Source organism: Pelodiscus sinensis, chromosome 10 (assembly GCF_052426305.1).
Source record: "Pelodiscus sinensis isolate ZL-2025 chromosome 10, ASM5242630v1, whole genome shotgun sequence".
Taxonomy (NCBI): Eukaryota; Metazoa; Chordata; order Testudines; family Trionychidae; genus Pelodiscus; species Pelodiscus sinensis.
This window is the reverse complement of record NC_143061.1, coordinates 42410949-42555127: the sequence shown is the minus strand read 5'-3', so window position 1 is coordinate 42555127 and position 144179 is coordinate 42410949. Positions and strand designations below refer to the sequence as shown.

Genomic DNA, 144179 nt, shown 5'->3' with positions numbered 1-144179 from the left:
TCCCTCAGTTTGGAATATCGTATTTTTAATAGTTATTTCAAACTATTGGAATTGTATTTCATTACAATACTCTTTAGATGAAATCCATTTCCTCCATAAAAGTCTGAGTAACTAGGCTCTATGTGGGAAACCTGCACTTTACATACAGCATCTCTATAACAACCACAGTCCCTTGAGCTATTTGTGCTGTGTCCAAAATAAATCTGACTAACATGGCTCCTTCCCTGGTCTACCCCAAAGTGTTCCAAACACATTGTTCATTGCAGGTTACTCTAAAACACTTATGCTTTCTATAAAACAATTACAAGTTATAAGTCTAATATGGCCAACTCTTCCTCAGCAAAATAGTTCCACTGAATTCAAGGATGATTCACTAAAGTGTTTGTGGGATTATTCTTTATTGGACAAGTTTTGGCAAGTGCACCACCTCTTGGTACACACATACTGTGCAAAGTCACTTTCATTACAGCTCTGATATTCTAGCTGTGATCCATATCTACAGCCATTTCATATTAAATGTAACTAGGTTTAGGGGACTAAAAAGGAGGATCTACCCAGAAGGCATTGATAAGTCACTATGTGCATTTTAATAGTTAGAACAGTGGTCACCAACTAACCAATCAGGATCTACCGGTAGATCTCGGAGCCTCTGGCAGGTGATCCTGACTGGTTTAGCTGTCAAATGCTGGCACTTCAGCTGCCCCTCCCTCCACTGCCCTGCTGCTCCTGGCCAGAGCCTCAGAACTGCCCTGTAGGAGCCTCCTGCTTGTTGGGCAGGGTTGAGGAGAGGCAGGGGAGTGCTGATGTCACTCTGGGAAGATGGGATGCAGGGGAGGAGGACAGAGTGAGGAGGGTGGGGCCTCAGTGAAGGGGGGGGGGACCTTGGAGAAGAGGCGGGGTAGGGTATTTGGGTTTGAGGTAAATCCTGGACTGACAAATTCAAAAAGTGATCTTGTGCTTAAAAAGGTTGGAGACCCCTGAGTTAGAACAAACCCTTGTCCAGTCCTCTCTGGGGTTTAAGATTTTATTTTCTCTTTTGAAATTTCCAATATAACCAATCACAGCTACCAAGTTTTTGCAACCTCCAGTACTACCTCAAGATTTCAAAAATAGGAATTAGACACAAAAACCATGAGAATGGCTTAAAAATCCATGGGGTTTTAGAAGATAATGCCTGTTGATGGGGGCTGTTTTGCGCACCTTCTGTGTTCTGAGTCTTCAGCACTCATTCAGATCACACTTTCAAGCTTTTCTTATGCAGCCATAAGGACTAGAAGCTTGTTTCACAAAAAGCTCATATTCTCACATATTCACACAACTCCAGGAGGTTGGTCATTAAGAAAACAAACCATAGTAAATATGAGACTCATGAGAACATAGATAGATAGACTTGGTAAGCAACATTCCTTCCCATGTGACATTTCTCCCTGGTGAAAATGTTTTTCTCCCTGGTGAAACTAATTTTTCTCCTGGGGTGCATCCAACCATTCCCAGTTGTGGTAAAGACCCATTCCCTTCAGAAACAGAGCTAGATGGAGTTGAGAGTACTAGCAAGCCATCAGGGAACAGGTTATAGAGGGTTACAGTATTGCTGGTGGGATGAAGGGTGTTGTCACAAGAGGATGAGGTTAGGGACTTAGCACTACCTGCTGGAGTTGTGTCCGTGAAGGAACTTGAGGCTATGGAAGGCTCCCATCATGGTCTCCACTTGCATCTCCTTCATCCTCTTTTGTTCTTTACCAGTTGTTTCCATCACCCGCAAGCCTGCAAGGGCTGTACATTGGCCTACTTAAACCTGCCTTTGCTGCAGCCAACAGTGGCTGGTAGAAGGAATGGCAACAGCTGTCTAAAACACCACAATCTCAGTAGTGCAGCAGGGAGGCATTTCAGGGTTGGGAGATGGAGCCTGGCAGCCCTGACAAAATTGGCAACAGTGTCTGGCTCAGTTCTGCTCAGGCAGTCTGAAGAACAAAAACTGCTGTCACAGGGCCCCACCGTGCTTTATGAAAATTGACTTATGAATATGCATAACTCAAAGACGTTTTAAGTAGAATGCCTCATGACATATTTTAAAAGTTGCAATCTGCTGAGTGTGTACATTCTATTTCTGTGCATGTATCAATCTTGAATATGAAGTTAGAAATATGAAGTTTGAATCTGTTTATAATTCTAGATTTGCTGTCAGGGGCCATTAGTAATACTCCAGAGACATAATGGCCCGGTGCTCAGACAACGGTCTGTAAATGGGTTTGTTTTTCCTGTAAGCCCAAACAGTGGTTGGTCCTACAAAGACATGTGACCAGGCCACCTGACGCTGAAATCCAGTTTGGATCTTGTACTTTTCCACCCAAGGTGAGAAAAGTTTGAACTCCAGACAAAGAATTCCCACCTTGAGCAAAAAGGATATAAAGATTGGAAAGCAAACAGGGACAGTGGCCAGATGCCAGGAGATTCCCACTTATTATCCAAAATGCCAGCTGGCAACATCTAAGACTGACCAGGGGGAAAGATTGGAATCAAATTCGGAGACTGCCTAGTTTGAGAAAAAGATTATTAGAACTACTGATAGAATAAGAATTTGCATTTAAAAAGTTCTAGGGCAATGGTTTTCAAACTATGGGTTGCAACCCAGGGTCATGGAAAGTCAGGCACTGGATATCATTGCTGCAGGGCGATCAGGTGACCAGTAGGGTGCTAAGGCAGGCTATCTGCCTGTTCTGGCACCACAGGCTGTGCTGTGCCTCAAGAGTGGCCTGCAATAGGTCTGGCTCTTAGGTGGGAGGAGAGGGAAAAGTACACAGGGCTCCTGCACTGTCCCTGCCCTGAGAACTAGCTCTGCACTCCCATTGGCTGGAAACCTGCTACTGGCTGCTTCTGGGGCGCAGCATGGTCTGTGGTGCCAAGAGAAGCGGGAAGCTGTCTTAGCACCCCTGCTGCACTACTGACCAGGAGCTACTCAAGGTAAGCCCCTCTTGCCACAGCCTTGATACCCCTCCCCCAAGCCAGAGCCCCCTACTACACTCCAAAGCTCTGATCCTTAGCCCCACCTCAGAGCCTGCACTTTAGTCAAATTATGTTGGGTTGCAAACATCAATGATTTTCTTCAACTGGGTCATGAGAAAAAAAAGTTTAAAAAACACTGTATTAGTGTATTAGGCTTAGCTGGCGTGTTTTGTAACACTGACGGGCAGAACTGAACCTAGGATCTTTGGAGTTCAGTGCATGAGCCTCTACTGCTTCAGCTAAAAGCCTCTCAGCTAAGGCCATAGTGCAAACTTGTGCTTCCTCTCTGTAAATTGTCTAAGTGCCATTACATGTGGATAGTACACCACACCCAATAAGTGTGTGGGTTACATTTTGTTTTATTTTTTGCTTAGTAACTTACTTTGATTTGTTTTCACTTGCAATCGCTTAAATCTTACTTTTTGAATTTATTGAAACATTTATTTATTACCAAATATAGTGTAAATAATTGTTACGGGGGGGGGGGGGGGGCAGTGGCAAGGATCAAGCCATAGTGCAGCTCTCTCTTTCATTGATAAAGAGTGATTCTAATGAGCTTCCTCAGTTTAAAACTTTATTTTATTTATTTAGGTGTCACAGCTGAGGTGAGGACCTCAGCTAAGGAAGAATGGAGTGGGGGGTATCCACCTCACCCCTGCATTCTCCTCTTTTCTCCCCCCAGCCAATGCCTTCAATCTCACACACCCAAGTGGGATTACTCCTGTCCAGCCCCTGGATCCCAATCTATATCTCACCCTTATTGGCAGTTCAGTTCAGTATTCTCAATATGACCCAATGGTCAAAGTCTATTCCTCACCCCTAGTAGCAGGGCAGCACAAGTTCATAGTCCTAATACAACCCAATGGTCCAAGTTTGTTTTAAGGGGTAATAAATAAGGGAAAGTTTTACATCCCCCCAGCAGGGGGGTGTCCAGGCCCTCCCACTCCACTGGAGCCCAGCCTAGGGCCCCCATTAGTGGCTCGCTCTAGCCACTGAGTCAGTAAGGAAATTCCTGCTGCAACATGCTGACTCTCTGATGGTGGCTCAGTCACCCTGTGGCCATCGCCATCCTCGGGCTGCTTCCTGCTTCCAATGTCTCTGTGCACAGCTAGATCTCCATCTCCCCTTCTTCCTCTGGGATCTGGTTACTCCCACCTGCTTGTGAATCCTGAGTGGTCTTTAGCTGTGTTGGGTCTCCAACCTGCATGGTAGCATTTGGGCCGTCACTGGGACTTGGAGGGAGTTGGCCACACACATCCTCTCCCTTAAGCTGCCCACCCCAACTGTGCAGAGCTGCTCTCTTTTATAGCAGTGCAGCCCAAGCATGCCCAGTAGGGTAGACAGGGTGTTGCCTCTTCCGCTCTCAAGATGGAGATAACCTTCTTCTGTTCAGTGCGGGGAGAGTATCCCCATCACACTGGGGCTTTGGTCTTCTTTTGTGCAGTGTTCTTGGGTGCTAACAAGTCCCTGTAGCTGATCCATTCCAGGGCTGAGCTGGTTCAGCATCTGTATTGTTTTGCTGGGAGGCTGTTACCCCAACTCTGTGTCTTGGCTGGGGAGGATCAGCGTTGCTAGCCTAGCAGGACAGAGTCAGGTGCTACATGTGGCTTTGAGAACTGGGGTGCCCCAGGGGGCAGGTAGGTGGACTCAGTGGTATGATCAGTTCTGAAAGACAGCTCCAGGGGACTCTGTGATCCAACTTGTCACAACCTCCAGATACAAACAGTCTGTCTTTCTCAGAGCTCCCAGCACTGCTACTCAACACCTCAGACCCCCTTCAATTTACTAAGTCTAGTGAGGCCCAGCTGCACTTATTTGGCTCCCAGATGGAAGTTTCTCTATGAACAAACTCCCTGAAACTTTGATAGGAATTAACTCACCCAAACCCAGGCCCCTCTATGGTTCTTCTAGGCTCACTGACAGGGGAAGGGGAGGATAAAGGGGGCAATTGCCCTGGGGCCTGGCCATTCAAAGGACTGAAGCTCCTGGCTACTGTCAATGCTACTGCAGCAGAACCTGGTGCCCCAGGCCTCTCTGAATTGCCACACAAGCACTGTATCAGGTGCTCTGCATGGCTTTGAGGGCTGGGGAGAAACCAGCACTATGGTCTGGGTTGTGTTAAGAGCTGAATGCCCTCGGCCCTATCCCTTCTGCCCTCAATTCTGCCTTTTCCAGAGACACAGCGCCTGCCTCCCCCCACCTAGGTTGGGGCCCACAGTGGCTTTTCACCGGGGCAGGGTGTTGTAGTGAGGTGGGGCCTTATCCAAGGAACCTCTTTTTGTTTAGCCTTAGTCTGGAGGTAAACATTTTGGGGAAGGTTGAAGAAAATCTCATCAGCCATTTATGAGAGGATGGGAAAAGAAAAAAAGAAACAGACCCAATGCAGCCAGAACATTTGGTTCATCGTAAGTAACTTAAATAGTTGAACTTTACCATTTGAAGCAAAGGAAATAACAGTTGCAAGCATCTGAAACACTCAGCACACACACTTTAGCAGATTAAGAACTACAGTACTAAATGGTGCACAGGTATTTGGGAGCCTTGGAGTTAGGTCCTTCAATACCTCTTGAGCATGCGCATTTAATTTTCTGATTGCTCCTGGCCCTCACCAGCACGAAAGGACATATGGAGCAGCGCCCCCTTTCCCTTGCACCTATGCAACCTAAATAAGGCCTAGGCACAATTGCAGTACATAGGCTCAAAAGACTGCTCTCTTTTTACTCCCCTTAAGGCAGTCATGGGCAACCTAGGCTAGTGAGCGGGCTGCATGAGTGGCCCTCCTTCAGCTCAGTGCACTGTAAGATTGTTGTAACCAAGATGGTCTCCTGGGATAGGTTAGTTTTGCTACCTGCACTTGCGTACCTAGAATTTGCAGGATATATCCACTGAGCCATAGCAGCACTGTGATTGGATGTAGAGGGAGTGTACGGCTCTCATGGTCAATACTATGTACAATCAGCTTATACCTCACTTCACGTGCCTGTGCTGTAAGTGTAATCCTTTAGTAATACCGGCAGGGAAAAAACAATGCAGATGGAAAGCAGCGTAATCTGGCAGCCCTGCACATAGGCAACAGCAAACAAAATGTCGCATGGATCATACAGAGAACACCAATGAGTTGCACAAGGCACTGGGGCCACAGATTGCTCACCGCTGCCTTAAGGCATACAGCCTACCAGAACAGGTACTGAAAATGGTAGAGAGGCAGGAGTATACCCCCTCTGTGCTAAACCATGGAGGTCATGTCTACACTGGGAAAAACAGATTGCATTTTAAAAGATTAGAGATAACATGTTGTAACTAATAGAACTGGGTCAGATAGTTCAATGAAATGGTCATCAGAAAGTGCCAGTTTGCCAAAACTGGAACTTTTCACAGAAATACATCAGCTTAGACCGGGGTGGCCCCCTTCATGGGCCCCCACACTGCCGTATTTTCCTGTGCCTCTGCACGTACAAGACACTCGCAGCTCCCCTTGGCTGCAGATCACCATTACCCAGCCAATGGGAGCGGTCATCGCCTGTATCTGAAGAGTTGCGGACAAACATAGCAGCAGTGGCTAACACTGGTGACTGCTGCTGTTTTATTGCCTACTCCTGTCTTAGACCAAACTTTCATTGGCAAGATAACTCCAGTCAAAGAGGGAATTTCTGGTCAAAACAAGATAGGGAGTGACCCATCCAAGAATAGCCAATAGCCTGGTGATTAATGTACTCACCTAGTATGTAGAAGACATAATGACTTGAACTTGTGTCTCTTCCCCATGCAGCTCTAATTACTAAACCAATTTTAAGTAGGCCTTTGCACCTAGCACAGACAAGTGAGTTTAAAAATATTAGTGATAGTTAACCCTACTTCCTCTCAACGTTTATGTGCTTTTGTCTCTGTGATTTTAAAAATCTTATTTTTTAAGATCAGTACAGCTTTGTGATGTAAGAATATATAGTTACATCTGGCACTTAGAAAGGCGGAGAGGAATGGAATAGGGTATAAAAGAAAGCCAAAGTTTGATTGTTATATTCTTTTAGTGCCTTCATTATGTTGTTTTTTGTAGAGATTGCAGCACAATTGTGCTTATCACTTGTTTGATGAGTAAGATCCAGCTGGGAAAAAGCAATCAGTTCTTCTATGAATAAAATCGGAAAGTTTCTCCATGGCTATATTTGATTTGATTCTGTTTTATTCATACAGACATGAAGCTCTAAAATTTCATCTTTCCTGCAGGGGGTATGCTGAGCACAGGGGGAGTTATGTTGAATGATACTGAATTCTTGTTGAAGAAACACTGCCTTCCTGCAGAAAAGGTGGAATTTTAAAGTTTTTGAGCTTTGCATCACCTGAACCCTGATCTCTTTCTGTCTGCTAATGAAACATAAAAACCAGAAGTGCTTCCTTATGAATTAAATCCTCATAGTTCATTTTAACCCCCTTGGAGAAAATTATGCAGTGCTCTGAATTGTCTACACGGGTTATCTTTTATTCATTAGAATCCTAAATATTATTGAAATGTATTCTTAATTGTTCCCTGCTGAAAACAGTGGTGATCTTGAATAAGTATTTTGCATTTGTGATGTCCAGCTGCTAGCATAGTTAATAATAATACAAAAAATTGAGAAGTAATAGAATTTATTAATGTGATTCAATTCAAAGAAATTGTTACTATTGGCCTTCGTGGCCTGTGAATAGTATGCTCTGCATATTTCAAGCATATAGAATCTATGCTTGCAGGGCTAATGCACTAATACAACATTTGTCAGAATGGTGACTAGCAAGAATTTTCCACCAGTACATTTCCATTCTCTAAACCAATTTAGATCAGCGCTAGAACTATTTACTGGATACTAAAGCTGGCCAACATTTTTTATCAAGATTTAAAACAAAAAATAAAGAAAAAAACTCTCCCCCCCAAAAAATATGAATGTTCTCATGGAACTTTTAAGTTTCTGATTTTAGTAAAAAAGAGTTCTGTGTTTCAGGTTTTGCTTTTCAATTTTCTTTACTCCTCTCCCTCTTCATTCCCCTCTCCCCACTCTGAAAAAGATGGAAAAAAGAAAGGACAAAAAAGGAGGGCAGAAGAACCAAATCCACAAAACTGTTCTTTTAACCATGCAAGCTTCAGTCTCTTCCCTCCTCCCGCAGATAAAAAAATCCTGAGTTTCAGAAGCTTGTAAAGAGGGTTTGGTTTTTGTTTTGCTAAACATTTCTTTTGGCAGGGCTGGCCTTACCATGAGGAGAACTGAGGCGGCTGTCTCAGATACCAGACTGCAGGGAGGTGGGGGCGCCACTAGGACCCAGAGTGTAGAAAATTGTATCTGTTGCTGGTGCATATGTATTCTCTCTGCTCCAGATGCACAGAGATGGTAGAGTGCTGTGCTGGAAGAAGAAGGGCACAAGAGATGTAACAGGCAGTCAGGAGAAAAGGTGGCATGGGGCTGTCATTTGAGCTTCCCACCTCAGGTGCCAAAATGTTGTGGGCCGGCCCTGCCTTTTGGGGGGGGAGGTGGGATTGGGATTGGTCCTGCCTTGGGCAGGGGGCTGGACTTAATGACCTTCTGAGGTCTCTTCCAGCTCTATGATTCTCTATGATTCTATGAAAAGCAGCCCCTCTAGATACTTTTATGTAATGCTCAAAGAATCTACTTCGGTTTCTCTTGACCACATCAGACATTGCTTTAGGTAATCTTGGCCCTTGTTTATGCTACATTTTTCTCTCTCAGTCCTGGTCTACCCAAAGGAGTTATTTAGAAAGAACTCCCCTTATTTCAGAATAACGAGCAGAGTGTTCACATTACCAAGCCTGTTATTTCAAAATAAGGGGCTGGTTATTTTGGAAGAACTCCTGCTTTCCATCTGTTCTAATAATACCCAAGGATGCTACTGCCTGCATCACCGCTGCTGTTGGATGATTATTGGGGGGAGGGATAGCTCAGTGGTTTGAGCATTGGCCTGCTAAACCCAGGGTTGTGAGTTCAAACCTTGCAGAGGCCATTTTAGGATTTGGGGCAAAAATTTGTCAGGGATGGTACTTGGTCCTGTTGTGAAGGTAGGGGGCTGGACTCAATGATCTTTCAAGGTCCCTTCCAGCTCTAGGAGATAAGCAATCTCCATTAATTATTATGAGGAATAACACCTATTTCAAAACAGTGTTAGTGTAGATGCTCCACTGCTACTATTTCAAAATATTTATTTCAGGAGTTATTATTTCCAAATAAGTGATTTCAAAATAATTTCCTGGTGAAATAATAATTCCTGAAATAACTATTTCAAAATAGCACGTCCACACTACAGGGAAGCCTCAAAATTAGTCCAAGGCAGACTCGCTTAATGTGGTTGCGTTACCTCAGCTTACAGCCCCAGGAAGCACTGGGGACTAGTTACTTTGAATGAGTCTGTGAGGAGTTATTTCGAAATAGCAACAATGGAGTGTCTTTGAAATAAACGTTATTCCTCGTGGAAATACCGCTATTTGAAATAAACGTTATTCCTTGTGGAAAGCAGGAGTTATTTCGAAATAACCAGCCCATCATTTCAAAATAACAGGCTTGGTAGTGTGGATGCACTGCTTGTTATTTCGTTAGTGTCCATGTATGTATTATTGATATTAGATAATTCTACTATGGCTGTCACCACTGTTTTCGAGGAGTTCCTCTATCCCTCCCTCATAGAACAGTACACGTGTATTTGGCACTTGCTATTGTGATTGTCAGTTGCTGATCTACTGCATTAACAGAATGCCTGATAAGCTATACATCTGTTCTAATAATACCCAAGGATGCTACTGCCTGCATCACCGCTGCTGTTGGATGATCATAAGGCTTACAGCATGGCCCTGAAGACTTATTTCAGTTTTGTCTCATTGTATTCTATGTGGGGTATATTTCCTAGTAGAATCCACAGGTTGATCACTGTAAGGGTTCTGGTCTAGCTTATTCATTATGAACCTGACAATAGGAAAAATTAGTTCATGATTTTCTCACTTTTAGTCTATCAGGTGTCCCTTTGTAAACATGGCATTTTAAATATTCACCTCTCCCTTGAAAACAAAGACTTTGTTTATCCAAAATGTTTACAAAATTAAAATTGGCTTAGTGAGTTTGTAAATGATTTGAAATAAAGGGAGTAGCCAATAATTACCATGAGCCTCTTTTGAAAGACTATGGGTCTGATTGTCAATTGCTTTACTCCTTTATAGCCACATGCACCCTTCTGCATGCTTCTACTGCATGCACATTGCAGGTCTATTTTGGGAAATGACAGCTCACCACTCTGGGGGAAGCAGGAGGAAGCAGCTAATTCCTGCAGCATGAGTGCTGTTGACTGTCATTTCGGAATTAGCATTACTTTCATTCGGTTTGTCTGTGCCATCCACCTTGGGAGTATGGAACAGGTGTGAATGGAGGAACCAGTGGTTTGTAGGAAAATCAGATTGCCATGACTAAAAGCAGAAATAGTACTGAGACAGCATTCCTCTATGGACTTTGGATTTTAGAAACTTAATACTCTGATCCTTCCTTGAGAGGAGCTTCACTCAAAACCTTAGTTCACTGTGCCTTCTGTTCCCCTTCTCTAGGCTTTTTTGGGGGTTGATGAAGCATACAATACTAGAACTGGAAAGGAATTTGAGAGGTCAAGTTCAGTCCTCTGCCCCCACGGCAGGACCAAGAACCATCTAGATCATCCCTGACAGATGTATGGGAATCTAACCTATTCTTAAATATCTCCAATGATGGAGATTCCACAGCCTCCTTAGACCATTTATCCCAGTGCTATTTTTCTCCTTGTAACACCCTTTTAGGTACTTGAAAGCTGCTATCATGTTCCATTTTTGTCTTTTCTTTTCCAAACTAAACAATCCCAGTTCTTTAAGTCTTCCCTCAAGGTCATGTTTTCTAGACTTTTAATCATTTTTTGTTGCTCTTTGGACCTTCTCCAATTTGTCCGCATTTCCTGAAATGTGATGTCCAGAACTGGACACAATATTCTAATCATCACCAAGTAGAGTGGAAGAATTACTTCTCATATCTTGCTCACGACACTCCTGTTAATGCATCCCAGAATGACGTTTGCCATTTTTGCAACAGTGCCACACTGTTGACTCATATTTAGCTTGTGATCGACTATGACCCCTAGATCCCTTTCTGTAGTACTCCTTCCTAGACATTCACTTCCCATTTTCTATGAGTGAAACTGATTGTTCCTTCCTAAGTAGAGTAGTTTGCATTTGTCCCTGTTGAACTTCTTATTTTCCTCAGACCATTTCTCCAGTATGTCCATATCACTTTGAATTATAACCCTAACCTTCAAAGCACTTGCAACTCCTCCCAGCTTGGTATCATCTGCAAACTTTACAGCATACTCTCTATCCCATTATCAAAACCATTGATGAAGATATTGAATGAATCCTGCGGAATCTCACTTGTTATGCCCCTCCAGTATGACCATGAACCATTGATAACTACTCTCTGAATCCTAGTATACACTGGAGTGGAAGGTTGACTTAAGATACTCAACTACAGTTGCATTAATTGTGTAGCCAGAGTCGAAGTATCTTAAAATGCTGTCCACACAGCAGGAGGCCAATGGGAGCACAAGCTCCTGTTGGCTTCTCTTACTCTTAGCAGAACGAGGAGTACTAGATGCTAGAAGGGCTGCCCTCAGCGTTCGATTTATGGGTCTACATTAAACCTGCAAAACTGAGTGCTAGAAGATTGACATCTGGAGGGTCAGTCTTCTTGCTATTTTACAAATGCCCTGAGAGCGGTTATCCAACCAATTATGCATCCACCTTATAGTATCCTCATCTAGGTTGCATCTCCCTAGTTCAGTGATAAGAAGGTCATAGAATAATTCAACTTGTGGTCCACTATGACCCCTAGATCCCTTTCCGCCATGCTCCTTCCTAGACAGTTGCTTCCCATCTTGTATGTATGGAACTGATTGTTCCTTCCTAAGTGGAGCACTTTGCATTTCTCTTTATTAAACCTCATCCTGTTTACCTCTGACCATTTCTCTAACTTGCTAAGGTCATTTTGAATTATGTCCCTATCCTCCAAAGAAGTTGCAACCCCACCCAGTTTGGTATCATCTGCAAACTTAATAAGTGTACTCTCTATCCCAATATCTACATCATTGATGAAGATATTGAACAGTACGGGTCCCAAAACAGACCCTTGAGGAACTCCACTTGTTATCCCTTTCCAGCAGGATTCAGAACCGTTAACAACAACTCTCTGACTACGGTTATCCAGCCAATTATGCACCCACCTTATCGTGGCCCTATCTAAGTTATATTTGCCTAGTTTATCAATAAGAAAATCATGCGAGACCGTATCAAATGCCTTACTAAAGTCTAGGTATATAACATCCACCGCTTCTCCCTTATCCACAAGGCTCGTTATCCTATCAAAGAAAGCTATCAGATTAGTTTGGCATGACTTGTTCTTCACAAACCCATGCTGGCTATTCCCTATCACTTTATTACCTTCCAAGTGTTTGCATATGATTTCCTTAATTACCTGCTCCATTATCTTCCCTGGGACAGACGTTAAACTGACCGGTCTGTAGTTTCCTGGGTTGTTCTTATTCCCCTTTTTATAGATGGGCACAATATTTGCCCTTTTCCAGTCTTCTGGAATCTCCCCTGTCTGCCATGATTTTTCAAAAATCATAGCTAAAGGCTCAGATACCTCCTCTATCAGCTCCTTGAGTATCCTGGGATGCATTTCATCAGGACCTGGTGACTTGCTGACATCTAACTTTCCTAAGTGATTTTTAACTTGTTCTTTGTGTATCCTATCTTCTAATCTTACCCTCTCTCTGCTTGTATTCACTACGTTAGGCACACCTCCAGACTTCTCGGTGAAGACTGAAACAACGAAGTCATTGAGCATCTCTGCCATTTCCAAGTTTCCTGTTACTGCTTCTCCCTCCTCACTAAGCAGTGGGCCTACCCTGTCCTTGGTCTTCCTCTTGCTTTTAATGTATTTATAAAAGGTCTTCTTGTTTCCCTTTATGCCTGTAGCTAGTTTGATCTCATTTTGTGCCTTTGCCTTTCTAATCTTGCCCCTGCATTCCCGTGTTGCTTGCCTATATTCATCCTTTGTTATTTGTCCTAGTTTCCATTTTTTATATGACTCCTTTTTTATTTTGAGATCATGCAAGATCTTATTTTGGAACTGGACCTTTAATAACTCCAGTCATCTGAAGAAATGGGTTGTGCCCATGAAAGCTCACGATACCATCTACAAACATATTTTGTTAGTCTTTAAGGTTCTGCTAGACTATTCGTTGTTTTTAAAATTTTCTCATTTATTAGGTTAGCCTTTCTTTTCTTATAAACAGAAAGAGTTTGGAAGCATAAGGGCTACTTCCTGTCCCCTCTAACAAGCCTGCCTTCTCCCACACAACCTTTCTGTTAGGTTTGAAAAGTATGTATCCAACAAAGGCTACTTAGATCTGAAAATTTGTAGTGTGAACAATGGTTCTTATCTGGAGTGTTAGAATGGGATTAACAAAAATGAGTACCCTGACCACTGTTTTTACAGGTAGTGACAAAACCCACAGGCAACAAGGCATAAAATAAAACCTCTAATTTATGTGCCTTTAGAACTGCGTGCTGATGTATTTCTGCCATGTACTGAATGTGAAATGCTCACACTCTGGCCACATAACTGAACAGATGGGGATGGTGGTTTTAGTGATTTACTATCACATATTAAAATGTCTGGGCCAAGTTTTATCCCTGGGGTAACTCCACTGACTTGAAACAAATCACAGTAGAGCTCAAATGGTCTCTAATTTGTGTTTGTCCTGGGAAGGTAGAGATGGCTGTGGATAATGAGGAACATTTTGTTTTCTCCAAGGCAATGAATTGCCTAGTTAAAGGCACCTCTGATGGATTAAACATTTAGATTTTACTTGATAAAAGAATTGATCTCCACAGAGATCAAATAGTTTAGCTCAAAGAGCTCTCTGACAAAGCCCTACTGCATGTGAAACTATGTCAAAGTTTTGTTTGTTTGGGTTTTTTATGTTTACATAGTGCCTTTCATACTGCACAACATCACTGATGTGCAACCACACGTGGGGAGCAAACAGGTGGATCAAATCATGCAGAGGACAACAAACAAGAGGGGCCAGGGCAAGAGTAGAAAATGTCACAAGGGCACCATGGCAACCCAGTGCTTTCACAGAGTGCATGAGATCTTTAATATCCCTGCAGGACGGATAAGACTTGAATTTTTAGAGGTGCTGTTGAAATGGGGCAGAGCGGGCTGAAGAGGATCTATCCATCTATCTCGGAAGGACTAAAATTAGAGTGAGCCCTATTAAGAATTTGAACTAGTGATTTCAATGAGCATCTGTTTCAAAATCTTAGACAACTAAGCAAACCCTCTGGTACACTTACATGCTAATACTCCTTTCTGTCTGTGACAAGTCACATTCACATTTTAATTTTTTAAATTCTTGATTGTACAGAATGTTACAGGATAGAAAGTTTAACTATTTTTACTTTCTAAAAAACTTCAGTACGAGGGCTGATGAGAGACAACGCCAGGCCCGGTGGGGGGGCTGGCTCTGGGCCCCCTGGAAAGGGCAGGACCTCAGGCAGAAGTGACAAGGCTGGGGAATAGTCTCTCACTCATCCCTTTGGCAACACCAGGGCTGGAATGCCACCCCCAGGGGCAAGTTGATGGGCTCTGGCCACTGCAGCAATAGTGATGGCAGAGGCCACAAGTTCCAGGTCCTTTTAAATCTGCAGGCCCTGGGGCAGCTGCTCCCTTGGTTCCCCTCCACTGTCTGCAGCTATTGCTTGGTACTTAACATTACTTGCTTACCTCTTCCCAGAACCCATTCACAACCAAAAACCAGCTCCCAGCTGCTGGCATGACATCTATAACCTACCACAGTCAGTTCTTAGCACCTCCCTAGAGCATAGTGCTGGGCGCTCCCTCTCATCTCTCAGAGCTCCATGAAGCCTCAGAACGGTGCTCCTGCGGCACTTCAAAAGGGCCTGGAGCTCCCAGCTGCTGCTGCTACTATTGTGGCAGCTTTGAAGGGAAGCAGGGGAAGCCCCGCACAGCTGCCGGTGACCAGCCAGCTGGAGAAACCCAGCCACCGGCCTGCAATTGGGAGTGGAGGAGAGGGAGCAAGGCGTCTGGCAAGAGGGGGTCTCCAGGGAATGGCGCAGTGAGCAGCGAACCCTCCGCCGTTTTGCAGGGAAGCGGGGGAAGCCCCGCGCAGCCACCAGCAACCGGCTGGCTGGGGAAACCATGTTATTTCGCGGACGGTTGTGTTGTTCAAAAACCGTTCCCCCCCAAAAATTGTGCTATCGCGAAAACATGTTAAGCAGGCACGTGTTAAATGAGTAATTACTCTAATTAACAATGCCTTAGTTGTTCTAGTTTTATAAAACACCACATTATTATAAATGATTGTAGGATCAAATTCCTTTAGAAACGTTCACAGGAGAGCTTTATGAGCTACAGGTTGAACCTCTCTAGTCCAGGATTCTGATCTACAACATCTGTGGTCCAGCATGGTTGGGGTGGGTGCCCCAGGATTGGCAAACGCACAGAGAAAAAAATGGCACAGCAAGACCACGAATGTTGCTGGACCAGAGAGCTAAGCCAGCAGCGGGAAGCAGAGCCCTGAGGCCGGGGGCCAATGGCTTGAATAGGACCTCAGTGGCTGGGGCCCCTTGTCCAGTAAACTTCCTGGTTTGGGACTGGTCAGATCCCCAGCATGCCGGATCAGAGTTCCGGATCAGGGCTAGGCTCATGTGACTAGAAGTAGATGGAATAGCTATGGTATGAATGCCAAAGCTGCATTAAAAACCTTGTACTGGGAGAAAACACCAATAACTCACATGGTTCTTTACTGGGCCTTCTGGTCTAGTTATTTTCATCTGAGCAACATGAGTACAGAATGGGCATAAAACACTACTTCCATTTGGAACAGTTTCATAGACACCATGAACAGATATAAATGCTAATTTGTGCATTAAACACTTTTGTAGCAAGAGCAACAAACAAACACTGGTAACCCTCTGCCCCACCAGGACAGAGAGAGGAAAGAGCCACTAAACACTGTCATTTGTAATGCTCTGAACAGATAATATATACAAGTCAAATTGTAACCAATTCAAAATTCTTTAAATAAGAAAGATTTTGCATTGGAGGCAGTTCAGAGTTGAGAAAACTATCGAAATATTGTATTAGACATGTCAATAGTGGCACAAGCACCTAGCATGTTTTGCAAATAGTGACAGCTTCATTGGTTCTTGATAACGTTGCCTTATGGAGAAAGCCAAGAAAAATATATCAAGGCGACAAAGTAAACTTAGAGGTTTATTTCCCCAGTTAACAAAAGGAACAACTTATGATTACATCTAAATATTTACCAGCATTTGGAGGATTGCATGACAAAAATATTTTTCACTTACAGAAGGTTTACATTGTGTCTGGAAATAACATTGAGGAATGGTATTTGGATATAAGGAAATAGGAAGGAAGATCAGTGTAGATGGGACCAAACTAGAGAATGTAGAGAAGTTCATGTATTTGGGGAGCAACATGACGTATGATCTAGACTGTAAGAAGGAAATAGCGACTAGAATAGTAAAACCAAGAGTGAGTTTGAAGGTGATGGATAAGATCTGGAAAAGTAAAGCAATTATTTTAGGAATGAAGCTGAGCGTCTTGAAAATGTGTATTTAGCAGCATGTTGTACAGATGTGAGACATGGGTGATAATGAAAGATTCGAAGAGGAGGATATTGGCATTCAAGAGGAGTTGTTATAGAAAGATCCTGAGACGGTCACTAGTGAGGAATTATACAGGAAGATACAGCTGAAAGAGAACCTACTGCAGAAGGTTATACAATGAAAGTTACAGCTATTCGGGCCTATCTGCAGTATGAACGACGAGCGAAAAGTTAAGACCCTGGTATTCAGCATAATGGATGGTCCAAACAGGAGAGGCAGACCCCACAGAGAATGGGTAGATGGGTAGATGATATAGTAGATTGGTGTGGAGCTAGTCTACAGAAACTAAGCCACTCCGCACTGGACAGGGAAAGCTGGAAGGAAATAGTGAGGGAGGCATCGGACACCAACAGGTGCTGAGTCCCTGGTTGTCGTCGATGATGATGAATGGGTGCTGGCATTACAGTTAGTGAATGTTTGGTGAAGAGGAATGACATGAAGATAGGAATTGTAGTCCAGCATCTTGGAACATTTTCTTTTTTGTAATCTGAAATAAAATCTTTGAAATAAAAGCCTAGCAGAATGTAGTAATTCAGGAACACCTTTCCCCTTAGGACGTTTTAAGATCAACTAGTATTGGAAGGCTTTCATTTGTCATTTTATCTATCAAAGCCTGGAAATTAAAGACTATTTCCTTAGGACAAAACCTAAAATACTGACAGAGGCAAAGACATCAGACTAGGTGCAGTCTTCTGTTGCTCTCAGGCCATTTCTTTCAAAATGAAAAGAGTGCTTCAGAACCATCTGAAATCTATTGGTACAGCAACTTTAGGGGCATACGCACATCTTGGAGCTGATCACTTCCAAGTTTTTAAGAAAAAGCAGATTTACTTCTGGCAAGGGAATTCCTAAACACAAGTGATGTTTTAGGTCATTTAAATCTCAAGTCACATCCTCTTTTATCACAATGTTAAATAACAAATGCCTTTGTGTCTAGTACTGTTGACTTTGGGGAACTGAGACCAGCTCATAAGCTTATGTGCCATATGGGCTGCACTGTGCAACACCAGACTTGAATTTGATCCTGGAAACACAGAGATACGTGCTACAAAAAAGGCTGAAGAGTCTTAAATCGGAACCATCATCCATTTTGCTTAACATGTTTTTTGTTTCAAGATTTCCCCTAAGCTTTGTATCTAGAAAAGCAGTCTGGGAAGGCCAGTATACAGTGCTGCCAGTTAAACATGCAGCTAGATCTTGTGAGGGAATGAGATTCGACACCTCACGTGGCTCCATTTAATTTCAAATGGAAGCTCCATGGGAACACCAGTGAAATCTTTGCTATTTTTCATCAGCCAGCTCTGTTTGATTCTCTGTTTCTTTCCTTTGTGCAGTGAGAAAAGCAGAAATATTGTGAGTACAATGCAATGTACTCCAGCTTCAGTGCATTCATTTTACAGTCTAGCCATCTTTTCCATCAAATCTCTGTTTACTTGCTTGCCTTTTTCTACTGTTGATATCAATAGTAATGTTAAACTAGGAAAATATCATGCAAAATGACAAACTTTTCCTTTGCTATTGCAAGCTTAGAAAAATAAGCTTTAGAAATGGGTGGCACGGAACAAAATCAAATCAGTCACAGATGAGATCCTCTGAGTAAAGAGAGAGTAAATACCTTTTCTGCTTGTATTTAGTGTGCTAGAACACCCTTAGAATGCAATAGACACCCAATTACATTTACAGGCACCAAGCTCTGTGACAGTTTATTGGTTTCCCTAGTGCCTAAGTCATCACAAGATTTTGCTCAAAGAACTGCAGGGATCAGTGAAAATATAGGCTAAAAAATTGGTGGATATGGTAAAGGGATTCAACCCCAGTAAGGGATTTTATTCTTTAGGGTGCATTCTGGGTGAAAGTGCAGCCATTGTTCTATAGTGAGGAAGTAACCACTCTGTCTGAGAGAGTTGGAGGATGTGGTGTCTCCCTTCCAGGGGAGAGGAAGTAACAGATGGAGGAGAAGAGGGTAGCAGGTGAAGGACATAGGTTGGCATGGGGAATCTGGAAGAAAGAGAAAGAGACTAAGGCTTTATCTACACTGCGAGTTTTTGCAGCAGAAAATATTAAAGATTGTGACTCATTAGCATAAGTCGCGATCTCATTAGCATATTTTCTGCCCTTTCTTTTTGTGCAAGGGTTTTTCTTCCTGCTTCCGTTTCCGCCTCCATTTTATGCAAACACCCCATTTTGCGCAAGATCCTTATGCCTCTCCTGGAGTCCCGCATATTTTCTGCTGCAAAAACTCGCAGTGTAGACATAGTCTAAGAGTAAGTGGAGAGAACCAGAGTGAGGGGAGAGGGCAGTCACAGGTATGGAGGTATACTAAGCCTGAGAAAAAACAAAGTCAGAGGATGTGACCAAGACAGATGTACAGGAAGGTCCTGTGAGCTTAAAACTGGCTGGTCAAGTTTGTCCACAGCTGTGGCATGTTTTTGAACATCTGTCATTAGCTCTGATTCATGTGGTTCCAGAAATCTGGGACAAGAGAAGCAGATGTGGTTTAGATCCTGTGGGTCTGGTGTAATGTGCACCCTCTGCCCCCTTCCCGAAGCAAGAAGCACTGGAATCTTTTCCTGAAGAAACTGATTTGAAAAGAGGCACTTCTGAGATTCAAAGACTAACTTGAGCATTTAACAGCACCTAGTAAGGGATCTGAGGAAAAGGGAGCCTGGAACTAAAAATAAAATAAACTGTATGATAATAGCTAGTACACATGGAGCTAGATAGAAATATTGTTTATGTAGAGGGTTATATTTAGTTAAATAACCTTTGCAAATAGCGTATATTTGAATTTGTTTATAATGCTATTTTAGATAGGTGGAATCCAACTTGTTTCGTTTTAATTAAAAACCTGGTTCTGGCTTTCAAAAACAAACTAACCACATTTGTATGATCTTGTCTATCATTAGACACCACTACCAGCTGAGTAAGTTATACCACCACCAATCACTGTGATGGACCATTATTAAATCATGGTCAGTGGTTTTTGGATGGGGTAAGCTTGGATGCATTTCATAGTATAACACAAAAACTCTGCTCTGAGATGTCTGTTTATAAATGTGGTAAAGGTAACAACTGGTAGACCAAGACACATATCACTGTACAAACAATGTTGCTGATCAGGAGATGGAGTTGGCAGTAATTTTGCATATGCTGTACCCTGGCTTATTGGAAACATGGTGAATTAAGACAGTGAAGCACCTAGTCTGTGAGGCAAGGAGCTGGCCATTCCTGTTATTACAAACCCTGCCTGCTGTTGAAAAACCACTTCCTAAAATGTCAGCATTCTCTTTTTTTAAATTATTAATTCTACTTCTAAATGCTACTTTAATAAATGAGAAAGCACTAGCTAGCCAAAAGCCTCTATGTTTGATCAGGGTATGTATTAGCAATGCAAGAATGTGAAGGCTTCTTGGTAAAAATATGATAATTAGCAATTAAATATATTTGTTATCGCAAGGGCACTTTTAGCTTGCCAACGTAAAGTGAGCCAGTAACTGCCAAGTGCTGTGAAGCATTAGAAGTATTATATTTCTGGAGGACTCCCTAATTAAAGATGTAACATCAAGTTGTCTGACTTTCTATTAAGAACCCAAATGTGACAGTACTTGTGTCATTTGTGGAGCACCTAGACCACTAGATCACTGCCTGCCCTGTAACCTTGAGTGCCTTAATACTGGTCGGCCGTGGCTCAGAGTTCCGACCTCAGTAGCCTGCCCAAAGACAGAGAGGTCTCACCCTGGCTTCCACCAGCATAGCTAATCCTTGCAGTGTGATAACAGCCATTCCAGTCTCCCCAAATCTATCCATCAAGTCATTAACAATCAGACACACTGACTTCTGCCCTCTGCTTTGTCACTCTCAAAGGTGTGAAACCAGCCCCCAGTTGTCAATCCCTTTCCATACAAGAGACCTGTCTGGAGGTAAAATTAACAAAGGGTTATTTAATAGAAAAACAATGGATGCCAAGCTCAGATAATTGGGGGAAAGCAAACACATGCAAGTTAGACACAAAATAGAGATGTGACCACAAGCTTTACACTTCCAAATGAGATATGTTCCCTTTATCTAATACAGTTACCTATTGCTTCCCAGAGCTGATGCTGCTTTTTCTGAAAAGCACCTGCCAAGTCACTTCCCCAATTTCTGGATCAATTTCACTTCATACCCCCTCCCTCTTCAATAGGGCTTGCAGGAGGTTCTCCCCTGCTCAGTCATCATAGATACTCAAAGTGGGGAAAACACCAGTTTCCCAAGACTAGGGTTCTCCTTTCAGTGTCAAGCTTTTTCGGCATTTTCTCATTAACTTTAGTGGCCAATCATAGAATCAGAATACTAGGACTGGAAGGGACATTAAGAGGTCATCGAGTCCAGTCCCCTGCCCTCATGGCAGGACCAAATACTGTCTAGACCATCCCTGATAGACATTTATCTAACCTACTATCAAATATCTCCACAGATGGGGATTCTACAACCTCCCTGGGCAATTTATTCCAATGTTTGACTACCCTGACAGTTAGGAACTTTTTCCTAATGTCCAACCTAAACCTCCCTTGCTGCAGTTTAAGCCCATTGCTTCTTGTTCTATCCCCAGAGGCCAAGATGAACAAGTTTTCTCCCTCCTCCTTATGACACCCTTTTAGATATCTGAAAACTGCGATCATGTCCCCCCTCAATCTTCTCTTTTCTAAACTAAACAAACCTAATTCCTTCAGCCTTTCCTCATAGGTCATGTTCTCTAGACCTTTAATCATTCTCGTTGCTCTTCTCTGGACCCTCTCCAATTTGTCCACATCCTTCTTGAAATGCGGTGCCCAGAACTGAAGACAATACTCCAATTGAGACTTAATCAGCACAGAATAGAGCGGAAGAATGACTTCTCGTGTCTTGCTCACAACACACCTAGTAATGCATCCCAGAATCATATTTGCTTTCTTTGCAACGGCATCACACTGCAGTTGTGTATGAGGAGGAGGAGGGGCAGCCTGGTCCATGCTCCTGCGCACTGGTCAAGCGTGTGGTGGAGCTGCAGCCGGATTTACTCACACGGGACGGGAGCACCCTGAGATCTGCACAGACCAGGTCAGTCCTGCTCCCTGTCGGCTGACTCTCTTCCCCGCCCCCTCCTAGCCAGCTGGTTGGTTGATTCTTTCCGACTTCTCCTCCCGGCCTTCCCTGGCCAGTCCCTCTCTTCGCCCCCCCACCCCCCGGGTGCCAGCTCTGCCTCCCACTGGCTGGTTCCTGCTCTGGATCTTCCCCAGCCAGTCCTGCTGCACCCACGGCCAGCCCTGCTTCTGGCGGCCAGTTCTCCCCTCCGCCTCCTGAGCTCCCTCGGCCAGCTCTTCCCCTGCTGGCTGCCCCCCTGATATCCTGCAGCCAGCCCCATTTTGCCCGACTGGCCCTGCTTCCCGTCAGCCCCCCCATTTTCCCCAGCCAGCCCCGTTGCCCTCCCCTCCATTAATTCTGTTTCCTGGCCCCCTCCCGGCCGGTCCCTCCCTGAAGCTTGTCCGGTATTTTTTTTTTATGACTACCTGGTAACTCTACACAACACAAACCCTTGTCCTCGATCTGCCCCCGAAGGGCTTGCCCCTTTGGGGCAGCCCACCACCAGGCACAGCCTCCTGGCTTTGAGCCCACCCCAGTAATGGCTGCAGGCAACACCTGCATCTGAAAGGTCTGAGGCCTAACAGGGCAGGCCCCTGAAAGAACAGGTACGTAGCTTGGGAGTCCTCCTGGACCTTTTTTAACATTTGAAAACCAGGTTTTTTCAGTGGCTAGGAGTGCTTTCGGGCAGCTTCGGCTGATCTGCCAGCTACAACCCTTCCTGAACAAGCATGACTTGGCCACAGTGATCCATGCTCTTGTTACATCTAGACTGGATTACTGTAATGCGCTTTATGTGAGGCTGCCTCTAAAGAGCTTTCAGAAACTTCAACTGGTCCAGAATGCTGCTGCTCGAGTCTTAACTAATACTCATTATATGGAGCACATTATGCCAGTGCTTCGGCAGCTGCACTGGCTTCCGGTATGTTTCTGGGCACAATTTAAGGTTTTAGTTATGACCTATAAAGCCTTAAATGGGTTGGGTCTTAAATGGGTTAGTACAACAGTGAACACAAATACTTTCCTCAGTTGATGTCTTAGAAGGTAAGTCGGATACCTTGGACCTACTGCTAAGTCAGGGAGGAAAATCATTGCTATCATGCAGGAACTAATTCCCTTCTCATTCACACTGGTGCAGTTCTTAAGTCAAAATGGCTTTACTAGATTTATACTAGTGTAAGTGAAATCAGAATTTGACCCGATAGTGTTTTGTGCTCTGCTTGGGTTACAGAACAAACATGCACATGTACCTGGATCTGCAAAGGAACCTAGATATTGCCATGCTCTGAGGTATTGTGCCTATTAGTACATTGAGAGAAAAAGGCACCTTGAAATGTGATCCACAAATGTCAGCATGCCTGGCCCAGGGCCATCTAGGATGGAAGAGGCCAACCAGAGGGGTATGTACTAGGCTTCACCTACCTCTGCTTAGCATGGGCATTGGGTGAAGCCCTGACTTGTGGAGGCTAGTCTCTCAGCTTGAGGCCCTGCTGGAGTCCTGCCCCTATTGTAGTCACTGGGACCTGCTTCCCAGCCCTAGAGCTCAGAGTTGCCAGGCAGCACAGACGCATTCCTCTGGGCCCCAGAGTGTGGGGAGGCCAGGCAGTGCAGACCCAGACTTTCTGGCCCTGGAGTGCAGGGAGACTGGCCACCCAGAAAAGCCAGAAGCAGGAGAGGAACTGGGGATGGAGTATGGGTGGGCCACACATGGCATTTTTGAGGGGCTTATCTTCACTCTGTCAGCAGTATTCCCTATAAGCTGAGTGCTTGGCCAGGCACCCAGGAAAGATCCAAATGCTGCCCACTCTGATTAGCAAAATGCCCACAGCTGCCAGCATGTGTTTCAACTAGTGGTGCCCATCCACACATGCCTCAGCACACACACAATTTATTCTGCACATGTATGGAAAAAGTTAAAGGGAACATTTTCCTGCTGCCCATGCTGCTTAGTACCCTTCACATGGAACCCCCTCTCCAGTGTCAGGCAGCTGAGACACCCAAGTTGTTTCCATGTGGGGAATGACTTAGGCACCTCTGTTGATCCACAGAAAAACCGTTGAAGACCAGGAGCTGAAGGTGACCTAGCACAACTTTTAGCCCAGTGTTTAGAGCAGTGTTTCTGAAAGTGTTCCCACAGCTCCCCTTGGCTGCAAAGGATGAAATGGAGCCAATGGGAGCCACGAGGCTCCGTGGCCATGACACCGGTAAATAAACAAACCAGAGCAGCCAGTTAATGTGTTTCTGAGAGTGATTCCGTGGAACACTTTCAGAAACACTGGTTTAGAGGACTCACCTTGGAAGTAGGAGACCCCTCTTCAAATTCTGGTCACCTCCCCCCCCCCCCCCGTCTGTTGTTCGTCCATCATGGTCGATGAAGACCTCAACACCACTAAGTGCTTTGAGACTGGATACAGTGTGTCCAAAGATGACTTATCAGGTCAATTCGGGCACCAAATGTCCTGGAACATGTCAGGCAGACGTGTAGGCATTGCAATCATTGTGCTGGTAGCTTTGGACTTGCGCAGCACGCGCTTGTGTTGTGCTTCAGAGATGTGCCTTATTTCGAGAGCTTGGCATCCCTTGTGGATGAGACTGCATCAGGCAGGGCGGTTGTGTGCCAGCAATTCCCAGGTGGTTGTATCAATTCCGAACGACTTCAGGGAGGCCTTGAGTGTGTTTTTGTAACGTTTCCTCTGTCCACAATGCGAGCATTTACCAGTAGAGAGTTCTCCAAAAAGGAGCTGCTTAGGTATATGTTTGTCCAGCATACGAATAACATGACCTGCCCATCTAGTCTGTGCACTCATCAGCAGAGTATGGACTGATGGTAAACTTTCTCTAGAGAGAACCTCAGTGTCTGGTATTTTGTCTTGCCATCTGATGCGTAATATTCTGCGAAGACAAGTCATGTGGAAGTGATTAAGCTGTCTTGCGTGCCTCCGATACACAGTCTGGCTGTGTCTACACTGGCCGCCTATTACGGAATAGGCATGCAAATGTAGCACTTTGGAAGAGGCAAATCCGCAGGGGATTTAAATATCCCCCGCGGCATTTGCATTTTCATGGCCGCCGCTTTTTTCCAGCTTGGAGATAAGCCGGAGAAAAGCGTCCAGACTGGCACGATCCTCCGGAATAAAGCCCTATTCCGGAGGATCTCTTATTCCTACTTGCAAGCGCCAGTCTGGACACTTTTCTCCGGCTTATCTCCAAGCCAGAAAAAAGCGGCTGCCATGAAAATGAAAATGCCGCGGTGGATATTTAAATCCCCCGTGGATTTGCCTCTTCCAAAGTGCTACATTTGCATGCCTATTCCATAATAGGGGCCAATGTAGATGTAGCCTCTATGTTTCACAGGCATACAGGAGGGTGGTTAGTACCACGGCTCTGTAGACCTTCAGTTTTGTTGCTTGGCTGATTCCTCGACGTTCCCATACAGTGGGGCGCAGTCTACCAAAAGCAGAACTTGCCTTCGCTATTCTGCATGTGACTTCTATGTCAATGTTAGCTGCATGGGAAAGAGTACTGCCGAGGTAAGTGAACTGGTCCACTGCCTGTAGCATCTGCCCTGTGACTGTGATTGTGGGTTCTGTGTACGGTGCATAAGGGACAGGCTGACACATGACTTCGGTCTTTCTGCTGTTAACGGTGAGTCCAAAGTTGTCACAAGCTGTGCAGAACTTGTCCACACTAATTTGCATCTCTGCTTCAGAGCCAGCATACAAGGCGCAATCGTCGGCAAACAAGAAGTCTCTCAGAACAGTCTCTTTCACTCTGGTGATAGCCTGAAGTCTCCTCAGGTTGAAAAGATTCCCGTCCACTCTGTACTTAAGGCTGATTCCGGCAACACTGTCCTGGAAGGCATCATTCAGCATAGCAGTAAACATGATGCTGAACAGTGTAGGTGTTTGACGCCATTGGTGACTGGGAATGCCTTAGAAGATTCTCCACCATCTAGCACTCTGGCCATCATGCCATCATGAAACTGGAGTACCATCTGAATGAATTTGGGGGGGCAGCCAAACTTTGACATGATCCTCCACAGACCTTGTCGGCTGATAGTGTCGAAGGCTTTCGTGAGGTCAACAAAGGTTATGTAAAGATCACGATTCTGCTCCTGACACTTCTCCTGAAATTGGTGCGCGGCAAAGATCACGTCAATAGTCCCGCAACTCTTATGAAAGCCACATTATGACTCCGGCAGGAAGCCACACTCCAGGGCTATGTCTAGACTGGCCCCTTCTCCGGAAGAGGCATGCAAAGCAGGCAAGTCAGAATAGGGAAATCCGTGGGGGAAAAGCCGGAAAAGAGCGTCTAGACTGGCGCGATCCTTCGGAATAAAGCCCTTTTCCAGAGGATCTCTTATTCCTACTTGCAAGGAAAAGGGCTTTATTCTGGAGGATCGCGCCAGTCTAGACGCTCTTTTCTGGCTTTTCCCCAAGCTGGAAAAAAAGCGGTGGCCATGTTTATTTAAATCCCGCGGGGGATATTTAAATCCCCCGCGGATTTCCCTATTCTGACTTGCCTGCTTTGCAAGCCTCTTCCAGAGAAGGGGCCAGTCTAGACGTAGCCCCACCAGATGAGTGACCAGACGATGTAACATCACTGTTGTAAGAATTTTACCTGCGATGGAAAGCAGTGAAATTCCCCGATGATTGTCACATACCTGTCGATTGCCCTCCCTCTTATAGAGATGTACAATGGATGCATCCTTGAGTTCCTGAGGAATGGATCCTTGCTCCCAAAAAGACTGGAACAACTCGGTGAGCTTCTCTGTGAGTACGTGACTGCCAGCTTTATAGACCTCTGCAGGTATAGTGTCTGCCCCTGGAGCTTTGCTGCTGGATAGCTGGCTCCCTTCCCCCCCATACACACACACACACACATAGACAGAGCGGGAGAATTGACTTATTTGAGTATTTTAATCCATAGTGGCACAGTAATTGTGCACAAGAGGATGTGACTGGGAACGTTAGGGCACCTTCACCATGAGAGACTGACAGTGCCCTATATCAGAATAGCTCAGTAGTTACATCTCCTCCCACTCTGGCCAAAGGGAAATTGAACATGACCTCAGAGGCATCTACCAGATTAGGCCCTGAATGAGATGAAGGTAGAAGTCCATCTACCGTATATACTCGAGTATAAGTCGACCCGAATATAAGCCGAGGCACCTAATTTTACCCCCAAAAACTGGGGAAAAGTATTGACTCGAGTATAAGCCTAGGGTAGGAAATGAGGCAGCTACTGGTAAATGTAAAAAATGAAGATAGATACCGGGTCTAGCCCCGGAAGTCGGGGCGAAAGCTGCTCCGGTGCCCCTGGTCTGCTGGAGACCGTCTCCAGCAGACCAGGGGCACCGGGCGGGTTCCCGCGCTTCTGAGGCTTTGCCAGAGCAAAGCCTCAGAGGCGCGGGACCCCCCCGCGGCTGCCGCTTCAATCTGGGAGCCTGTGGTCTGCTGGGGACGGTCCCCAGCAGACCACAGGCACCCAGATTGAAGCGGCAGCAGCGGCGGTTCCCCGCGCCCCTGAGGCTTTGCTCTGGCAAAGCCTCAGAGGCGCGGGACCCCCCCGCGGCTGCTGCTTCAATCTGGGAGCCTGTGGTCTGCTGGGGACGGTCCCCAGCAGACCACAGGCACCCAGATTGAAGCGGCAGCAGCGGCGGTTCCCCGCGCCCCTGAGGCTTTGCCAGAGCAAAGCCTCAGAGGCGCGGGACCCCCCCGCTGCTGCCGCTTCAATCTGGGTGCCTGTGGTCTGCTGGGGACCGTCCCCAGCAGACCACAGGCTCCCGGACTGAAGCCGCAGCCGCGGGGGGGGGAGGGGTCCCGCGCCTCTGAGGCTTTGCCCGCCTCAGTTCTCGAGATGCTGACTCGAGTATAAGCCGAGGGGGGCATTTTTCAGCACAAAAACTGTGCTGAAAAACTCGGCTTATACTCGAGTATATACGGGTACTTTCTTATTGCACTTAGAGAAACAGAACTAGCAGAATCTTGTTAGGGGGATAAGGCAATATGCCACATTTATTGTGAATACAGAATTCATTTGCCATCCCTAGCGTCTAAAATGATCCACCACACATACACACATTCATACATACAGTCCTAAGGATGGATATAATTATCAGCCTCAATGGCCCATTCTAGTTCACTGGCCATGAGGTCTACACATGAGGAGGGTAGTTGGGTTATGCCTGTGCACACTGATACTCCTGGAGAATTATAAACTGAAAGACCCAGCCCTATAGTTTTTCACCCATTTTAAAATATGTTTTAGTTCATAGATTCTGTCCTGTTCCACTGATCCAGAGCACTCTATGACAGATGCAGATGCAAATCTCTTTTTTTTTAATGGGGCTTTTGTCTCTTTCTTGGATGGGTTCTTTTGCAGCACTTGCTCACATTGTACTTCAGCCACCAAGGTGGTGCTGGTAGCTGGCCACCCAGACAGACTGGCTTCAGGGACTGTTCCCTTTATACACACCCCCACATTTACACTTGTAAATTGGATTACACCCCCACAGCCCTAACTTTAAACAGAGTTAAGGCAGTACAAATATTAAAATGGGGTTTCAGTTATAATATGGAGTCACTTTAGTTACAATGTATTAAAAAGGTATTAAACAGGCTACTAACAACTTAATCCAAAAATAGTTAGTACTGTTTCATTTTTAAAATCCCATTAATTAAAAATGGGTTGCAATTCATGAGGTTACATAACATCACTTTGGTAGCTGTAATTCATTAAAAGGGCGATTTCATTCTTCAGCCCTACATTTCATGGTTATGAATTGCTTTGGGGCTTATGTGGGTGCCCAGACACCTAGAATGAGGCACAGAGCACATAACCAGAGACAGAAACATAAGTGCTAAGGACACCGAAAACTTCAGTGCCAAGTGAGTTTAGGTGCCTACAGGGTTACACAGGAGCTGTGGATTGCACTTTAGCCAAAACCTGGGCCATGGGCACCTAAATCTAAGTTTTAAGCCCCAAGCTTCCTTTGTGTTACCCACCATTGCTGATCACAAAACTCTGCTGACCTCAGTACAAGTAGCACTACATAAGCAAGTGCTATTTTAATTTCAAATCCCATGTTAAGCCTGAAAAAAATCTATGCATGGCAAAAATTAAACAGATTCTGAAGGGGTATAAAAAACAGTGGATGTGGAGGAAGGGAGTAAGTCTCAATATATTTAATTGTGTCCTCCAGGAGGCTGAGAGATAAATAGCTGTATGGTTGCCTAGTGCTATGATTGTGATGATTGCTTGCTTTAATTAAAGTCAAAGAAAATAGCTCTATTTTCTGTACGCTGGGGCAGCTGCACACAACATACAAATCCTTGGTGCTAGGATACAAATCTAATTCTGCCACCATACAGGTATGTGAAATAGGTTCCAAATTAACTAGGAAGTGTTTGTGGACTGCGTAAATGACACATACAGTATGAAGAGTGAACATGCTCTTCACATATAGGCTACGTCTAGACTGGCATGATTTTGCGGAAATACTTTTAATGGAAAAGTTTTTCCGTTAAAAGTATTTCCGCAAAAGCGCATCTAGATTGGCAAGGATGCTTTTGCGCAAAAAAGTGCTTCTGTGCAAAAGCATCCGTGCCAATCTAGACACGCTTTTGCGCAAGAAAGCTCCGATGGCCATTTTAGCCATCGGGCTTCCTTGAGCAAAAAATTTAGGTGCCTGTCTACACTGGCCCTCTTGCGCAAGTATTCTTGCACAAGAGGGCTTATCCCTGAGTGGGAGCACTGATTTTATACATTATAAAGTCAGTGCTCTTGCACAAACTCAAGCAGCCAGTGTAGACAGCTGGCAAGTTTTTGCGCAAAAGCGGCCACTTTTGCACAAAATCTTGCCAATCTAGACGTACCCATAGTGTGAAGAGTGAACAAGCATTAATAGGTTATGCTCGGTGTGTGTGCTACATGTGTCTTGCTTGCAGAGCTGCAATAACCTGAGCTGCTCCATGGATTTTCCTATGGAACCTTTCCACATTCCTTCCACGTTAGCCAGGCTATCCTCAGACTAATATACCCTTTACTCTTGTATTCCCATGTCTGAGGCTTTGGTCCTATGGCAGCAATGAAATTCTCCTCCTCCCTACCCCCCAAAGGGACCCACATCAAAAGTCCTATAGTCAGATCACTCTTCTTTTTTGAGGATATAGTGAGATTAATGAATTTCATATGGGCAGGTTCATCCATTTTAATGCATTTTTTTCAGATGTGGTATTTGGAGCTTAGTTTTCACTTAAGTGCTTGCACACTCCCTTTCATAATGAATACCATGTCTCTCTTATGTTCTGTGACAGATGTGAGACCTTGGAAGACTAGAAACTTCAGAGGTGATGTGCCAGAAGCTATGGACACATGGAATATTCATAAACAATCGTATCAACAAGTGGTGTATGTATCGTATTCCTGTCTTGTTGGGTTGGTTTCCTGGAATCACTGGGGACATAAGGTGGGAATGTAATTAATTCAAGCTTTCATTTGCAGATACCCAGACTTTTGGTGTTTCACCGCTCGTGGGCAGTAGCACTGACTGGCATTACCACGATCAGGAGGCCTGAGAGACAGAGGTCTCAGACTGTAAAAGAATCTGGCTCAGCTGACTCACTCTGGAATCAAGAATCGAAATACAGAGATAGACCAGGAACCCAGGCATCTATGTAGACTGTTTATGATACTTTCGCTGTATTGTTTTTGCCCTAAATACATCAATGGTGCTTTACAAAAGCTGGCTGATCATTGATTAATCATTGTCCCCGAGACAGTAGAATGCAGGTGCTGAATTAAAGGCAGATCTGCTGGTATAGGTATAGGGAATGACAAGAGAACTGCAGCCTTAAGACTGTGGCATGGATGGAGAGGAACACACATTCCTATCTGAAAAATATAGGACTATGTAGCATTTTAAAGACTAACAAGATAGTTTATTAGTCTTTAAAGTGCTACATAGTCCTGTATTTTGTTTCAGTTACACCAGACTAACACGGCTACATTTCTATCACTATTCTATCTGAAAAAGGCCTTGGCTTCTAACCATCTAATTAAGTGGGCCAGGGCTAGGAGGTGCTGAAGGGAGCAGGAATGCAGTTTTTCCTGCAACTGTGCAATATATTCACTTTGTTATTCTCTTCAGTAATGAGCATTAAAGTCTTTTCTTTATCACACAGTGCACAGTTCCACTCTTTTTCCATTATAGACTTGACTCCCTCTCATCTCTATCCTGACTTGCCCTGCCCTTGAGACATGCAAATACGCTGTATGCACAAACCCGAGCAACTCAGGAATTCACATTTTATTAAAAAATAAAAACCAGGAGTTCACTGAGTGATGGTGGTTGGTGATTTATACTGACAGAATCTTCCCATTGAATACTGGCACAGTCTATTCTCTGCCAGGTCTCTACAGTCACTCTCACCAGCCTACCCTCTTTTGTACTGACTGTCCTACACGGCTCTCTTATTCTTTTTGCTTCCTGGTAGTTAATGGCTCTGCTCTTTTTCCCTTTCCTCTGGGGCACTATTTGTGATAACGAGAACTATTCACTATCAACAGGTTGCAGAGCTGGGTCCTAAAGAAAAATACATTCCCAAGCCTCCATATCCCCGAATACAATTAAGACAGTAAGTTAAAATCAGCGTGTTTGGGTTAATATCTGTTATGTATCACATAAACACACTTCTTATTAAAATTGCTTCCAAATTTAGTGGTGAGACCAAGGATTTTAAAAGTATCTCAATAGCCTCTTATACCAGAGGGGATCCCTGCTGGAGAGGACCAAGGCATAATAACAGAAGGGGCAGAAAGGAAGACCACAATGCCACTGCCCATATTGATAGAAATGTAAGAGGCTCTGGGAGACAGACCCATAGTCTCCTATAGACAACCACCTAACCTCAAGATGATTCTTACCAACAACCACAGGACATACCACACTAATACCAACCCTGGTACCTTCCCTTGCAACAAACCCAGTTGCCAGCTTTGTCCACATATTCATTCTGCTGATACCATTATTGGACCTAACCGAGTTATAAGATCAAGAACACATATTCCTGCGCATCCAGAAATATAATCTATGCTATCATGTGCCGAAAGTGTCCGTCTGCTATGTACATTGGACAAACATCTCAGACACTTCGCCAAAGGATTAATGCCCACAAAACAGATATCAGACAAGATCACAAAGAAAAAACAGTTTCTTACCATTTTAACCAGAAAGGACACTCTCTCAATGACTTAACCACCTGCATTCTGCTACAAAGACCTTTTACATCTGCGCTTGAAAGGGAATCCTCTGAACTGTCATTCATGTTAAAATTCAACACTTTCCAAAAAGGAATGAACAAACACTCAAGCTATCTTACCCATTACCAAGATAGCTTCCCCAATTATCACCTCTAATACCATTAACTCACAAACATCCCACTCTTCCCATCTCTAATATCATCAATTCACAGACACTTACCTTCCTTCCTTCCCCTCCCTCCCCTGCATCTCCCTCCTGTTCTGAAATGTGATTTGTCCTTTTCATATGTGTTCAATTTTTTTTAATTGTATCCTTTGGTATGTATGGTTGTGACTATTTTCTTCCAGTATTTGATCTGAGGAAGTGGGTCTGGCCCATGAAAGCTCATCATCTAATAAACCATCTTGTTAATCTTTAAAGTGCTACATTGTCCTGCATTTTGCTTCAACTGCCCATATTGTATCTCTTTCTTGAGGCAGGGTACTTCCACATTCACTGCTACCAAGCTAGCACTTCTCAGCTACGTCTAGACTGGCATGATTTTCCGGAAATGCTTTTAATGGAAAAGTTTTCAGTTAAAAGCATTTTCGGAACAGAGTTTCTAGATTGGCACAGATGCTTTTTGCACTTTTTGCAGAAAAGCATCTATGCCAATCTAGATGCACTTTTCCGCAGAAAAACCCCGATCGCCATTTTTGCAATCAGGGCTTTTTTGCAGAAAACAAATCTGGGCTGTCTACACTGGCCCTTTTGCGCAAAAGGACTTTTGCCCGAATGGGAGCAGCATAGTATTTCCGCAAAACCACTGACAATCTTACATGAGATCGTCAGTGCTTTTGTGGATATTCAAGCAGCCAGTGTAAACAGCTGGCAAGTTTTTCCGGAAAAGCAGCTGATTTTCCGGAAAAACTGGCCAGTCTAGACACAGCCCCCATGAACTCTACATGCAATAGAAAACATAAATAGATCATTAAAATTCAAGTGCTTCTTGGGCTGATCCTCAGCTTATCCATCTGAGCAGTTAAAAAAAAAATCATTGCCATGGCATTTGCTGATTCTTCTGGCACAGGGGAACCCATGATTGTTTAAAGCCAGCACGGTTGGCTCGATGCCACCTTATTCTATCCCATTCACTGTGGAGGGGTACTTCAAGAGCATGTGTAGCTGCCACTTTGCACAACACTGTTGCCCAGGCAACATGGCTCTTGCATGGGTCTGAATTTTCCAAAAAAAAAACCCAAAACAGTAAACATGGTTTATGACAGAAACATCATGGTCTGAAAACCCTTCCTCCCTCTCTTCTTCCCTCCCTGCCAACTGTCCTACTGGAACCCCAATTACCATGTAAATACTGCAGCAATGTGTGCAGGCCACCAGCGGTTGCCTAGGAAGCCAACTGCTGTTCCTAGGGATCTGTTTAAAATTCCAATCCAGATTCTAGGCAGGCTTGTGGGACTCCTAACCAGTAGGTATCATGGAGTTTCTCCCTCCCCAGCTTGTCTGAGCTAAGAGAAAGCAGCTGTGCCAGACAGAGCAGGTGGACTCTGTTACCCTTATAACCAATTAAGGTTATATAAATAGGTTCTTTCCACAGCAGTAGCTAGAGAATATGGGATTTAGGAGGGGAGAAGTGGTGCACATGAATGGGATGTAGTCAGTGCATGTGGCTTATTTTCTGCCTTGCCTTGTTCTGTGTCTGCTGGCTGTATCACTTGGGATAGTGACATTTATTCTGAATCACTCAAACCCCCAAAGGCAAGTCATAGCAAAGAGCATTTCATTTGTACAAGGAAAAGAAACCCTTTGAGATCTAGATTATTCACAGGGGTTAATTCTAGCCTTGCTCTGAGTGAGTTTAATAGTTTCTGAAAAATATTGACTATGAAAGCAAGTATGGGTAAATGGACAAGCTTGTCAGCTAGCATGAAATTAGCTGCTACTGTAAATAGAGGCTATACACTGGTACGTTGTGGGAGTAGCCTTACTTTGCTGGTCACCCTGTGACTATTCCCCCTTATGAGTCTGCTTACTACTTACAAAGTCATTGGTGATTTAAAGCTGCAAATTGAGGGGCAGATGGCATGAGGATAGATGCTATTAAACATGGAGGATGGGGGCCTGAGCAGCGTTCAGATTAGGGTTGCAGTTTCACTGGGAATCATACTGCATCTCCCTGAGGTGACCTAAACTAAATGGGGAGATTTTAGGCTGCTAAAGCCAGCAGTGAAGTAGGGCTAAGGCAGACCCTGGCTTCGTGCTAGTCCCAGAAATGGCTAGCATGGCCCCTGAGGGAAGGGAAAAGGGCAGAGATTCTCTGCACATTGCCTCTACCTTACTGCTGATTGCACAGCTCCCATTGGCTGGGAATTGTTGCAGTAGTGCCTGTAGGTTAGGGCAGTGCATAGAGCTACACCCACCCCTGATCCTAAGGCTGTGCTGGCCATTTCTGGGAGTAGCCTGGACTAGGGTAGGCAGGGATCCTGCCTTATCTCCACTGTGCCACCAGCTGAGAGCCATCCAAGGTAAATGCCACCTGGCCCACACCCCTCACCCTTTCTGGCACTCCAACTCTTTGTCCCAGCCCTGAGACTTCTCTTGGAGCTCTGCCAGCACCCCAGCTCCCTCTCAGAGCTCACACCCCATCCCCCTGCCTCGGCCTGAGAAAGTGAGTGAGGGTAGGGGAGAGTAAGCAATGGAGGAGGGGAATAGCGTGAGTATGTATGGGGGTCCTCCATGCAGGGAGTGAAGCCAGGAGTATTTGGGTTTGTGTGACTGGAGAGTAGGCAATCCCAAGTCAGATATGGTACTGAGATACTTGAATATGAGTTAGCTGTAACTAATTATCAGCCTATTCACTCATCATTACAGCATATTTTAGAGCAAGACAACAAAAGCCAGGCAAGAAGTGAGTCATATGCTTATGCTGTTAAGATATTAACAGCAGCACTGTGTTAGGAATTGCAAGTGAGATCTGAGGAAGAGCAAGTCACCATTCTTTGGAACAAATGGTAAACATTACTTCTTAGTACAGCACACTTCAAAACTTACATCACAAAGTACATTTCAAGTGCCTTTTCAAGGAGCATTGAGCAAAATGTCTGTTGATAATGTACCGTACTAGGCCTCCTGTAAACATACCACACTAAAGGGGATTTGGGTACAAAAAATACTGTTTCGCCCCTGCAAAGCAATAGCAAATGCCAGGGCTATGCAAGTTGGTCCCATCCCTGCCCCCATCTCCTGAAAATATAATCAGCAGTATGCAGTGTGGGTATTTTCTTAGTGTAATTTGATATTATATTCACCAGTCCTTAAAGGAGAGTCACAACTGGTGCACTTGCAAATCCCTCTTCTGGAAATGTAAGCCCCAAATCCAATGCTCAATTCCCAGGAAGTAGGGTTGCCAACAGCTCTGTATTATGAGGGCCTTCCATTATTTAACTAAACAAAATGGCTTGTCCTGACTAGAGCAGTACAGGATGCCTTCAGTTTCGTTTGCTGCCAGCACAGAATCGGAAACATTCTGGCCATGCTACATCCCAGTTGAAATTGAGGATAAGAAGTGTCCCTGTACTGATTGGCTACGTCTAGACTGGCCCCTTCTTCGGAAGAGGCATGCTAATTTCTAACTTTGGAATAGGGAAATCTGCGGGGGATTTAAATAAACATGGCCGCCGCTTTTTTTCCGGCTGGGGGAAAAGCCGGAAAAGAGCGTCCAGACTGGCGCGATCCTCCGGAATAAAGCCCTTTTCCGGAGGATCTCTTATTCCTACTTGCAAGTATAAGAGAATAAGAGATCCTCCGGAAAAGGGCTTTATTCCGGAGGATCGCGCCAGTCTGGACGCTCTTTTCCGGCTTTTCCCCCAGCCGGAAAAAAAGCGGCGGCCATGTTTATTTAAATCCCCCGCGGATTTCCCTATTCCAAAGTTAGAAATTAGCATGCCTCTTCCGAAGAAGGGGCCAGTCTAGACGTAGCCATTTAGAATTCTGATGGAGGTAGCCAGGTCAAATTTTCATGACATTGCTACCCTATGTACTAGCTCCCAATACCCTCAAAGCTGGCCCCATTGTCCCTCCACTCAAGTTTGGCCTTACCCTTCTCCTATCATACACGATGGCTGTGTCTAGATTGGCATGATTTTCTGGAAATGTTTTTAACACTACATGCGGCACGGAGTTTGGACTAAGGGGGATTTAAAAATGGCGGCGCCCGGGAAGATGCAAATGAAGCCCGGGATATGTAAATCCCTGGCTTCATTTGCAACTTCGAATGCCTACATTAGCCTCCCTAGTTCGAACTAGGGGGCTAGTGTAGACGTACCCTTAGTCTGTGAAAGTGAGTGAGGGGCCAGAAAGCTAAAGCTACCCCATAAAGCTAAAACTTCACAGTTAGCACTGTTCTGCATTTGCACTAGAGAATACAGATGAGAGAGAAGGATAATTGTATGTACAGTTGGATGAGCATCCTTTGTTTGCTTAATAGCTTATGGTAACAATACAGATTTTGTACATTATCATTAGGGATTAAAACAGTGAAATAGTCCAAAAAAGAATGAAATTGGTGGCAATATTCCATGAGTGTATATATTGTAATTGAAGATTACTTAATTATTGCTTCAGCTGATGTATCTGAGCATGATAATATTATCAGGAAGTTAATGCCTAGAGCAAGAGATGAATAGACCACATTACACAGCAACAAGATAAAATACAAAATAAGGCTTTGAGAGTACGTGTGGTGATCCCCAAAAACATTAAGCAAAGGTCATCATTTAAATACTGGAAGCTCATAAATGCAGAAATGACAGACAGCTGAGACTGAGGTAACAATCTTTAAAAGGAAACTAGAAGAGACACTGAACTGCAATGGCAAACATATTATACAGACTAGCCTTGCTGACTGTGAATAATGTCATGTCCATGTAATGAAAGACTTTTGGACTAATATTGGTAGGTAACAGTATATGTATCCCAGGAGGAAGTCAGAATATAATATGATAGAGCAAGTGTGTGAGGCATCAGGGTGTCCAAAGGAATAAAATCAAGGCTATTTCATGCAGGTATTGATCGTATCTGTCCTATGATGTCCCCCCCCCCCACACCCACCACACACACACACCACAAATCTGCTCCACACACACCATGAATGAAGTATTCCAAATGAGCCAGCAAAATCACATTAGATTCCAGATATGCTGTGGCAAAAGGCAGGCACAGAATTGTGATTTCTTTTAAAGGAAATTTATTTTTGGCTGCTGATTGGCTGTTTGTTTAAATACTTAAATACTGACAATTAGTGATGAGGCATCCCAGCCTATAATTAACAGGCTTAAAGCAGTATTTGCTAGGAATGGATGCTATCAGAAATGGTTAGTGACCTTTTTCTAGATGAGAGATTAAAGACTTAGCAAAGCATTGGGGACTATGGCAGAGAAATACAAGCCCAGGGAATATACAATCTAACAGTATAATGGAAAGAATGATGAGATAGTTAAAGCCATGATTTTAACAGGGAGGAATAGATCCTCAGTTCTGTTAGATTTAAAAATATTGCCCTTGGACTGGTGTGTTATGTTCTTCTACTCAATTGCTAATTGGTATTTCACATAGAAATAGATTGGCATGTACTTTAGAGGTGCCTGGTTTAAGATAAAAGTAGTTGAATTCTTTTAAGTGAAAAACTCAGCATAATTCTAATTATGAAACAGCAAGTTCAGACTCTCTGCTTTAGAGAAGATAGGATGCTTTATGTTTTTGGATTCCTGTGTATTCTGAATTTTAAGAATTAAAATTATGTTAAAATAATGTTATATTACAACCGTATAGCAAGAGAAGATAGGGTTTTATTTGACTGCTCTTTGTTTTCAGTGAAATATTAGAGAAATGTTACCACAGTGCCTACTTACTGTCTGTCAGGATCCTAATAAGGACAGCCAGGTCCAAGGGTCAGAGCAACATCAAAGCTGAAGTTGCAGTGACAGAGAATGGCATAATCAGGTTTCACAGCCTGGAGGCAAAGTCCAAATCAAGACAAGTGTACATGTGGCCATAGCACCAATAGGAAATCCACAGTGTTACCAGAACTGCCGGTTTTTGTTTATATAGGGCAGGGATCCAATTAGGAGCCCTGAGCGTGCTACCTGTCAAACCCCTTAAGGCAGGAATTTCAGCCAGTGGGAGTTACGGAGTCTGCACTCATGACAGGGGCAGCACATGGAGCCCTCCTCTCACACTCCCCCCTGGAAAAAAGATGTGCTGGCTGCTTTCAGGAGAAGCACAGGGATAGGGCAGGCCTTCCTTAGCCCCTCTGCATCACTGACTGGGAGCTGTCCAAGTTAAACACTGCCCAGCTGGCGTCTGTACCCTTCATCCCCTCCCACACTCCAACCCCAGCCCTGAGCCCCCTCCTGGAGCCAGCAGCATATGCTGAATTCGTGTCCCCCCCACAGATAACCCCCTGCAGAAAATACATTCTGCTGAGAAGATTCTACAGTTGCACTTTTCACTAAGCAGGCCTCTTGTAGCACCAGAATAAAGGGCTTTAGTCTCAGCCTTCTGTGGAGAGGAAGCGGAGAGACTGTCTTACTGCAACTTGCCTGTGGGGCCAGGTGAAGGGCCATGGGATATGGGAGGGTGGGTAGAGCAGGGCACACTGGGCTGCTGCGGGGTGGGGCAGGGTGGTCTCAGACTTGGTTTCAGAAGGGGTGGAGGAGACAAACAGAGGAAGGGACACAGGAGCTAATGAGGTGACCACATTGAGTCACTGGCTACATGGGGAAGTGGAAGCAGAAGTGCAGGGCCACATGGGGTTGGGAGCAGTGGCTGAGTGGGAGTGCAGGGACACTTGGGAAGGCAGAGGAGGGATGGCTGAGTAGCTGTGCAGGAACACATCGGGATACTGTCAGATGTGCCTGACAGAATGTGAGATGTTAGGAATTAGCCAGGGGCTGCATGGGTGAGGCTCCCCAACTCCCTAATAATCTCTCCAAGTTCCCCTCAAAAACCTGTCCACGTCTTTTCTCACTCTCACTGAACAACCCTCCAAGAACACTCTTGGGTTTCTTTCCAGCAACTACTTCCCTGTCCCTCCACTTCTCTGTTAACCTTAACTCTGATGTGTAAAAGGGAAATCAAATCCCCCGGAGCTATTGATTCCCCTATGAGGGGCACGTACAATATGCATACATTGCTAATGCTTAGATATATTTGCTATTTGTATAGGAGTAAGACATGACAAAGGTCAAGGCCTGTCACAGGTAATAACTTATAATAAGGAGACGAGGGGAAGTGAAACCAGTCTTCTGTTAAGTGGAGATATGGATAGGTTCCACATCCTTTAAACTTGTGACCGGCTCAAGCAGGAAAGGGAAAAGGGAAGTATGGCTCGCCCATTGTTCAGCAAAAGTGAATGAATGTAACACAGCTGTAACCGCAAAGTCAGCAAGTAGGCACTGTATTTAACCTCATTTGGAAAATTAACCTGACCTATAGGAATGCTAAACGTCAAAAATGAAGTAACCTATCATGTTAAGGCACCTAAACCAGGAAGGATGTTAACCCTATAAGAACCCCTGCATATGAGATGTTGGGGGTCGGCTCTGATTTGAACATTGAGTTCCTTAGCCGTACCTTGGTTGCAACCAATAAACTTGAGTTGGACCCAGCCTGAAAGTGTGACTCTCTTCTTGGGGTAAATCAGACTAGCCTCCAAGGGGACGAAACCTTGCAATTTATGCAACAACTCCTCCACCCCTTTGCATCGCTTCTGAGGGGCTCAGGAAATCTATTTCTATGTTGTCATTTATATAAATTATTACTCAGACTTCTATATGTATATACCTAATAAGTAATCTATTTGTCAAAAACTAGTTCCTGAATCTTTTTTGTTGTCTGTGGTATTACAGATATAATTGCTGGCAAGTATTTTGAAATGAATTACAAAAAAAAAAAAATTGAAACTGGGGTGCTTATATTGTTGGTCTTACAAAATATGCAGAATTTTAAAATATTATGTGAATATTTTTCAATTGTTCAGCACAGAATTCCCTTGGGAATAATCTGTGTAGAGGAGAGAAGAAAACAAGAACAGGACACTGCAAATCTGAATAGGACAAATGAATATAGAAATGGTCTGAAATGAAAGGCATCCAGAATGGTCAACATTTAGAGTGTAGATTAGAATGTCAGAATGATCAAAGGGTCTATCATGTTAAAATTGGTAAAGACCAGACTCCAGTAGTTAAGTGTTACTAACTGCAGACCTTGTGTGTGATTTCCAAATAAAATAAAAAGACCACACACAGGTTGAAGCAAGAAGGTGAAGACTGTTAAGCAATGAGGGGCAACCTTGGCTAGTAAGTGGGCAACATGAGTGGCCCTCCTTCCTCTCAGTGGGCTGCAAGGTTGTCATAAGCAAGATGGTCTCCTGAGACAGCATAGTTTTGTTTGCCAATTGAACTATAGCAACACTTTGATTGAATGCAGAGGGAATGCAATCAGCACACTTGTCACTTCACATGCCCTTGCTTTTAAGGTCATGTTGCTTTTATAATATCTGTCGGAAAAACCTACGTGGATGAAAACCAGCAGAATTTTGCAGCCCTGTGCATGGGCAACAGTAAACAAAATGCCTTGTGGGCCACAGGTTGCCTTCCATGGCTGCTAAGGGCATGCACAATGGAACTGAGCTTAAAGTCTGCATCACATGTACTTTAAACAAGTTGTGTGGAACATAAAGCTTCAGGGGAAATGGTAACAAATTTTGGTGTATTTAGGAGAGAGAGAACTCCTGTTTATGGGTTCGTCAGGGCAGTAGCATGCTTCAGAGTTCTATTATTCCTTAGTGAAGTTCCATTTTATCAGCTGTGTTTTTTGCCGCATTCAGCAGTGTCTAGTTTCCATTCATTCCTAACACCTGAATGTGAGAGAGTCATGAACACATTCTTGTTGCATAAAAAAGCCTCTGCCTGAGCTTACTTAATTTTACACATGCATTTTCTGAAAATACACTAACAGTAAGGTCTAAGGTTTTAAACTGAAACTCATTGTAACCTTTGTCAAACCTTTCAGCTTGATGTAATCTTTGTAAAACCTTGCAAGTTTGTAACTCAGCAACTTTGCTTTATAAGTTCAGAAACTTACTATAAGCTGCAACTCTGTAAACTTTGTAACTCTCAGCCACTTTGTTTTTTACTTGCTCTAAACTGCATTCTTCCCTGAGTGATGAAGGGGTGTGTGCTTGTTTAGCAGGAGTTACAAGGGGCAGTGATAGGAATGTAGCTGTGTTAGTCTGGGGTAGCTGAAGCAAAATGCAGGACAATGTAGCACTTTAAAGACCAACAAGATGGTTTATTAGATGATGAGCTTTCGTGGGCCAGACCCACTTCCTCAGATCAAATAGTGGAAGAAAATAGTCACAACCATATATACCAAAGGATACAATTTTAAAAAATGAACACATATGAAAAGGTGATTTGTCCTTTTCATATGTGTTCATTTTTTTTAAATTGTATCCTTTGGTATATATGGTTGTGACTATTTTCTTCCACTATTTGATCTGAGGAAGTGGGTCTGGCCCACGAAAGCTCATCATCTAATAAACCATCTTGTTGGTCTTTAAAGTGCTACATTGTCCTGCATTTTGAAGGAGCAGTGGTGATGAGTCATCAGAGGCTGCTGCTCTGCTGAATAAAGGGAAGTCTGGCAATGCTTCCTGGTGACCAGGTGAATGAGTTACAGGGGCCATTCAAACACAGTATAAAGGAGAGGGAACATATGGGAGACTCTTTTCCTTCCCCTGCTCCTGAGAAACTCCTCTCTACAGCCAGTGTCTCTCCTAACCAGCTTCCCAGCCATGATCAGCAGACAGAGCCTCCAGAACTTACATGCATTGGTTCCTTCTGCAACCCAGATGACTGTGTATGTGTGTGAATGCCTGAGGGCAGGAAAGAATGTCTGCGAAAGAATGAATGAATGGAGGAGTGTGTGTGCTTGCTTGTGTGTGTGAGATAGCTGGTTCCCTCTTTAGCTTAAACCTTTGGTAGCAGCTCTATTTTTATAGTGCATACAGTAGAGTGCTAATTCCTCAAACAATAAACCCATGCTAGTGTAAACCTGGGTGGTCTCCAGTGGGAATTTTTTTGGGGTAACAATCCTTGTCTTATCCAGGAAGGTCAAGCAATATGCACTTAGGAGACACAATCTCTTAATAGATAATTATTAAATTTACAATGATGCTTACAATTTCCTGTGTGGTGTAAAAAAAAAAAAAGTCTACAATTTTATATTGCATCACATATGGCAAGTGTCTTTACCTCTGACTTTATCATTAGAAATCAATAGCTTCTGAAATTGAGATACACAGTAGGCTCCAGACTCTCAAAGACAATTAGGCACCTAACTCCCATTCATTTCAATAATCACTGAAATACAGACTCATTCTCATTTTCCTCAATAGTCCAGTTACTATCCCACTATAGATCAATATTGAAATAATCTGTAGGTGAGAGAGACTGACACACACATCCTGTAATCCAGTGGTTTGGACCCCCAGCTGGAAGATAGGACACCTAAGGCCCAGACCTCCGCTCCAGTCACTCTTTTGTTTATCCACAATGGAACAGTGTCATCAGGAGAGTTTGAGGAAGTCCACATCAGAATGTCTCATAAATCAATTCTGTGCTAACAGTTATATAGTGGGAGCTAGGGATGTAAGTGAGTAGTTGACTATTCAATAACCCTATATGCTTATCAGGTACTTGAATGGAGTTCTTGGCTACTTGCTTCCCCCACACCTGCTACCTCTGTATGAGAGGCAGCAAGGGTGGGGGAAACAGGAACTGATGCTGGGAGGAGCTGGTTTCCCCCAGCACCATCTCCATTGTGCTGCCTCTCCCTCCCAGCCTCTATCAGAGGCATCAGGAGGGGGAGAAATAGGGGAAGCTACTCCAGCAGCAGCCACTGTTTGCAGCAGCCAGCCTGGGCTTCCATGATCAGAGGCTGTTGGACTCAGTATGACCTAGAACCACTTTGTTCCAGCTTCTGCTGGTCCAGGATGCTGTGCCTTCGCATTTTAAATGTAGTAAGAGCCTAGTGTCTCTTACTACTTTTAAAATGCAGAGCTCCAGCTGGCTCCTGCTGCGACTCTGCAGAAGGCCCCCTTATTGACTAATCCTGTAGTCAATACAACTTGTATTGGCTACATGATTAGCTAGATAATCACAATTGAATATCCTTAGTGTGAACCACTTCTTCTTCCAGCTGGTGGTGTAATTCTTGCAGTCTGCTAGGTGACCTCTGACCCTGGCTACAAGCCTGGACCCTGCAAGTGACTTGGTGGCTGATAACCAATCTTCCTCTGGTTTGCAAATTGCTTTGGAGCTTAGGTGGGAGACAGCTACCTCCTTGCCTAGAGGAAGAGGGAACTGCCCAGGGGCAGAAACATAGGCACCTAGGGAGCATTTAGTTTGAAAACCTATGTGCCTACAGGGCATTTGGGTCCATCACAGTTGACCCAAAAGTGGGACTAGGCACCTAAATCTGATATTTGTGCCCAAATCTGGGATTTAGGTCACTAAGTATCTTAGAGGATCTGGGCCAATTTGTCCTGCCTCACTGAGGTAATGGTATGAGAATAGTGAAAAGCTAGGCTGTTGTAAATAGTTAAAGACCAAGTGCTTAAAATAATTCTCTTTTTCCTGAGAGATCAAAGGGAGACTTTCCCAAGAGCCTGAAGAATTACTCTTGAGGGAATCATATAGACTCTCACATTGAGGCAGGTAAGACTTCTTATTTGAATTTAAAAACTAAGATAGTCATGGTTAAATTAAATGTATTTATCAACTTCTTTGTATGCACAAAATACATTTCCCTTCTGATTTGTGGGTATATAATTTTAATTATTTATAATTCCCTGAATTTCTTTTCTGTAATGAGATCATAGATGTGAAGTAAGTACTATGAATACAGTTGTCTTACTATGTGTTCCCTTATCTTGTATAGGCTATTTAGCTCCCTAGGGCATGATAATAACAAAGAAAGAGAGTCTCATAAAAGTATCAAAAGGTAGACTCCCTTTAGCCTACAAACCAAATGAGCTACTTTGTGATAGGATACTTGAATCTGAATTTTCTTTCCAAACATAAACAAACAAACAAAAACCCCATATTCTCTTAATCTGGCCACCTTGAGTTGGCAGACGCCAGATCTGAGAGTCTCAATTTATTACCAAGCAATATCTTGAAATCTATTTAAACTATTAAACTAGTTCCATCCTTCCTCTAGAGGGAGGAGGCTATGTTAATACCTGACAGGGCTAGGTCTCTCAGTAGTTTATAGGGTTGTCAGGTGTCCAGTATTGACTCAGACAGTTCGGTATTTTTGCCTCCTGTCTGGTAAAAAAAAAAAAAAAAAAAATTCAGAAAATACCAGACACCTAAAATGTCTGGTATTTTCTGATATTCCAGGAGGCGAAAATACCAGACACCTGGCAACCCTACGACACACTCGGCAACTAGGCCCAGCCCCTAGACCCACCGTCGCCTCCCTCCTCGGATACCCACTCGCCCCGCTTACCTGGTTCCGCAGGGGCTTGTTTGGTGACTGACATAGAAAAACAAAATGGCTGCCAGCAAAAAAAAAGCCTCTTAAAGGGGCCATGCTGGTTTTTTTGGGGGGGGGGGGGTTTCGGTATTTTTGGTTAAATCATCTGGCAACCTTAGTTTCTGCTCTGCAGGTCTGCCTGTCTGACTTGGGTCAAAAGTAAGCTAGGGGAATATCAGAGTATTGTAGACTCAGATTTTATGGCTAGAAGAGACCATTGTGATCAGCAAGCCTCACCTCCTGCATACTGTAGGCCCCAAAATGTCATCCACCTCTTTAACACTCTCATAACTTCTAGCATAGCCATCCCTTGGATAATCCTCACCTCCTCGGCCCCAAGCCCTGCCTCTGCTCTGCTCCCATCCCACCTGTTCCCACCTTTGCTCCATCCCCTCCTGAGGTCTTGTACCCCTTCTCCGAAGCTCAACTCCCCCCTCCCCCCCCAGCAACATGACCTGCAGGATTGCTAGGAGGCCTGGTGCTGGCAGCAGGGGTTGAGATCTCTTCACACTTACTACAGCAGCAGGAAGTGGAGTGACCCAGCTCAGTCTTCTCTCCCCAGATCTAGCTCCTAATTACAGGAAAGTGGAGTGACTTGATGGCAGGGAAGAGCAGGCTGGGGTTGGGTTGCTCTGCTTCCCATAACTCCTACTATTGCTGGTAAGTGTGGGAGTGGCCCCAACCTCTGTTGCCAGTGCCAGGCTGCTGTGGGTTCTATGGGGCCCATGGTGACTGCCCCAAACTGGCCAAGGATGTGATGGCTGTAACCTCTGGCTGAGCTAGTGAAGCTCTCAAATCATGATTTAAAGATTTCAAATGAGAGACTTCACTATTTAGTCTATTTCAAATCAGTCCCATGCTGCAAATAAAAGGGGAAAACTCCCAATATCTCTGCCAATCTGACATGGGAGAAAATTCCTTCCCAGCCCAAATATGGCAATCAGTTAGACTCTGAGCATGTCAGCAGGAATCACCTGTGAGGCACCTGGGAAAGGATTCACTAGTAACTCAGGCCTGGCCTACACTAGGTCTTTACATCAAACCCAGGCCTATACAGTTAAATTTCTAACTGATGTGTCCACACTACCAAACCTGTTGTGCCACCCTTAAGGGCCACAAGTCAATTTCTGTACTCCTTCTTTCAACAGGAATAACGCTATTCCCAACCATGCATAGTCAAATTTACGGTAGCGTAGATGCAGAAATTCTATGCTCTTGGCCTCTGGGAGGTCTCTTGCAGCTGTCTGTGCCAGCTGCTCTAGCCACAACTTCTGCCTCTACTTTTCTCCCATCATGCTCAAAAAAGAGGAGGAAGAGGAGTCTAGTCAGATGCCAATGGCTGAGAGCCAAGAGTTCATCATGATGGTGGAGCTGGTCCCATCCTCCGAGGAGGTCTCCCATTGATGACCTGGGAAGGGCACTTCTGGTGAGTTCTCAAACTTTGTTTAACTACAAATGGGTTCAGGCAATGCTCTCTCTCTGCCTACACAGAGCAGGGGATGTGGAGCAGCTTATTCACGTGTCTGCAGATAGAGCAGGAGTCTTGTCTGCACAGCTCCATGAAGCTCTCACATAGAAACTCTTTGATCCTCTAGGTTTTTAAGGAGGCCAGCCTTATTCTGTCCTTTCTAGTAGGACACCTTGCCACTCCAAGCCACCAGTAAGTGGTCTGGCGTCATTGAACCACAAAGCAGTGCAGTATACGGTCCAGGTTTATGGCCACTTTCAGTCAGCATTCACACTCTATCACTTGCCTTGATTTGGAGAAGACTGATATTTTGCATGACAACCTGGAAGGAGGAGGAGGGAATCTATTAGCACTCTCTCTGGTAAGCTATGAGTGCTTACGGTAGACTCTGTAAAGTAGACACGCTACTTTGAACAACATTTGATTCTTGCCTATAGTGAGAACACAGACCTTTGCCTTCTCAGAATTGAGTGCCCAGAAAGTGATCATGTTAGATTTGATATTAGTATAGACATGCCCTCAGAGTCCTTCCTATCTAGTGTCCTGATACAGGAAACCCCCACTTTACAACGGCCTGAGTTGCAACCCCTCGCACTTATGACCATTTTTGTAAGTGTGGAAGGGGCTGAAAACCCCCGACTTGCATCCTCAGCCTATATTTATGACAGCACACGGTGCCTATTGTAAATGCGGGTTTGAGTTACGATGCCCCTGACTTGTGACACTTCCTCAGGAACCGATTGCGTCGCAAGACAGGGGCCGCCTGTATTTGCTACTAAGAGACACAGAACATAATGTCCATGTCCCAAAGCATACTGGCTTGCTTTAGCAAGGATGTGGCTGTGGTTAATGGGTTTGTTGACACTAATAAGAGTCTGCTAAAATTTTAAGTTACTGCATACAAACCTTTGCTAATAATATAATGGTTGAAAATCACCCTGCTGCAAGTATAGCTGATTGTGTTGGTAACAAAGCAGTTTCTTTGTGCAATAAAAACAGTATTTCTACTACCCTACAAGACCCATAAAGGGCATAGGGACATTCTAAATGAGAGTGAGAAAAGGGCTATTGGAGGATCCAGTAGAATGAAAATTCAGTAGGCATAAGTGGAACTGTGGACATTATTTCATTTTGTATGCTGGCACAGTCTGCTGTCCAGTAGTCCACATGTCCTGGATTCAGACTCAGAGTGGAGTTTGCCTTCCCACACCCTATGGTATAGTTTAAGTAACCTAATGGCTTTAACTCCAAGAAAATTACAAATTCTTTTGTGTGTACAGACAAATGTGTTATTCTCCAGAGCAAAAGGATTCTGTGAAGGAAATTAAATCCTTTTCATTAGTTAAAGAACAGATTGGGAGTTCCTGAATGCCAAATCCTTTGTGAATTATATTTAATTCTGGGCACAGATGGGGATGTAACCCTCCTTGAAAGCACTTATTACCATGCCTCTATCAAAGAGATGAATCAAGGAAGCGTGACTGTTCTTGGTAATTTTGCAGAATTGGGCCCCAAAGTTAATTCCATAGACCTGAATGTATTGTTTGCTTTTTCCTTGGATAGCCAAAAGCTGTTGTGCAATCCCTCTCATGTACCATGTAACTGTTAAATTGAATTTAGATTGAACTAAGCAGCAGCATTAAGGTTTTTTTAAAATGTAAGTTTATACCGAAATGAATCAAAGAAAAGTGAAGGTTTCACACTAGGATTACGCAGACTTGTACAATTTAGTTTAATAATTCCAGATGCACACACCCCCACACCAGGTTTATTCAAAAGAAAAACAGACTTTAGGAGAAAACATGTGACTATTATAGTGTATAATAGGGATGGACAAAATATGGCCTGCTGGTCACATTCATCCCACCACCATCCTGAGGCCCAGCAGGAGCCTGCTTGCCACACCCCGGGATGCTATTCAGAGTGGCTGACTGTGGGGAGCATATGGTCTCTGTACACCGCATGCCCTGGGGTGCCCCCAACACAAGTCTCATAGCTCCCGTAAAAGTTAAACTCGGGACTCACAATTTAGCAGATCACTCTGTTTATTAGCAAAGTGCTTCACCAATACAGACAGGAAAATGAGTTCCCCAAACAACGTCCAAGTCACCTTATTTATGCAGGTAAAAAGAGTGCGAAACAAAAGATTACAAAAGGGTGTGAAACTAACAAGATTACCTGGGGTCAGTCCCATATCTCATTTCCTTATTAAGCCTTAGCAATCTCCTGTTAATGTCTCACTTACAATCTTAAATGGAACCTATGTCTATCACCTAATGTCCCTCTTCCTGCTCCTGCTACATGCAGGCACACCTGGTCTTACTTTGATTCATTCTACTTTCTCACTCCCATTGGTTGGGAATTGGCTAATGAGAATTGCTGGGGCTGTGCTTGTGGTACAGTCAGCACATGGAGGGCCCCCTACCTCTCAAGGGATGCACAGAGACCGCATATGGGGGTGTGGCAGGAAGGGAGTCTGCTCTGGGTCTTGCTGAACTGCTGTTTGGAAGCTGCTTAAACCAAAGCCTGCACCTGCCCCCACCCTACCCCTAATCCTCTGTCCCTCTCCTGCATCTCTACCTCGGGTCACAACCTTCTGCAACCCCTCTCCTGCACCCATGCCCCCAATTCCCTGCCCCAAGTCACAACCCTGTACTACCCCCTTCCAGGTCAGAATCTTCTCTTGCACCCATACCCCCTCCTAAACCCTGCACCTCCTCCTGTATTTCAATCCTATGTCCTAGGTCAGTGGTTCCCATCCTTTTGTATACTGCAGACTGGCAAACACATTCACAAAGTTTTGGTGAACTGGTAACATTTTATTTGCATATTCATTATGCAAATAATACATATGCAAATACAATGTTACTGGTCCTCTAACAAATGTACCTCAGACCTGGCATCCAGAGCCACTGCGAACAACCGGCTTCAGCTTTGGCAGCTGCCTACCAGCTGCCCAGGATATGCCCTAGATCTAAGGGCGTGGCCTGGCATTGTGCTGCAGCCTGGCAGCCAATGGTTTGCAGCCCATCATTGGTCCTCAGAACTTCAGTTGCGAATCACTGTCCTAGGTCACAACCCCCGCCTGCACCTCAGTTCCCTCCCCTAGCTCCCTTCTGTACCCAACCTCCATCCCAGACACCCCATCTCCTCTGTTAATATCACGGAAAAGTGCTGCCTTTGATACTTACCAAATTCTTGGAGTGTTCCTTCCCATGAAAAATTATTGCCCACCTATGGTGTACAATAATTTTCTACTTATGGCTAAGGTAGTAAAGTTTGCAGATGATACTAAACTGTTCAAGATAGTCAAGGCAGAAGCAGACTGTGAAGAACTTCAAAAAGATCTCACCAAACTGAGTGATTGGGCAACAAAATGGCAAATGAAGTTTAATGTCGATAAGTGTAAAGTAATGCACGTTGGAAAAAATAACCCCAACTATGCATATAGTATGATGGGGGGCTAATTTGGCAACGACAAATCAGGAAAGAGATCTTGGAGTTATTGTGGATAGTTGTCTGAAAACGTCCACACAGTGTGCTGTGGTAGTCAAAAAGGCAAATAGGATGCTAGGAATTATTAAGAAAGAGATAGAAAATAAGACACAGAATATCTTACTGCCCCTGTATTAAACTATGCTATGCCCACATCTTGAGTACTCTATACAGATGTGGTCTCCTCACCTCAAAAAAGATATTTTGGCCTTGGAAAGGGTTCAGAAAAGGGCAACTAAAATGATTAGGGGTTTGGAACGGGTCCCATATGAAGAGAGGTTAAAGCGACTGGGACTTTTCAATTTAGAAAAGAGGAGACTGAGAGGGGATATGATAGAGGTATATAAAATCATGAGTGGTGTGGAGAGGGCGAATAAAGAAAAGTTATTCATTAGTTCCCATAATATAAGGACTGGAGGACACCAAATGAAATTAATGGGTAGCAGGTTTAAAACTAATAAAAGAAAGTTCTTCTTCACACAGCGTGTAGTCAACCTGTGGAACTCCTTGCCAGAGGAGGCTGTGAAGGCTAGGACTATAATAGAGTTTAAAGAGAAGGTAGAATAATTTCATGGAGGTTAGGCCCATAAAAGGCTATAAGCCAGGGGATGGAAATGGTGTCCCTGGCCTCTGTTTGTCAGAGGCTGGAGATGGATGGCACAAGACAAATTGCTTGATCATTGTCTTTGGTCCACCACCTCCAGGGCACTAGCGCTGGACACTGTTGGCAGATAGGCTACTGGGCTAGATGTACATTTGGTCTGACCCAGTACGGCCAATCTTATCATAGGCGTGCGCAGGGGTGTGCCGGGTGTGCCCAGGTACACGCTAATGTCTCGGGCCGGCTAGTGGCTGCTGGAGGAGGAGGGGGATTTGAGACGGGAAGCTGTAGCCCCTCACTTTTCCTGTGGCCATCTACGGGACACTTGGGGCAGAAAGAGCGTGTGCGCAGCGGAAGCAGCTGGGGCCCGACCACAGACGCTGGCCAGAGCCATTTTTGTATCCTGGGCCCTGCCCGGCCCGGCAGCAGCACGCGGCACCCCTTCTATGCCCGGGGGCATCCCCGCCCAGCCCAGCAGCAACGTGCGGCATCCCTTCTGCGCCTGGGGCCCCGGCCTCGTCTTCAGCCCTGCCAGGCCCAGCAGCACCGCGTGGCGCCCCTTAAAGTGAGGAGCTCCGGGCTAGGGCCTGGCCGGCCTGTAGCTTGGGCTGGCTCTGACTCCATTCCCGCAAACTGGAAGGCAGGAGCCGGCTTAGCCAAAGGGAAGGGAAGGGAAGAGAAGGGGGGATGGGGCGGGGAAAGGGGATAGGGTTGGGAGAGGAAGGGGCTTGTGCTGAGGGGAGTGGGGCAGGTCAGGAGAAGAAAGAGGAAGGCACCAAGGGACAGCGTAGAGGAGAGACAAATGCCAGGGGGCCAAGTGGAGACAATGAGGAAAAGGGCAGGAGGGGCGGTGTCAGTGGGAGGGGGGACAGGGTGATGCTAGGAGAGGAGAGGGTAAGGGCATTGGGGGATAGAGGGGCAGGTGCTGGGAGAAGGCTTGAAAGAAGGGGTGGGCATGAGGAAGGCAGGGATGGAGCAAGACGTGTGAGGGCACAGGGGCATGATGGGAGTGCGGGCAGAAGGTGGGGAGGGGGAGGGCATCAGGGAAAAAGGGGGCAGGGGCAATGAGGGAAGGGGGAGGCACCAGGAGGATGCAGGGCTAAGGGAAGGTGCAGGAGCTAGAGGATTCTGGGGGCGAAGCAGAAGGGCAGACACCTGCAGGGGAGAGACCAGCACCAGAGGAGAGAGGCAGGGCAGGTGTGTAGAGGGAGATGTTAGGAGAGGGGATGAGGAGGGGTAGCTCACATGATCAGAGGGGGGCTACTGGAGGAGTGGGCACAGGGGGAGAGAAGGGCTGGTGGAGGCAGGCAGGTCTCAGGAAGACTGAGGGCAGTGAGAAGGGCAGGAGTCAGACAGCAGAGGTGGGTGAGGGGTTGAGGGGCAGTAGGCACCAGGGGAACTGATGGAGCAAGGGGAGACATGGCAGCAGAGGGAAAAGGTAGAGGTTTATGAGATATTTATTAATAAGTTGGGTGCCACAGTGGCACATCCAAACAAGCCACATGAACTCAGTATTGGTGCACAACACAAAATTCATTCTGCTCATGGGAGGAAACACTTCCCCCAGACTCTTTGCCCCCGAGTTAATGTCACACACATTGGGTTAATGAAATTGCAGAATAGTTGCATGAGGGGGGTTTGGTGAGGGGCAAACTAATCCCTATCGGTAGGAAGATGGTGGGAAAAATCCTTAGAGGGGGGTCACCATAGGTGTGGGCAGGGGGTGTGCCGGGCGTGCCCAGGCACACCCTAATGTCTAAAAAAAAAGTGGCTTTGCATTTTAATTTAATCGCATGATATGCTCTTTTAGTTTTAAAGTATGGATTGTTGTATTATGCAATAGGCACCGAATTACGTAATATAGATGTTGTAGAAATGTACAGAAAGCCCGCATTCGCTCGCATGTCCTTTATGATTGAGTATTCAATAAACGTTCACCTTTAAAATAGCTAAATAAATACATAAATAAATAAAATTCCCTGGTGCACACTCATGGGGGGGGGGGGTACATGACACCTTTTACTTCTGGTCATGTGTCCATCTTGCCTGGGGAGTGTTATCTCCAGAGGTGTGGCCAATGGGAATAGGGGTGTGGCCAATGGGGTTCAGGGGTGTGGCTAATGGGGGTCAAAGTACATTTAAAAAGATTATTTGGGTGCACACCCTAATGAAACGTGCTGCACACGCCTACGGTTCTTATTATGCGAGAAGCCTGGTTTAATAGTCGAGGGTCACACCTGACCAATGGCTCCCTAGTTCCTTCAATTATGAAATCATTTCACATGTCCATAAGGGAGGCCACACTCAAGTTCTCTTTCATTCGCAATCGCAGCTGAGCGCCCCGGTCTGTAACTCGAACTCTGGATGCCGAAGGGGCCGCGCGAGCGCAGCTGCCACCTCGCGCCAGGGCTGCAGCCAGGCCCGTGTGAGGCTGAGGCGCGAGCTTACCCGGGGTCAGCGACCGTTTGTTTTCTGTCACGGTGCCCACCCGGACTTGCCTCTGCCCGGCTCCCGCGAGCGGGCTCAGCCGGAACCCGGCTTGTGGGCAGCGCTGCCGAGCCGGAGGAGTCAGCGCGCCGCTCCCCGCTCGGGGGGGGGGGGAGCTGCAGCTCCCAGTCGCGGCGGCAGATGGCGCTGGCAGCCGCCGCCAGGGCCCCAGGGGCCCCGCGTGTGAGGGGGCAGGAGGCGGCGCTGGCAGAACTTGATCCGCGCCGCGGAGTCCGACTTGGAGCCGTGGCGCGGCGGCGGCAGGAGGCGGCGGGTCCCGGCTCCAGCCCCGGGAGCAGGCGCTGAGCGGAGCAGGCGGCAGCCGCGGGGGAGGTAGGAGCCGCCACCCCTTCCCTCCGCGCCCGGCTCCAGGGAGCCTCTCCCCGGGGGCCCCAGCCCCGCGCGCCTCCGGGCAGCCCTGGCTCGCGGGACCCTCGCGGCAGCGCCGCACGGTGCCTACGGCCGGGTCCCCGGCCGGCTGCGGGGCTGCTTTGTCTGGGGAGGAGCCGCCGGGCGGGCTGCGCTGCGCTCCCGGCCGGAGCAGCCGGGTGTGAGTGCGGGGCGGAGCGTCCCCTGCTCCTCCTTTCCCGGGGGCTGCGCGGGTGTCGCCTCCCTCCGCGCTGGGCAGCTCGCCCGGCGCCAGCGTGGGGCATCCACGTAGCCCAGTCCCGTTTGGGGCAGCCGGGAGCCGGCCGGCTGGGACTCGGATGAGTCAGTAGCCAGGATTGGGAGTGCCTAGGGCAGGGGCTCGGCTCCCTGCCGTCTGGAGCCCTGCTTAGCGCAGCGGGGTCCAGGTTTCGCAAAGGGTCCCTTCGGTGGTACCACTAGTTAATGAGCCCGATGCAGCGGTGCCCCAAAGAGATGGCGAGAGATTTTCATATATTCCTGACCTGCAAATCAGCCCCAAAGCTATCCTGCTGTACCCCCTCTACCTCCAGCAACCCCCCAACAAACTCCTCCCTTTTGGCATTGGAGATGCGTGCAGCCTTGGGCTGTGACAGCCCATTGACGTTCGCTCGGAGGCTTTGTCTTCCCTGGGAAAATGTGCGTTCTTACCCTGACATAAGGAAGACAAGAGTGTAGCTTTCACTCATGCCACTGATGCAGTTTATCTCAACCTACCAACACATTTAAAAAACTACAAACTGCCTTCTCCTTATTAGGATTTCCTTTCCTCTTGCCATGTATTAGCTAAAAAAAAGTGTATCTTTTTTTCTTGCTATTTTAACTAGCCAATGAAATTGAGGCCTCTACATTTCGAAGGGGATTTTTTTATACAGCCCTCAGCAGCAATCATCCCTGTCGGAATGGACAGTCTTGAGCTTGGGTTTGCGTTAACCCTTTAAAATCAGCATTGTTACGAGCACTTTGAAGTTATGGCTGGTTATGTAGTTCCAGCCAAAGCAACTTCAGAGCTGCATATCTATGCTGTTATTTTTAGTGTGCCTCAAACCACATTAGCTGGAGTCTCAGCAGGATCTGGGAGGTTGACTTCTGTGGGTTGTGCAGATGTATCCTATGTAATCTTTTGAAAATTTTGCTCATCAGTTTTGTCTCCATGGAAAGTTAGTCAGCATAATCTACGCTTTTGACTTTACACCAATACGATTATCCTGGCATAACCTCCCTTTTGTGGACACTAACTCTGGGCTAAGAATGGCTTTTTTCAGTTAAGTTTGTTGCTTGAAGTGTTGTTTAAGGTAAACTGAAAAAAAGTTATTCTTATTAGAATAAATGTATCTACTCTGGAGGTGTATTTAGTAAAACTTTTCCTTAGAGACAATTCCATATAAGATCATACATAGAACATAAGAACGGCCATACTGGGTCAGACCAAAGGTCCAACTAGCCCAGTAGCCTGTCTGCCGACAGTGGCCAACACCAGGTGCCCCAGAGAGGGTGGACCGAAGACAATGATCAAGTGATTTGTCTCCTGCCATCCCTCTCCAGTCTCTGACAAACAGAGGCAGAGGACACCATTTCTATCCCCTGGCTAATAGCCTTTTATGGGCCTAACCTCCATGAAATTATTCTAGCTTCTCTTTAAACTCTATTATAGTCCTAGCCTTCACAGCCTCCTCTAGCAAGGAGTTCCACAGGTTGACTACACGCTGTGTGAAGAAGAACTTTCTTTTATTAGTTTTAAACCTGCTACCCATTAACTTCATTTGGTGTCCTCTAGTTCTTCTATTATGGGAACTAATAAATAACTTTTCTTTATTCGCCCTCTCAACACCACTCATGATTTTATATACCTCTATCATATCCCCCCCCCCCCCGTCTCCTCTTTTCTAAACTGAAAAGTCCCAGTCGTTTTAACCTCCCTTTATATGGGACCTGTTCCACACCCCTAATCATCTTAGTTGCCCTTTTCTGAACCCTTTCCAAGGCCAAAATATCTTTTTTGAGGTGAGGAGACCATATCTGTACAGAGTATTCAAGATGTGGGTGTACCATAGTTTTATACAGGGGCAGTAAGATATTCTGTGTCTTATTTTCTATCCCTTTCTTAATAATTCCTATTTGCCTTTTTGACCACTGTTGCACACTGTGTGGAAGTTTTCAGAGAACTATCCACGATAACACCAAGATCTCTTTCCAAATTAGCCCCCATCATACTGTATGTATAGTTGAGGTTTTCCCGATGTGCATTACTTTACACTTATTGACATTAAACTTCATTTGCCATTTTGTTGCCCAATCACTCAGTTTTGTGAAATCTTTTTGGAGTCCCTCACAGTCTGCTTCTGTCTTGACTATCCTAAACAGTTTAGTATCATCCACAAACTTTACCGCCTCGCTGCTTACCATATGTGCTTTGAAAATTTTACTCTGAATTTTTCTCTTCAGCAGTTAAGCTTTTAAGCACCTACATTGGATTTAGGAGCATAAGTTGCCTAGGTGACTAAAAATTTTACCCATAGCTTGTCACCAGTCTGAATGGTCTACTGGTACCAGCATCGGAGGCAAGACATTTTTAGTAATATGGTAAAAATAGAATCATTCCTCAGAATGGCAAAGAGTAGACAGAATAGCCCTCCACTTGCCCATTGATAGCCTTCACACCTGATTTGTGTGCTTCCCTCACAAATATCTTTGTGTTTTCTTCCATTCCATCTTTCACTCATGGAATGTGTTCCCTGCACTGCTCTGTAAGGTGGCTCCACTCTCCTTTAAATTCTTTCTCAAGACCCACTTGTGCCATAATGCCTCTAAGAAATTAACCAGCCAATAGTGAGCTGGATACATAAGCCTTAGTTCTGGAAATCTTAATTTTATGTAAAATTCAATTAGGAGTCTTCTGGCACCTTAAAGACTAACAGATTTATTTGGGCATAAGCTTTCATAAGTAAAAACCGCAGATACAGACTAACATGGCTATCCTTCTGAGACCTACGTGTGGGAATATAGTACACCTTTGGTATAACGAACCCTTTAGGCTCCAAGTCATTTGTTCATTAGAGCCAAGGGTTTGTTATAGTGAAAGAGACCCACTACAGAGAGGGCGGGGGGAGGCAACAGTTTCTCCAGCTCTACATCTGTGGGAGGCCTGGAGGAGCTGTGAGCCCCCTCAGCAGCCGCAGGGCTCAAGGTGAGACCAGGAATTGGGTTTGTTATATCTAAAGGCTCATTACTTACTATGAGGGGCTTGAGAATGAGGGTGTACTGAGAGTGGTGTGCTGCAGCCCTTGTTGCAGGACTGGAGAATTAATTAGACAGGCTTTGAAGTTGGGTCTGTATCTTCCTATTCGTGTGGTCAGTTCCTGTACAGCATAAGTGCTACCAGAATACACATTCTGATAATTAGACTTGTGCCTGAGCTGGTTCACTTCGTAACACTAGTCTTGCAAAAATAGTTGTGTTGGCCACTCTTCTAATATCTTAGGCCTTATCTACACTGGGAAATTATACTGGCACAGCTACATCTTTCAAGGGTGTGAAAAATGCACCACCCTGAGAGATGGCAATGCTGACCTAACTCCTGGTGTAGACAGGGCTGGGTAGACAGAAGTGTTCCTTCAACCTAGCCTGCACCAATGGGAGAGCCCTTCTTGTTGGCTGACATAATGTGCTTATTGAAGCACTGAAATGTTTTCAATGTACACATACCATTAGTCATGATACATTTTTAAGTGGAGTAGTGTGTCAGGTGTGAATATTTTTAATTCAGTGTGCTGCCTTGAATAAATGTAAGGAAAGTCCATTTTTTTTCAATGTACCTGTACTTGATCCTATTTTTTTGTATAGAAAAGACTGTTTAGTAATTCTCTAAGAATTCTTAGGATGACAAATTCCGAAAGTAATTCAAAACAGTTTTGTCTTGTATTGAATTTCCCTTGGAATTTATTGTGTTGTGCATTTACTGGTTACTTTATAGAACAAATCAGTTATCCACAATTTTTGGCTCGTAATGTTAGTAAAATGTAAGTTACTTCCAAAAGTGAGGGAAAAGACAGAGTTAAGAGAGATGTTCACATAAACATTCCTATCTGAAGACTGAAACTCTTGGTTGATCACTTTATGTAAGTTCTGGGCAGCAAAACGGCCAAGGGGATGATCTCATTACTACTGATGAAGGGAAAAGCACTTATTTTGATCCAAAACTTCACTTTTTTAAGAATATTTATGCTATAATTATGTATGGGCAGGGAAAAATCTGTGGAGCAAGTGGATCTAGCATTGAGTAGCTGTATGAACTGTCACACATTATAATATCATCATTGTGCCAGCATTACAATACTATTGGGATGCTAAACTAACAGATTTTGGCAATGAGTAGTTTTAATACGAATGTCCTGCTTTGATATCTCTGGAAGGAGGATTAAAGCAAATAGAATTGGTAGCGGGCCTGTGCAAGTGGAATGAAAAGGAAAAGCTTCTTAATTTTAATCTTTTTCTCAAAAGTAGCACAGAAGGACAAATCATATTAACCTTAATGGTTTTTAATTGTAGTAATTTAAATATATTATGTAAACTCAGCATTATTAAAACACTATGGCTGTGTCTACACTGGCGCGATCTTGCGCAAAAGCAGCCGCTCTTGCGCAAAAACTTGCTGCCTGTCTATACTGGCCGCGTGTTCTTGCACAAGTAAACTGACGTTCTAATGTATAAAATCAGGGCTTCTTGCGCCAGAACTCTGATGCTCCTGCTCAGGAATAAGCCCTCTTGCGCAAGAGCTCTTCCAGAAAAGGCCAGTATAGACAGGCAACATGAATTTCTTGAGCAAGAAATCCCTATGGTTAAAATGGCCATCAGAGCTTTCTTGCACAAGAGAGCATCTACACGGGCATGGATGTAGCCTATAGTTTTTATGTTATTTATGTTTGTTTGTTTTTTAGTTTTTATAACAGGCAGTTTTATAATAGGCACAGCTCCTTGTCTCTAAAGAATTTCTGAAAGACCATAACTCGTCTCTGTGGCCATGTCTACACTGCACGCTTATTTCAAAATAACAAAGTGCACGTCTACACAACAAACCCATTACTTCAAAATAATTTCAAAATAATTGGCTTCTTATTCCAACTTCTGTAACCCTCATTTCAGGAGGCGTAATGGAAGTCAAAGGAAGAGTGTTCTTCCTTTGACTTTCTGGTGTATAGACCGTGCCAAAAGTCTAGTTGAACTACTTCGACTTGAGCTACGCAATTAACATAGTTGAAGTTGTGTATTTTAACTCTGTTTTAGCTCGCAGTGTAGGTGTACCTGCCGTGAAAACCGAAAAGCAGAAAATTGTTTTGATGCAGTGATTTTAATATTGTTCAGAATTCATTGTTTCTTTAAATGCATACTGTCACCCATTTTAGTGTAAGGGGACTGTTACCCCTTACTAAAACTCTGTGGGAATTTTTTGGTTTGCCAGCTCCCAGTTCCAGAAGGGGAAGGGTTCATGAGACTGACAGACCCCAGAGACAATGGAAAGCAGCCAACACTCCAGCTCAGCCTGATTGACAGGTTGGACAGGCCAGTGAGGAAGGGGAGAGGCCAGGCCCCATCCTCCCTGTGAGCTGGGATTGTTCTGGCTCTCTCTGAGCAAACAGAGAGCTGAGAGACAGCCCAAGGAGTGCAAGCTGTGTGCTGAGGGGCAGTTTTTGCAGCAGCTGAGCCTGACACACACAGCTTAAGGAGCACAGACCCTGTGTTGAGCAGCAGACTGGCAGTGCTCAGAGAGCCAAAAGGAACAGAGAACCAAAGCAAGACGCTAGAGACTGGCCAAGCAGCACCCTGCAGCTGGATGTGGTGAGCAGCTGGGAACTGCAAAGTGTGGGGAGAGGCTCTGGACTGGGAGAGGGGTCTGGCCACTTAGAGCTTGTGGTCACTGCCAGAGCAAGCGTGTCCAGCCTGCAGCCCCCACCCTCCCCCCCGCAGCACATCCAAGGCCTCTAAGGGGCCTCTAAGGAAGATACTGTGGACTGTCCTTACACTCTGCAGGCTGCTGTTTTGATGTCCCTGTGCTACAGAGCAGGGCTGTGTGTTCTCATTTAACCATTCTCATTTTTTTCTTATTCTATTCTCTTTAATCTGTTGATGTTTAATAAATTGTATTTGCTTTGAACCTTATGAAGTGATCACTGGGCCAAGAAGGCCTGCAGTGTAAAGAGAGCACCTCGGAGTGGGGACACCCTAACTCCTGCCCCTAGTGACTACAAGGTCGGGGATTAAGCCCCAGGAAACCTGGGCCCAGCCTTGTTGGGGTTTCAAGGGCTCGGCTACTCAGGAGAGTGGAGGGGGAGCCCTCAGGATCAGGGAGGCCGTGGGGTAAAGGAAGTGGGAGCGGGGACTCAGATCCTTTCGCTGGTCCATTTCACCGGGGTGGTATAGAAGCCAGGAAAGTTCCCCACAATAGCGGGACCATTCCCCCGCTTACATTAGGATTAAGTTTCATTCCTGTGCACCTTGTTTTCATGAGTGTCATTCATTGTCTTTTGGGCCTTTCACATAGGTTTAAATATAGAGGAAAAGATAAAACATTTGTATGATTGACTGCTACATGCTACGCTAATGTTTTAGTGCAGAGTGCTCAACATAGTTCCATTCTCTCACCAAATAGTCTTATTTGCTATGAAGGTTGCATTCATAGCAATGCTTCCATAGCAGTGGTCACCAGCCAGTAGATCGGGATCTACTGGTAGATCTTGGAGTCTCTGACAGGTTTTCCTGACAGGTTTGGCCAAGAGGCTATCAATCGCCAGCTACCCCTCCCCCCATTGCTGCTCATCTCCTGCCCTTTGCCTTGGAACTGTCCTTCCCCCTAGGGAGCTTCCTGCTTGCTGTGCAGGGCAAGGGAGGGAGGAGAGGTGCTAATGTCAAGGTGCCCCCTCCTACTCTGTATCCTTTCTCCACAGAGCAGAGAGGAGGCATAACAGGACTTGGGAGGGAGTTTGCTGGCTGCTTTTGCGAGTGGTGCAGGGCCAGAGCAGGAGTAAGCCTGCCTTAGCACCACTGCACCACCACCCAGGAGCCATCAGCATTGACCAGCTGGAGCCCACATCCCAAATTCATACCCCAGTCATGAACCCCCTCCTGCATCCCAAACCCTTGTCCTAGCCCATAGCACCCCTGCATCCAAATGCCCTTCCAGAGTCTGCACTTAGAATCCTCTCCTACATTCCAACTGCCTGCCCCCAGAGCAGCTCAAAGCCCCTCGCACACTCCAGATCCCTTAATCCAAGACCAGAGCCTGCACTCCAGTCCTCTGCCCCAGCCTGATCAAAGTGGGTGAGGATGGGCAAGAGACGGAGGACGGAGTGAGCAGGGCGGGGCTTTGGAGAACGTGTGGGAAGGAGGAGGAACAAGGGTGTTTATATTTGAGGTAGATCTTGGATTGCACCTGAATTCAAAAAGTGATCTAATGCTCAAGACCACTGCTCCATAGGGTTACATTCAAGAAGGATCTTAGAATAGGTCATAAATTCCTGCCTTTTTGTTTTTTCTTTCTGTAAAAGAAGGTGGCCAGTTGATGTAACATTTTAAGCACTTCAAATTTTCTCTGCGACTCTGGAGTGATTTCTCTTCATAAATTTTTGATAGATCTTTTAAATTGTCTCTAGCTGAATTTCTTCCATGGCAATCTGACCTTTTTATTGTTGACTTCTTTTTGTATAAAAGAAGATTGTCCAGCTTCATAAAAGTTAATGGGCGGTAAATGTTCCGAGTAGATAGTGGGCAAGCTTTTTACTGGATTTACGCTTGTTTTAGCACCTGTTTTTATTATTGTTAAGATCTTATACAAAAGAGCAAGCAATATCTGATGAAAGCTGGATGCACAATATCTCCCTTGCACGAGCTACCTTTTCTGTCACTTTGTCCCATGATAGAAAATAGAGAAAATCTTCATCGATTCCTGCACTTATTAGGGGGCTGGAGCACATGACTTATGAGGACCGGCTGAGGGATTTGGGCTTATTTAGTCTATGCAAGAGAAGAGTGAGGGGAATTTGATAGCAGCCTTCAGCTATCTGAAGGGGGGTTCCAAAGTGAATAGAGAAAGGATGATCTCAGTAGTGATGGATGGCAGAACAAGGAGTAATGGTCTCAAGTTGCAATGTGAGAGGTCTAGGTTAGATATTAGGAAAGACTATGTCACTAAGAGGGTGGTGAAGCACTGCAATGGGTTACCTAAGGAGGTGGTAGAATCTCTATCCCTAGAGGTTTTTAAGTCTCGGCTTGACAAAGCCCTGGCTGGGAAGATTTAGTTGGGATTGAGCTTGCTTTGGGCAGGGGGCTGGACTAGATGACCTCCTGAGGTCTCTTCCAGCCCTATGCCTCTATGGTTATGCCTCCACCACAGATTCTTCCCCTACTCCCCAGGTTCCCACTGTGACTGAAGTGGTCAAAAATCTAGATAATGAATACACAAAATACTCTGTAAGGAAGCAATTAGGGTTGATAGTTTCAGAACATACAAAGATGCTAAACTAAAAGAAAAGCCACCTAACCTTATATGTTCTCCAATCTTCCACCAGTTAACATCTTACTACAACATAGTACATTATAGACCAGCCCTGGAAATTAGTTTTGCAACACAGGGTGTCCCTTATATACATTGTCCCTGTATACATAGGTTTCGCACTAACAGCATGGTTGACGCTTGTAGCAACTGTTGCATTATAAGTATTCCCATTCCTTGCTCTTATGTCATGCAAAAAAAAGACCAATTCATGGAAACAGAAGTCAGCCATGGGAAAAAAATTGCCCGCTTTGTCATTTTGCGATACGTCCATTTTTTTTAACGTATCTTGGGCATATAGCGGGGACATTCTGCCCTCCCTTTAATCATCCTGTAAACACCGAAACTACATCACCCTCTTCTTCCCCCCCCGTATAAATTACTACTATACCAAACTTTTGCCACTGCTAATGTCAGGGAGATGGGAAATCTGATAAAGAAGTGTATGCAATAATGTTTGTGGGAGGATAAATTGGATTCTTGTAGGTGATACAGGATTCGTTTGGAAACTAAGGTCTGAGAGAAATTGCATGGTGCTCTACTGAATGGTTAGCAATTGTGGGTGCAGCTAGACTATTCAAAACTGTTCTCCAAGACTCTGACATGTCTGTTTTAAAAGAAAAATGTTAACATCTGAAATGTCTTAATGTCTTAAATTATACTTGGGAGAGCAATTTTGACCAAGGCTTGGCTGTGTCCACATTTGCTGGCTGTGTTCAAGAGCCAGTAAGACAACAGGGCTGCGTTTGATCCATGTTCAAAAGGTTATTTATGAATAATATTGTAGCTTGGCTAGAAACCTTCCTTTAAAAAATGCTTAAATTCTATAGGAAATGCTGGGATAACAAAGCTTATTTGGAGATTTTAGATCTTGGAATTTCCATTTGCAGGATTTTGAAAGACCTGATCATTATATTGAATTATCATAGAGATTTTCTATTCTATCTCATGTGTGGCTTTTTTCTGTGTATCATCTTTCAGGGAGAATGTATCCTGAAATTCCTTAGACAAGTAAATGTAGGCCAGTATATGGTATAAATTATACAGCAGTGGCAAATATAAATTAAAGCAGCTAATAATAAGGTCAGTTACAGGATGATGATAACTTAGAAGGGCTTATATACATTTTTATATAAACCCCTGTGCAGAAAAATACCAAAATCTCTCATCCCCATCTCCACCTCTGAGCTGACACCCCCAGCCAGAGCCCTCACCCACTCCCAGATCCCAACTACTTTCCCCAGACCAGTGAGGGTGGGGAGAACAAACCAGAGGGAAGGAGAATATGATGAGGGGGGTGGGGTGTTGGAAAGGGGTGGGACAGGACACATGACAGTTGGGAAGGAGCTGAGCTAGGGTGTGGGTTTTTCTGCAGTCAGGATTGCTGTAGGGTATGGGAGGCTTGCCTCAGAGTGGGATTCTGCTGTGCTGCAGTGTGCATAGGGCCATCACTATTTTTATGCCCCCTTGCAGGTGCCAAATTAATTGTGAAGTAGCTGTATTAAGAAAGTGATGCTCAGTTTGTGTATTTTTTTAAAGCAGGTATGTGTTTTTATTTGCTCCTGTAACCAGCTGGCTGAAGGGAATTTGTTCTTTTTTTAACCTTTAGAACCTGAAACCTGCCATCTATCTCACTAAATGGGTAAGGGAGCAATAGGGTTTACCCTGACCTTCTAGTCTCTTCATATGATGTGGTTTATGGCATATAAACATTCCACTTTGGAAGTTTATGAAGCCTTTGTCTCCTGGGGCCTGCACAGGGAATCCCTGGGCAGCTGGGCTGTCAGACAGCAATACAGAAGGAGAAGGCAAGAGGAAGAATGAAGTTAGCCCTGAAGCAGTGATAATTAGGCAGGAAGAGAAGCACTGCAGGCCACTCAGGCTTTCCCAGCCAGGCTGAGTGAGTTGTTAGGAAGGAGTGAAAGGAACGGTTGGATCAAAAAGTGACATCTGGTGTCTGACTACTTCTGAGGGGAAAGTGGGATTTTGATGTATGGTGTGGCCAAATGAATCCTGGAGTAAAAACACCCACTTGTGTTGTGTTCTGTGCATGTTTCCACCTCTCCCCTTGTCTCATCAATAAGTAAACTGTGGTCACTAACACAATGATCTTATGCTAAGCATGAATACTTTGATCTTTAAAAAGCAATGTTTCTGCAAACCAAGAGCATGTTAAAATGGGAGAGGAGCATTGTTAAGGTTGCAAGACACTTTCTAATATTACAGTAATAATTTCTGGCATAACTGGGTAGTACTTTAATGGGAGCGTGCCATAAAGTCTGAAACTAAACGATTTATTTGTGATCAAAACTTATTTGAAAACTGTTAAAATCTTTATAATTGACTGAGTTGATTATAAAGTGTTATATAGTATGTGGATGTACAGTGCAACCTATACAGGCAGTCCCCGGGTTACGTACAAGATAGGGACTGTAGGTTTGTTCTTAAGTTGAATCTGTGTGTAAGTCGGAACTGGCGTCCAGATTCAGCCGCTGCTGAAACTGACCGCCAGTTCTGACTTACATACAGATTCAACTTAAGAACCCCAGGCTTCCCCAAGTCAGCTGCTGCTGAAACTGATGAGCGCTGATTCCAGGAAGCCTGGGGCAGAGCAACTCTGCCTCGGGCTTCCTGTAGTCAGCGCTGGTCAGTTTCAGCAGCGGCTGACTTGGGGACGCCTGGGGCAGAGCAGCTGGGGTGCTGCTGGGTTGCTCCAGTAGCACCGTTCCTGGGCGCTACTGGACCAACCCAGCAGCACCCCAGCTGCTCTGCCCCAGGTGTCCTGATTCAGCCACTGCTGAAACTGACCAGCAGCGGCTGAATCAGGACCTGGGGCAGAGCAGCTGGGGTGCTGCCGGTTTGGTCCAGTAGTGCCCAGAGCGGGTGCTGCAGGACCAATCCGCAGCGCCCCAGCTGCTCTGCTCCAGGGTCCAAAACAAAAGCCTGGTCTGCTGGGGGGGGGGGCACACTATCCGCGCCCCCCCCCCCCAGCAGACCAGGGACACGGGGAGCAGAGCAGCAGCGGCAGCGGGGTGCTGCGCCTCTGAGGCTTTGCTCTGGCAAAGTCTCAGAGGCGCGGGACCCCCCCCCCCCCCCCCCGTGGCTGCTGCTTCAGTCCCGGTGCCTGTGGTCTGCTGGGGATGGTCCCCAGCAGACCACAGGCACCGGGTCTCAAGCGGCAGCAGCGGCGGTTCCCGCGCTTCTGAGGCTTTGCTCTGGCAAAGCCTCAGAAGCGCGGGAACCCGCCCGGTGCCCCTGGTCTGCTGGAGACGGTCTCCAGCAGACCAGGGGCACCGGAGCAGCTTATGAACGGGGCTTTCTCGCCCCGGAGCTCGCAGGTAGCAATCAGCTACCTCGACCTCCGGGGCGAGAAAGCTCCGTTGGTAAGTGCGGATCCGACATAAGTCGGATCTGCGTAAGTCGGGGACTGCCTGTATTTTAGTCTCTTCTGTTCCATTGTAAAATGTATTTTAAAATTATCATTTTGTCTTAAACTTGAAACTATACAAGTCTTAATAGCAACTTCTCCATTTACAGAAATTGTATAGCAGCAGTATGTAGGTGGTTTTCTGCTGCAATGATCTAGTTTCTCAGTCTTCATTTTGGTAACTTAAAATGTACAGAAGCCTTTGAGGTGTGGGTTTTTTTTGTTTTGGATAGTCGTTTGTACAAATTTGTATCTGGCTTAACATAAAATGAATACTCTCTATAGGCTGAAATTTAAATGTAACAGCTTATTAGAGGTGGAGAAGTATGAGGGAGTAGAAAAAAAGAGTTTGTCTTCGTTTAAGTTCAAGTCCTAGTGAAACACAGATACATTTCCTTGTACTAAATGCTTTGGTAGTAGGTCTTTTGCGTTTTTCTTCTTTTTCTATGTTGGATGCAAGGAATGTGCACTATGGTTTAAATTTTTCATCTGTAGTAGAGAGTTGCAACTAGCAGTCAGATATTGTATTTTTTTCCTCAACAGATGTCAAAGAAATAAATAGCATGCCCTTGGAAATTCAACTGTACCGTTTAATTTTGTCATATGGTACGATAACAAACATGTGCAATACAAGCAATTGTTTTGAAAAATTCCCTTATAGATCAGTCTATAGTGATATTCTAAAGTCTTCCTTTGGTTTAGTAAAGATGTACTGGTAAGTGACAAGTATTACTTGTTATATTAGCTAAGGTTTTAGTTTATTTTTCTTTAACTAATGGGACTATAACAAATGTTAATTTATTAAACTTGATAGTCCAAAGCTAGAAAATCTGAAATAGCTTAGAGAGATTACATCTGTAGTTCATTTGCTGAAGCTATGGTTCTTCGTCACAGCTGAAAAATGTAACAAAATAATATCCACTAGTGTATGAGAAGCCACATTTTACTATTACTTTGGTGTATACTTATCTCATAGAGCTGGAATGGATCTTGAAAGGACATTAAGTCCAGTCCCCTGCTCTCACAGAAGGACCAAGTACCCATCCCTGACAGATTTGCCCCAGAACTCTAAATACCCCTCTCAAGGATTGAGCTCATAACCCTGGGTTTAGCAGGCTAATGCTCAAACCACTGAACTACCCTTAAATTGGGATTAAGTCTATTGAAGCCAAAGGACACATTTAATTTGGTTGGAAATGTAAAAATAACTGAAGCTAACTATAAACAGAGCCATAAAACAAGGTATATATGGAAATATTTTTTACCATGCATGTGTAAACTCCAATAAAAATGTCAGTAAATCCACTGTATTTGGCATCTTTGTTTCAGTATGTTTGTATGCAAGCTTATATGCACAGATACAGAATTAAGCATTGCCAGATAACCCAGATACATCATATTCCATCACGAGTTACTTCTTAATTATCTTCTGTTCTTGATCAGCTGCTGCAAAAATAAAACTGCTTTGATCCTCTTTATTGTTTGTAATCATAACAAATATAAGAAGCCCAGAGTGAGAATAAATGGATAGTAAAAATGCTCTTGCACACAACAATCTCAAGGCTCCGCCACCATCTTTTCTGTTTGCAGCTGTTCTGCCAAAGAACCACGTAAATGGAAAATACTACAAAAATGCACTATAGATGATCTTGATATTGAGATGTTTATCTTAAATGCTTGGCTGTTTGAAATACAAATTGCATATAAGCATAAACACAGAATTCTAAGTTGAATCAAAAGAGAAACGAAGAGTGGGGGGCAGTGGCTAAACAACTGTGTGGGGTTTAAAGTACTTACACAGGCTATTGCCAGATCTATTCCAAATCAGGCCCCAGCACTGCAACTTTAGCAGTGACCAAACTGGCAAGGCACTTAGTGTGCACTAGCCCTGGAGTTAGTACACTCCATGGAAACCACCTCTGCAAGAGCTTGATGCTCTATAGTGAGCTGGGGTGCCATTGTGGACACCATGGTGTAGTACTGCATCTTGACTAGGGAAGTGAGAGCGTAAAGTTTAAACGGTTAACTGATGAGCCTGGGCTCGTTGGTTAATCTACAGGGTTATTGAGACTGTGTGTGCGCGCGTGTGTGTGTGCGTGCGAGAGAGAGAGCTGGTATATGTAGGGAGCCACCTTTTAAGCTGAATGCCTCCTCCCACTCAGAAGTAGCAGCCACGGGGGTGGGGGGAGGACGGGCAGCTCCATGGGAACCAGTTTGCATGGGGAGCTGGTTTACCTGCCTCCTCTCCCCCCCACTATCTCCCATGTAAATGTGTAGCCACTGAAATTTTCATTGGTTACACATTTACCTGGACACATGCATTTTAACATCCCTAGTCTTGGCTGACTTCTGGCACCCTTCCCACAGTGCCTGTTCTGTCCTCCCTTGTCATCTCTTCGAACTCTGCTGCCTTGCTCAGGTGAACAAAACCCATCCTTGTGTCCTTTTTGAAATTTGAAAGTTCCGTTCCTGTTTGCTCAGCGAGGCATGGTGTTTTCAGCACATCTCTCCAGCTGGCCATGCCTGTTCCATGCACCAGGAGATTCCTGGTGCATGGAACCTCATCAGCATTTGAGGAAAGGAGGCAGCCCAGTCCCAACTGTGCTCCAGTCATGGAATTTCAATATCTATGGGCACATCTCTTGGAGCATGACTGAAAGGGGCCAGGACTGGGACACGCTGCAGTGGAGGGTCAAAGTGAAGGGGCTGTGAAATGCCTACCACAGGGCATGGGAAGTAAACCACCACTCTGGTGCTGTGCCCACAACTTGCATGTATTGTAGAGAGCTGGATGACATACTTGGAGGTGGCTCCACCTCCGCTGCAAAGACCCCCATGGATACCTCAGGGTTTCGGGGCATCCAGCAGTGGACCGAGCCAGGAGGAGGAAATTGTAGCCAAGTGTGCTCATGGGGAGAGGGATTAAGAGCCAGAGGAAGTCTCAGCATCCATAGAGGCTTGCATCCAGGAGCTGTTTTGTACCCCTGAAGAGGTGAGCCACTCATAGTCTTCAGACACTGCAGGTGATGTGACTGGTGAAAGCACTTAAGCAACTTGCAGGGAGTGGGAGGGTTATAGTAAGGAGATTGGGTTTGGTGTGATGCTGCTACCAGCAGAGAGTCAGTCAGATGGCAAAATACAATCTCTTACATCTCTGTAATCTGCCTCACAGACTCATCGAAAGCTCCATGTAGCTGCTGTTATAGAATTATAATAACCAAGGTTATTATAGCATTGTATCAGTCATGATTGTCATCCTTGTTGTGTAGTTCTGCATGACTGTGAGACTAGGCTAATTGAAAATTCTGTATCCAGTAGGCTTACAAAAACTTGGATTTGCTTACAAACAAAATAAGGTTTTTTAAAAATAGGAATTTGCCAAAATTTGTGCCCATATGTAAAATTTGTTTGTCCTTCATCTACTTTCACGCTGCATCTTTTAGAGATGCAAAGTGCTTTCATAGTGCCATCCGCCCTTACTTGGAACAAGATTTTTAACTCTTAAACTGTGTTCCGCCGCGAGGCAGTCGGAGGTGTACTGCGGAGAACAAGAGAATTAAAAATGGCCACCCTTAAAGGGGAAGTCAACCTTTTTTTTCTCAATAACGTTCCTCCGACCCTTTTTTCCCCCTGGAAATTTTTGGTGTTCCTCATAAAAAATATTATTGTTTGGTGTTCCTCGGTCTTAAAGTTTAAGAAACAGTGCTCTAGTCCCAGTTAGTTTCTTTAGTTTGAATAGACTCTCCTAGTTGTCCCTAGATTGTTCTGCAGATCCCTTTCTGCTGGTCTCTGGCAGCATACTGGTTAAATGCAGATTTCTCTTATTTCCAGATGGAAGAAGAAGAAATGAAGAATAAAGTACTTTAACTGACACCCTCCACCTCTTGTTGCACTGTACACAGATAGTATTATGTACATATGATCCTCATAATGCTTTTAACTAAATAACTGCTCTGGGTACTGTAGGATGGAATGTTATTGCAAATGTGAGAGGAGGTAGTCAATGAGTCTCCCCTTTTCAGGGTGTGGTCCACACTAATAAAAAGTTTAAAGCCTCAGCTAGCCCTAAAAGGCAATGGACTCGCCATCTGCCAAAGAGGTTTCAGCGTTGAAAATCTGGTTTACTACTTGAGAACTGGTAAAACAAAAGGAAAAAATATGTAGCACTTTAAAGATTAACAAGATAATTTATTAGGTGATGAGCTTTCGTTCCCCGGGCAAGCTCATCACCTAATAAACTAACATGGCTACCTCTCTATTACTTGAGAACTGTATGTTTGTGATAAGCCAAAGACTTTCCGTTGACTTTTAACACTTCAGCTCAAACCTCAAAGTTGATTAGGATTAATTTAAGCAAATATGTTTTTTTAAATGCTCATTCATAACTAAATCAGCATTGGTACATTGTCTTTCAGATGAAACTGAAAACTGAGGTCTCAAATGCTCTGAATTAATCCAGTCAAAGTTCTTCTCCAAAAAAAAAAAAAAAAAAAAAGCTAGAGATTATTTCTAGTATCTCATCAAATTCCCATATATCTATTATTCTCACTCCACTTTTATCTTTCTAATATAAAATCCAACTTCATATCGGATAGCTAATGCAGATTCTTTTTTAAGGTGTTGCTGATACATCTGACGTTTGCGAATAACCCTTCTGTGTATTTTAAGCGTGCGACTCCCCTGCAGGCTGGGGTTGATTTAATGGCTCCCCTCATTTGACTTCCTCTGTCAGCTGCTGCTCTGGGTTTGTGGTGGTTTTCCCCTTCCTGAGACTTGGCTTTCAGTCAGGTTGCTTTTGATCCTACCTCTTCAGAGATGGGCTGAGCTCAGATTTCTCCAGATCTGGTTTGGCAACTTCAATCATTTGGACCTGCCAGCCCTAGGAAGGCTGGAAGGGGATCCAAGGTATGCTCTGTATTCTGGGTTTGTTCAGATCCTCTGTGCCTGGGGTGGTTCTACGGGTAGGCCTTTCTCTCAGTCTCTTTGGCTGAGTCTTTGGCCAAAACAAAGGGGATCTAAGCTAGGTAAGGATCAGAAAGAAACACGGGTTCTGCACAATGCTTCTCTGCTCCACGGAAGTTCTAGCTAGATGCTAGTCCTTCCTGACAGCTTTTAAGGTACAGTATAATTAGGCTCTGGCCCAGCCAAGCCGGCCTTCAGAGGGATAGCTCAAGAGGTCTGTTCCCTCTCTGTTGTGCCTTACTTTGCTGGGCTTTTCTTTTATTTCTTCTCTCCTGGCTTGACATCAGTTGCACCTGCTGATTGTACTCTTAGGTTCTCTTCAACTTCTTGGAGCCCAGTGTCAGTTTGGTACACCCCATCTCTATATTGTCCTATTATGTAAATAAATTCCATGATCCTTTAGGGCAATATTGCAGAAGTGACAAGCTCTTCTATGTTTGTTTTATTTACCTCAAAGTTTGAGAGAATTCTTTAAAATAATCAACTTTTAAAAAGTTCAGCTTCTGGTGTTTGTGCTGTGTGTTTTGGCTCTAACTTGCAAAAAAAAATCATACTCATATTTTGATGAATAGCTTGTCTTAAAAAATTAAAAGTTTGATAATGGCCAGCTTTTTATCATCATGAAGATTCATGTTGTATTTAACACACATGTTCACTTTGTGTTTCACGTATTGTGTCTTTGGCTTATACCAGCCATTCAAGAATGAACTTTTCTCTATAGATACGTCTGCGCAGCAGGGCTAAAGTCTCATTAAGCTACACAACTTCAGCTACGTCAGTTGCGTAGCTGAGATCAAAATAGTTTAATTCAAATTTTGGCGCTGTCTACATAGCAGGAAGTTGAAGGAAGAACACTCTTCTTTCGACTTCCTTTACTCCTCATTACCATACGTTGGAGGAAGAAGTCCTCCAGCTTGACATTATTTCAAAATAAATGCTTGTAGTGTAGACATGCACTATGTTATTTCGGAATAATGTCAGCTGCTAGGAAAGCACAATTTTTTCACTTTTGTCACCAAATTGTATGAGTCAAAGGGCGATAAAACCTGTCCAGCTACCAATGAAAACTAGTTCCACAGAAGCTTTAAATGTAAGATTGTGGCAGTCCTGGACTTCCTATTCCTGGCACTTTTGAGGCTGTGAGACTTTGATTCCATGTGACCAGTTCCAACTTTCCCCATGTTCCTATGGAGGGTTCAGGGAGTAAGAAGTTAATTGAAATTTAATTCCTGGGGTTGCTCTCAGCCCAGATCCTTTTCTGACATGGTGTTCCTTTTAAGATATCTGTTCCTGCTCTCTAGCACTGTTGCCTCTGTTTTGGCCTTGCAACATTGATGAGGTTTCTTCTTCAAAAGGCTTGCGAAGGTTTCTGGTTACTGTGCAGCAAATGAAAACCTTTCAAATAGCTGGAGCTTTACTACTCATTCAGGACAATTAGGTTTAGGGGAAAGAACTCATTTGTGTAAAACTTTTTGGATTCTATATAATTGATTTAAAGAGATGAGATATAATGTTGATCAGACTGACAGATTGTGCAGTAGAGCCATGTCTGTTTTAAAGCCTTCTGCTTTTCACAAAGGAGACTGCTTTCATAATACAAATATTACAAAGATGAAAATGTACAAGCAGGATAGGCAGGTATCTTGGCCTGAGCATAGCTCTCCTGAAACTGAACAACACCAAAAGGGCATGAAAAGGGAAAAGTCTGGACTTGGAGTAGCCTGAAGACTTAGTATGAAACCAACTGGCCTTTCCTGATAAAGTAACAGTGATTGGAGAGCAGTCCTTTTATAGATTAGATTGGATCTAACTCATGTGGCCCCTGAAATACTTTGAAAATGGAGAGCAGACCTGAATCTGCGATATTGTGGGTTTTTAAATATCACAGATATGTTTAATAAATGATACAAATTAAACTGCTCTGTAATTACTTTATATTTCATATCTGTGCTGTCTGTTTTAAGTTAAATCATTTAACTTAAAAATAAAAATTAACCTTTCAGTAAACAACTTTTACACATTTCTGACTAAAAATGGTGCACACACTTCACATGGTGTTTGCAGATCCATTGATGATGCATATTAATTTTTATATGGCTCATTTTGACTTCTCCATTAGTATTTTGTTACCTATGTTGATTTGCTGTTATGATATTGCTGCACTATTTATATTTGAAGTCCAGTTTAAAAAGTGTTTACTATTGTTATAGTTAGCTTTTGATCTCCATATTTACATTGTGACAACCTGGCTAATGAGGGTAGGATAAATTGAGTGAGGTAAGTGGGAGTAATTTTATATGATGGTGAGCAGCTTGTACGCTTACATGAGAAAAATAACATGTCTTAAAGTGGAACAGCCAGTTGTGAATGGAGAACTATTTTATTTCAAGTGAAATGCTTTGCCTGGTTTGAGAGACAGTGAAGGGATATGAGGCTGATTGTATAATCTTATGCCTGAGGATAAGGACCAGTCATTGTTGAAATTAACAATATTAAGGCTAATTGCTTTGTTCCTGTGGTATTCCTGGAATGTCAGTCACAGAGCACCTCAGTATTGCCTGATGCCCCAGGAACAGTGTATCCACTTTAAAATGCTGAACTTCCAGTGAAATAATGCAAGGACACCAGCTGTGGTTGATGTGCAGTGAGGAAGTTACTTAGCATTTATTAATTATGTGCAGCAGTGACCAGTCAGAGATGTCAGCACCTTGGGTGTCTTCTGAATCACTTCTGCTCAGTGTCACTATTTCTTTCTCTGTTGCCTGACTTGAGCATTGCAGCAATGGTGAATCTGGTCATTTCCAGCTGTTATTCCCCAAGCTCTGTAGGAATATATGCCTTGACAAAGTCAAAGGGTAAAGAAGATCAGCCACCTGTTTTTGGGCTGCTCCACCTACCAACATGCCTTATTCTACTTGCTTTATCAATCCTCCCATTACCTTAATTTTATTCCTAAGAGGTGGTGCCTACTGATGGTCTCTGCTGAGATCTGAGTGCACAACGGACTAACGGGTATTAATGATTCAAAGGAATATTGCTTGGTAATCAGTGTGATGGGTTGTCACCCCTGGGGTGCAGTCTGAAAGCCTTTGGAGCCGCTGTGCCCTTTAAGCTTTGGCTTTTCCCACGCTGGTGTTGCCCAGCTAGTCTTTCCAGGGCCTGTTATCACCCAGCATGACAGCAGGTGGCTCCACACACCTGAACGAGTTATCTGAATGCTTTACCTATGCACCTCATAGATTTACAATGGAACACTAGCCAATTCCCCTGCTCCTCTGCTTTGTACCCCTACTGGAGTATAAACCCAGAATTAGTCTTGCACAGGGATCTGTATGATGAAAGCTCATTTGATTCACCACTCCCTTGATGCAGGGAACATATGCAACAGTTTATCAAGTTAGTATTTTCTCAGACACTTCACTCCAAAACCATTGGTTAAGATCAAAACATAAAACAAGTTTATTAACTACGAAAAGATAGAGTTTACGTGATTATAAGTGATATCAAACAGATGAAAGCAGATTACCTAGAAAATAAAACTTCAAACTAAGCCTAATACAGGTTGAACCTCTCTCATCTGGACTTCCCTTGTCCAGCAGCATCCGTGGGTGCATGGGGACTGAAGCATGCATGGAGATAAGGCCCTCAGCTATATGGCTCCACAGCTGCTATGCTTTTTCCCCTGAGCACTGCCCCATCCCCAATCTGTCTATGCTAGCCCCTCTGCTTCTGCTGAAGCAAAGCCAAGCAGTCAGGAGTAGCAGAGGGGCCATTATGGACCTTCTCCGGTTTGGGAATGGTCAGGTCTGAAGTGTTTACCAGAAGACCAAGCTCTTCCATGGTCTATTGTCTTTGCTGATGGCCATCTCCACAGTCTAGCTTCTTCATTGATGTACCCGAAAGATTTGTTGTGGGAGTTACCTAGAGTAAGTACATTTGGAATACAGATTAATGTAGTCAGTATTCATAATTTCAGATACAAAAATGATATATGCATACAAACAGGATAATCAGAGCTTGACAAATGCACTTGCCTGCTTGTCCATGGCGAGTAGATTTTATCAGCTGGCAAGTCCAGGGGCGGACTGGCCTGGTGGGCGGTTGTGACTGGCTGGCCAAAGCCTGCACTACGGGTGGCACGGCCCTATCCGATCCGCTGGCCAGATGGAGGAGTGGAGCCAGGTCTAGAGTGTCCCAGTTTAGAGAGTGAAGAAGCATGTTTTCTGCCTCATAGTTGCAATGTGCAAAACGATAACTGGGCTGTCACCTAGTAATAGAATCGCTTACATGATTCTATTTTTCTGAATTTGGTCCGGCCTGTGAAGCAATAATAAGGTATCTGTGTTCTGGAATAGAGAGTCACTTACTAGGTGCAATTTTATATCTTTGCTTTAAAAAGTTTTCCCTAGGTGTTCATTCCCTTCTTTAAAATAGACCCTGCAGAATTACAGTACTTCTGACAATTCCAGTCTGAATGTGTAAACTAAAAATAGACCAAAAAATTTCATAATCATGTCTGATGGCTGTCACTTTGTTCTCTTCAAAACAAGGCTTTCTTGCACAGTGGAAAAAATATCCTTACCGTGCAATGAAAGGATACAAGACAGATCAAAAGCAATTGGAACCTCTCAAAGAGATAGAACTGTCAGTAGTAGATATGGGACTGGTGAGCAGGCTGCCTAAATTCTTTAGTAACTTCCCCCAGATTAAGCTGTGAATGTCACCCTGCACCTACCTATATGTTTTTTTTTGTTTTGCTTTCAGGCACTCTCCCCTCAATTTCTAGACTGGTCTGGCGACTAGGGAGAGCTGGAGAACACCGTATTCTTGTTGCGTCTGTCTTCAGCAGTTGTTCAGTTAGGCTGTGTCCAGACTCAGGGGTTTTTTCGGAAAAAGTAGCCTTTTTCCAAAAAAACTTCATCTGCGTCTAGACTGCAGCTGCGTTCTTTCGAAATTAAATCGAAAGAACGCGGCTTTTCTTTCGATGGTGGTAAACCTCATTTTACGAGGAAGAACGCCTTTTTTCGAAAGTGCTCTTTCGAAAAAAGGCGTTCTTGAATGCAAACAGGGGTTTTTCAAAAGAGAGCATCCAGACTGCCTTTTGAAAAAGCGGCTTGCTTTTTCGAAAGTTCCGCTTGCAGTCTTGATGCTCTTTTTCGAAAGAGGATTTTTCGAAAGTATCTTTCGAAAGAGGCTTGCAGTCTAGACATAGCCTTATAGACTTGGAAGCTTTGTTTTTTACAGCTGTGACAGTTTCCCTTCTTCATTTCATAATGACCACTGTCATTCAGTTGTATCTCAGCAGTGTGTGTCATTTTGATGTGATGTTGCTGGATCTGCCATACTAGATAAGTACAGTGAATGGAAGCAGACTTTGAAGAGTAGTATTGATTGTTAAGGAGACATGCTATTTTAATCGAGTATATTCATTCAGCTGTCATGGTAATTCAGTGAAATAATGTGCTTCCACGCTAAGTAAGATGGTAGGTTTGCATCCTAGATGGATGCAGCTATTTAGAGGTAATGTTATTAGTTAAGTGGCACAGTTGTATATAATGGCAATGATTATTTTGGGGAGAAGGACAAGTCTAATTTCTTGAATCCCTTGGTGCTATTGATGTATTTTCAGTGCATTTTGTGAAATATTAATAAAAACACCTTTCTTACATAAGTCTGAGGATACATTTCCAACCATTAATACATTAAATTCAGTCCTACAACTTTTCTGCCAGTTAGATATCCACTTCTGCATTTAAGAAAACTGAGGCAGAAAGAAGTTGTAACTTGTCCAAAATCCCAGAAGTCTGGTAGAGGAAGGTATGGATCCCAGGTCTCCTGACTTGCTCTATCATGTCTCCTTAATAATACTGCCATTTTTTTTGGCCTTGATATGCAGGAAGTTGTGAAGTTTATATTAGTAATAAATTACTAATATATTTGTGCTTGAGTAGGTAATAAAGGGGATACTTTAGAGTAGATCAGTCATTTTCCTCCATTGTGATTTATTAGAATAAATATTGGACACAATTTAAAATAGAGGAAAACAAATAATCTTACAGCAAGTACATATACTGTATTAGGTGTCTGAATAGCTTTTCTTTTAATTATTAGCTACATATGGTTAAAGAGGTATTATTACATTACTCTTTTTTAAACATTAGGTTGGTTTTGCTTGTCTCACAATTAATGATGTCTTAATGAAGTTTGTGGTTCCAATTTCTTTATCCAGTCAAACATTATACCTTGCGGTGAATACCTGTATCAACAATTATGTGTAATAAATGTTGTGATTGATACCCATTTATTAACCTGCTGAAAGAATTCCAGTGCTGCAAATGCTGAGTGTGGACTGTGTTTCTAGCAGTACAGTATTTATTCACCTTTTAGAATAAGAGTAAAAACCTGGAGAGTAATGAGCAAACAGAGACAGTGTTATGTCAGTTGTTGATGATAAAATTGGCCTTTGGGTACTGAGAGCTTTCGGGTGGAGACAGTACGGCTAGGACATGACCTGCACTCTGAGCCATCCGTAAAGTAAATAGATAAAAGATCAATATGCTCCACATGTCATCCAAACAGCACCTGCTCTGTAATACTCTATGCTTTAATTTTGCAGCAGTATATCTAATTCTGTAACCGAGTATTTCTAAGGTTTGGGCACAGAGTTAGGCTCACATAAGGCTGCTTACGTTGACCTAACTTTGTGTCTACTTACAATATTGCTCCTGCCAATTTGTCTCCCAGTATGCCAACTTAATAACTTCATCTTAGTGAGAGGTGTATCAGTTAGTTCACTGTAGTTAGGATGACATCATGTTTGTGTAGAGAGTGCATTACTTACATTGCCTGTTAGCTGTCAGTTCTGGGCAGATGTTGCCTCCCACTCTGGGGCTTGACAGCTTGATTTGTCAGCCCCACATGTGGCTCACAGCTCTGGCTCTTGGTCACATGTAGTGATAATCGTAAGAGACTTCAGAGGAACACAATAACACAGTAATGTGTTGTGAAATTTGCTTAGTTTGACACATTGGCCTGAAGCAAGGGAAAAAAGTTCATACCATTGTATCGTGATCAAGGTTCTGCCTCTGAAACTTGCATTCAAGAAATAACCTTCATGTCTCTCTTGCCCTCCTGTCAAAATTACACTTTGATTTATTTCAGGGTAGCAGAAGCTTCCACTTGTTAAATATATACTTGTCTGTTTGATTCACAGGAAGTGTTCACGCCTGGAGATGAAATCATGAAGAGAAAGCAAAACAACTAATAATGCTTTTCCGAAATCGTTTTCTGATCTTGCTGGCTTTGGCAGCCTTATTGGCCTTTTTGAGCCTCAGCCTCCAATTCTGTAAGTAATGCCTCCTTTTCTTTTGCCTACAGTATGCCAGTATAGGTTTTTTCTTTAAAAAAAAAAAAAAAAAAAGGAGGGGGGCAAAAAACCTTTTTGTGTCCTTGTGATAGGTTGGATCCTACTTTCTGGGATTCCACTGAGCCTGCTAGCCCTACTGGCCTGGGTTTCCCTTTCATGGGTTGTTGTGCCAGACCCTCAGGTCCCTCTCCGCATGAAGCATATGCCCAGGGAAGACCACACCAGCTGCAGACACAGACTGCAGTCAATTTTGTGTGAGTGGGTTCAACTTGGGGGTTTACCCAGCATTCTGGTGCACATGCTATCTGCAGTGTGACATTGTCTTGTGCTATATAGAAAGAGTTGCGCAGCACAAGCTTACAAGAATTTGCCCTCTCACTCAATGTGAAGAGAGAGATGCATACCTCTCCTCCCATGTGAATTGCACAAACTGGGTTTTGAAATAAACAAGAAATAATTTTAACTACAGAAGATAAATTTTAAGAGATTATAAGAGAAAGCAAACAGATCAAAACAGATTACCTTAGAAAATAAACAAACTCCACAAACTGAGTTAAGCACACTGGCTAGAGAGGGTATACATTAGCAGATTGTCACGCTGAGTGATGAACAGTCTGACAGATGCTTAAGGCATAAGTTTCCTTGTTTTTCCCAGGTTTTTATACATAGACTAAAAATCTTTCCAGGCTGGGATCATCACTTTCCATAGTTCAGTCCTTGTTCCTCAGGTATTTCTAGGTCAGTTTTTACAGGGAAAGTGAGGTCCCCCATGATGTCATTGTTCCTTTTTATATCTTCTTCATGCTTGCTGGAAAGCTCTTGTGCTTTGACCTGGGTCAAATGGCTTCCATTGTGTATCTGAGAGGTTTCCACTATACACCTTTCCTGGGCTAACCCATATGTTTATGTATCAGAGGGGTAGCCGTGTTAGTCTGAATCTGCAAAAGCCATGAGGAGCCCCATGGCACCTTATAAACTAACAGATTTATTGGAGCATAAGCTTTCGTGGGCAAAGACCTTTGTCAGGTCTTTGCCCACGAAAGCTTATGCTCCAATAAATCTGTTAGTCTATAAGGTGCCACGGGACTCCTCGTCCTTATGTTTATATGCATTCCAATAACACACATAATCCAATGAGATATTAATGTCTAGAAGGTCAAGACTTACAGATTGAATCTCTCTAGTCTGGCACCCTCAGGATCTGACTGGAGCCGAATCAGAGAATTTGGCAAACCATGAGAGGTCAGTATTGTCTAGCAGCATTACCAACACTTAGTGGGCTCTCAGAAGACACTTAGGGGCAAATTAGAGCTAAATAACAGCACAGAACATGGAGAGCCAGCTGTAAATAAACTTCATGGGACTGCAGGAAACTTGGCCACAGCCATGATAAATGGACATTTGGCTAGGCATATTTTGTACAAAACATACTTGAATTATATGACAGTAGTGAATATATTGGCGTCTTAGGGTGTCTCAGTACTTTCTTAAGTGTTCATGTGTTTTATATAAATGTGCATAGTTTTCTCTTGTCTTTTAAATTTCATTTTAGAAGGCCATATAAGAATAAAAATAGTAAAACAGTACATTGTGTACTATACAGTAGACTTCCGATAATCCGGAACCTTTAGGACCCAGGGGGTGCCAGATTATTGGATATGCCGGAGTATCAAGAGGTACTCTAACTGGGGGCCTGTGATGGGGGGGAAGGGTTGGCGGGGAATGGCGCGGCGTGGGGTGAACCCTCCGCCGTTTTACAGGGAGGTGGGGGAAGCCCCGTGCAGCCGCCGGCGACAGGCCAGCTGGGGCTGCAAGCGGCAGCGGCAACTTGGGGAAGCGGCGGGGCAGAATAGCAGGGGTGCTGCCGGGTTGGTCCCGCAGCACCGCTTTGGTGAGGAGCGGCGCTGAAAGGACCAACCGGGCAGCACCCCAGCTGCTCTGCTCCTTGCCGCTTCCCCAAGTCCGCGGCTGGTCAGTTTCAGCAATGGCAGCAGCGGACTTGGGGAAGTGGTGCGGAGTAGCTTCAATTGTCGGGCTGGCTAGAATACTTCCGGGTTTCAGTTGGTGCCGGACTATCGGGAGTGCCGGACCACTGGATGTCAGACAATTGGAGTTTTACTGTATTATAAAATCAGCACAATTTGACAAAAGATTTTTTTTTTTGGTAAATAAACAATAATCCTTGGTAAGCTTTATATAAAGATCTGATGTAGGTAAAAACATTGATCTGATTTATATTGGACCAAGCAAGATGGAATGCAGTGAATTGCTCTGACAGTACCGAGCACTGAGACTATTCCCTTCATCGGCACAAAGAAATGTAATTGTTTTAACAAAACTTTTAACAATCGAGTTAGCTGACACAATGTTGACCACAAGCAACTGGCTGCTGTAGAAGAAGGCAAATCATGTTCCTCATTGTGTCAGCTAGTCATGGGTAGTTCTTCTTTCAGGAGTGTCCCCATGGGTGTTCCACCTTACGTGCTTCAGCACCGCTGAGCCCGCGATGGGAGATTTGTGACAACTGTATGCATGAGGAGTGGGTGTTCTGAGGAGCCTATTGTGCATGCGCGGCCGCCCTCCCAGATCCTTCTCAGCCACCGCTGGCTGTGGTCACAGATGAGCAGTCTCTCTTTACCTCATCCATTACTTATTTACCTATACATAGTTTACCTCAGAAACCCTTCCTACCTTATTCTTGTTGACTTTCCCCTTAGTCGTTATGCACAAATTAAAAAAAAAAAGAAGACCCTTGTTTGGCAAGCTCATAAAGGGACGTAATAATCCCGCGCTTATTGCCGGCTCTCTAGGATATGCCGGGCTCGCCCCGATTTAAAAGGGGTACAGGCCTCAGGCGATTTATTTCAATTTCTGACAGGCACGCAAAGTGTGTTTGCTATCGTGGGAAACAGCACACCACAGAACATTGCCCGTGTTGTCAGAAACTAGCCACCCAATGCAGGAGATCAAGAGAACTACAACTGAAAATGCTGTAGATGGAGAAAAAGGCTTGGTTGGCTTCTGACCTTGAGCAATCTACCCCTCCTGGGCAGAAATCACCTGGACGGAGCCGGAGAGAGCAGCTCACACTGGATCGAGCCCAAAGGACCGGGAAAACAGTAAAAACGAAGAGAAGGTCCTATTCTTCCTCAGAGATTGAGTCTCTCCTGAGGAAGCATGCAACCCACAATAATGCTGCACCCCCATCACAAATATTCCATGACACACAACAGAAGATGTTTTAATGAGGAGGGAGGACTCAAATGTGCCAAACCTCCATAGTCAACCTAGTTACCATGAACTAAGTAAACCAGCATATCCGGAAAAAGGATTTTTTCCCAATCATTCTTATTAATCTATGTATCCATATTATCTTTATTCTACATTGAGATCCCTTTGAAATGCTATTTATCTGCTTCATAATAGCTTGAGACAGCTCCTTGCAGTTACCCACCAGATAGTCCTGCAATGCTGCTTCACTGTCTTCAGTATTATAGTTTTTTAAAATCATTTTCTTCATGAAGAACATATTATTTCTGTTATAGTCAAACCAGATTATTGTGGTGATTATGGCACAAAATCCTTAGCGTTATTTTGTCCCCCTGTTTCTCCCTCCCAAAATCTTGCTACATATTGATGCTTGTCATGTTGCAAATAAACCTTTTTCAGACTCTCTCTCAACAGTTATCCTAATATTGCTTCACACAGCACACCATCTATGCATCAGTGAAACATAGCTTATCATCGCTGTTAGAAGATAGGCATTCCTCATCGTGTGTTTAGTTCCTACTGCTACATAAAGTGACAGTAACGTAATCTCTTTCAGGTTTATATTATTTCATATATAATGCTTTTTCATCCAAATGTAACATGCTCATTTTCTTTTTTTATGAAATCGCAAAACTTAGCTTCCAAACTTTCAGCTTTTCTAAGCTGTCTTAAGCAAATTTAATTGCAATGCCTTATGTTTGTTTCAAATCATAGAGCTATAATTACAGTGGTCTTGAATTTACATATTTAGAGCTGGAAAAATCCCCAAAGCATGGTAAGTTAAGAGGAGCCAGAGATGCATTTGAAGCCAAATATCTTATGGAATATTAGGAATGGAAATACATGCTTCATACTAATGTAAATCTGTGACTATTACTAAACGGTGTATTGGTGAGAAGGTAGGTGAGGTAATATCTTTTATTGGATCAATTTCCATTTAGTGAGAGACACAATCTGAGTAGGGATTGAGAAATTGCATCATCTTAGTATGGACTGCAACTGTTGAATGCATAATGATCTCTAAAGTGAACAGCAGCAGGTGGGCAGGACCCTCTTTTATTTTTTTCCCTCTTGATCTATGTGCAAGAGGGTGAGTTCATGAATAATTTTTTATTTACTAATTCTGGTAGGTGCAGAGAGTATTTACCACTGTATAAATTTTGGCATAAGTACATAAAACTTTTTAAAAGACTAGTTTCATAAGGTATTCTGGATGTCTTTTAAACAATTTACATGATTGATTCTGTGGTCTAGTTTTGAAGCAAAGGACCAGGAACCAGATATGGATTCAATTTCAGTTTGGTTGAGTTGCTGACAAATTGTACAACGTTAAATTCAAATCAGCTCAGCTATAAAGTGAGGTTTCCTTCAACAGATGGTGCTCTGAGTTGATATATGCTTTACATTTTTAAATAGTATAGAAAAATAAGTGCTGCTTAAAACAAAATTCTAATTGAGCTAATTGTCTGTGACCACTAGATACCACAGCATATTTTCAACTAGAAGATCTTACAGCCCTGAATTATATGATGGGCTAAATCTCAAACAGTATGCAGCTGTTGATAGTTGAAGTTTATTAGTAAATGTGAGCTGTTGCACTATTTTAAATATATCTGAGTACAGTAATGTTATACATGTAAATCCTGATTATATATCAATTTCTCTAAAACATTATGTTTCTAACTGGCCATGGTATCCCTTTTTGCCTCTTTATTTTGGCTGCCGTGGGAGAGGGCTGAAAAATTCAGTTTTCATACAAAGCTGTTTTGGTTCTATCATTCATATCATTTTCTTTTGTATCCACATAGAAACTATGATGCTGAAATTCAATTTTTAATGTAGTCAGAATTTCATTGTTAGTACTGAATGATGAAAGGAAAGCTTAACAAAGATCATTCTTAAATTCAAATGTAGACATAAGAAAATAATGGAAATACATGTTGAATGAGATTTGGTTAAAGTATTGTGTTACCAGAGCAAAATACCTTCACAGGAAAATAGGAGGTAAACTAAGTGGAACAGACCATTATCTGCTGTATCATAGCTGGTATCTTGCTAGGGAAGGCTGACTGAACAGAACTCTATATGGTTCTGTTCAGTAATGCTGTTACGTAAAACCAGGCATTTTTTCCATGGAGAGTAGGATGGCTGTGGTATTCTGTCCTTCTTGATGGAGAAATAAAGGACTAGGTATGAGATCTTCCATCTCCCCCCTCCATCTGCTTCATGCTGAGTAAAAGGGCCAGAGCAACATAAAGGGGGAAACATTCCCTTGGGATAGGAACTGAGGAGTGCAACTTCTAGATGCCTTGACACCATTTACCAAAACAGGTTTTTGTTATTTTTTTTTAATAAAGACAAAGTAATTGTGATTGAAAAAGCATTTCTCTCTACTACTCTTTTATTCAGTCTCTGCCACTGTTGCAGGCAACCTATTTTTTGGGTTTGGATGTTATGTAATGTGTATCAATAGAGTTGGCAGAATTCATGTTTTAAATAAATTCATATTTTTCATATTTTTATATATTTAAATTTTCATATTTGGGTGATATTGTGGGTTTTAAGCATCTGGAAAATTGTGTGTGTTCAGACAATATTTATTTAACAGTGAGATTCAAAAAGACAAAAACAACAAATTGTCAAAATATACAAATAAGTATCCATTAATCTAACTCTAAATAAGTTCTTAAATAGCATTTTTCTTTCTTTGTCTATACAGTATGCAAATTTCAATTATCATTAATGGGAATATTTTTGTCAGACTGCATGTACAGTGAAATCAATGTTTACCTACACTTACTAGATTTCTTCACTTTTTCAATGTGGGTCAGTCCTTTCTTTTCTAATATATCTTTGACAACATCGATAATTCTCAGAAGTATTGCACTGATCAATTCAGCAGTTATTCAAACATCCAGCCGTCTACAAAAACTCCTTTTCATCCCTGGATTGACTGGTGCTCTAAGTCATGCTGCTTTACAGATAATTAAAGATGCATTTCTGATTCCAATATCTTTTTATCTTCTGTACAACATGACTCAGTAGTTTTGGGAAGTTGGTTCTAGAGTTTAATTATGCATTATTGCATAGAGCAGAGGTTGTGTGTATTTCTATCCATTTTAAATTGTTGCATTTTCATTGCAACCATCTTGTTTTTGTTTATAGGAAAGAGTACGAAATTAAGCTTCATTGGCATCCATTCATTATCTTCCGTTATTTATCATATCTTTCTTTCCAAATTATATAGCCTTAGAATTAAATTTAGCCTGCTGCTTTCAGAGAGGTGCAACTTCACCTACTTGAGCAATTCTGGCCCATTATGTCTTAAGTTAAAACTATGGTTCTATAGTGGTCACCTCACCCTCAGGTTTACCCAGGGAAATGGACTTCGGAGTCAGTGCTGCCACTTCTTTTTAGTAGTACTGGCTGCTTGTGGGCCACTCAGTGTTAGGAAGTTAGGGTTAGGGTATATATTTAATTCAACCATCCCCCTCCTAGCAGGCTTTCTGCTTTTAGAGTGGTGCACAGAGACTTGAATCTAGCCCCTTATAACTTTTAAAATCATTGTCAGATGAAAGTTCTCCTATTGCCCAGACCTCTATCTTCTTGTAGACACTTCTTTTTTGTTGTATTTCACTGAGATGCTGTGGTTAAAACTAAATGCAGTGCTCAAGGTGGAAAAGTACTTCTGGCTTATGTAATGACATTTTTCCATCTCTGCTGTACTCTGACCCCTTTTTAGTACAGTCTCTCGGTTTTTAGACTTATGCTTTGTTAGAGCTATGTACAGTCACTCCTGATTGTTTTCTTGAGTACTCACAATGAATTCAGAATGCATTAGCCTAGCCCATTTCATTTTAGTTCAGAGCCTTAGAGCTTTCAAAATGAATACCATGTAGTCCAGGTGATTAATTGCAATCTAATTTCTCATAATTTTTCATTGACATTTTACTTGGAACTTTTTGTTTCTGGCTGCGCCTTGCTCTTCAGTGAAGAATAAATTTGGCATAGCTATGTATTTCTTAATCATTCTCTGGGAGGAAGAATGCAAAGAGGTCATCATGTATCTTTCCTGACTTTTCCTTCATTTTTCTCAGTTGTCCCTTTTGCTACAACTGGGTGTTCTAGTAGATATACTGTCCCTCCTCCTTCAACCTTTTATTTCTGTTAAATTTTGTTCTTTGGCTAGTTTCTTCTTGGTCCTCTTAATCTTCATCCTTAATTTTTATCTACCAGTATCTGTTCTGTTCCATTATTCTCCATTATACTAGTTTCCATTTTTGAAATGATATAATAGTTTATTCAGACCAATGTATCTTATTTAATAATGCAGGAGTTTTTCCTAACTTTCTTGTTTTCTGGGGTTTGCATATCTTCTCTAATAAGCTTTCTTATGCTGCTTCCAGGCGGAGTCTGGATTTTAATGCTTTCTTTAAGACAGATTATCACACAGCTTTTTCTAAGCAAACAAATGTATTCTTTAAACTAAAGTATTACAGAGAAAACACATTAAAAACAATAACAGAACCTACATACATCCTAAAAATCTTAGGAGAGATCATCCCAACCCCAATATCATGTTCTGGTAGGCGTCAGTTCTTGATACCCTACATGTGGATTTTTCCCATCATTATAAGTTCATAACTGTCTCAGATTCAGAACCAGAAATTATGTTGGGAAATCCTAGTGCTCAGACCTTTGATCTCATGTCTGTGGGAATGAGTAAGCAATCGCTTCACTTTGGAGGCATAATTTCAAAAGACTGGGCTTTTGCATACTTAAACTTCATTCAGAAAATTGTCCCAGGGTTGTGTCAGGGCATTTCTGTATCTGTCTCCAAGATAAATGCAGTGTGTTCTAAAACATTTCAGTGTCATTCAGTGTTCCAGCTCTCCCTAGCTTGCACAATGTATAGACGTTCACACCACTGTTTGGAGCAGAGAAGCAAGGCTAACCCTTGTTATCTTTCTCTGTGCCAGTCTCTGCCATTGCTGTGCCGGTGTAGGTGCAATGTTTGTGTAAAAGTCCAAGTGGCACAAAGCCCTGGTCAATGCTTATGTGCCTAACTGGGGGAGTTTGGAGAAGCAGCGCTCCAAAAGTCCCAAAGATGCTCACCTGTATGTTAACATTGTGTGTTTCCCCAGTGTAAATTTTGCCATTGTAGTGTTGCTGTAAGATGGCTTCTCAGCTGTGTTCCTTTGGGTTTATGGTACTTGCCAGTCTGAGGTAAACATCCATGTCCTAGTGGCTGTTATGATCAACCGTGAGAGAGGTGTAGCTAAGCTCTGTAACTTGGAATGACCAGTTGTGAGAGCCAGTTGCCAAGCAATGCATTACTCAGTATGGCTAGTGGTGCAAGGATAAAATAAAAAGATGAAAGATTAGTTCATGATAGCAGATGGTCTTGCACAAGAAGGAAAACCAGCCAATTTTATGTAGCAATATTATATTTGGAAGAAAATGTAGGTTTATATCCTTAGCATTTGTGTCTTGTAAGAAGGCTTTGGAATTAAAAATGAACAAAAATTGTTACCTTTACCACATTTGGAGGATTAAATGTCATTAATTTGCCTGTAAACCCTCTAATTTCAAAGGCTGCTGCTGAATTACAATAATTGAAAAGTAGAAGAACCAGATGTCTGGTATCACATCATTGGCCAATCACTTGACCAGTTTGAAGAGAGAGAGAAAATAAGAATTGCTTTCTGGAGATGCAGAGGGAAATTAATAAAAGAGGTTCTGGGTATTTTTAGGTGGAAATAAAAGTAATTCAAGCATGAAGACGATGCACTGTTCTACACTTTCAGCTATGCCATAGATGAAGGGAACTCAGACTGAAACACAGAGAAAATACATATTATGTGTTAGTGTTCTTAAAGCCATTCTGTACTGGTGTAATGTTTTTGTGTTTGTATCTGTTAGTATGTTTTGTTTTGCCATCAATGCATCTTTCAGTTTCTATATTTTTCATCCTGAGTGTTGTTGGGAGACTTTAAGGTTCTGACTGGATTCAGTCATAAATCCAAGGATTTCTAAAAAGTACCTGCTGGGTAGGAAAATAGCATAGCAGTTTTACTGTGTGTAAGCAATCATGCATTCACATCTTCTCACTGGGTAACCTGTAGCACAACAAAAAATGATTTTTAAAAGTGCTTTCAAAGGGCATTTGACTTCTATAAAATTTGATAACGTTTAAAACCAATATTGTGGATTTATTGTTGACAAGTCAGAAATGCTGAAAGTTCTCTAAGCAATGCCACATATCTTTGCTGTTATGCCAATTAAAAACAAACTATGCCATGAAAGTATTTTCATTTTTCAGTGGACTGATGAAGTACAACCACATATTATACAGTTTAGCAAGTTTAATTTGCTCAGTCTCAAAACATACTACCATGCCTTCCCTGTTTCACTTTGGTAAAAGGGATGTCATCAGTGTAGAAACTTGTCTGTGCGCTAAATGCACAGTAGCCAGCCCTGTACAATTTTACTGAACAATTGCAAAATTTCCAGAAAAATTTCCAGTGCATGTAGAAAACCAACATTCAAGTTGACTTTGAAGTGTCACAGTATCTGTTAAAACTGGGATTGCTTCCATGTGTTGTAATGCTAAACACTAAAGAAATGGAGTGGCACAGATCAGTTATGGCATCCTCATCCCTCTTTTATGAGGGGGATGGAAGGGAGGACTTCTGGTTTATTTTTTAAACTAATTTGACACACTGAAATCTATAAATAGAAACCTTTGCAATGTCTATTTAACAATTCCTGATGTATGAAAACTTGAATTCCATTCCACTTTGTTAAATCATGCAATTGCATGTTAAATTAAATTCTGAGATTTCGTCCATTCAGAGGAAATTTCCTCATTTTCTCCATGCACCCATATGTCTTGTGAATGACATGCTGAGAGCTCATTAATCTCTCTCTCTCTCTACATACATACATACATACATATACATATATAAACATTTTTTCTGCTGGGCAACAGAATGACGTCTGCACGTCATCAGCATCAACAGGCTCTCTCAGCGAAGTGAAAGTGGCCAGAAAGAGGGGGATAGGTGAGCAGAGGGTGCAGCCCCCAAGTTTTGTTTAAAATAAACTAGTGAGACTGCACAAATTAACATTTTTCTTGTAAAACCATTGCAACTCTGGCTCTATCAAACCAGGTCAATAAAGTCAAAGTCCACAACCTAGTATCTCTGCCAAAGTTTCACGTTCCGTCAACTTTCCTTAATAATCAAGCTGTTTAAGAAAAAAATGACTTTTTTCTTCAACAGAAAAAATAAATTATTTTACTCCTGTGCTTAAAAATATCTTCAACCTTTTTTTCTCCTTTAAGGAACTGGGCAGGCAATTTTATGGAGGCTCACATAGTAGTAAAGACAACTTGTTAGACTATTAGGAGAGAGTGAATCAACCTGTGTTCTTTGTACCTCCATTAGGAAAATGATTACAATCGATGGAGGGTCGCAAGACCAGTGACTTCAAAACATAGTCGACAACTTACTATTTTGCACCTCTGCACTGCAACTGTCCCTCTTGATACTTTTGCCCTTTATCTCACAAAGATAGTTGCTACATCTTTATTTCTGAATAGACTCTTGTTATGATCAGTTGGGGCATGGTTGGGCTCTTTGAATTGAGCCTAGTAATAATTTGACCAGTTTGCAGCTGTCAGTTTCTAAGCTGTCACTTCAGGTTAAGACTCATTTGAAGAGGGAAACTTCTATCTTCTGTCTCAGCCAAGGCAGAGAAAGCAAATTAACCAGTAAATGGGTATATAATTTGCTGATTTACATTTTGGAAAGCCAACTTTCCTGTGCTCCTAATGCTACAAATACAGCCATACAGAGGCTAAGAAGATTTTAAAAAACATTTGTTTCTAATATTATCCAGTCTGATCTTGAAATAAAATCTCCAAAAGTCAGTGAACAAAATGAAAACTCAGTTTGTGTATTTTACTGATTGCTGCTGGCAAATGTGTATATTTAAATGTTCAAAAAACAATATTCCCTTTGAAATGCCTGCTACAATATTGATCATTGCCATCAGACAGTTATGGATTTATTTCTCTTTGGCAGGAAAGGGTTTGCACTTGATAGCATTAAGAGAACTGTTCCAGTAGGCTTTTGATGATGATTTTGTTCTCTTGTCTAAATACATTTATGCTGAAGGTTTGCTGCAACAATCTATGGTTAAGGTAAACTTCAGTATAACTTTCTGCCACAGCAAGTATTCAGTTCTGTTGATGGAAAACATTGGCTTGACAAGAATGTTTATTCAATGTTATCTGGTCACTGTGCATTAAAATATCTTTGCTTAAATATTTGCAGTGTGAACTCTTTGACCCTCAGATCTACTGTATCATATTATCATCTTAAACTTGTCCAGAAATTAAGATTTCTCATTTTAAATTAACTTTATGAAACATGCTTTGTAAATGAATTACTTTCCTCTACTAAGCCAGATTTAAATAGAGTAATAACAGCAAAAATTATCGTGGTAAGTGTTTTTTATGATGTCCATTATTTACCACGCTTTTAAACACAGTTAGGGTAATCTATGAATTGCAAACACTACAAAAACAGTGTTCTAAAGTGATCTTTAGAACCAGCGTTCTAAAGTGGGGCTGCTAACGGGGTAATGGGTTTTATTTATTTATTTTAAAAGATTGTGAGCTCTCAGGATTGATATATGGAAACAGAATTCCTAAGCATACATTTCCCTTTATAATTTGTACTTAGCCACTGGTTTTAAAAAAAAAGTACAAAGGACTCTAGAAATGTAGATATGTTTTAAATAATGGGTACAATTTGCTAATTTAGTAATATCTGAATATAGTTAACCTGTTTACCAGTTGGTTAAAAAACAACATTTATGCATAAAAAGTTTTAGGTACAGAATTGGGAATTTATATAGCTTTGTATTTCTACCTAAGCTTTTGATGAAAAGGAAAAAAATCAAGTCAATTTTGTGTTATGATATAGTGAACTTTATAAGTGCTCTTAAGGCACATGAACAAATACAGACAAAAGATTGATTTTCTGTACTTAGTCATACAGTACAGTAAACATTTATTCTGAATCTCCTATTTTCTTGAGGCAGTGGTGACTGCTGGGAAGGGACACCACGGGGGACAGATCACATGATCACCCCTATGTGACTTCTTCCCACTCCACTTCTAGCGGGGGGGGGGGGGAAGGGCCACCCATCTTCCCACCCTCCCCCACTCCACTCATTCCCTCAAACTCCCATCCCTGCTCTGCCCCTTCCCCACCCCTATTCCACCCCTTTCCACAAGCCCCCGCCCTGAGTGATGCAGCCCAGGGGATTACTGGGGACGTGGTGCCAGCAGCAGGGGTCGGGCCCCCCCTTGTATGCCCCAGCAGAAGCAGAAGGAAGTGGAGTGACCTTGCCCCATCCCTCTTTGCTCTCCTGACTCCCAGACAGGACACTCCATTTCCAGGTGTGGAAATTAAGACATGCTTCCAGATCACAGGCCCTGGTTCTCATGGGGAACTTTAACCATCCTGACATTAGTTGGGAGACCAATACAGCAGTACATAGGCAATCCAGGAAGTTTTTGGAGAATGTTGGGGATAACTTCCTGGTACAAGTGCTGAAGGTACCAACCAGAGGCCGTGGTCAGCTTGAGCTTCTGCTCACAAACAGGGAGGAACTAGTAGTGGAAGTAGAGGTGGGTGGCAATATGGGAAGCTATGATCATGAGATGGTAGATTTCAGGATCCTGACCAAAGGAAGAAAGTAGAGTAACAAAACACACAACTTGGACTTCAGAAAAGCAGACTTTGACTCCCTCAGAGAAATGATGGGCAGGATTCCTTGGGATGATAACATGAAGGGAAAAGGAGTCCAGGAATGCTGGCAGTAATTTAAAGAAGCCTTATTGAAGGCACAAGAACAAACAATCCCGATACACAGTAAGAAAAGCAAATATGGTAGGTAACCAGGGTGGCTTACCAAGGAAATCCTTGGTGAGCTTAACCACAAAAAGGAGGCTTGGAAGAAGTGGAAAATTGGACTGGTGACTGGGGAAGAGTATAAATATTTTGCTCAAGAATGCAGGGGAGTAATCAGGAAGGCAAAAGCACAATTGGAATTGCAGCTAGCAAGGGATGTGAAGGGTAACAAGAAAGGTTTCTACAGGCATGTTAGCAATAAGAGGGATCAGAGAGGATGTGGAGCCCTTTCTGGATGAAGTAGGTAACCCAGTGACATGAAAACAACAAATGGTCTGGTAGCACTTTATAGACTAACAAAACATGTAGATGGTATCATGAGCTTTTGTGGGAACAGCCCACTTCTTCAGATGACCGGAGTAGGGTATATGAAAACTCAAAATAAATAGGAGAGGGGGGAGAAAAAGAAAGAAAAAGAGGAAGGAGGGGGTGAGAAAGGGCATTATTAAGTATCTGAAGAATGGGTACTTAAACCTAAGCAGATCAAGGTAAATAGATAGATGCTGAGACATCAACCTCAGCCTAGACCGGGCCACAAGGGAAATCCACTTCTTTGACACTACAGTACAGTTAAATAATGGACAAATTTCCACCACCCTATATTGAAAACCCACCGACCGCTTTACTTACCTTCATGCTTCCATTTTCCATCTCAGACACATTTTCCAGTCGATTGTATACAGCCAAGCCCTATGATACAATCGAATTTGCTCCGACCCCACAGACAGAGACCATAGGACCTACAGGAAGGATCTTTACAAAGCATTCCTAAAACTGAAATACTCATCTGGGGAACTGAAAAAACAAATCAACAGAGCCCCAAAAACTCCCAGACATGAGCTACTTCAAGACAGACCCAAAAGAGAAAATAACAGAACTCCTCTTGTTGTTACCTACAGTCCACTACTCAAACCCCTCCAACGCATTATACACAATCTACAACCCATCTTAGAAAATGATCCCTCACTCTCAGAGGCCTTGGGAGGAAAACCTATCCATGCTTACAGACAATCCCCTAAGCTGAAATGCATTCTTTCTGATAACCATGCCACACAACCACATCATAAGCCTCCAGGAACCCAGCCCTGCAACCAAAAAAGATGCCAACTCTTCCTAAATATCTACACTGACGAATTCATCACTGGAGCAAACAACATAAACCACAAAATCAAAGGGTCATTTGACTGCTCATCCAGCAATTTGATCTATGCCATCAAATGCCAACAGTGCTCCACTGCCATATATATTGGACAAACTGGATGGTCCAGTCATAAAGCACAAAAAGGGAGCTTACAAAAAGTGGAAACTTTGACAAATAACCAGAGAGAGGTATAAATGTATTGTTCGAGAATGCCAGGGGGTTATCAGGAAGGCGAAAGCTCAATTGGTATTGCGACGAGCAAAGGATAACAAGAAAGGTTTCTACAGGCATGTTAGCAAGAAGAAGGTGATCAGAGAGGGTGTGGGGCTCTACTGGATGAAGGAGGTAACCTAGTGACAGATGATGTAGGAAAAGCTGAAGTACTCAATGCTTTCTTTGCCTCGGTCTTCACGGACAAGGTCAGCTCCCAGACTAATGCTCTAAATGATGCAAGATGGGATGAAGATGGACAGCCCTTGGTGGGTAAAGAACAGGTTAGGAACTATTTAATAAAGCTAAAAGTACACAAATCCATGAGTCCCTTAATGCATCCAAGGTACTGAGGGAGTTGGCAAATGTCATTGAGGAGCCTTTGGCCATTATCTTTGAAAAATGGAGATCGGGAGAGATCCCGGATGATTGGAAAAAGGCAAATGTAGTGCCCATCTTCAGAAAAGGAAAGAAGGACGATCCAGATACTATAGGCCGGTCAGTCTTATCTTGGTCCCTAGAAAAATCAAGGAAGGGATCCTTAAGGAATCCAGAGATGTGATTATTCCCCTTTATTCAGCTCTTTTGAGGCAGTATTGTGTCCAGTTCTGGTTCCCCCTCTACAAAAAGGATCTGGATGCATTGGAGAGGGTCCAGTGGAAGGCAACCAAAATGATTAGAGAGCTGGAGCATATGACCTATGAGGAGAGACTGGGGTTATGTCTACACTAGCCCCCTAGTTCGGACTACAGAGGCCAATGTAGGCATTTGAAGTTGCAAATCAAGCCCGGGATTTAAATATCCCGCGCTTGATTTGCATCTTCCCGGCCGGTCGTCATTTTTTGAAATTTACAAGTCCAGACTAACTGCCCAGGTCTACACGCGGCAGGGACCCGGTAGTTCGAAATAAAGCCCTAGTTCGAACTACCTATTGTTCCTTCTGGAATTAGGTTTAACAGGTAGTTCGATTTAGGGCTTTATTTCGAACTACCGCATCCCTGCCACATGCCTGTTCTCAGTAGTGACGGATGGCAGAACAAGGAACAATGGTCTCAAGTTACAGTGGGAGAGGTACAGGTTGGATATTAGGAAAAACTATTTCACTAGGAGAGTGATGAAGCACTGGAATGGGTTACCTAGGGAAATAGTGGAGTCTCCATCCCTAGAGATTTTTAAGTCTGGGCTTGACATAGCCCTTGCTGGGTTGATTTAGTTGAGATTGGTCCTGCTTAGGGCAGGGTGCTGGACTCAATGACCTCCTGAAGTCTCTTCTAGCCCTAAGATTCTATGAGTGTGGTGAGAGCCCCGACCCCTGGAGCATGCTTCTGGTCCCCACACACCAATCCTCTGGGCTTTGTTTCTGGGAGAGGGAACTTGGCGAAGGGGTGTAACTTTCTTTTGCACTTACCACTGGCAGGAAGTGCAACGATGCAGCTTGGAGCCAAGGAAGCAGAGTGAGGTGGGGCCGGGTTGCTCTACTTTCTGCTGCTGCTGGTGAATGTGGGGGTGGGGAGGGGTGGCGGGTGGCAACTCCTGATGATAGTGACAGGCTCTTGCTAGTCCTCAGGATTGCTCTCAGCCTCGGGTCCCCAAAGAGTGGGGTCCAGAATGGACGTTAAGGGGGCATGTGACCCTTTGTGCCCCCCTATTTGTCACTCCTTTCTGGATGTATCTTGAAGTTTCCAAGAAAAGAGATGCTTGCTTCTAGAGGAACGGGCTACAGATCCCTTGCAGTTCCCTTGCAGATCCCTTGGGGTATGTCTACACTGCAAAGTTAGTTCGAACTAACAGACGTTAGTTCGAACTAACTTTCTTAGGCGCTACACTAGCGCTCCGTTAGTTCAAACTTAATTCGAACTAACGGAGCGCTTAGTACGAACTAGGTAAACCTCATTTTACGAGGACTAACGCCTAGTTCGAACTAGCTAGTTCGAATTAAGGGCTGTGTAGACCCTTAATTCGAACTAGTGGGAGGCTAAGGCTTCCCAGGTTTCCCTGGTGGCCACTCTGGCCAACACCAGGGAAACTCTATTGCCCCCCTCCCAGCCCCGGAGCCCTTAAAGGGCCACGGGCTGGCTACTCACTTTGTGCCAGTTGCAAGGCTGCAAGCACCCGTGCCTGCACAGCCTGCACCTGCCACACAATGAGCCAGCCATCCGAGGGCTCCCAGCCTTCCACTGCTCCCCAGGACCAGCCTGGCGGCTCCCAGGAGCCTGCCCAGGGGCGGAAAAGGCGGGCGCCCACCTGGTCAAGTGCGGAGATCGTGGACCTCATCGAGTTTTGGGGGGAAGCCTCCAATGTCCACGATCTCCGCACTAGCCACCGGAACGCGGCCGTCTACGGACGCATGGCTGCCAGCCTGGCCACCAGGGGCCACCAGCGCAGCCGGGAGCAGGTGCGCTGCAAAATAAAGGACTTGCAGCAGTCCTACTCCCGGGCCTGCCTGCCAGGGGCCGACACGGAGGCCTGCCCCCACTTCCACGCCCTGGACCGCATCCTGGGGGCTCATGCCGTCCCTGCCCCCCGGGACGTGATTGACCCTGGGGCAGAGGGACCGCTTCTGGACACAGAGGAGGAGGAAGAGGGCTCTGAGAGCCAGGAGCCTGCCGCCAGCCTGCCCAGGACCCGGGACCCCAGAGGCACCCCACAGAGCCGCTCGCCTGCATCATCTGAGGCCGGGGAGGCGTCCACCTGTGAGTACCCTCGTGTTCCCCTTATGTGTACGGGGGGCTGGGGCGAGAGGGAGCCCCGGGACCGTGTGCCTGGGCCTTGCCCACCACGGAGCAGCAGCTGGGGATCCTGCAGGGGCCCTGGCCTTGCAGAGGGGAGCTGGGTTTCACACACCTGGGCCCCTGGGGTAATTGACCGCTGGTCTTCTTGCACCACAGCTGCAGCACCTGGGCCTGCAGGGTGCACCACACCGCCTGCAGCAGCCGCCCGCGCCTGGGCAAGCAGGACAGCCAGGAACCAGGAGGATTACCAGAGGCGGCACCTCCGGTTCCTGGATCGACAGCTCCGTCTCCAGGACCACTGGGTCCAGGAGGACCTCAGGCTGCGCCGGAGGAGTCTGGAGGCCCTGGAGGAGCAGGGCCGTGCTCTGCGAGGCCACCTCCAGAGCCTGCTGGACCGCTTCCCATTTCCTCCTCCCCCTGCTCCCCCTCTTTCTCCCCTTCTTGCTCCCCCTGCTCCCACTCCTGCTTCCGCTCCTGCTTCCTCCACACCCCCTGTCCCTCGTGCCCCCCCCTCCACAACCATTCCCCACCGACGCCCCCGGACCCGCAGTGTGGTGAGATGGGAGAGGCAGCTGGACTCCCACCCCTGAGCTTTCCTTTCCCTTCCTCCCTTCCCTCCCCTTCCAGCTCCCTTGTCCCAGGTTTCCCCCTCCCTTCTCCCACCTTCATTCCTCCCTCCCCCCACCCCAGTTCTGTGAAATAAACAGACGTTTTTGTTTGAAAAACAGGTGTCTTTATTTGACAGTAGGTAGGGAGGGGAAAGGGGAAGGGGGGTAGGGTGGAAGAAGGCCCCAGTGGGGCATGCAGGGAGAGGTCAGTCCTCCTCCTCCTCCACCAGGAAGCTCTCCCGCAGGGCTTCCCGGATCCGGACGGCCCCCCGCTGGGCTTCCCGGATGGCGGCGGTGCGGGGCTGACCGTAGTGTCCAGCCATGCGGTCAGCCTCAGCCATCCAGGCTGGCAGAAAAGCCTCCCCCTTCTGCTCACACAAATTGTGGAGCACACAACATGCCGCCACCACGGGAGGGATGTTGTGCTCGGCCAGGTCCAGACGGGTGAGGAGGCATCGAAAGTGGGCTTTCAGTCGTCCGAAGGCCCCCTCCACCATGATGCGGGCCCTGGTCAGCCTGGCATTGAAGGCCTGGCGGGAGGGATTGAGGTGTCCCGTGTACAGCTTCATCTGCCATGGCTGCAGTGGGTAGGCGGCATCCCCCACCAGGCACACGGGCATGTCCACGTCCCCGACCCAGATGTGGCGGTCGGGGAAGAAGGTCCCGTCCTGCAGCCGCTGGCACACGGAGGAGTTGCGGTACACTCGTGCGTCGTGTGCTTTGCCGGACCAGCCCACATTAATGTCCGTGAACTGTCCCCGGTGGTCACACACGGCCTGCAGGATCACAGAGAAGTACCCCTTTCTGTTGACGTACCGGGACGCCTGGTGTTCCGGGGCACGGATGGGGATGTGCGTCCCATCGATGGCCCCCCCGCAGTTGGGGAAGCCGAGGGCGCCGAATCCCCGGATGATGGCGTCCGGGTCGGTGAGGCGGACCACCTTGCGGAGCAGCATCCAGTTGATGGCTTTGACCACCTGCAGAGAGAGACACAGCAAAGCGCCAATCAGTGGGGCACCCGGGTGGCTGGGAGCGTGCTTGTCCTGGCAGTGCCCCGCGCCCCACTCCCGGAAGCAACCCCCCTGGCGGCGTGTAGTACGGCCGGGACAGCCCGACCTCTCCGGTGCGGGGCGCTTTCGCCTCCTCCCTTTGTCCCTGGGGCGGCCCTTTGTCCCTGGGGCGGCCCATCCCCTCCTCACAGTCCCCCTCCCCCCCGGCTCGGTGGCCGACGAGTGCCATACCTGCATGAGCACCGCTCCGACGGTGGATCTCCCCACGCCGAACTGGTTCCCGACGGATCGGTAGCCGTCCGGCGTGGAGAGCTTCCATAGGGCGATGGCCACCCGCTTCTGGAAGGGGATGGCGGGCCTCATGCGAGTGTCCCTTCTTTGCAGGGCAGGGGCGAGCCACTCGCAGAGCTCCAGGAAGGTGTCCCTCCTCATCCTAAAGTTCTGGGTCCACTGTCGGTCGTCCCAGCGCTCCAGGACGATGCGGTCCCACCAGTCGCTGCTGGTGTCCAGACGCCAGATGCGGCGGGGCACGCCGGTGCCGGGGCGCCGCCGCGGCTCCTCCACGGCCCCCAGGGTGGCCAGGCGGAGAGGCAGGGGGCTGACGTTCCCCAGGTGGTGCCAGGCAGCCTCGATCCATAGCTGGCAGGCTTGCAGCAGCAAGTCCAGAAAGTGCACCGGAAGGTGCAGGGCGAGCTCTGGCTCCATGTTGCCACCTGCGGCGGCCCCCCCCCCCCCCCCCGAAGGGAAGCACCGACACAGACGGGCACAGAGACCAACGCTTTGCTGTCCCTCGGCGAGGTAGGCAAGCAAGCGGAAAGCTGAGAACCGGCTGTCCAGGGGGGTCCCTTTAAGCACGAGCCTCAGATAGCCTCAGACAGCAGCCACACAAAGCAACTACTGACCTGGTGCCCTGCCAGAACCGGTTTCAGCTGCCCTTAAATGCCCCCCTGCGTCCAATCAGTGTGGACGCGCTAGTTCGAATTAGCAAAACGCTAATTCGAACTAGTTTTTAGTTCTAGACGCGTTAGTTCGAATTAACTATTTCGAACTAAGTTAGTTCGAACTAGTGCTGTAGTGTAGACGTACCCTTGGAGATTCTGAAAGGTCTGTGCTTGACCTTGAAAATAGTTCTTCTGCTAGACTAAACTAGTACTTACTTAGGAGAAGAGCACTACTCTGACCAGTCCTTGTGTGGTTGGTCAGAGAGCTTTGCACTGATTTAACCGTAGGAGATTTGTTAGAGCAGAGTTCCTTCTCCTATTTCCCCCAATTTAATCCCTTTTTTCCATGCTACTCCTCTTTCGCTGCCTCACATGATCCCTTCACCTACCCCGCTGCTCTGTCTTCTGATAGTAGCCAGTGCCAGGTGCCCCGGGGGAAGGCACAGAACAGGTGATCATCAAGTGATTCATCCCCTCTCGCCTCGGTAAATTGTCCCCCGCTAGATCAATTGCTGCCCTTTCAATCTGGCTGGTAATGAAGACAGGTCCTCAGGGTCTTTTGTGCAGATGTGTCATCTGCAAATTTTACCAGCTCACTCTTTTCCAGATCGTTTATGAATATGCTCAGGGCTGGTGACAGACTTCTCCCGGCCTTGGGCAGTGTGTGTGTGGGTGGGGAGAGGGCTCAGCTCTGGACACCCTGGAAGGAGCAGGGCCTCAGGTGTAAGGGACAGAGCAAGGGCAGCCAGCCCTCAGTAGTGCCTGAACTGCACTGCGCCTCCCTCAGCTAGCCTTTAGTGCCACCCTGGGCTCCAGTGGTGATTTAAAGGGCTCGGGACTCTCACTGATGCTGTAGCACAGCCACCAGCTCCTCCCCATTATTTCACATGTCTGTTTAGATGTCTTGAAAGAGTTGCAACCTTTGCACCAGGTGGGCAAATCACCATGCGGTTCTTCTGATCATCCTAAACTCAGCTGTCTGTGTCTGACTGGATTAGATACAATTATTTATTAGAAATATTTGTATAAATAAACAGGGCTCGACAAATAATACAATCTACTTGCCCAGAGCGAGTAGATTGTAACCCGGAAGAGCCGGGTTCGGGCGATCTGTGCATGCGCAGAACGATCTGCGCATGCGCAGATCGCCGGACTGTGTGGCTGGCGAGCAGGGCTTGCCACGGTTCAGTGAGCCCTGTAAATAAATATATGTATTTGTTAGTCCCTAAGGTGCCACAGGACTACTTGTTTTTAAAATGTCATTAAGAAGCTTTCGGCCTTGTTTGATCCCCCAAAGAAACAAACTACACGGTACATTTCAGTTAAGCAGCAAGCACACCACAAACGCACATGACAGACAACAAATTTACCCTGAAAGTCACATAATTGCTTCTTCCCTCACTGAGGGTGAGGAGGAATTTGGAATTCAGCTGTGGATGGCTTGGAGGAGAAAGTGACTCCTACGAATAGCTCTGCACTGACAGGTCTCTTCTGATGTCAGACATTGCCAAAGTCAAGTCTCTTTTCCCATATTTGTGTTAATTGACTTAGTTTTAAAACACACTTCTATTCATAATGCTTGTACATGTGACACCTGCTGAGTGAGAATTATGAGTCCAGCCCTGGCCAACCTCTCTAATCTGGTAGCTGTTAAATGCATCAAATAATTATACAGCTGTAGATGCATTTAAGGTGAGAGTGCTCAGGTGCAGCAAGGCAGTCTGATATGACCCAATTACACAACATATATACATCTATATGAGAGAGTCAAATTCAGCTCTAGAAATGGCCCTGCAGAGTGAATGCGGGATGGCAGGGTTCAGAATGTATTTCTGATGCTACCTCACTTTTAAATTGACAATATGATAGGCATTAATTTACACTAGCAGCTCTCCAATTCAAACTTTATCTGTCTTTTCCAGACTGCTTTTAATGCTGTTTATCTGCCAGAAGATTCTTCCTTCCCCGTTTCATTGTTTCAGTATCTCTACTCTTTCTTATTGTTCTTTCCTCTCCAGTCCTTTGTTTTCCACTTCAATTTTCTTCACATTTTAAATAAAACAAAAAACCCTGCCGCTCTCATGAGGATTTAAAAAACTTGTCTGGTCTGCAGTCAACCATGTGACACTCATAATGACCTATAAATATTGAAAAAATCTTTACCTTGAAGGGCAGGGTAGATAGCTTTTTTGTAATTCCTGACATGCTTGTTTGCTATTAAAAGCTGCCATAAGATTGCCATTAGTCTTTTGGCATTTTTGCTACGTGGCTTAATTCCATGTGAATGCTGTAAATAGTTTGCTCACATGGAACTGAAAGACCCTTCTGTCTTAAATGTAGAAACATTTTAGACCACTCTGTAGCCAAAAAAAATAAAAAATGCAAGTGGCCATTTTAGTCTTGCTTCAAGGTTTCTTCTCGGATCCATTGCAACTCTAAAGACGGGGAAAAAATTGGAACATGACTTTGATGTTTACCTTTATCCTTCTAGGTAAATGTTGATTATGATTAATTTGTTTAAAACTTTTTTGTGTAAATTGCTACAGCATCATTATCTAAATTTTGAGTATTTATAACCATACTGCAAGGAACAGAAAGGATTGGTAATGCAGCGGTTTGATAGCTAACTTTATACACCATTTGATTTGCTCTGTGTGGACTGAAGTTTGTAATATTTTTGTACCACGTATATGGGTTTTTTCCTGTCAATTTCATCTGTCTACTTTTTACATACTCAAAATCTGTATAGAACTGCATCCCTACAGTTACGTGTCTGAGTATAATACTTGATTTGCTAAATTATGCTTTGTTTCCAAGGGGACTAGTTCTCATGTAGTCATGGATACAATTATTTTAAAGTGCCTGTCGTAATGATTGCATCCATTGCTTGGAAACTATATGTTTCCATTTATCTTCTGTAAACTCACTTCCTGGAGTTCATAAATTGTGCTGCAAAAACCAAAAGAATAAATCAGACCCTTTTTAAATTTAACTTCACATTTAAAATACAGTGAACATAAAGCTATTCAAAGGAATATTAAAATGTTTCAAAAGAAGCTTTTTTTACGCAGATACTGAAATCTCTTTGTTTAGCCAAAACTGTTTACCTTTTTAAAAATGGTTCCTCAGCTTCTGTAAAAGATCAACTTTTTTGTAATACACATATTTATACAAAAGTCTAATTTTTGTTTAAATATTCTGTAATATGCAATTCATATGGTTTACATTGCTAATAAATTGAAAAATACAACAAAATCCTTGGAACAGATAAGTTTGGACATTGTTTTAACTCCAGTGACGCCACATTACATTAAATGAGAGATTGGCCCATTTTTTCCAATTAAAATGTTTATTAGTACAAAACTCATGAGATTTGAGACCTAAAGATTCTTAGACTATTGGATTGTGGCGTGTCTTTGTTTTTTCTGAGATGTGACTAGCCTCCTGGAATTCTCTAGAACTGTGCACATTGCCCATTTTTGTCTGATATTTGCCCTCCTGTTCCTCTGTTCATTTTTCAGACATGTTCTGGCTTGGCAAGACAATAGTCAGGACTTTCCTGAGCAAAAAATTCTGTTGTATTTGGATGATAATGTATAAATTATATATTGTAACTTGTTTCTTTTAGTCTGGACTTTTTAAAAAATATTCTGTAAAGTAATTTTATATTGCTGCTCTAGTTTTAAAAATGTTTACAAGTTTTGAACTTTCTATGTTTCTTACATTTCATCTCTGTTGTGAAGCTGTTTTTATAATATTGATATACATACATAGTTTTGTATAGCATAGCTTCAGTGGATATGCTCAGACAGCAAATTAATTAACTCTGTTGGAGTATTCACTTTTGGGTCTTTCTCTGACAAGAGAAATGCTGAAGTCCTGTCAGGATAAGGGCCTTCTTCTAAAATATTGTTAATTGGAGATCTGAATTTGAAAATGTAAGCACTGACAGAGACTTGACTGTTCCATGGAGATAAATGTAGATCAATTGCATTTGGTCCTGCACAACATGCATTACACTAGTAGCCCTGAAGGCTGAATTCACATAGTGTAAAGATAACTCATAATATGCACAGCTGTTTATTATAATGTAAAATACATTGTACCATAGAGATTTAACTATATAGCTGTTTACTGCAGAAAAGCAGCAAAGAGGTAGAACATTAGGTGGCCAACCCCATGAGTTATTTGCTGAAGCAATCCCTGTGACCACATATTGCCAGGGGCTCAGGAGCATTGACACTGAGGACTAGGAATTTCAGTAAGGAATCCTGACAGCAAAAACTGCTTCTCTTCTCAGCTTATACTCGCTGCTCCTTGGGGAGCAGAGCTGAGGTGGCACACTTGCAGAAATGCAATGTGAGTGCCGAGTAGTGGGGAACAGAGTGGGGGAGTAAGGCAGTCTGCGCTTGGTCAGTTGACTGAGCAGGTGGATGCGGAGCCCCAGGAGCTATAGCCCCATCAGAGCACACTCTCAGCCCTGATGCAGCCAGTCTAAATCACGCTTGGATCCCAACTGCGAGGCTCTGCAGCCATCCTGCCTCTCCCTTCCCCTCCCCCCCCGAGCATCCTTAATTCCCAGTTCTCTCTCTCTTCTCTCCCCCCCCCCCCCTTTCTCCTAGCTTGCGGTGCTCTGGGAGAGTGGGGGAAGAGATGCTGAATGGGATGCCAGCTTTTCCCCATGAGTGCTCCAGCCTAGGTGTACTCACAGGGATGTCAGACGGCAGATGGTACTGATTATAGAAGTCCAGATGATAGAGGTTGAACCGCTAATATAATTAATTGTATGCTTCTGATTTGAGATTTATAGATGTACAGATTCTGCGGAGACGTCCTTTCCACTGAGTCAACACTCCCAACAGATATTGTGTAGACCAGGAGTCTGAAACTCTTGGCCCATGAGTCATTCTTGGCCATAGCAATCTGGTCTGGGAGCACTGGGGGTGGGGGCCTGTCTGTTCCTTACCCCCAGCACTGCCTCTTCCTGCCCTCCCTCCATTCGCCTCTTCCCTCCTTGGCACCCTGTCCCCCAAGGGGCGTAGCCTTGGGTGTTAGCAAGGGTCTGGTGCAGCAGGTAGCAGTAGTCAGGCCCAGTCCCCACTTGCACGGTGGAGAGAGCCGCCGGGAAGTGCATCGAGTGTGCTTGCTGAGTGCGCTCCACTTCTCCACAGGCCCCCTCAGTAATCCCCAAGGCCAAATGCCATGAGGGGGAATAGGCAGGGAGATGATTGGAACGGATGGATCTTAGGAAATGGGAACAGAAAGCCTCTCCCCCCCCCCCACCTGCTGGGACTCCCTAGCCAGATTAAGCAACAGCTCCTGCAGGGGTTGACACATGGGCTGGTGGTTTGAGACCCATCGCCTAGACCAGGGGGTCACCAGCCAGTAGACTGGGATCTGCTAGTAGATCTTGGAGCCTTTGACAGGTGATCCTGAGAGGTTTGACTGGGAGGCTCTTCATCTGCCCCTGTCAGCACTGCCATGCTGCTCCTGCCCTCTGCCTTGGAGCTGCAGGGCACAGGAAGAAGAAGAGGGGGTGCTGATGTCAGGGTGCCCCTCCTCCCACTCCATACCCCATCTCCACAGAGCAGAGCTGGGGCAGGGATGGAGAGAGTTTGCTGGCTGCTTTTGGGAGTGGGGCAGGAGCAGGGGAGGAGTGAGCCTGCCTTAGGCCTCTGCACCGCTACCCAGAAGCCATCTGTGGTAAATGGTGCCCAGCTGGCATTCCAAACCCCAACCTCAGTCCTGAACTCCGCCTGTACCCATCCTGCATCTCAGCTGCCTGCCCCAGGCTCAGCTCAGAACTCCTGCCACACTCCAAATCCTTTAGCCCAAAAGCAGAGGCCACTTCCCCCTCCCTCACACTCCAACCCTCTACCCCCAGCATGATAAAAGTGAGTGAGGGTGGGGGAAGGAGGAATGATGGAGTGAGCAGGGCCGGGGCCTTGGAGAAGGGGTGGGAAAGAGGTGGGGCCAAGAGTGTTTTGGCTTTGAGGTGGATCCTGGATTGCATTTAAATTCAAAAAGTGATCTCATGCTTAAAAAGGTTGGAGACCACTAGCCTTGACTAATAATTTCTTATATTGAAAAATATTTTAATGAGATATTTTAAACTCTCTGTGAAGTCATCAAATCTTATGGAAGGACATGAAAAAATTGATATAGTGAATAGGAACATTCTGGGGATAGCACCTGAGCTTTGAAAGTAGAATACTAACAGTTCCATCTCCCCACTTCCAAAAGTCCCATGGTTCCATAGATTTCACTAATCCCAATTCAGTGGTTTTCTTCTTTATAAATAAGTTTAAAAACACAAGTAGGTGAAATTCAGGGTCAGTCATGGATGTTGCCATGTCAGTAGGTAGCTGGAGCAGGAGAAACACAGAAGTGAAAGATTTGAACTTTGGTGGATGGAGAGAAACCAATTTTAAACATCCTAATTGTGTGTAAACTGTAGTACCTTAGGGTATGTCTACACTACAAAGTTAATTCGAACTAACAGACGTTAGTTCGAATTAACTTTGATAGGCGCTACACTAGTGCTCCGCTAGTTTGAACTTAATTCGAACTAGCGGAGCGCTTAGTTCGAACTAGGTAAACCTCATTGTATGAGGATTAAGCCTAGTTTGAACTTACTAGTTCGAATTAAGGGGTGTGTAGCCCCTTAATTCGAACTAGTGGGAGGCTAGCCCTCCCCAGCTTTCCCTGGTGGCCACTCTGGCCAACACCAGGGAAACTCTATTGCCCCCCCTCCCGGCCCCGGACCCCTTAAAGGGGCACGGGCTGGCTACGATGCCCGTGCCAGGTGCAAGCCTGCCAGCACCCAGCTAGCAGACCCTGCACCTGGCACAGCACAGAGCCACCCACCCGATGCCCCCCAGCCCTCCCCCTCTTCCCGGGACCAGGCTGGCGGCTCCCGGGAGCTTGCCCCGGACCGCAAGAGGCGGGCACCCGCCTGGTCTAGTGCGGACATCGTGGACCTCGTCCACGACCTCCGCACTAGGCACAGGAAAGTGGCCGTCTAGGGCAGGATAGCTGCCAGCCTGGCCACCCAGGAGCAGGTGTGCATGAAAATCAAGGTGGTCCACTGAGACCCCTGACCCTGAGCCCTGAGCTTACAATGGCCGTACTGGGTCAGACCAAAGGTCCATCTAGCCCAGTAGCCTGTCTGCCAACAGCGGCCAACCCTTGGGACCCTGGAGGGGATGGACCGAAGACAGTGACCAAGCCATTTGTCTCGTGCCATCCCTCTCCAGCCTTCCACAAACTTGGGGCAGGGACACCACTCCTACCCCCTGGTTAACACCACTCCATGGACCCAACCTCCATCACTTGATCTCACTTCTCTTTGAACTCTGTTCTAGTTGTAGCCTTCACAGCCTCCTGCAGCAAGGAGTTCCACAGGTTGACTCTTTGCTTTGTGAAGAACAACTTTCTGTTACTAGTTTGATGCCTGCTACCCATTCCTTTCCTTTGGTGTCCTCTAGTCTGGGAACTAATGAACTTTTCTTGATGCACCCTCTCCATCCCACTCATGCTTTTATAGACCTCTATCCTATCCCCCCTAAGTCTCCTCTTTTGTAAACTGAAAAGTCCCAGTCTCTTTAGCCTCTCTTCATATGGGACCTGTTCCAAACCTCTGATCATTTTAGTTGCCCTCCCCTCTCCCACCCTCTCTCTTCCCCTCTCCCACCTCCTTTTCCCAGTCTCCCCGAGTTTTGTTCAATAAAGAGAGATTCTATTTTTGACCACACGTTTTCTTTATTTTGTACATCAGGAAGGGGGGCTAGGGAAGGGTAAGTGGAAGGAGGTGAGGGAGGAATGGGGTACGAGCCCCCGATGGGGAGGACTGGGCTGGCTCTGCGGGCTTCTGGGGGTGGAAGCTCTCCTGCAGCCCCCCAATTGTCCCCTCTCCCCAGATGGCAGCCTGCGGCAAGTGCAGCCGGTCTGATGGCCGAGTGCTGTGATGTGCCCAGTGTGGGCACTCAGGGCACTCCAAGCCAGGACTGCTTTGCAAGCGGGGCACCCCTGAGAACTGTCTGTCCGGGGTGGGGGTCAGGTCCCTTTAAGCACAGGCCTCGGCTAGCCTGAGGCAGCAGCTCCACGCTCTAAGTCCTCATCTGATGCCCGGCCAGCACTGCTTCCGGCCATCCTTAACCCCGGTTTAGGGTCCACTTAATGTGGACATGCTAGTTCGAATTAGCAAAACGCTAATTTGAACTAGTTTTTTAGTCTGGATGCGTTAGTTCGAATTAACTAATTTGAACTAAGTTCGAATTAGCACTGTAGTGTAGACATAACCTTAATTATTTATTATTAATGTATATGTGTATATTATGTTAATTATTTGGACTTGAACTCTTAAACATTTTCCACATTGGTTGCATTTTCATATACAGGCAGTCCCTGGGTTACGTACAAGATAGGGACTGTAGGTTTGTTCTTAAGTTGAATCTGTATGTAAGTCGGAACTGGTGTCAGCCGCTGCTGAAACTGATCAGTTTCAACCGCGGCTGAATCTGGACGCCAGTTCTGACTTACATACAGATTCAACTTAAGAAACCCAGGCATCCCCAAGTCAGCTGTTGCTGAAACTGATCAGCGGCTGATTCCAGGAAGCCTGGGGCAGAGCAACTCTGCCTCGGGCTTCCTGTAGTCAGCCGCTGGTCAGTTTCAGCAGCGGCTGACTTGGGGACGCCTGGGGCAGAGCAGCTGGGGTGCTGCCGGGTTGGTCCGGAGCGGTGCTGCCGGGTTGGTCCGGAGTGGCGCTGCCTGTACCTTTTTAGATACCTGGTATTGTTTCTTCCCACTTATGCACCCCCAGTTGCTCTACTCCAGGGGAAGGCAAGAAAAGCCTGGTCTGCTGAGGGGGGGCACTAGCTGAACCCCCCCCCCCCAGCAGACCAGGGAGACGGGGGTGGCGGGACCGCCCAAGTCCTCCATGGCTTTGCTCCGTCTCCCTGGTCTGCTGACCTGGGAGATGCGGAGCAAAGCCGCAGAACACGCCGGCAGCGGGACAGTCCAGGCGCGCCGCGGCTGTCCCACTGCTGGCGTGCTCCGAAGCTTTGCTCCCCATCTCCCTGGTCTGCTGGTCAGACCACGGAGACGGGGAGCAAAGCCTTGGAGCACGCCCGCAGCGGGACAGCCCAGGCGCGCTTGGGCTGTCCCGCTGTGGGCGTGCTCTGCGGCTTTGCTCCTGTCCCCCTGGTCTGCTGGGGGGGTCCAGCGGCTTTGCTGGACCCCCCGAGCAGAGCAGGGAGACCGGGAGAAGCTTTTCTCGCCCCGGAGGACACGGGTGGCGACCCGCCGCCCGTGAGCTCCGGGGTGAGAAAAGCCCTGTTCGTAAGTGCGGATCCGACATAAGTCGGATCTGCGTAAGTCGGGGACTGCCTGTACCTTTTTAGATATCTGGTATTGTTTCTTCCCACTTATGCACCCAACACATCAGCTAAGCCACATAACATGTATTGCTAAAATCAGTGTCTTTTGGAGTCATGATAGGACTGAGAAATTGCCACGCACAGAAAATCCGTAAATCTTCAGTTTTGACATTTGGCTCCCCTTTTTGCAGTTGAAGACTACTAATGGGAACAATATGAACTACTTTCCCATCACTTTTAATTAGAAAATCTTTCCCTCTTTGAAAGAAATATGTTGGCAGTGGCAAAGCCTTGAGAGTTCATTATTATGGATGCAGACTTTGAGAGCTGCTAATGAAAACAGTCTTCAAAGTTAGGCAATCTAAAAAGACTTTGTCAACTCAACTTTGTCCAAAATGTATATTTTGTACAGGCAAGCTTTTGCAAATCCCAAACTTTTTATTTTGTTTTCTTGTGTCTTTCAGACATCAGGGCTACGTCTAGACTGGCATGATTTTCCGCAAATGCTTTTAATGGAAAAGTTTTCTGTTAAAAGCATTTGCAGAAAAGAGCATCTAGATTGGCATGGACGCTTTTCCAGAAAAGCACTTTTTGCGGAAAAGCATCCATGGCCAATCTAGACGTGCTTTTGCACAAAATAGCCCCGATCGCCATTTTCGCGATCGGGGATTTTTTGCGCAAAACAAATCTGAGCTGTCTACACTGGCTCTTTTGCGCAAAAGCTTTTGCGCAAAAGGACTTTTGCCCGAACAGGAGCAGCATAGTATTTCCGCAAGAAGCACTGATTTCTTACATGAGATCGTCAGTGTTCTTGTGGAAATTCAAGTGGCCAGTGTAGACAGCTGGCAAGTTTTTCCGCAAAAGCAACTGCTTTTGCAGAAAAACTTGCCAGTCTAGACACAGCCCAGGTGTTTAGTGTGGGACTTCCAAGGGCATTTTCACAGCTACTTTGTTGACTTTAGCTATTAGGAACTTTCAAAATAAAGTAGATATTTTTTCTCTATGCTTCTAAAATCTATATTTCTTACATTCTTCTGAAAGAGATGCTGAGATGATGTGGACACCATGCATGATCTGTGGTTTTGTTCCATTCCTGTTCTCTTGAGGACCACAGTAGTTGGCAAATCTAGTGTAATTTAGCTTTTTCTTATACATTTTAATAGCTTTTTTCCAATTTAATAAGTGTGTGCTATCATCCAACATAAGTGAATTCTGTTTTTGAACTTCACTGGGGGCTGTGATCCCCGCTTGCTACGCTCACCAACCCCCCTCTCTGGGGGTAGGTGTCTGGGCAGGGGGCAGGAGTGGGCTTGCGGGTAAGTGTGCAGCTGGGGGAAGATGCAAGAGCAGACTGGGAGTGCGGGGTCTCTGCAGAAGGGAGGAGGGAGCTTGGAGGGTTGGGCTTGGATGGCGGAGGGGATCCAGCCCCAGAAGCTCCTCCCCAACAGCAGAGCCCCCTGGGGCATGAAGCAGAAGCCAGGGCTGGAGTAGTTTATGGCTGGAGGAGATGGCGCTGAACCTGGCCACAGCAAGTAGCTGAGGATGGAGGTGGCGGCAGCAGTGGCATGAAGACACAGATGATGTGATGATGTCACTCTGTCGTCCCATAGGAAATCTTTTTTTTTTTTAATGTAGATTTAAGTACATCATTTCAGTTTCAATGATTATAAAGTGAATAAAATATTTAATTGTACAAGTAAACAAGAAGTCTGGGGTTGGGAGGGAAAGGCATGATATCTGAAACTGTAAAATCAAAGTTAATTAAAAACATGTTACTTGAGTTATCAATGAATTTTCAATAGACTTCCCAGAGTTACAGAGGGACACTGACTATTACAAAATTGGCTTTAGTGACAACTTTTAAGGGGAAATGTGTAAGGGATATGTGAGCCCTCTACAGCTAGCTTGACATGTAAAACCCTTCTTTAGACTGCCAGCTGGGCAGCCGTCACTGGTGCTCCAGCGACAGTGCATCCTTGCAGACAGCTGATTGGCAAAAAGTAATCCTGCATGACACACAGTTGTTAGGCCATGCTTGAACCCTGAGCTGGGAAATACTCTGTGGTATAAAAAAATTACTTCAGCTGAATTTTTCTTATCACCTAACCATTCTGAACTTACATTATTTTTCTGTGTTATTTTTGCTATTCTCACTTTTCACTAGCTCATAAATTAGGTAGCTAGAACAATCAAAAGTAAAATGCACTACTTTCTCCACATGTTGTATTTCCCAATGCCCCAGTCATCACTACATATCTTCAGTTGATGACCATTTGTACTGAAAATTGTCAGTGAGTTAAATTGTCTTATGTGTAAAACAAGATTGACTGCTACTCACAAGAAATGAAATGTTGGAAGTGTAAAAAGGATACTTTAGACCTGTTCACTTTTTCATACTGCTGGCAGTCAAGACTTCTGATGTTTTCAAGAAGATGGTGAGATTTAAAGCCAACAATCTGTCATTTTTCTCCCTGCCTGAACTAGTTTCCAGACAGGAAACCAAAGCAACATTTCTAACTAAGATACTCTTCAGTGTCAAGTTTCTAAAGTAAATGCTTATGATATTTACTGTCAAGAGGGCCTAACAGAGTTAATACTGTCCTGAGCTATTAAATCTGACTTTAGAATAGGAAAAGTTGGGGAAGTTTAGTCACTCCTGTCCCCATAAAGAACAAACAAAAATATAGTTCAACTCTTTATATTGTGAAGTTCCTTTTCTAAATACTAGAGTTCCTAAAGTTTTTTCAGATGCTTTTCACCAGAAGTCCCAGTAATGCCACAGCTGTAAGTTCCTTTACCAAGATGTGTATCTCTTTTCTTCAGCAACTCCTGCCGTACCTTTCAGGGTCTTTGTGTGCTGAAGAGTCAGGACATCAGCAATCATGGGAGATAATGACTCATTTCTTATCCACAGACTAATAATACAGTATAGCTTTTTAAATGTCTAATGCTCCTGTGCTTTCACTTCCCCTCCCCTGTGAAAATATTCTACACAGCAAGCAGTTTCAAGGAAAAAAAGTGCAAATGGCAAAAATTCAGATAGATTTCTGTGTTCTTACTCCAAGAACTACCCACACAAGAGACTCTTTAGCTCTTTATATGAGGACATAAAAAATTGACAGGCTGAACACAAAACCCAATCATCTAGTGTTACTGATTTTCATTGAAATCCATTTCTTGGTAAAATAACTAGTTTTTACAACTGAATATTTTGCACACTATTAAAATAATAATAGGGATTAATTTACTCCAAATGTTATTAATGTTATGTCTTTTAGTGCACTTAATTCCAGTCAACCCTGTGAAGGAAGATGGGCTGCACCCTAAGAGCCGAAAGAGAATAATGCCTGATCCACTGACTGAACCGCCTGCCATTGATCCTATTTATGAAGCACGTGTTTACTGTAATGTTCCTAGCATAACTGAACGCAGCATGGAAGGTAGGCTGTGAGACATGGGGTAGGCAACTGACATTATTAGTTCCTAAATGTTGGCATTGGAAATGGCGACTTTAATTATGCATTATAAATGCTTTTCAAATGGGAGCTAGCCACAAAAATCTTATTTGGCTGCTGAAATATATTCAGTTGCCAAAAGTGCTCATTTCCTCCTTTCCCTCATTGTAATTTTGTAGTTGGTTGCTGAAGGAGGCCTACAAAGGTTCTACTGACAGTTAAGTTGTTTGTAAGATCAAAAAAGGGATGGGGAGACGGAGAAGAAATTATAGATTGTAGCTGTTGTTTAAAATGTTTAGCACTTTGTTTGAAACAGTGTAATAATTTCTTAGTGGCGTGAAATTTGAGTATGTTAATGCTGAAGTCTCAAACCAGACATGAGCATTTGGTTCCTCAAAAATGGTAAGTTAAGGTAGCGGGAACCATTGAAAAAGATACTGACTGGGAGGGGAAAGCAGCCTTTTTTCTTTTTAAGCCGAGTTCCTTTTAGAAAGTAAACTGAAGGTAAAGATAAAAAAGAACAGTACACTTGATCCAAAGTAGCTCACATTTGGTGACTTTGTAGGAAAGCTGTAAAAAAATCTGATGAATTTAGTTTTTGGAGAGGGCTATGGGTATGCTTCCCAGAAATGGTAAAGAAGGTGTGGAAAGGAGCAGTATAGTAGCAGATTTTCTTTTTGAATTATTTTCTAACATTGCTGAGGGCACGTAGGGCCTTTTTAATATTTAAATTAAAATAAATACGTTGTTCAGGACAAAGGACTATCCTCCATATTCTCTAAGCACTGAATGCAAAGTTGATAAAAAATTATTACCAATAATGCATGTGTTTTTACTTGAAATAGTAGGATTGAGAAATTTATGGAGAGGATTAAGACTGATATTTAATTTTACTACTGCCTTTCACATAGGTCATGCACCCCATTATTTTAAGCTTGTGTCTGTCCACGCGTTGATTCGTCATGGGGATAGATATCCACTTTACGTCATTCCCAAAACGAAAAGACCAGAGATCGACTGTACATTGGTGTCTAGCAGGTAAATATCCCAGATTTTAAATGTTATATTAGAGCTTATGCATGGTGCATGAACAGAATTAGAGAGAGAAAAATGACTTCTGTTGTTCTTATGCATTCACTTTGTGAAACTCTTATCTGGAAAGAGTTGATTATCTCTTCACTCAAACATGAACAGTTGTCCAAGTTTTATTATTAGACATGTGCCTTCTGTGGTTTTGAAGTGTCTTTTGCATGTCTACTGCTTTGAGTAAAGTTACAGTCATTGAATTACCAAAAAAATCTACACTCAAAATAGTTTTTTGCCATTCAAAAGATGCTTTGAGATATTTAATCTCTTCATTTTGTCCTTAAAAATGTAAAAATCAAATGATATACTAGTGCACAGATGCACATGAATATTTTTACACTAATTATGTTAATGAAATATTTTGGTTGGGATTAATTGGGCAAAAATGTAGATATTTTAGTATCTTACAACTGTAATCCAACTCACTCATCCATGTATAAGTTTTTGCATTAACATACATTCATACTAATATAACCCCCATTTTCCTCCCCGGGTTACTCGGGAGCAGGTCACACTCACATGTGTGCCTGGGTGCCTGATGGTTTTGACATAAAAGGAGATCCTGAGTACCCCAGTGGTGATGTTGTTTGGTTGGGGAAAACCTTTCCACTCCCTTGCTGCAGTCCCTTGCTCATAAACAATTGTCAGCCGACGGTCAGGGCTCCCTATATCTGTCCCTTAAGACCGGCTGAAGTTCTTTTAAATTGTGCTTGGTTCTGTTACAGCAACTGAAGGAGTCAGGTTAAAACTTAAACAGTTACAGGTTTATTAAAGAAGCTTATAAATCATATGGTTACAATGGCTATTGCTCTATTTCTTAACTACTAGCAAAATATAGATCTTAAAAATGGTTACAAAGAAGATAAAGATAGAAAAATAGAAATAATGGTACCAAGTAACAGCTTACTCTTTCTATGTGTACACTTAAGACAGAGGACCACATCCAGGTACAATTTTTACCCCCTTCTGTGCCTCTCGACTCCAGCATGTCAGGCCAGGGCCGGTCCCTCAATTCCTAGGAAAGACGAAAATACGAGGTGGGCGTCCCCATAGAACCTCGGGAGGTCAAACACCTAACCCGACCAGCAGGTAGAGGGTAGAATGACACTCAAAGTGAGTGTGTGCTGGACCTATCTTATATACCCAGGGGGTCACGTATTTCTCTTTCTTGTCTGTCATGCCAAATGGGGCTGGTCTGTCTTTTGTGAGACCAGTTCTTACAAGGGAGTTGTGAACTTAATTTACACTTGTAAGAGAGATAACTAAAGTGGAATTACTTGGCATTCTTTTCTCAGTGGGAAATTCCTCTCCCAGGCACTGTGTGTGTTCGAATCAACATAGGTGCCAGCCGGCCACTTCTTGCAGCCTCGAGGCCAGCTTATTGACTTAATCGCTCTCTCTCCACATATCTGTTTTTTTCAGCTTCTCAGGATCAGATGAGCCAGCATAGACTATGCTGATTTTGTTGCTCCTTCTCTGTCCTGTATGCTTCAGGAACCTCAGAGAGGCAAATAAGATGGATGTGATGGGGGGGGAAGGGGGTGTCTGTCTGGCTACAACAATGTACAATGGCGGTGCCTCCACCTGGCTGGCCCTGTACACACTTACTGGTGTGCCTTGGGAACCTCCAGGAATAAACTTATTTCAGCAATAAACTGGCTCTAACTCAAGAACAACAATTACAAATCATAAACAATATACATCTAATAGATTGCATTAGAATGAACAACCTTTACTTAACGTAAAGAAACAGGAATTAACAAATTAACAGTGAATAACATCAATTAACAAAGCACACAGAAGTAAAAAGAACTTATCTAGCTGCCATTTGCACTGCCAATATTTATCCCACTCCAGAGTGTGCATACCCCTGGACTCAGAGTCCCAGACTCTTGCTTGCATGGGCGCACTTGAAGAACTGCAGCTGTAATGGAGATTCTCTGTAGGTAGTATGTATGTGGGTCCAAACTATGCAGCAGCTCTGGTTCACCGGGTTGGCTTCTCCGCCTCTCTTTGAACCTAGAATTAGTCTGAATCTCTGAGGTCTGTCCCAGGCAGCATTTTCCCAAAGATGCCCAGTTACTCTCAGTCTCCTTCTGTGTGCTGGATGCAGAGTAGCTTCTAGCCACAAGTACAGCCAAAGGGCCTCCCCTCTAGGGCAATCAGAAGCAGCCTGCTAGATCCCAGTTCCAAAGGCTCTCTCTCCCAGTCTGAAACTGCAACATAACAGCTCCTGAACTGGATAAAAACTCCTCGACAGCAGCCTGGCTCCCTTTTGTTCCAAAAACCAAAGGGAAGAGTCCATAGGCTGCTGAGTCTTCCTCCACACACGTGGAGAGACTCAGATCTCCCAAAACAAAAGTCACTTCCTTCTTGGTTTCCTCCAGAGCTCATGGGAATTGTAGTCTCGGGGCTAGACTGCAGCACACAGGCTCTTCCCAGAGAATAAGCAGAGGCACCTTTAGTAAGGGGACTACACTAAGATAGTATTTAATGGTTTTAATGGCCAATGTGGTGTTATTTTGTGTGAGATCCATAGTTTCAGTTTCCTGAATTTGGCGTGATTTTAAATTTTTACCCTAATATATTAAAAGACAGCTCGTTCAGATTATTTTTCCAAGTAAAGAATCATAGATAAATCATATTAGTAGATAAATGGAGCTTGGTTTATATTAACTTGGGTACCTGTAAGCGGATATGATTAGCACTCGAAGAGAGAAATGATTATAAGTACTGGAGCACTATTGATCCCCTTGTTGCACAACTACAGCTTGAACTGGTAGTGGAAAATATTTCTTTTCTATAAACTGAATGTACCATTCCTATACTGCAGTAATATGACTTTGTTCTTAGTACTCATTCTTGGTAGAGAAGCTTCCTTTGTTAGTTCTGTTGTTGAAATAAATGAAGTTCTGCTGGTTTGCAGGGCTCAGCATGCTTTCTGCTGAGGGTTTTAAATATGTTTGGCCCCATTCACAAAAATATTTGAACATAATTCAACATGGTTGAGGATGGCATGGCTCAGGGAGACATTTGTGACCTATCTGGGGTCAAACAGCTGCTCCACTTGCTAGTAACTACAGTCTCACACTGAATGTACCCCCAGCTGCTGGTAAGTCTCCATCCTGCAGTTTGTTCAATACATTTCATTGTAAGCATCTTGCTTGTAGCCCACCTCTCTGAGGGTATGTCTACACTAGCCCCCTAATTCGAACTAGGAAAGCTAATGTAGGCATTCAAAGTTGCAAATAAAGCCCAGGATTTAAATATCCCGGGCTTCATTTTCATCTTCCCGGCCACCACCATTTTTAAATATCCCTTAGTCCGAACTCCGTGCCCGCGGCTACACGCAACACGGAGTAGGTAGTTCGAATTAGGATCTCTAATTCGAACTACCGTTACTCCTCGAATGCCTACATTAGCCTCCCTAGTTCAAACTAGGGGGCTAGTGTAGACATACCCTGACTGTCTTTTCTGAATGGCCATACACTAAGCATTTTCACATGTTCTCTCCACCCCCTCACTTGGCTAGGATTTTCAGGGCTTTCCCTATAAGCTGACTCCTCTCTCTGTTGGGAGCAAGACTGAGTGCTATAGCAGTATAGGCTGCAGTGAACTCCCATTCAGACCCTTCCATCCCTGTCCCTCTTCTTAGCTTGCAGCAGCCTCCAAGCCTTATGTGCTGCCCTTTTTCTTTTTGGGGTAACCATCATCCCAGCAAATTGCAGAGCAACATTTCCTTGCAACTCCCTCATTTCAATAGCTTGTTTTAAGCCAAGATAATTTCCCTAGTCTGCTACTTTGACCATGTCATGCCTCTCTTTGCACCCCTTTGCTGACTCCGCCTTCTCAGTCACATCATACAAAAGCTACTTGTCTTCACCCTCAAGGCCCTTCACAATTTACCTCCATCCTAGTTGTCATCTACCATTGACTCTTGAGATGCCACTGCCCACCTCCAGTCAGCCTCTGTGCCAGCCTCCATCTTGCACTGGTGACATTGTGAAAAAATCACCTCTGTATTTCTCTCACACTGTCTCTCAGTCTGGGGAGGCGCTCACCTTAGACATTCAGAAAAATGACTTAATTATGCTTCTTAAAACTCCTTTTTCCATGATGTCTACAAAAAACTTAACAGTGGTTAGAGACCACTTCCTGTCGTACTTTCCACCTGTTTGTATCCATTTAGGGTCTTTTGCCTTAGACCAGTCTGAAACCCCAGAAAAGTAAATCTGGCCTATGGGAAACCCTGAACCTCAGTCCTTCCTGTTGTTTCCCCTCACCTCATGGGGGCTGGAGTGCCAGAGGCGTGAGGTATCTCAGTTGGGGGACACATCAGTGAGGATTTTGGAGGAGTTTTTTAGCTTCTCACTTGTGTGGTTCACAACTGAATTTTCTATGGGTCAGTGACCCCCGACTCAAAAAAGGTTCCCCACCCCTGCCATAAATAAAGAAAACATTGAAACCTTTTGTGTTGGACATAATATTTTACTTTATTTAAAATGAAGTTTTATAAACTAACATGAGAGTTAAAACGCTTCATCTGTTTAATAATTTAAATTAAACCATTCTCCCCAGTTGCAGCACTAGCAAAATGGCTGAGGCATAATTATGTAATTAACAGTGAGTTTCCATTACCAACTGGTAGTCCACAGAAGGTTTGCATTGACCTAGATGGCCCATGGGGTATGTGATGGAGAGAGCCTCTCCCCTCCTCCTGGGAGAGTGGCACAGCCCAGGGCAGGAGGATTCAATCTTGGCACGCCACTTCGGAAAGGTTGCTGACCCCTGCCTTACACTTTCACTGTAAATTTGGGGTAGGGACTGTCTTTTTATTATGTGTCTATACAACACCTAACACAGATGTGTACGATTAAGGCTGTGAGGCACTACAGTAATACAGATAATAAATATTATGACTAGCATGTTATGTTTAAATAAAAATACCATATTATTTTACCAGTTCAGAGCAGCACATATTTCTAGGGATTATCTCTCTCCAACTGCAAATCCTGAGCTACATCTGCTTATAAGGAACCCAAACCAATTTAATTGAATATCTACACTTCATATATGGTCACAGATGTAAAAAAAACTGTCATCACTTATCTAAATGAAGTGTTAGGGATTCACTGCTTTTTCCACGTCAATGGGAAAGAATTTCCATCTCAGTTAATCAAATCTCCTTCCCAGCATGATAACAGTAAATTGTAATCTCTGTTCATCGAGTTCAGATCTTGCTTCTGCTATAAAAAATGTTGAAGCATCTAAAAATATTTATTTTCCACATGTGTGAGTTACCATTGATTAAGAGTCCCGATGTTGTGGCTTATGTGATTAGGTCTTGTGATGGTGTCACTTGTACAGATATGTGGACAGAGTTGGCAACGAGGTTTGTTGCAGGGATAGGTTCTTAGGTTCTTGGGTGAGTGTATCTGAGGTGTGATGTGTGGCTATTAGAAAGGATTTGTGTGGCTATTAGAAAGGTTGGGGGGTTGTCTGCAGGTGAGGATTGGCCTGTCGCCCAAGGCCTGTGAGAGTGAGGGATCATTTTCCAGGATAGGTTGTAGATTGTCGATGATTAGTGGTGTTCTGTTATTTTTCTTGTTGGGTCTGTCTTGAAGAAGTAGATTCTTGGTTACTCATCTGACTCTGTCTGTTTCTTCACTTCCCTAGATGGATATTTAAGTTTTTTAAGAATGCCCGATAAAGATCTTATAGATGTTTGTCTCTGTCTATGGGATTGGAGAAAATCCAGTTGTATTTTAGGGCCTGGCTGTAAACAATCCATCGTGTGATGTATCCTGGATGGAAGCTAGAGGCATGTAGGTAAGAACAGCGGTAAGTAGGTTTCCAGTATAGGATTAATTAAGTCTGAGTACTTTGCAATCAGAGAAGCTTGATCATACTGCAGTTTGAAAACCTGTTACATTAGTATATTTAGAGCTGTAGTGTTGGAAGCAATTCAGTGAAAACCAGAAGCTTTCTTGTTACTGTCTACTCAGCAGTGCAAGGGTCAAGAGCAGAAGTGTCAGCAGGATTGTCTGAATTGCATTGTTTTCTTGTTGGCTCATGAGGGTGTTTCTTCCTCCCCACATGTCACTCAGGCAAGAACTGACCAACAGATGAACAGGCATTTAGTTGCTCCTGCAAGCAACTCACAGGATCTCCCCTTTCCTTCCCAGCCAGTTGCTCCTGCTCCTACACTGTACAGCCAGGCAGAGGTGGTGGTTCTGTGGAGCCTTTGAAGTGTAATAGATAAGGAATTTGGATGGATTTAATTTGATTTTTATATTTGTTGTTCTTCCATGGTGGGGCTGGCCACTAGCTCTCAGTCCTGGGCCTGGGGCTGGCTGCTAGGGAACTGGTTAACCATTACCTGGTAAGCATCACTGAGAAGGATGATGCTTACAGGGGAACGGGTTACCCGTCACATGATTACTTCTGACTATATTAAAATAGGCAGAAAAGCCAATAGAGATTGAATTCTTTAAATCGAGTTTCTGAAGAACACTGAAACAGCAGTGTCATGGGGTCCTTTGCTCACCATGGGAGCCTCCTTGTGGCTAGGTCTGGGGATTAGCTGTGCCAGTTGTGATGCTCCTTTCTGTAGTTGCTCACTTTATCCCTTCTTTCTGTCTCATCTTCTCAAGACTCAACTGCTCCTGCTTTGTGCCTTGGCCCCCCAGGCAAGTCACAACAATCCACCCCTTTCAGGGCAGGAAAGGCTCTAAGAACCCAGTGTCCAATGTAGTCTTTCCTCTTATTGTCAATTAATGGCACCTCTCAGTGGCTGGTTGAAACCCAGACCTGCCCTGGATACTGGGTTCCAGTTCAGGGACACCATAAGTAGTCAAGGACTGCAGAGTCTTGAACCTGACTGCTGTATCCTTAGTCTGCTTCTATGCTGCTTTCTCCCATCCTGAGAGTTGACTGCACCCCTTTCAGCTACTGGGATTTATACAGGTCTTCCTGTCCATCTGAAAGTTATATCTAATTAGTTCATGCCCCCCTAGCTCCAGGCCCACCTAGATACCTTAATTGGCCTACCTAGCTATCTTAACCCGTCGAGGCTTTGTGTGGGATGGACAGCCCATCCCAAGTAGGTTTATTTTCCTGTGTCAAATAAGATATGTGACTGAATAAGAAAAAACAACCTTGAAGTACACATATATATCCTGAATCTTGCAATATTTAAAATATTGCCGTCAGTAGTAGGCAGTGCTATAACCAAGCATGAATAATTGAACAGGAACCATATAACTGACCAAACTAATGCTGATTGGATGATTCCGCAAAGAGTTGCAGAGTTGAACATGCACAATCTGTTTTGCTCCATCAGTGCATCTACTGTAGTAGCTGGGAGAAAATGTATTTCAAAAAAGCCCTTCAGGCTTTATTTAGGTTATCATTCTTCTATTTTTTAAGACAGCCGAAATTATTTATGGAAGAGAAATGGAAATAAGATCATCTTCCATAACCACATCAAGATAATGGCAGTATTGTCTCCATTGTGTTGACCATGAAGTGATGCCATTATTAAAGTTTTTTTAACATTATTTCATTTAATGTTTTAAAAGATAAACAAAAATTTAAGGCCTTTTCCCTTCCAGTTGTATAAAGCTGCCCCACATCTAAAGCATTTATTCCTTCTTAGGCATGGAAAATTCAGGATAGAATTAAAATAAACAAGACATTAGCTGATGCCAGGAGTACATGTGGTATGTATAATGTTACATTAAGAAGCAGAAGATTCAAATAATAATAATCTTCACTGTCTTATAACAAAGAAACAATTATGGAAAAGATCATAGGCAGACATTTAGGGAAAACCAATTACCCATATATCTTCACTTTGGAAGGGAACATCTTTTGCTGTGATTTTTCACTGGTAAATTCAAAGGAAGGGATGCAGAGCCTGAGTGGTTAAAGCGCTCAGCTGTAGTCCTGAAGTTTGTCAATTTGAGTATCCCTCTATTTCACGCTGAAAAGCTGTCTCTAGTTAACCTAACTGCAAAATGGTAACTAATCCATTGGGTTAGGGCAGTCATATGTGATGCTGACCGCATCACTCCCTAGTGTGCTGTTGTCTGTGAAACTGATGTGCTTTAACTACATTACTCCTGTGAGCGATTGGCTTGTGGGTACTTCAACTTTGATAGCTAAGAGTCAATTTAATACGCACATGTTTTTTTCTGGAATTTTAACTTAAAATATTAAATATTATATGAATATAATTGGAAGAGGGGAAAGTCATCAGGAATAGTCAACATGAATTCACCAAGGGCAAATCATGCCTGACCAATCTGATGAGCGTCTATGCTGAGGTAAATGGCTCTGTGGACACGGGGAAGTCAGTGGATGTGATATATCTTGACTTTAGCAAAGCTTTGATACGGTTTCCAACAATATTCTTGCCAGCAAGTTAAGGAAGTATGGATTGGGTAAATGGCCTATAAGGTGGTAGAAAGCTGGCTGGATTGTCAGGCCCAACAGGTAGTGATCAACAGCTCTATGTCTGGTTGGTGGTAAATTTCAAGCGGAGTGCCCCAAGAATCCTTTCTAGGGCCAGTTTTGTTCAACATCTTTATTAATGACCTGGATTAGTGGATGGATTACACCCTCATCAAGTTTGTGGATGATGCTAAGGTAGGGGGAGAGGTAGATACGCTGGAGGGTAGGGATAGCATCCAGAGTGATTTAGACAAATTGCGAGATTGGGACAAAAGAAATCTGAGGAGGTTCAACAAGGACAAGTTCAGAGACCTGCTCTTGGGACAGAAGAATCCCAAACATTGTTACAGGCTGGGGACTGACTGGCTAAGTAGCAGTTCAGCAGAAAAGGACTTGAGGATTACAGTGGATGAGAAGATGTATGTGAGTCAACAGTGTGCCCTTGTAGCCAAGAAGGGTAATGGCATATAAGAGTGCATTAGGAGGAGCATTTCCAGCAGAACTAGAGAAGTGATTATTCCCCTTTATTCAGCACTGGTGAGGCCACACCTGGAGTATTGCATCCAGTTCTGGGCCCCCCACTATAGAAAGGATGTGGATGCACTGGAGAGGGTTCAGTGAGGGCAACCAAAATAATTAGGGGGCTGTAGCACATGACCTATGAGGCGACACTGAGGGATTTGGGCTTATTTAGTTTACAGAAGAGTAAGGGGGTATTTGATAGCAGACTTCAATTTCCTGAGGGAGGTTCTATAGAGGATGGACAGAAGCTGTTCACAGTAGTAATGGATGGCAGAACAAGGATCAATGGTCTCAAGTTACAGTGGGAGAGGTCTAGGTTGAATATTAGGAAAAACTATTTCACTAGGAGCATGGTGAAGCACTGGAATGGGTTACCGAGGGAGGTGGTGGAATCTCCATCCCTAGGGGTTTTTAAGTCTTGGTTTGACAAAGCCCTGTGTGGGATGATTTAGTTGGGGTTGGTCCTGCTTTGGGCAGAGGGCTGGACTCGATGACCTCCTGAGGTCTCTTTCAGCCCTATGATTCTATGATGAAATGTGTATGCCATCTTGTGAAAGATTTTTAATAGATATAATTGTACATAGCCCAATATTTTTCTGACCATGTTCAAATATGTACTGTTACTGTGTTTAGAAAGTTAGAAACAATTAAAAATTGCATAGTATTATTTACCCCAAATACGTTTTACATTTTTCACACATCAGAATTGAAACAGTGAATTATTACAATTATACTTAAAGGCCCTATGGATACTGGATTGAATCTTCAAAAATGCAGAGATGTTCTATCCTATCCAATAGTTTTGTAATTTGCTCCATCCAGTTCTGAGATGTTAAGGGGTAATACTTAGGTAAAAGGACCAATTCATCAATCAGGATTCTAATGCCTTTTCTGCATTTTGACCCTTATGTTATGGCATCTACAAGAGTGTAACTAGAAAAGTCACCACTTGGCTAGTACTTCCTTGAGTCCTGCCATGCTCTGGAATCAGACAGTGAAAGGAAGGCAAAGAGCATACCCACAAAGCCAGCATGATGCCTTTGATACTCATGACTGTTGGCATCAATGAAATCTTTACCATGATGAACCAAGATACAATCCAGGCTAATGCTCTGCAACCTTGGGTGCCTTACAATGTCTGGCTGAATCGTTTTCACCTAGGTCACTCACAAAGCCTTACAGCATGCAAACCTGTTTGTCTGTGTCTAACTAAAACCTGTGAGCCACACATCATTTACCTTGTGCTTCTCACCAGCCTTTGTTATATTGCAGGGTAACCCCAACAGTGTTAGATTTCCCCCCAGAAATGTAAGTTCAGTACTGCCCAGCCCTTTCCTGGACAATGCAATTATATCAGATCCATTATTTCTTTCTGAAAATAATGTACATACAACCAAATTAAATTTCCCAGACATTTCAATTTAAACCTACTGAATTTGATAAAACAGTTCATCTTCATTTTTCTTGTAACAATTTCTGATCTTAATGCTTCTTTACTTGTACTCACTTAAATTTTCTCTTTGTTGTTAAACTTACTAATACCTAAGTTACCAAACTGTATCCAGTTCAAGCAAAGTTTATCCTAGTATGCACTTTCAGCAGCCTTGCTTGCCAGACCCTACAGATCAGGATCTCTTCTCCCGGAGTCCCTCACCTGTTTTCATTTTCACTTTAGGTACAGTGAATGTCATCACAGGAGAGAGGGGGCTGCCTTGGGATGTATTTGTCCCTCTACACTTTCAGCGTTCTCTTGAAAAATATGAAATCTTAATGTAGAGCAGGAAGATACCCACTGGAAGGACCTACTCAGCTAATTGGAAGTGATTCTCAGTATTGGCAGCCCAGCATGGATTTGACCTAGGGTAGGCATGAGAACCAAAGATCTTGGACTGCTTACAGCATTTCATTGCAGTTGTCCTTCCATTCAGCTCAGTTAAGGTCTTCTTTGCATCTGCTTGTCTGCCTATGCAGTTGTGTTTGGTCTCTTCTCACCCAGCAACAGTGAGAATACTCTAGGGCAGCATTTCCCAAAGTGTGGTCCACAGCCCAGTACCAGTCTTTAGGGAAAAAAAATAGCAGTCCTCAGAAAAATTTTTGCACACGATTCTTGGGAGAGAGCCTGCCGCCATGGCATCTTTGCCAGGCATGCTCCCGAGCAGCAGGGTTAGATCTGGCAGGCTCTAGGACCCAGGGAGAAGGCCATGCACCGTGCACACCGACACAGAATGCCTGGTGCTGGACGCAGCCGGCGCCGGCCAATAAAGCGGCCGGGATTGGGGCCAGGAGGGAGGGGCAGAACAACCCACCAGACAGGTAGGGCCAGTGACACTTCCCGGGGCAGGATGCGGCCTGCGGTTTCACCCACAAACACAGGCGCGACTGGGGGAGAGGACACGGGGCTACTCACCCGATCTCCAGGGCCCATATGAGCTAAGGCACCTGGCAGGCCTGAGAGGGAGCTTCTAACCTTACCGGTCCCAAAGAGGGGTGAAGTAGATGCCTCAGGATTGGGATTGGGAAGCTGCCCAGGGCAGTCGACCGGCCTGCTCCTGTTGGCACTGGGGATTTTGGAGGGACCAGAAACAATTTATTTGCATGATCATCATTTGCTTAATGAATATGCAAATATGCAAATAAATGTTACCAGTCCTCCAAAAGCTTGTGAATGGGTTTACTGGTCCCCAGTATCAAAAAGATTGGGAACCACTGCTCTAGGGTCTCTTATTTACCTACTGGTCAGAGAATTTACTTCTGTCTAGAACCTTAGTTGTCTTCACAAAGCCTCTCTTTAAACCTCTCCTCTCACTCTGAAGATTGTCTTTCTAGTTGCTGTTACTTCACCCTGAAGAACTTCAGGTGCTTGCCAGAGAACCTTCCATAATAATAAAGTGGTGCTGAAACATCACCTAAAATTCATTAGAATTTCATATGAATCAGTCAGTCTACTTTCTTCTCCTCTAAGCCATGTTTTGTGCTGAGAGAGATGATGTTGCACTCTCTGGGTGTCTCCAGGGACCTTCCTTTGTTACAACTCGAGGGACAGTGATAGAGATGCAGCCGTGTTAGTCTGGTGTAGCTGAAACAAAAGACAGGACTATGCAGCACTTTAAAGACTAACAAGATGGTTTATTAGGTGATGAGCTTTCATGGGCCAGACCCACTTCCTCAGATTAATACGTGGAAAAAAATTGGCATGACCGTATATACCAAAGTGATACAAATAAAATTGACTAATCATATTTGATTATTGAAACAGATAACACAGTGTATCTCTCCCTACCATACTTGCTTTTCAGAGTCTAAAGCATTCTACAGCCTGCCCACCCTTTAAGCCCTTTGCACATGGCACATGCATGTTGTTGTGCAAAAGATTCCAATCTCTCAGCATGCACACTCACGCTAACTACAATGTCTCAAAGAACCACCATTGCTATAGTGAAAGTAACTTCATTTGTTCTTGCAATACTGTGCAAGTGCAGGACAGAGAGACAATGAATATGTGATAGGCTAGACCCCTTGGGATGCTGCCAGATGTGCTGAAAATACCACTATTCTGCCAGCCTATGTCCTCTTTACCTGATCTTGCTGGGCCAGGCTCACAAGCCTCTTCTAGCCAAGCACACAGGCAACACCGCACTGAACTGCAGAAAGATACAGATGCTGAGATCAGCTCTGGGAAGGCTCATCTTAAGGAACTTGCCACAGCACCCAGGTGTCCACCTCCCTTGGAGTACTGTACTAATCCAAAATTGTACGAAATTGACCTCCTTCCTCAGTGTGGAGGTAGATATGCATACCTTACCGTCCCCCAGTTAGAAATTACATGAAGTAGGTTATATTATAAACCAGAAATAAGTTTATTAACTAAAAAAAGTATATTTTAAGTGGATAAAGAGGTAGCAATTGGAACAAAGCAGATTACTACGAAAATAACACAAAACATGCAAACTAAGCTAGATTCACTAAAGATTACAAATAATAATTCCTCATTCTAGACACTGTTTTAGGTACAGATTAGAGGACTCTTTCTGGATTAGGTCCAGCAGTTCTCTCCCCTACCCCCCCTTCAGTTTGACTCCTTTTGTTTCTAGGTATTTTCAAGTATTTCTTTGGGTAGGAAGGCTGAGGGGAACCAAACTGAGAGCTTGATTGTTTTCCTCCCCTGCCTTATGTAGAATTTCCATAAGGCGGAAATCTTTGTTTTGAGTCCCCACCTCCCAATGAAACAGTTCAACAGTCCAGGGTGAAGGTTAGGATCAGGTGACCAGGTCACCTGACTCTGTAGCATCACAGCATGCAAGAGTCACTGACAGTATGGAATTCTTGCAGGAAGGCAAAGCCTTTTCACAGTCCATTGTCCTCGCTGATGGGCCATCAACTCTGGCTTTTTTATTGCAATAGCTGAAGTGTTAACAGTGGGCATAGTTGAACCACAGCTACATTTGGTGATATTTCTAGCTTCAGATTCAAAAATGATAAATGCATACAAATAGGATAATCATATTTAGTAAATCATAACCTTTCCCGTGATAGCACATTTGAGTTATTTTACATAAAGAACAGCTAAGTTATGTCATATTCCTATCGTAAGCATGAAGAATATGGAACATAGTGTCACAGACTTTAGTTTAGTTTAACCTGAGCATTTGTAAATATAGGTTTATTTGAAGGAACAGGGCATGAATTCTGACAGGAGAGTGCCAGGTCCTCAGTGCCTTCATTGAATACATTCCACATCAAAATGGTATTTATCGATGGCAACGATGAGCAACCAAGACTAATGATTGGGCTGCATGAGTGGCCCTTCTTTGTCTCAGAGGGCCACATGGCCAGTGGTGAGCAACCTGCAGCCCATGGCCCATTGGAGTTCCACCTGCAGCCCATGCACCCCTTCTCTGCTCCCTGCCCCCACATGTCTCTTGTGCACTAGGGCACTGGAGCCCCACATTTTCTATTCCCTCCCAGCCCCTTCTTAGTGCCATGAATCTGCTGAGTTGCACTCCATCCTTGCTCCTCCCCCTCCTTCCCAGAGCTGATTCCTGGTACCCTGAAAATGCTGGGAGGGAGGGGGCAAAGTAGGAAGTGTGGGCCTCCAGTGCTCAAGAGGCGGGTGGAGGAAGAGGGCAGAAGGGGTGCACAGACTGCAGGTAGAAGCCTAGTGGGCGGCAGATTGCCCCCCAATGGACCATAAGCCATGTATTACAACACAATTTTTTAAAAAATCTGTTTTCTAGCTGTCACTTCTCTGATAATGACCCTCCACATGTGGTGGTCAGTAGCCTTTTGCAGCTTCTGAAAACTTTCATCTGCTTGCTTATTTTTCATGCTGCTTCTGTTACTGAAGCACTTGTTTGGTCAAACAACTGAATGGTGACCTCTGTAGAAGGGCTTCATTCAATGGTCAGTATGGGACACTAATGGAGTACAGTGATTAGCACCCTGCCCAAATCAAACAACATATCAGAATTAAGTCACGCAGAGCCAAGATTGCTCCCATACTTTGATCTTTTGCATGTCCCCAAACAACTCTGTCACTAGGCTGAGCAGGCAATTAATTTATCTAACAAGAAGAACCATGAGCAATTTGCTAATTGCTAAGAAAGGATTTTTAATGATCTGACTCTAGGGAATGAGATAATATTTCCTTTGGAAAATAAAGAGGTATAATTCAAATCCACTTAGAGATTGTAAAGGGTCTGATCTTTTGATCTCTGAGAATATCTACTATCTTAAGAAATACAAACAAGAAAGCTTCTTTTGCAAAGATAAATGAAATGATGATGTTGGGTGACTTGGTTTATTTCTCTGGATTACAGAGGAATATGAGACCTGAGTTATATATTTTAAAGGGCAGTCAAGGTTGTTGGAAGGCTAAAAATGGCATCTGCAATCCCTTGCCTTTACTTAAAAATAATGTGCAAAAGTCAAAAGATTTTTTTCTTTCAACTTCCTACTTCCTCTTAATGGGACTTGATAGTTCAGTGGAGTTGCTTAAATAAAAGAGAGAGTGTTTTTCACCTGAAAGCTATTGGCTCAGATAGCAATGTAAGCGAGTAGTCAACTACTCGTCAAGCACAAGCTTATCCGGTAGTTAAGTAGAGTGCTTGACTACTCACTCCCCCCCTTTGCTGCCTTTGTATGAGAGGCAGCAAGGGGTGGGAAGAAACAGGAGTTGGTGCTGGGGGGAGCCAGCTTAAAAGCCAGTTCCCGCCAGCACCCTCTTTGCAGTGCCACCTACTTCTCCCCTCCCCCCAAAGCAGTGGGCGGGGGGGAAGCATAGGGGAGGCTGCTCTGGCAGCAGCCCCTGTCTGCGGGGGTTCCAATGTAATAAGAGCCACCAGCTCTTACTACATTTAAAATGCAGAGGCACAGTGGTCCAGAGCTGGTGTGAGCTGGAACTGCTCAGTCTTGGCTCGAGCCAGCTCTGGGGATTACCCCTGCAGCGTCTCTGCAGTGTCCCCCATAATTGACCAATTATGTAGTTGATACAAATTGTATCAACTACACCATTAGCCAAATAACTGCTCTTTAACATCCTTAGGCTCAGAATCTAATTGAGGCACTGAGCCTGCAGCCTGATCTCTATAGGCAGACTCTTGCACTTGTGTGGAGCCTCAAGTGGATTAAAAAAAATATTGAAAATTGTCATCTACTTTAAGACCAAACCAATGATAATCTATTAATATCATATAAATTAAATGAAAAATAATAGCAATTGGTACATGTTTGCGCCAAAGATTTTGAGAAAGTTCAGTGAAGTGAAACCAGTTTTGCCCACTGTAGCTTTTTCTGCATAAAGATGTATAAAGGGTATTTTCTTCATTTCAGCTTATTCCACTAGTTCAGCTCAGTGACTAGTTCATTCAACCTTAAGAAATCAGTTGGTCATTGAAAAGGCAGGAAAGCTTGTTCCCCCTTTCAGTATCTGAATAAAAATTAGATGTGAGAGAATGAGATTTAGATCTAAAATCCTGAAGGACAAGTTGACAAAAAACAGTTGAACTACAGATAATACTTCCTCTAACAAATCAGTTTTAAATGCAAAGCATGTTTCAATAAATATTTTACTGTAACTTTTCACTTTTATGTAGTAAAAATATGAACTATTTTTGTGCATTTTAAAGACAATTGAATTCCATCCAAATGCAGATTGACACAAATCACAGTAAAACAGTAAAGATCTTGTAATGGCAAAGACATGTTTGCCATTTTCTAACATAATAAAAAAGTAAAAATTAAAAAATCTGAGTAAATATTAGCTGAGCTGTATACTTCAAATGAATGTGTAGATAGTGGTATATCTTCCTCATTAGTATAAAGAAACACCAAATTTAATGTAAAGGTTTTGACAAGTTGTGAATCGATACATTTTAATGGCTGCCCATCAATGCAAATAAAGCTTTCTTCAAGAAAATATTAAGTACAAAAGCAAAACTTGATTGAAGTTAATTATTTAAATCGAGGTTTTCTGCGTGCTGATTTAAATCACTGGTATAAATCAATACACTGTGGGGGAGTCCCTCTGTGCTAGCAGGATTCCTTAAGGGTTCTTTAGCGTGGATCAGATTGTAGGTCAGTGATGACTGAAAATAATCACTGCTGGATGGTGAATTGATTCTGTCTATGATCTCAGTCTGTATTGTATTGGGAATGAGTTTGTATCACGAAAACTGCCCATAAAATCAAACTTATTGGTAACTGTGATGAATTCTCAGCAGAAGGGCCAGGTCAGAGAGCTAATGGCTATATACAGTCTTCTTACCTCCAGTCCCTCCAAGGCAAGGTGGAAGGCAGTCTGAGGAATCTTGTCCATGCCTGTTGTTAATTTGTGGATTCATAAATGTCAGTTTTCAGATCTGTTTCTACCACCTTTCGTCGTCACTAAACTTGAGAACTTATCTAGCATTGAAACACTCTGCCTCTAATTCTCTTGAAAATTAAAACTGTGCCTATTAGAAGAGAACAGCAGTCAGTAAAGGGACAGCTTGAGGTGCACATGCCATCATTTCAAGATTTGGCAGAGATGGGTCTCTTAGGTTAAAAACAACCTGGCATTTTTAATTTTACTGCCATCATTTTGGATGACTTATTGTTTCAATGTCAGGAGGATGTTTAGTAGCTTTGCCAGTTAGCCTTAAGTTCCTTTATGATTTTATATTGGCTTTTAATTGTAACTTTGTACTCAGAATATTAAGATATATAATTGGCACTTTTTTTAAACTGTAGGTTTGTTGCTATTGAATAGTTAACTGTGGTGTCTAATTAAAATTTCAATTTATTTAAACTGCTTGGCTATTCAGATTCAGTCCATTCATTGTTTGATTTTAGTATTCTGCTGATGAAATTCATTAATTACACAGATTATGCTGCAGCCTGATGGACTTTTAATAGATATGTAAAATAGCTTTGAGGTCTAAGCTTGGGATTTGTGAATTAAGGATTGTGGCATGTACATAAAATGTGGGATGAATTGAAGAGAAATAGATTTGAAATGCTTTGGAGGCTTCATCTGTCTGTAACTTCAATTAACGCTTTTTCTGTTTTGACAATTCAGAGTGCAAATTTCCAGAAGGAACTCAAAACATTTTTCGCAATGAAAATTTTTTTTATGCTTTTGATCCAAATTTGTCTATAGCAATAGTAATTTTTTTAGGTCACAGTAATGGTTTTGCCATGTTTTTCTCTTTCTGTAACAGATACCTGATGGTAGTCTGACAAAAGCATAAAAATATAGAACATCAGCTTACTAAAAGAAATTCTATTTTGAAGAGAAATATTCAATCAGAAGGGGTTAAAACCATTAAAGAACAAAATTCCAGTTTATTAGCATGCAGGCTTAATTGGCATATGCTTGTGACGTATTGATGTGAATAAGTTAAATAACAGAACCTTTGTTTTGGGTACATCTCATACATAAGTGGGTGCAACTCCATTCACTAGGAAATTTGGTCTGTGATCTTCAAGGCTTCTGCCCTTCCATCAGTGCAGCTCCACTGGTCTAGAAGATATGTCTGTAATAGTGTGTGTGTCCTTTGTATTTGGCAGCACAGCTGGCGCTGTTGAGAGAGAGCTAAGTAGAAACAAGATACACTGTAGCAGACACTATCCCACCTAATAAAGCAATGTTATGACCTGAGTTTGGATGCTCAGCATTTGTAGTGTGAAAGAACTTCCCCAATTCTCATCTTGTGGAACACGTCTCTTGGACTCTGGCGTGACTTCAGTAACTCAAATCAGTACCCAGTATAGGACGTTTGCCCAAATTCCTTCAGCAGGTTCCACTTTCTTACAGACATGTCAAGGTAATGAGGAATCCCTTTTCCTAGGTATGCTCACATTCACAGAGTCTCTCCTGAAGCTTACAGATGTCTTGCAGAGCACAAATTCCTGTCCTGTAAATCTAGCATATTGCCAGAAAAAAAGGTGAAAAGAAGAGTTTACCCTTCCACATTCTAGTACATATCTTCAGTCTGTCACATTGACAGCTTCCTATTTGATTAACTATTCATTTTAACTTTTTCTTCTCGCTGCATTTAAGGTACATTTTTGAAAAGAAGACAGTAATTGGATGTGATGATTAAAATACCGTATTTCCTTTAATCATAGTTGAAAACTACATTATTAATACCATTTATGAATATTTACAAACATTTAAATTATTAAAAAACATGTATTTTCTTGTTAAGATAATATTTTTGTCAGTTTTACTGATAAATTTTGTACTCCATCATTTTATTACTCAGTTTTGACCTTGTAGTTTTCATGAACTTTAATCTCAAATGAGTTGTGATTTCCAATATCTACCTTTTTTAACTTCACTAACAGAGGCAGCAGCACAGGGTAACAGGGAGCTCCCTAGGAGTGGGGCGGGATTGCACTGGCTGCTGGCTCTACCCTCAGGGGTATCGAATAGTCGTGTAATCGCTAAGATTTCATGCAATTACATGACTAATCAATTATATGATATCTGACATTCCTAATATGGAGCATAGTGCTGTGGCAATTGTTATAAGTAGTTTTGTCGTTGGGAGACAAAAAACAAAACAAAGCAGTCAGCTCAGCTTAGTCCACATTATGTGATAAAAGGATATTATAAAATATTTTAAACTTATAGCAAGAATACAATAGTGCCACGGAAGGTGATCTGAATTATTATACAAAAAGAGTGTCTAATATTATGGTTGTGAAGAAAATGTTCCAGATGTAAATGGTTCACTGACAATGTTATTTTGCTGAGTCAGCCTCAAAGAGTAGGACTGAGGTACAAGAAGTGTCCACATTAATCTCTCTGTTTTAACTAAGAAGTCTTGAGTTGATGTTATGTTTTTATGTTTGGCTTTTCAATAGACATATCCAGGTTAACGAGTTTATTGCTATGATCCTGAATGGCCTTCCAGACCTTTTGGCATAGCAAGAACAATATCTTTCTCAGTGGCAAAAGCTCTAGATAATTCTTTAACAATTTGTATGTATTGATTTGAGTTATCAGAATCAGAAAAAACCTCCATTTAAAATTTTTTAGCTAACCGCTGTCCAGAGCATTACAAAGCAAGGGATTTTGCTATAGAATGTATATCCCACCTGCTGAGAACTGTACATGGCCTTTTGTGCATAAATCATATTTCTTGCATGTGGAAAAGTCATATATGTACATAAAACCTTGTGTTACATGTGGGTCACACCCACATTTCAAGGCAAACTAGATCCAAATTCTACAACATAGCTCCTCTTGGTTCTGTATATGTTGCAGTTTATGATTTTTTTTAAATAAAGATACCAGAAAAATAGGGGATTTTCCAGTGTGTTGGAATTCAGAGGCATCTATTTAACAGCTTAAACTATAATGCGGAAGTTATGGTTCATTTATTTTCAGATCAACTAAAACATCTCTTGATTGTAGACCTAACTTCCCAGAAACAAGGACAGCTTCGTGTCAGGATTAGTCAGCTCAGTTTTTTGCATTGGTGTATATATGGTTACTTTTTATGTAGCTCCACAATATGCTTTTTTTGATGGATAGCAATAACAGTATAACATCAGCAGAACCGTGTCATAATTTTGACATACATGTTTTTAAAAAAGATTCTAAAAGATCTAATATAAACGCTTTTAATGACTTTTAAAAATAGCATTTGTTTTTTATTTAAACATTCTTCCCTATGAAAGCCAGAAAATGAAACTGGCAGATGTGTTTGTTATCCCAATATAGATCTGTATTTAACACCAATATTGTGTAGTGCATCCCTAACAAGAAGTCACAAGAAAAAAGAAAACAGATGTTGTTAAAGGGAAACCTTGTATTTTGTTACAGCTAATCATTTTATTTTACAGCATAACATAATTTAAAAAGCAAACATACACATAATTCATTCAACTAATAAGCAGATAATAGATGTCCATGATCAGATAAAGTTAGATGGTAACAGCTGCTTTGAGTAATGAATCTCACCATATATTGGCTGACATTTTAAAAATACATTTTGGACTGAAATTGATTTGAAATAACTGCTATATTAACTCCTGCTTTCCCAGTTGCTGTTTCTAATGCTGCTTCTATAATAATAAATGTCAGTCAAGTTACACAAAGAATCCCTTTTATTGCACTTTGATTCTTCTGTAATATTATGGAAATTAAATTTTACAAATTTCTCTCCGGGCTTAACTACACAACTAAGTAATTTTCTTTGCTTCCTGCTCAGAAGCAGTCCCAGCCGTCTTAGCAGTGTTGCCTAGATACTCCATCTCCTGCGGCATCTGTAAATTGGCTGATTCAATAGTAAGATTGGTAATCTAAATAAAAAAATCCTTGGGAAAAAGGAATTTGTCAACTACCAGTTTAAATACTACTGTAAGGATTGCTTTTCAATACCACTTTGCAAAATTCTGTTTGCTCTTATATAGAAACTTTTCACAGTGAAACCACTGGATTACTCTTGTTAGTTTTTATACTGGAGTTTTATAATAGGGATAGAAGGCAGAAACACGGTTTAGTTTGAAATGTTCCATTTCGGCAAAAAATCTCCTTTATATCTGGATTGCTTCTCCACTTCTTTGAAAATGGATTAGAGGATACAGAACGCTTTTCAGTTCTGAAATCTAACTTTCAGAATAGGGAATCCTTGTATTGATTTCTGTGGGTGTATGGCTTACATGTTAAAAAAATTAACAATTAAATAGCTTAATGTATCTCTTTCGTGTATTGTAATTCATGGATATGTAAAGGTTTCTATTAGATTATACATTTGTTTTTCTGTCTTAGTCTTATAGATAAGGCTCCCTTCTGTGTTGTACCAGTTATAACAATGTTTTGAGAAATATTATTTGCACTGTGGTTTCTTTTCCTTCCTTCAAATAATTCCTAACAGTTTCACAAGAGAAGGTTTTGATCTACTAATACTACAGGTGATATAGTAGAAGCAGCAGAACAAGTAATAAAACAGCTCTTGCAATTCATCTCACTACTGTAGTGTGCTTGAAGAGCTTAACAAAAGAGGTAGAAATTTCATTAAAGGGAGCATTGTTGATAGAACATGACAAGTGGCAGTTGATGCATGTAAAATTTTTTAAACAACACAAAGCTTTTAGGGTTTTTTATTGTTGGAAAAAAATAATATATCTATGATAATGTTCTAGTCTTCAGATTTTGTACAAACCAGTTGGCACGGTGTGTTTAAATATAAAATAAATTTCTTTAAATGTATTTTTTTAAATTTTATTTTCTTATTTCTGGGACATGTCAAATAAATAAACCTACAAAAAGTTGAGTACAAGTTTAGAAAAGGATTAAAGCTCTGTGGTACATAGCCAAACTTGGAATGACATGATACCCAAAATGATCTAGAAATGAAGGAAACATTTTATGGCCTCTGTTTTCCTAACATTGTACTTCATTTGACCTACCCAAAAAAAAATTCAAAATCTGGAAATTGCATGGAATTGCCTAAAGTCTCATAAATTAATTTGTTTTCCTTCTCAAATGTATTAATACTGTAAAACTTTTTTTCACTTACGAGCTTCTTTTCTCTCAATTTGTCACTGCTGAAAGATTTTCCACTTACATTGTTACAATAATGTACAACCAACTTTTTTCTAATTCCGTTATAAAGCAAAATATAATATACTGGTTTTGAAAAGCCTTTTAAACCTGCAGACAAAAAAAGAAAGGGACATTTGAACCCAATTTTGGGAACTGATTTATCTGAGAGCTAATGCAATTAGCGTATCTTCATGCTAGATCTATTCTTATTAACAAAAAACACCTGCTCCCTGGGAACACATATCTAGGAAAAACATAAGTAAGATTTGAATATCTGATGTCAGATTTCTCATGTTTCAGAATGCTCTTTTTTAAATGGTGTTGTGGCACCCTCTAGTGGTTCAGAAAACTTTTAGAGAAAAACAATGTTTGCAGACGTGTTCCTATTAGGTTTGATCTTAGAAACCCTTTAATAATTTCTTTGTAAAGTTCTGTTCTGTTTTAAAGCCCAGTGAGATTTTTAAAACAACATGCCAGTTGAATTGTTTCTAACCAATATTAAGAAATGGATAGCTATATCTTATATTGATGGTGAAAAGTCATACGTATTGAGGAGATAAAAATATAAGAACGGTCAAACTGGGTCAGACCAAAAGTCCATCTAGCCTGCTACCCTGTCTTCTGACAGTGGCCAATGCCAGGTGCCCCAGAGAACATGTGGAACAAGTGATCCAGCCCCTGTCACCCATTCCCAGCTTCTGACAGAGGTTAGAAACACCATTCCTGCCCATCCTGGCTAATAGCCATTGATGGACCTAACTTCCATGAATTCATTGAGTTATTTTCTGAATCCTGTTGAAGTCCTGGTCTTCACAACATCCTCTGGCAAGCGGTTCCACACGTTGACAGTGTATTGCATGAAGAAATGCTTCATTTTGTTTGTTTTTTAAACCTGCTAATATTATGTACTAAAATATTATTGGTTGGCATAATGTTTAAATATTGATCCTTGTCCATGTTATGACTGCATGTCTAGGGGCAACTCACATAAGCTTTGTGTGGCTTGGTTTTTCTACCTGTAAAATGAAAATAGCAGTCTCAATGGGAAATTGATGACTGTTTCAATAAAGTTAGTAAAGCACTATGAAAAGCTTGGAAGTGCAAGATTGTATTAGTAATGAAATACATAGTATATGCATGTAAGTCAGGGTATCTTTGCAGTGATATTTGATCATAAAAAGGGAGTTTTCATGACTCTATTAAATTGTGAATATAGAATTTAGATATTGCTACTATCACTGACAATTTATATGAACTAACTTTCTCTCACGTATTCTTCTGTTAGACAGAGATTAGAGAGACATTATCGGAATATTTGATGTTCCTTGGCTGTTTGACTGCCTGGGTGAAATACTGACTATTTTGTGAATATTACCTCTCAATCTTCCTATGACACTGCTCTTTTTGCCTTGGCCTTCTCCATAATGGTCAACTCAGGAGTGCTAGGATCCATTTCTTCTTACGTTTCTGTATCTTGCCTGACACAGAGGGTCCCAATATCAGCTATGCTTTTTGAGTGCTACTACAGATTCTACCGCCCTCATCGGGCATCCTTGGAACCTGACCCGTCCCAAACAAGGGGATTTGCCAGACCAGGGGAGGTCCTTCTCAACATGGCCCATGCTAGGGCACCAGCCCAGCCTCTCTGCTGCCTGCCCATCCATGGTTGCCTAGGCTGGAGCTCCATAGGTGTTTCCAGGGCTGGAGCTCCGCAACTATTGCCGCCTCTACCAGCGAGCTCCACTTTGCTGGGGCCGAAGCTTTGCTGCTGCCGCTGCCAGCTCCCGAGCTCCATGGCCAGAGCCGGAGCTTTGCGGCTGTTGTTGCCAGTCCTTTGCTATTGTCCAGCCGCAGGTGCCGGAACTCCCTGCTGTTCTCCTCTCTCCCCCTAAATGGGACTCCTGGCTGAATTGCCAACCCTCTGCCACTCCTGTCTCATAGCCCAACCTCCCTGTACATGGGCTCTGTGGTCCAGGAACATCAGTGGTCTGGACCACAGAGTCCCAGTTGAGGGAGGTACAACCTTTTTAAAATAAATATAACTTTAAGGTCATGTAATGTGTATATATAAGGACAGTTTTGGACAGCTGTCTTGCAAGGTGGTCTACACTCACACTATACTGTTTGGTACAAGCTGTCATGGCTCCTTCCCCACTCTGGTATGATAAATGCAGAAGTGGGGGCCAGCAAGTGTACCCCAAAGTCTTAGCTACCAGGCTTTGGTATAAAACTTCCCCAAAAATCTTAAAAACCTCGATTTTGGGAATAAAACTTCTGCTGCCACCACCCAAATATTAATAACGAGATTAGGGGAAAGATCATTTGGGAAATCTCACCCCTATTATAAAAATCAGGACACACAAGTAACCACTGCCAGGTTAATAAAAAGAAAAGAGAAAACTTTTATTATTACAACAATATTCCTGTTGCAAGCATAAGGATCAGATGGAAAGGTAACAAAATATACTCATGGAGGAGTTACACCATGGGCTAGAACTTAGTTAAAAAGAAAACCAAACATCTCTTAAACTTTGCCAGATATCAGATCCCATACCCAACCCTTAAAACAATAAAGCCTAAGGAAACTACCTAAACTTTACCCTACTTACAGAAAATGAAGAATGGTGTCTTGGAGAGAGAGAGACATGCTTGTCCCTCTCTGTAGCTGCAGAGAACTCTCCCAGAGAGACAAAAGGAGAAAGGAAAACTCCCAAATTACTTTGTCCCAGTTTGAAAGTCCCACCTATGTTCCTACTGGACACTCCACCTGGTTATGTGTAGTTAACTCCTTAATTCCCCGGCTGCTGGCTAACCCTCATAATCATGACACAAGCTGAAGATGAATTTGCAGGTGGGTGGAATATAACTATCTGTGAATTTGAACAGGTCATGTAGGTTAATTCTTTGACTCTTACAAAAAGTGTTTTTAATGGCAAGAAGTTAGGAGGTTGCTTGTATTTCTCATTTAGAGACAGTGCCAGCAATGGCACAGTGCCTTTTAAAAACCTGGGTAGAAATGTAACATGGACTCTCAGAAAAGTATGTATGATTACTGCATTGCCAACAGAGTCCTTCCTGCACTATAGCACCTAAGATTTTCCTGAAGATCTCCCATCTAAATACTGACCTGATCAGCCCTGTTTAGATTATCAGACCTGACAAAAATCACAAGCTAAGGCCATGTGGCTACTGACCATGCTGTTGAAATTCAATAGTCTTTGTGGAGGAAAAAAAATCCCTGTGCACACAGAATTGTTCTCAATATTTTTATAATGATATTGGTGCAAGTAACCACAAAAGTTACTAAACTGAAGAATGCCACCCCACATCATATGGAAAAGGTAACTTGTATTCATTTCTTTATATTATCATTGGACATTCACGCACATTATTTTGTTCTCATCAATTCGTTAATATAAGTGTTCAGCTAAGTGGCTGGATTTTTTTAAAGGTAAACCCTGAGCAATAGCAGATGGTTTCTCAATAGGAAATACCCCCGTATCATAAAATTATGAGTTGACATAATTAAAATGCTTCATTTTTCTGAGCTATTTTTGCATGCACTTATGGGAGTGTTCATCTTTTCATTTACCTCTTCAGGAAGCCATCTCACCCTCAGCTTGAAGCTTTTGTTAGGCATATGTCTCAAGGCTCTGAAGCCCAAATGGATGGTACCCTCAGCAGCCTGCCTCGTTATCCCAGTCATTCTTTGTGTGAAATGGGAGAACTCACACAGACAGGTAAGTTCCTGTAATAGGTTTATTTACCTTCTTCTTAGTCTCCGACACAACGTAGTCTGGTTCCAGGGCTCTAGGGTCCTATTTAGACATGAATTTAGTATGTATTAGGTAGAACCATATTAAAAAAATTATTCCACCAGCAAAGTTTGTTTCCAGTCCCTGTAGAGATGGGAGATCCTGTGACAGCAGATGTCAAATTGTGAGACTTGTATGTATGGAAATGGAAAAGCTGTTTTAGATGGTATGAGAGGCTTTTAATATATGAGTTTATTTTTCTCTCTCTCTGAGTTCTGCACAGTTGAATTAAGTTGATATGAAGGGAGCCAAGCTTTTCAGATGACGTAATTAAAAAGAAATTCCAGTAGATGGTTTAATGATTCTAAAATATTCTCGCCTCTCAAATATAACATGTGTGAGACAGAGGATGGCCTTGCGATGTGGTATGTAGCTTTCATTGGTAGCAAGTTGGGATTGTTTCTATCATTGCTTCACTCCTCATTACATGTTGTCCCATATTATTTGTAAAATAGTGTTACAGCATAGGTCACCCAAATACATTGTCCTCAATATTTTATTACAATAGAGTGAAGTGTATAGTTCACATTGTTATATGAGAATATGTTGGACTCAGGCACTCAAGTTCACTAATTTTTATGAATCATCTATTCTGGTCAGTGTACAGCACTCTTGTATATAAGCTCCAATCTGATTTTTGTACATTTATTTTTATTTGCTGTCCAAATAGGTGCCTCCAAAATGAACAAATCATTTATAATACAAAATTCCCCATTTATAAACCTAGATGTCATAACATAGTTGTCATACCTTGTTGTACCTTGTCATACCTACCTAGATGTTGAAATGTGGTTGTGAGTTTTTGCTGCTGTTAAATTTCTTACTTCAGTATATGTATTTAATTTGCCTTTTAAAAACACACTACTAGGCCACACCTCTGTGCTCTGGAATCCTTTTACTGTATTTAAAACAAAAAATAGTCTGGTAGCACTTTATAGACTAACAGAACATGTATATGGCATCATGAGCTTTTGTGGGCACAGCCCACAAAAGCTCATGATGTTTTGTTAGTTTTTAAAGTGCTACCAGACCATTTGTTGTTTTTAAAGTTTTTTTTATGGAAAGAGAGAGACCCATCAGGACCCTGGGGCTCTGGAAGGGGAACGGGATCTAGTGGGTTACAGCAAGGGGCAGATACATTTCAGATCTATATAAGAACTACTGGGTCAGACCAAAAGTCCTTCTAGCCCTGTATCCTGTCTTCCAACAGTGGCCAATGCCAGGTGCTATGCCAGGTGCTTCAGAAGGAATATACAGAAGAGGCAATCATCATGCTCTATCCCCTGTTGCCCATTCCCAGATTCCGGCAAACAGAAGCTAGGGACACCATCCTTACCCAGTCTGGCTAGTAGCCATTGATGGACCCTATCCTCCTTCAACTTATTTTGTTGTTTTTGGAACCACGTTTTTGGAGCCCAAAAATTTATACTTTGGGCTTTTCCACCATCTCCTGGCAAAAAGTTTCACAGGTTGACTATGAAAAAAAAAATTTGTTTCTTTTAAATCTGGCTTTAAATTGAATTGGGTCAGCTTCTTGTGTTATGTTAGTGAAGGAATAAATAACATTTCCTTATTCTATTTTTCCACACTGTTCATGATTTTCTACACACACTGGATTAGACTCCCCTAAACCATTCTAGGGTTGTGATATAAACCACATAGCATTTTTTATAGATCATCAGACTGGTTTTCCTGTTCAGTTATTTTAAATTTCTCTGTCCAATGCTATTTATGAAAGAACTGTTTTATTATAAATAGCTACACTGAAGTGTATACCAAGCTAACCCACATTTCAGATTTAGAAATATGTACATTTATACTGTGGCAAAGCTCTGGCGGTGCCCATGGGTCTTGTGCTTCTGGTGAATAGCATTTAGAGTCAGAGGCTCACTGTGTCCCACCTCACGGCCTCTTTTTTTTTTTAGGTAGGGTTCACCGCCTACTGTCCCATACTTATCACAGGCTAGTCCATATTAAAGGGGGGGTGACACCCTTCTATAGTCCTGGTTTCCCTTTACATGGACAGACTCTGTAGTGGTATGGGTAGGATTGGGGGGGAACTCGGGCCAACCCACTACTTGGGTTCTGGCCCAGAGACCTAAGGCAGCAGCAACAGATAGGGTTGGTCTGCTCCTCGTCTGGCAGCTACTCTCCTGGGCCACTTCCCCAAATGATCCCTTCCCAGTATCTTTCCTCTGGTACCTGCTCTCCCAACACACTCCTCCTGCCTTGGAGCTCCAGCTCTCACCCAAACTCCTCTCGCTCTCAGCACTTTGTCACCTTCCCTCCACCTCACATGCCAACTAACTGATAGAAGAAGAGCCCTTGTAAACCAGTCTAAACTGGCTCTTGTTTGGCCCCAGGTGGTCTAATTAGCCTGACTCCCTTTGCTCTGGAAAGCTCCTAATTAACTCCAAGTATTCTAACTGGCCTGATTATCCAGACTACTTCTGGAAAGTTCCTGCTCATTCTATGCCAGCCCCTGCCAGTTTACCCAGGTAACAGGGCCCTACTTTCCTTCTAGCATTTTTTTGTAACCCTCTGACCTGACCCTGTCACAATACATATAATGGTATTTGTGTACTTCGTGAAATCTTCCTGAATAATAGCCAAGCTTACGTCAAGTTTGATTCTTGGGTAAAATCAAAATAAATGTAACTTAATTTGTGCACATGTTAGAAAACTGCTAGTTGTCATTTTCCTAACATGTCAAAGTTCTAAACATTTTCGATAATCTGTAGCTGAATTTCAGTAACAGGATTTTTTTAATTTCTCCTAGGTGTTGTGCAGCACTTACATAATGGACAGCTCTTACGGGAAATTTATATAAAGAAACATAAACTGCTCCCAAGTGACTGGACAGCAAAGCATCTCTACTTGGAGACAACAGGAAAAAGTCGAACCCTGCAAAGTGGACTAGCACTTCTGTATACCTTCCTGCCAGATTTTGATTGGAAGAAAATTAACATAAAACATCAGTGGAGCACAATCTTTTGTTCAGGAAGCTGTGATTGCCCAATGAGAAACCATTACCTAGAAGAGGAACAACGCCGCCAGTATAGCTTAAGGGTGAAAAACAGCTTTTTGGAGAGAACTTATGTGGACATGGCAAACATAGTAGGCATTCCCACTAGGCAGTTAAGAGCTTCTAACCCAATAGATTCTATGTTGTGCCATTTTTGCCACAATGTCAGTTTCCCTTGTACTAAAAATGGCTGCATTGACATTGATCACTTTAAGGTAATTAAGACACACCAATTAGAGGATGAGAGAGACAGACAGGAAAAGAAACTTTATTTCTGGTATGCATTACTGGCTGTTCATCCCCTCCTTAATCAGACTGTTAACCGGATGCAGCGCATTGCAGAAGGCAAAAAAGAAGAATTATTTGTCCTTTATTCAGCTCATGATGTCACCTTGTCACCTGTTCTCAGTGCTTTAGGCATTACAGAAGCCAGGTTTCCAAGATTTGCAGCCAGATTAGTCTTTGAGTTGTGGCAGGATGGGAAAAAACCCAGAGAACACTTTATCCGCATCCTGTATAATGGGTTTGATGTCACATTCCAGACCTCATTTTGCCGGGAGCATAACAGGCATTCCAGCAAGCCCATGTGTCCTCTAGAAAAGTTTGTTCATTTTGTCAAAAGGGACATGTTTTCAGTTTTTAATAGCACTAATTATTATGATGCATGTCACAGAAGATCATTTTAAAAGGATTGTGTTAATGTGTGTATTGTCATAAGGTGTGTGTGTTTGTATTGGTGGAGGGAATGGAGTTCGCCTTTTGGGTTTTCAAATTCTCTTGTACATGTCAGTACAAATTATTTCTTGAAACTGATTTTAGCAGTTTTATTTTCATCAAAAGACATTCTAGATGTTCTGAAGTAGAAAGTAATTTGCTAGTTTTCTTAGTATGCATATGAACACACTTGCTAAATTATCAGTAATTAATTGATAAATTAAGTGGGCTACTGTAAACTGGACATTGCTTGAAAAAGTGTGAGAGTATAGGTTTGGTTCCTTTGTATTCCAGGGTCTATTTGGATAAACACCATAATATCAACATAGTTTTAATACATAAGGAGCATACTTAATCAAAAGTATTTATGAATTCCAAGCATCTGTATTACAGTCTTGCTAAAGAAATCCTGTGATCGAAGCATCCTTCTCTTTTCCAGCAGGGAAATGTTAGGGGACAAGTTGGCAGAAATACATGTGTGTGTATTTGTGCATACACAAATGTGTGCATGCTTTTTTGTACACAGTCTTCTGAAAACTTATCTATCAGGTAAGTATATTGGATGAATGGATATAAACTTCTGTTCTTGGATTGCTCTTTCAGCACTTTCATAAATAGTTTGAAAACAATCCAGAAATGTTTAAGGTTCGGTGACTGTCACCAGAAACAGTGACACAACAGTAAATACTAATGTTACAGGGAAATAAGAACAGTAAATCAGATAATCTAATGGTAACATTTTGGAATCTTTCCTATTCATAATTGTATTCATCGGCTGTGGTACAAACCGATGTGTTTTAGTCTGATGTAGTGGCTGTGTGAGGTAGAAAGATGGCTTGACTAAATGCTCAGAAATTTTGTAGCCCGATTAGTATTTTTATAATCTAGGAAGATGTTATTTTATCAGACCAGTCTTGTACATACTGTGTTATGTGTATGTTTAGTGCACTACATTTTACTTACCTGCTTGGTTTGGAAAGGCCTGTGACAAGCTGATTTTTAAGACACTTTCCCTTGATCAGGTTTAAACAGACTTAAGAACAAACTAGCTTTTATGGATGATTTACCTTGAGCCACCATAGTAGCTAAGAAAATTCCATTTTTAAACTACTTTCATCTCTTTTGCATAGTTAATTCAGATCCAATTTTTAATACAAATGTTTGAAAAGATTTTCATTACTAGATTATTACATTTTATAATAGCAGAGTTTTTTACATGTCTAGAAATAATTCTGATTTAGTTTGTGGTTTGTGACTTAATGGTGCTAGTAATCAAAGGAAATGTAACTGAACATGAGACTCTCTAACTTGATTAGCATCTTTTTCTCTCTCTCTTGTTTTCAAATGCTGCATTTGAATATGTTTCTATAAATAAAGTTTTGGGAGAATATTTGTACACTTGTGTGTGCTTTGAATTCAATATCATTCTTGCTTTTCTTCACTGTGCCCAGTGTTCAAAATTTATCTTGGAAGCTGTTGGTTGCTGCACTGATCATTTTCACTGTCACCATATTATTTAATTTTTTTTCTGTCTCTTTAAACTGTTTCTGAGTAGGGGCTATGAACCACATAATCTCTTGAAGAGGTCTAAAATATAGGGTTTTTTTTATTTTGAATTAGGATTGTGTTACCACAGGAAAGGTTCCTATTCCTCTGTGTATGTGGCATATTTCAGTTGTTCTTGTGGTGGTGGGGGGAAAGATTACAGAAAGTGTGAGGTTGAGAGATTCAGCTCACTTTAAAATAACATTATTCTGAAAGCTTATTGCAAATGAACAGCTTGTCCAAAATAGGCATTGCATTCCCTAAGTCACTCTTCAAAGGGCTGCTGCAATAAATTCTTGGGGCTGCTACAGTGCTGCTGTTTGAGGGTCTATCATGGGGTATATAAACAATGTTCCCTTGACTCTTTTCCATGTGCAGAATAAGTTTTGTTATGCGCACCAAGGCATGTGTGAATGTGCGCCATTAATAGAAAGAAGACTTAGCTGTTGGCACTCTGCAAATCAGCTGGGCAGCATTTGAATCTCTCCGTAATGGTTGCACAAGTGCACAGCTTATAGGGAACACTGTATGTGTACCCCACATTGGGATGGAGGGAGCTAAGGAGAAGCTCTGAGCCCAAGTGGCTCCTCTCCACCACATATGCAGAGCTTGCTGCAACTAGAGGAAGTACTTAAAAAAAAAGCACTTCTAAGTAAGGGCACAGCTGGAGTCCCACAGTGGAAAGGGACAGCAAGCAAAGCTGCCACAGCCCCTACCAGTGGGATTAGTCTTTCAATAGGACTGGGGAAAGGAGAGAATGGCTTTTGACTGCACTCATGATTGGGAGGATCAGTAGTAGAGAGTGGCCCAAAGAGACAGTCCTGAAGCACTCCTCGGTGTTGGATATTGCTCCTAGGGTCTTGGGCTAGAGCCCAGTGGAGAGGGAGGGCCCAAGCTCCCTTCCAAGCTCCCTGACCTGCAAAGGGTACACCCCTTTTCCCAGGAGGTTAGAGACATTGTAAATCTGGGTGGGCAATTATTTTTTGATGGAGGGGCCACATCAAGATTTTGGAAAGTGGTTGAGAGCTGCACTCTTCCAGGATATTCATGAAGGAATTCTGGGGTCTGGGATGGAGGTTGGGTGCAGAAGGGAGCTTGGGTTAAGGGATTGGGGTACAGGAGGGAGAATGGGGTCTGGGAGGGAGTTGGGATGAAACAGGCGGTTGTGACCTAGGGCAGGGGACTGGGTTGCAGAATTTTAGGATGTGACCTAGAGTAGGAGGGGATTGTGATCTGGGGCCAGAGATTGGGGTGCTGGATCTGGGAGGGGGTATGGGTGCAGAAGGGGACAGAGGGTTTGGGTATGTGAAGGGGGGCAGAAGGTTGGGGAAGGGAGGCAGGCTCTCTCTGAGAGGTCCTTGCCAGCAGAAACCTGAGGCAGACTGTCTGCTGCAGGCCATTTCACGTGGCTCCACTCCAGGCATGAGAGGGAGGGGGAAGTGGATGGGAAGAGATAGGGGTTCGAAATGGAAGAGAGAAGGCTTCCTACACTACCCCTGCTCCCAGCAAAAATTCTCAGCTCCTATTGGCCGGAAATAGAGATTGGCCAATGGAAGCTAAGAGATTTTGCTGGGGGGCAGGAACAGCATGAGAAGTCTCCCTCCTCAGCCATCTGGAATGTAGAACAGCTGGCTTTTCAAAGTGTGAGCTGTTCTCTGGCTAAAGGCTCTGGCAAGGCGGCCATGGGCAAGATCTGGTAGTTTGGTGGGCCAGATCGAGCCTGCTGGCAGACTCTTGCCCCAGCCCTGTTGTAAACCCCGA

The 144179-nt window shown here is 43.5% G+C and overlaps 1 protein-coding gene across 5 annotated transcripts; it reads left to right on the top strand.

Annotated features, from left to right (window-relative positions):
• Positions 1–46038: 46038 nt before the first annotated feature.
• On the top strand, positions 46039–142269 carry PXYLP1 (2-phosphoxylose phosphatase 1). Of its 5 annotated transcripts, none has more exons than XM_075937534.2 (6): positions 46039–46158; positions 77336–77467; positions 110045–110206; positions 111133–111259; positions 136920–137059; positions 139914–142269. In XM_075937534.2, the coding sequence occupies exons 2-6, from the start codon at positions 77389–77391 to the stop codon at positions 140843–140845; spliced, it is 1440 nt and encodes a 479-aa protein (XP_075793649.2). In that variant the 5' UTR covers positions 46039–46158; positions 77336–77388; the 3' UTR covers positions 140846–142269. The 5 variants fall into 5 exon arrangements, with proteins under 5 accessions (XP_075793649.2, XP_075793650.2, XP_075793648.2 ...); XM_075937535.2 differs by lacking the exon at positions 46039–46158 and adding an exon at positions 52641–52749; XM_075937533.2 differs by lacking the exon at positions 46039–46158 and adding an exon at positions 52915–53116.
• Positions 142270–144179: the final 1910 nt, after the last annotated feature.

What these genes read in the sequence shown, in the direction of transcription:
- PXYLP1 (XM_075937534.2), top strand. Translation starts at nt 77,389, where the DNA reads ATGCTTTTCCGAAATCGTTTTCTGATCTTGCTGGCTTTGGCAGCCTTA. An exon ending in GAGCCTCAGCCTCCAATTCT is followed by an intron (nt 77,468 to 110,044) that starts GTAAGTAATGCC and finishes TATGTCTTTTAG; the next exon opens with TGCACTTAATTCCAGTCAAC. An exon ending in GGGAGAACTCACACAGACAG is followed by an intron (nt 137,060 to 139,913) that starts GTAAGTTCCTGT and finishes AATTTCTCCTAG; the next exon opens with GTGTTGTGCAGCACTTACAT.